This window comes from Salmo trutta, chromosome 12 (assembly GCF_901001165.1).
Source record: "Salmo trutta chromosome 12, fSalTru1.1, whole genome shotgun sequence".
NCBI lineage: Eukaryota > Metazoa > Chordata > Actinopteri > Salmoniformes > Salmonidae > Salmo > Salmo trutta.
This window is the reverse complement of record NC_042968.1, coordinates 76238027-76377384: the sequence shown is the minus strand read 5'-3', so window position 1 is coordinate 76377384 and position 139358 is coordinate 76238027. Positions and strand designations below refer to the sequence as shown.

The window sequence follows — 139358 nt, the reverse complement described above, 5'->3', positions numbered from 1 at the left end:
GTGCACAACGAGAGATAAAGAAAAAACAGGACCTCAATCCACTACCAGCACGGGCGAGTGACGCTAACGCAAACTGATCACAGAGACAATCAGTAAGGCTACCAAAGTTGATTATTGAGAAATTCTATGGAGATGTCAGTATGTGGCAGGAATTTTGAGCCAGTATGAGACCGCTATTCACAACAATGATTCACTGTGTAATAAAGAGAAGTTGACCTATCTGAAAACATATCTCACTGGACCAGCTGCAAAGGCAGTAGCAGGACTGATGTTAACAGACAGTAACTATGATGATGCAATCGCTCTGCTCAAGAGCAGATTTGTAAGGAAAGATCTTGTGATTAGTGCTCACATGTCAAACCTGCTGAATCTCACTCCTGTGAAGAAATCCTCTGACCTAAATGCATTGAGGCAGCTATATGATGAATGTGAAATTCAGATTAGGAGCTTGGAATCACTGGGTGTAGTGTCAGAAACCTATGGAAGAGTAGATGATGAATGGAAAGTGTCTGAGATTGTTAATTTTCTTACAGAAGGAGGTTCAGAGCAGGGAGAGAGCACTACAAATGACAAGATCATGCAACCAACAGAAAGAGAGCAAACCATGGAACAAGTCATGCTCCTCCAATGAAATGAAAACAAAAAGACCCAACATGCCATCTGCTGCAGCACTGCACACAGCCAGCCAGAAGGAACAAAACTGTCTATTCTGTGACAGTGCAGACCACAAATCAGAAAACTGCCCTGACCACAATATTGCTACACGCAAAGAGAAACTAAAGAAAATGGGAAGATGCTTTGTATGTTTAGGACAGAAACACTTAGCAAAATTCTGTAAAGTCAAAGATGTGTCATGTGCAACATGTGGAAGCAGACATCACATTGCTGTGTGTACCGGTAAGAGGAGTGAGGTGCAACCCCCTACTGTTATTGCAGATGCTGTTTTTCCTCAGTTATCCCCCATGCAGTGAAGATGAAACCAGATGGACAGAACACTGTGTTGCTACAAACGGCAAAGGCATTGGTAGAAGGCCCATCGGGCAGGAAGATAGCTCGTTGCTTACTAGATGGAGGCAGTCAGAAAAGCTTTGTACATGTGAAGGGCTTGAAGCTACCAGTAATCAGACAAGAGGCACTCACTCTTCACACATTTGGCTCCTCTGCTCCAACAACGTCCCAACGCAACACAGTGAAAGTCATCTTGGAGAATGTCTGGGACAAACAGCAGAGAATAGAGAAGAGGCAATTGAAAAAGTGTGCACAGCTGTGATGAAGGTTCCTGGTGAACAGATTCAACATGAGCTCAATAGAAAGGGACTGCAGCTCGCAGACTTTCCAGGAGATGACAATGATCCTGAACTCTCTGTCCTGATAGGAGCAGACTACTACTGGCAAATAGTATCAAGCAGAGTGGAGTGACTGACGGAGACGCTGGTTGCTTTAGAGAACACCTTTGGATGGTTGGTGCAGGGACCAGTGTCCATGTCAAGTGTCGCTGAGGCAACATGCATGTTCATCCCACTTGATGAAGACACACTAGTCTCCAAACAACTGCATGCATTCTGGGAGCTTGAGTCTCTGGGTATTATAAGCGAGAAAACACAGAACCCAGAGGAAAATGAGGCTCTACAGAGGTTAGAGAAAACAACCACCTTCAAAGATGGACGATACCATGTGGAGTTGCCATGGAAACAAGAAATGCCAGAACTCCAAGACAACTATAGAATTGCCAAGAAACGGTTTGAAGGTCTGAAGAAGGATGTGACGTTGTACAGCAGATACAGTGAAGTAGTAGAGGACTACTTACAACAGGATATGGCAGAGGACGTGCCCAAAGACAACGCATCAAGCGCAGACAAGGTAAAATACTACTTACCTCACCTTTCAGTACTTTGAGAAGATAAAGTGACGACAAAACTGAGAGTGGTCTTTGATGCCTTTGATGGCTGTCCATCCCTCAATGACTGTCTACTCACAGGACCGAACCGGAATCCAGATCTGTTCAGCGTTCTGATAAGGTTCAGACTACATGAGATCGCATTCATGGCAGACATCAAGAAGGCTTTCCTGCAGATATCCCTAGCAGAGAGAGACAGAGACGCCGTGAGATTCCTATGGCTCACAGGCCCACCAAGGGGAGAAAATCAAGAGGAGCTGCGTGTGCTGAGGATGAAGAGTGGTATTTGGAGCTTCCCCAAGTCCATTCTTCCTGCCAGCTACAATCAGGAAGCACCTGAAACAATATGAAACAGAACAACCAGAAGTTGTGGAGATATTGAGAGAGTCACTCTATGTAGATGACTTCATTGCAAGTTCACGCAATGTTGAAGAGGCTTACCTTTTGTCAACAACTGCAAAGCGAATGCTGTTGATTACAGGCATGGACCTTTGCAAGTGGATTACCAACTCTCCTGAGCTGAAAACAAAATGGGAAGAGAGTATGACAACTGACCACCCGTTGATGCTAGAAACACAAGGAGTAGTGCTGAAGGTTTTAGGTTTATTATGGAGACCAGGAACAGATGACTTTGTGTTTGACCTCAGGCCGCTACTGAGCATTCTAAAGGAAACACAAAGAGAAGTGTTCTGCAGTCGTCTGCACGTATCTTCGACCTTCTTGGTTTCCTGACCCCCTTCACCATCAGGATCAAGTGCATGTTCCAGGAAATGTGGGAGAGGGGACGAAGAATTACCACCTGATCTGACATGAGAATGGCAACAGTGGTGTTCAGAACTGCCCCAGTTACACCAGCTCTCCATACCAAGGTGGTACAGAACAGACATGCAGCCACAGAACAGCCACTCCCTGAAACTACACGTGTTCTGTGATGCAAGTGAAAGGGCTTACAGTGCAGTAGCTTACTTGCAAGGTGAATCACAAGACAGGGAAACAACGACAAGTCTAGTCGCATCCAAGTCCAGGGTAGCCCCAATCAAGAAAATGACGCTGCCACACCTGGAGCTCATGGGAGCTGTGATTGGAGCGAGACTAGCAAACAACCTGACAACATTTTCAGTGACCACACTGAAAATGGAAGAAAAACAGATCAGAATGTGGACAGACTCGATGATCGTGCTGCATTGGATTTGCAGCTCAGCTCAGAAATGGGAACAGCTTGTCGCGAACAGAGTGACCGAGATCCAGTCCTTGACCAATCCAGAGTCATGGTCACATATTGAAGGGAAAACTAATCCAGCCGACCTCCCTACAAGAGGACAAACTGTTCGAAACTTGACACAGAGCGAGCTATGGTGGAATGGACCCAGAATTCTGACATCACCCAATCAGTCCAAGGAGACTGATGATAACAAGAAGAGGTAAATACCGAACTCAAGTCCAGTCGCCAGGTTACAGACAGCACTGAACCTGTGTTGGAGCTTGAAAGGTACAGCAAACTGAAAAGAGTTGTCAGTCACCACCTGGATAAAGAGATTCATAGCCAATGCTCGTACAAACATAAAGATGCAAGGTGAACAGACTGCTGAGGAACTGTTCGATGCAGAAAAGTACTGGATCAAGGTAACGCAACAACAGAGTTTCGGACAGGAGATCAAACTACTGAAGGCAGGAAAAGGCCTAAACAATGACTGTAAAATCAGAGAACAGAAACCGTTCTTGGACAAACACGAACTACTCAGTGTTGGAAGAAGACTGCAACAGTCCAACTTCACATTCAGATAGCAGCACCCATGGGTTCTGCCCAACAAGTACAGATACTCAGAAATGCTGATACAGTACCACCATGAGAAGGTGATGCATTTTGGAGCAAGAGGCACTCTAGTACAAATCAGAGAGCGATACTGGATCTTGCGTGCTAGGCAGCTAGTCAAGAGCACAGTGACAAGATGTATAGTGTGCAAGAGATTTAAGGCAAAGGCCGGACAGCAGGTCACTGCGCCTTTACCAAAAGACCGAATAACTGAATCCCCACCATTCGAAGTCACAGGTGTGGATTTTGCAGGACCGCTCTACGTGTAAGAAAATGGTTCTGTGAAGAAGTCATACATTGCACTGTTCACTTGTGCTGTAACCAGAGCAGTGCATTTTGAACTGGTCTCAGATCAGTCAACAGAGACATTCCTGTTAGCTCTAAAAAGATTAATCTCAAGGAGAAGATTATGCAAGGTAATCTACTCAGACAATGCTAAAACGTTCAAGAGAGCTGATCAGGACTTGAAAGAGCTGTGGAAGGCAATCGAAGAGCCCCAACTCTTGGCGTTCTTCTCAGAAAGGGGCATCAGCTGGAGGTTCATTGCCGAGCGAGCAGCCTGGTGGGGTGGATTTTGGGAAAGACTTGTCAGGTCAGTGAAAACATGCCTGAGAAAGGTTCTTGGGAGAGCTTCACTCAACTTTGAAGAGATGTGTACAGTCCTGACAGATGTTGAAGCTATCCTAAATTCGTGCACAATGAAGTGGATGAACCACAACCCCTGACCCCAGCACACTTCCTGGTGGGTAAAATACTAACCTCTTTGCTGCCAAAGCCATTTCCGGCTGACACTCAGCACCCAACGCTAAACAAGGAGGAAATGAAACGCAGATGGAAGTACAGGCAGAAACTTGTGACCGGCCTCTTTAACAGCTGGCGAAGAAACTACTTGCTGGATCTAAAGTCAGCACACCGCTGTGATACACCACAGCCCACCCCACTGAAAGCGGGTGACGTTGTACTCATCGGAGAAGATAACTCACCCAGACAAACCTGGAAACTAGGAAAGATTGAGGAACTGTTTCCAGGCAGAGATGCCCTAGTTAGGTCATGTTCAGTTCGTACTGCTTCAGGAACTTTGTTGAGGAGACCTGCTCAGTTGATATACTGCCTAGAGATTTAGATGAACAGTTGTTCATCGGGGGAGGATGTTTTAACCTTAATGGGTTACAGAGTTAATGTTTACAGTTAATTCATTGAGCTGTATCTAAAGATATATTTTCTTTACAGTTATTTACATAAGTAATTGTATTAGAATTCGTGTGTTGGAGATTGAGAGAACTACATACATATTTCTGTTGTATTGGTTAGTATAAGATTACGCTATTGACTGCAAGTTCCAGAATGCCTTGCGAAAGGAGGTAGCTAGAGAGAGAGAGAGAGAACGCACCAGTTATGTACAAGTGATTATCCTGACTTTCGCTAGCAACTTTCTTTTATTGTTTTGTAGAATCTAAAGTTGTTAAATGTAACGTGAACAAGTAGTATTACTAAAAGAAGCTTTCATTTCAAACCCGACGTCCCGAGTCATTACTTTGAAGATAGGTATAGCTATAGAATAACTAAGTTCAGGGAGGAGGAGGAAAGCTGTCCCATGTGGGGCAATGGTGAGGAGTAGGAACAGGGCATTTAGAGTACTGAAAAGGATGCATAACTTCCAACTGATTCAGTATAAGCAGTTCCAAGCCCTGGTGAGGAGAACTATCCGTCAGGCAAAGAGGTCATGTTGTTGTCAGTTCTGTGACACCATTGGAAGGTGACACCTGTGGGAGAAGTGTGGGGGAAGATTAAGAGGTCAAGGGTCAAAATGGGGTCAAAGAGGTCAAGTGGGGTCAAAAGAGAGTGGGATTATCCAGTACTGACGAGTGGGGAGGATGTGGCAGTAGCAGATGAGAAGGCAGAGATGACGGCAAAAGCGTTTGTTCAAGTGCATAGTTTGCCAAATTTGTCAGAGGAGGGTTAGAGGGGGAGAGAGAGAACAAGAGAAGTGCACCCTGGAGTGCTAGATAGGAGGGAGGAGGTAAATGATGCGTTGAATGCACCATTTACAATGACAGAGATGAAAAGGGTAATAGGTAAGGCTGGGTTAACTTCACCTGGGAAAGATGAGGTGTGCTATGTTATGTTGGCCCATCTTAGTGTCGGGGCGGTTCTGGGGGGGGGGGCAAGGGGGGCCAGTGCCCCTGTGACAACAATTTTGGACCCCCTTGTGGCCCCCCTAAATGTGGAGTATGAAATAATTTTTACATAACTCATTTTTGCTATCGTTCTTTTTTTACATCCGTTATTAGACAGTGGCAACGCGGAACACTAATGATTATGAACATGGTCTTTTGCCTGCTAATGCCTGCAATGCAGTGAAGAAAACGATATGACAACAATAACGTCTAATGTAACTGGCCCCTCTAACAGTACAACTGGCCCCAGCTTGCCCCCCCCCCAGTTGAAATGGTCTAGAACCGCCACTGCTTAGTGGCACTGGATAAGTTATATAATGGTGTTGTGGATTCAAGATCCAAGATGGCGTAGCAGTGAGACATCTTTGTCCTGTCGTGTCCCTTGTATATATCTTTTTACATCTTTTTCTTCGCATATCTTTTAAAAATATTTTCCTAAACCTCAACTTCTGAATACTCTCCTGCAACCCGCCTCACACAATGTGGCGTGGATCAGTTTTTTTTCTAAAGTATTTCTATTTACTTCGGATCTGGAATCCCTCAACTGAAGCTAGCCAGCTAACTACCTACCAGCTATCAGTCAGCAAACCATTTCTAGCGGTCATCAGCTAACCTTTAGCTCGGAAAGCTCTCGCCAGTTCGAACAACGTGACTCAAACCAGAGCATAACGGACCTATTATTATTTACATTTTTCCCCCCCCATATCCCCGGAACTAGCTAACCGCAATCCCAGGTGACTACTCCTGGCTAGCGTTTCCATCCCGGAGTAAGCACCAATTAGCCTGAAGCTAGCCCGGCCAGGGCTCCTGTGCTACCACCGAAGCCCACTCCTCGGCTACAATATCCGGACCCCTTCTACTGCTGGTACGGGGCACGGAACCCCGCCAATCCTCTACGACTGGAATACCGACATAATCTGCCCGAGGATTCCTACAGGCCCCTACGGCGCGATGTCCGCTGAAGGCCCATTCTGCTAACTGCGGCCTACTAGCTACCTAGAATTACTTGGAACCCTACTAATTCCACGACTGGTCTATCGACGTCACCGCACGAAGAGGAAAAAACAGACTTACCCCCATCGCGACGTCCCCAAAGGCTAACTTGCTAGCACCGGTCTGTTAACTGCTAGCTTGCTTGCCCCGGTCTGCTAACTGCTAGCTTGCCTGCCCCGGTCTGCTAACTGCTAGCCCCGGTCTGCCAACTGCTTGCTTGCTAACCCGGTCTGCTAACTGCTAGCTTCCCAGCCCCGGTCTGCCCAAACAATTCGAGCTTCTACTTCTAAAAATGCACCTTTCCAGAAACAAGTCTCTCACTGTTGCTGCTAGCTATAGACCTCCCTCTGCCCCCAGCTGTGCCCTCGATACCATATGTGAATTGATTGCCCCCCATCTATCTTCTGAGCTCGTGCTACTAGGTGACCTAAACTGGGACATGCTTACCACCCCGGCATTCCTACAATCTAAGCTTGATGCCCTCAATCTCACACAAATGATAAATGAACCTACCAGGCACAACCCCAAATCTGTAAACACGGGCACCCTCATAGATGTCATCCCAACTAACTCACCCTCCAAATACACCTGTTTTCAATCAAGATCTCAGCGATCACTGCCTCATTGCCTGCATCCGTAATGGGTCTGCAACCAAACGACCATCCCTCATCACTGTCAAACGGTCCCTAAAACACTTCTGCGAGCAGGCCTTTCTATTCGACCTGGCCGGGGTATCCTGGAATGACATTGACCTCATCCCGTCAGTAGATGATGCCTGGCTATTCTTTAAAAGTGCCTTCCTCACCATCTTAAGCATGCCCCACTCAAAAAATTTAGAACTAGGAATAAATATAGTCCTTGGTTCACTCCAGACCTGTCTGCCCTTGACCAGCACAAAAATATCCTGTGAAAAAGCTAAGGCTAGCTTTTTCAAACAGAAATGTGCATCCTGTAGTACTAACTCAAAAAGTTCTGGGACACTGTAAAGTCCATGGAGAATAAGAGCACCTCCTCCCAGCTGCCCACTGCTCTGAGGCTAGGAAACACTGTTACCACCGATAAATCCACTATAATTGAGAATTTCAATAAGCATTTCTCTACGGCTGGCCATGCTTTCCACCTGGCTACCCCTACCCCGGTCAACTGCCTGGCACCCTCCACAGCAACCCGCCAATGCCCCCACCATTTCTCCTTCACCCAAATCCAGATAGCTGATGTTCTGAAAGAGCTGCAAAATCTGGACCCATACAAATCAGCCGGGCTAGACAATCTGGACCCTCTCTTTCTAAAATGATCTGCCGAAATTGTTGCAACCCCTATTACTATCATGTTCAACCTCTCTTTCGTATCGTCTGAGATTTCCAAAGATTGGAAAGCTGCTGCGGTCATCCCCCTCTTCAAAGGGGGTGACACTCTAGACCCAAACTGCTACAGACCTATATCTATCCTACCCTGTCTTTCTAAGGTCTTCGAAAGCCATGTTAACAACCAGATTACCGACCATTTCGAATCCCACCGTATCTTCTCCACTATGCAATCTGGTTTCAGAGCTGGTCATGGGTGCACCTCAGCCACGCTCAAGGTCCTAAACGACATCATAACCGCCATCGATAAGAGACATTACTGTGCAGCCGTATTCATAAACCTGGCCAAGGCTTTCGACTCTGTCAATCACCACCAAAACGGTAATGGAACTTATGAGCTTGTCGTCTATTTATTTGCGCCCCCGCCTCGTGCCTTTGGAATAGTGTTCTGGACACGCCAACAAAACGGAGGTATTTGGACATAAATGATGGACTTTATCGAACAAATGAACATTTCTTGTGGAAGTGGGAATCCTGCGAGTGCATTCCGCCGAAGATCAGCAAAGGTAAGAAAAGATTTATAACACTATTTTAGAGTTTTGTTGACGCCGTGGCTAACTGTATAGCTTGCATTGATGGTTGAGCTATGTACTCAGAATATTGAACAATGTGCTTTCTCCATAAAGTTATTTTGAAATCTGACACAGCGGTTGCATTAAAAAGTAGTATAAATATAATTCTTGAAATAATTGTTATATAATTTTTCAACGTTTATGATGAGTATTTCTGTAATATGTGTGCTCATTGTGCTCATTCACCGGAAGTTTTGGAGGCTAAACATTTTCTAAACATCAAGCGCCAATGTAAAATGCAGTTTTTTTATATAATTATGAACTTGATCGAACAAAACATACATGTATTGTGTAACATGATGTCCTATGAGTGTCATCTGATGAAGATCGTCAAGGTTAGTGCTTAATTTTAGCTGTATTTCGGGTTTTTGTGACGCCTCTCCTTGCTAGGAAAATGGCTGTGTGGCTTTTCTTGTTTAGGTGGTGTCCTAACATAATGTAATGTTTTGCTTTCACTGTAAAGCCTTTTTGAAATCGGACAATGTGGTTGCATTAACGAGAAGTGTATCTTTAAAATGGTGTAAAATAGTCGTATGTTTGAGAAATTTAAATTATTCGATTTTTGTTGTTTTGAATTTCGCGCCATGCTATTTTGCCAAATGATCCCGTTAACGGGATCCTATCTCGAAGGGGGGTCCTCAACAGGTTTTAACTAACCTCCAGACGAGCTTCAATGCCATACAACTCTCCTTCCATGGCCTCCAACTGCTCTTAAACGCAAGTAAAACTAAATGCATGCTATTCAATCGATCACTGCCCGCACCTGTTCGCCCATCCAGCATCACTACTCTGGACGGCTCTGACTTAGAATACGTGGACAACTACAAATACCTGGGTGTCTAGTTAGACTGTAAACTCTCCTTCCAGACTCACATTAAGCATCTCCAATCCAAAATTAAATCTAGAATCGGCTTCCTATATCGCAACCAAGCATCCTTCACTCATGCTGCCAAACATACCCTCGTAAAACTGACCATCCTACCTATCCTCGACTTCGGTGATGTCATCTATAAAATAGCCTCCAACACTCTACTCAACAAACTGGATGCAGTCTATCACAGTGCCATCCGTTTTGTCACCAAAGCCCCATACACTACCCACCATTGCGACCTGTACGCTCTCGTTGGTTGGCCCTCGCTTCATAGTCGTCGCCAAACCCACTGGCTACAGGTTATCTACAAGTCTCTGCTAGATAAAGCCCCGCCTTATCTCAGCTCACTGGTCACCATAGCAGCACCCACCCGTAGCACGCGCTCCAGCAGGTATATCTCACTGGTCACCCCCAAAGCCAATTCCTCCTTTGGTCGTCTTTCCTTCCAGTTCTCTGCTGCCAATGACTGGAACGAACTGCAAACATTTCTGAAGCTGGAGACTCATATCTCCCTCACTAGCTTTAAGCACCAGCTGTCCAATCAGATCACTGCACCTGTACATAGCCCATCTGTAAACAGCCCATCTATCTACCTACCCCATCCCCATACTGTATTTATTTATTTATCTTGCTCCTTTGCACCCCAGTATCTCTACTTGCACATTCATCTACCATTCCAGTGTTTAATTGCTAAATTGTAATTACTTTGCCACCATGGCCTATTTATTGCCTTAACTTACCTCATTTGCACTCACTGTATATAGACTTTGTTTTCTTTTGTTCTACTGTATTATTGACTGTATGTTTTGTTTATTCCATGTGTAACTGTGTTGTTGTATGTGTCGAATTGCTATGCTTTATCTTGGCCAGGTCGCAATTGCAAATGAGAACTTGTTCTCAAATATCCTACCTGGTTAAATAAAGGTGAAATAAACCAAATAAACAACAGAGTGTGGGAGGAGGGGAAACTGCCATGCAGCTGGAAGGAGGCAGTAGTGGTACCAATCCGGAAGCCAGGGAAGGACCCAACGAAGCCAACAAGCTATCAGCCAGTAGTTTTAACATCACATGTATGTAAGATTATGGAATGTATGATTACAGAGAGGCTAACTTACTTCCTGGAGGGGAAGGGGTCTAGTATCACCACATCAGAGTGGGTTCAGCAAGGGGAAGGGAACTATGGACCCAGTGCTCTGCTTAGAAGCAGAGGTCAGGAAGGCTCAGGTGAACAAGGAGACTGTTGTAGCTGTCTTTTCTGATGTGGAGAAGGCGTATGATATGATGTGGAAGGAGGGGTTGTTAATCAAGCTTGATATTATGGAGGTATGAGCAGTAGCGGTGCGTAGGTAAAATCACTGGGGAAGCTAGGAAAAAAGCCATATTACAACCTATGTGTTGTGATAATTGCGTTGTTTTCTCTATAACTTGTTAGTTCATATGCCTTGCCACTGTGATATATATAGGCCTAAAGGCAGAGACAATAAGAAGACACAGTGGCAGAATAAATTCAACCAGTATACTGTCTAACACTCTGTCATACAGTAAACGTTCTATCACTCTGTCATACAGTAAATGGTCTATCACTATGTCATGCAGTACACTGTCTATCACTCTGTCATACAGTACACAGTTGTTGTTTTTTTGTCCTAGGCTACCTGGCTAAAATGCTTGCTCGCAAGCCTGACTTCCTTTCATGCGCAACACTAGCTAGTTAATGTTAGCCTACTACATCTAGCTACATATTGAACTTCCATCCTCTCAGGCCAGCAGCACAACAATGTATGAATTAATGGTTGGATCAGAATCACCGTTAGAATCATTGGCCAGTATGTAAAATTAAGTAAAATCACAAATATCCCTATTTTAATTCATGGCTAATTTAGGAAAGGGACAATTTTAACTAGTTAGCTAGCCACCGAGGACAACACAACCACAACGAGATGCAACAACTCAAGTTGTTTCTGCCAATGACGTATGCTCTCAATGCGATTTGATAGGAGTGATGCCAAATCCAAACTGGCTACCTGTGATCCTTTTTTTTGGTGAGCCAAGACCATTCACAGTTGAGCTCAATTCGTTTAGCTCAACGCTGATTGGCTATTATGTTATACTTTTTTTTTATCAAGGGAGGCCAAATGCTCACTGGCTTCCCTTGCATTCAATGCTACGGGCGGCAACAATGTCATACTCTTTTGGACCAGACAGCATCAGATATTTGTTGTCAATCATGATCAGTGATGTTTACTCTCAGATATTGGGCGGTCATTATTTGCAGATGATGGGGCCTTATGGGAGAGGGGAAGAAAACTGCAGTACATAGTCAGGAAGGTACACAAAGTAATTGATGCGGTAGAGCAGTGGGGAATCAGGTTCTCTGTCGAGAAAACTCAGACAGTATTCTCTACCAGGAGGAGGGTGTGAGAAGAGGTATGCTTGAGGTTATATGGGAGAAGATTGGAGAGGGTGGGGGCCTTCAGGTTCCTTGGTGTATACTTTAACACTGGACTAACACATTGAGAGAGTGGTGGGAAGTGTATGAAGGTGCTAAATGTGACCGGAAAGGAGTGGGGGGGCTGGGCGTTCCTCATTAAGACCCATGTAAAGTGCATTCGGGAAAGTATTCAGACCTCTTGACCTTTTCCACATTTTGTTACGTTACAGTCTTATTCTAAAATTGAATGAATTGTTTTTTTCCGTCACCAATCTACACACAATACACCATAATGACAAAGTATAAACAGGTTTTTAGAAAGGTTTGCTAATTTATCAAATTTAAAAAACTGATATCACATTTACAAAAGTATTCAGACCCTTTACTCAGTACTATGTTGAAGCATCTTTGGCAGCAATTAAAGCAGTGAGTCTTCTTGGGTATTGTTATATCTAGCCTAGCTGTAGAAGAACGCACGTCTGCACAGTTTCACATTGTACATCACTCTGTCGTTTAATGACATGTGCCACTCATCCTGACAACCCATTCATCCGTAAAGCAGCACACTGTCGTAAACCATAACAACGTATAGTATGACGTACAGCACGTCGTACCATACATAACATTTCCCCCCCCTTTCCAAAACCAGGGACTGGTATCATATATAAAATGTCCATAGGGCAAGAACCTAGAGTGATACCTGTAAGAAATAAAATATTAACCTTTAAACGGAAGGACCCTCCAAACTAGCCAGTTCAGTCCATTAACCTGGAGGTTTACTAAGACACCTATCGGAGCCTAAGAATGAAAAGAGGTTAAGTAGTCCCCCAGATGAGCAGGGCGAGTTCGTGCCCGCATAGGCCTTTCTTCAACCGCCACCGCTTGTGGCTCTGGCCCTTGGGGAGCCCACAGAGGCTGGGGCTCGGGTGGTAGTGGTGGGGGAGGTCCTTCCGGTGGCGTCTCTGGCCTGCATGTCTGTTCTGTGTGCATTCGTATTCCTTGAGGGGCAGGGACTTTCCTGAGGCGGCTGGCGTGACAGCGTGATCCATTGCTCAACATGAATGTGGCGGGCCCCAGTTGTCGACTGACCTGCAGGGGGTCCGACCAGAATGAGGCCATTTTGTTGCACCGCTGAGGCCGTCGGGCTCGGACCCAGTCAGACACTTGGATGATCGACTTCTTCACCCTGTGTGCCTTGTCAAAACGCTGTTTCATTTCTCTTTGGTGCCTGGTCACTGCCTGTTTTTCTTGGGTGCACCTAGTCGCTGGTTCTGCAACTCTCTGTGTTCTGAGTCTGTCCAGTGGCAGTTCCATCTCATGACCTAGCATGAGAGATGCCGGGGAGGCTGTGTTGTGTGTGTTTGCTTGCTCTGTAGTGCATTAGCGTTTGATTCAAAGCAGTTTGGAACGTGCACCCCTGGACCAGGTGCGCTCTGATGCCGTTCTTCAGCGTTTGGTTGAAGCGTTCCACTCCTCTGTTAGCTTGTGGGTTGTAGTAGGCCGTGCGGATGTGTTTGATTCCCTTGTTGCTGAGATATGAGGAGAACTCGGCAGAGATTAGCTGGGGCCCATTGTCCGTGGTAAGGGTGAGGGGCAGGCCCCACCTTGTGAACAGGCTGTCTAGGATGTCCACGATGGCCTGTGCTGTGACAGTTCCGACAGGAACCACTTCTGGCCACTTAGAGTGGAGGTCATACACCACCACCAGGAAGCGCTGATGGTGAGGGACTGCGTGACCATGGATCTCGCCACAGATGTCCAGTTGGATGTGCTCCCAGGGGCGGGACGGCCATGCGAGAGGCTGCAGGGGGGGTGGGGCGGACTGTCCTGTTTTCCCACTGAGGAGGCATGCAGCACAATCCCTGACCAGGGCTTCAATGTCGTGGTCAATGCCTGGCCACCACACAAGGTCTCGACATCGCTGTTTGACCTTCACTATGCCCAAGTGCCCCTCGTGCGCCATGGATAGAACACGCGCACGCAGACCACTTGGGACCACAGTGAAAAACCCTCGAGAGACACAGACTTCTTCCCAGCAAGACAGTTCGTGCTTCACCCTGGCGAAAGTCGCCAGCTCTTCCGGCACGTGTGCTGGCCATCCAGTGCGTATGTAGGTGCGCAGGGTAGACAGTGTGGGGTCCTGTTCCGATGCTTGCTTCAGCTCCTCCAGTGAGACGACTGACTGAAGAGGAGCGTAAAGCATTTGTACGAGCTCTGTTTCGTTGTCGTCTGGCAAGACGGTCGGAGTAGGAGCGTCAAAGGAGCGTGAGAGGAGGTCTGCCACCACGTTATCCCTCCCTGGAGTGAACTTCAGCTGATAGTCGTACTGTCTGAGGCGGTCGGCCCATCTGTGCAGCCGAAGTGGCTTGTGGCCAGTTCCTGATGCCGACAGTAGCGTTGTGAGGGACTGGTGGTCGGTTCGGAGCGTGAACAGACGGCCATAGAGGTAGAGGTGCCACCTTTCGCACGCCCAGACACAGGCCAGTGCTTCTCGTTCGCCCACAGAGTACCGTTGTTCTGTGGGGCTCAGGGCCCTTGAGGCGAAGGCGACGGGCCTCTCAATGCCATTCTGCAGCTGTGAGAGGACAGCTCCTAGTGCTCCAGCTGAGGCGTCACATGTGACAATGGTGGGGCAGACGGGGTCAAAGTGAGCCAAGACTGGGGCTGTGGTGAGCTGGCTCTTCAGTGAGCGGACCGCGTCTGAGCAGGCTGCCGTCCAGGCCCATGGCTCATCCTTCTTGAGGAGCTGGCGAAGGGGCGCTGTGGTCTGGGAGTAGTGGGGCAGAAACCGGAGGTAGTAGGCTGTCATGCCCAAGAATGATGCCACCTGAGAGGCTGAGGTCGGTTCCGGGATCCTGTGGACGGCTTCAATGTTCGACATGAGTGGGGCAATGCCTTTGGCCGACAGGCGGAACCCCACAAACTCGACGGCTGGAGCTGCAAAGGTGCACTTTCCACCATTAAGGGTCAGGTTGTTCTGCAGTAGAGCGCTGAATACTCTGTGGAGTCGATAATCATGGATGTGGAGGTCAGGACCGTGGACCACGATGTCATCCAGATAGACCGCCACCCCAGGTATTCCAGCGAGGATGGTGCTCATCACCTTCTGGAAGCAGCTGGGGGCGGAGTTAAGTCCAAAAGGCATGCGTGTACATCTGAACACGCCAGCATGTGTGACAAAGGTAGTGAGATCTCTGCTAGCTGCATGGAGGGGTACCTGAAGTTAACCCTGACGAAGGTCAAGCTTCGTGAAGATCGTGGAGCCATGGAATTGTGCGGTCAGCTCCTCAGCTGTAGGCAAGGGGTATTTATCCGGGCCAAGGCCTTGTTCACAGCACGAAGATCCACGCAGGTTTTGGTTGCAATGACTAAGTTTGAAATCCAGGGGGCAGCGTTGACTGGCTCAATGATGCCTGCATCCAACTGTGCCTGGAGATCTTTTGTGACGTCATCACGCAGTGCAAAGGGAATGCGCCGCAGGGGCTGCATGACTGGGGTCACTTCCGGATTCACTAGGGGCCTGTGAGTAAAGGCTGTGAGGCAGCCCAGTCCATCAAACAGAGTTGGCCAGTTCTGTTGCCATGTGCAGGTAACCTGGTGGATAGCTGACCCACTGTCATCTCTCAGCGTGAAATCCCAAGCCTGTGAAGAGGTCGAGGCCCAAGAGGTTGGCACCTCGCTTTGCAACATGAAATGTGAATGATGGCAGATGCTTGGTGCCGTAGTGTACTGGGACCTGGAGGGTGCCTACAATGTCTATCTTGGATCTACCGTACCCACACAGGGCAGTGGAGGGCTGTTGGAGTGGTAGGTGACTGAAAAACTTGTAGTAAGTGGCAAGGTTGAGCAATGACACCGCAGCGCCAGTATCCAGCAGCAAAGGCAAACCCACCTCACCCAGCTGCACAGTGCATGTCCTGAATGACACATGGTTGTTGGAGACAGTTTGAATTTCCTTGCGTTCATGTTGAGAGTGAGATGAAACTAAGGGCCTGTGCTGGGTGGAGCTAGTAGCTGGGGCAGAACGACACACTTTTGCAAAGTGATTGTATTTTGAACAGTTCTTGCATATTTTCCCACGGGCTGGGCAGTTTGAAGCCCTTGAATTGTGAGAGCTAGCCCCACAGTTGCCACAGCTACTTCTGTTCGTTTGTCTGTGTGCCTGCTGCACCGGCATGCCGGTGTCTGTGTCCATGCAGCTATCAACGTGGGAGGCCATGCACAGCGCGTGATCGTTGTAGTGCGCCTGCTCGGGCTGAAGCTGCTGTGTGAGAATGGCTGGGGGCCGAGTGTATGCTGCAGATCTGTCTGTTAGCATAGTAGAGCATTCCAACGCCGCTTCAACCTGGAGTGCTATTTTAATAGCTCCATCTAGTTGTAAATTATCCGATTCCAAAAGCAGTTTCTCCCTTGTCTTTTCACATAACGTCCCCTCTATCAACTGATCCCTGATGATCTCGTCCTGAAGTGTCCCATAGTTACAAGAGCTAGCCAAATCCCTCAGATTAGCCACGTAGCTTTGAATGGACTCACCCGGCCGTTGGTGTCTCTTCCGTAGCCGGTAGCGTCGGAGGAGCACTCGCTCTTTCCCGGCGAAGTGGTTCCGTAGGGGCTGACTGCAGCAGTGAATGTAGGAGCCGATCCAAGCGCTCTGAAAATCCTTTGTCCCTCTGTACCGAGGCAGTGACGGAGCAGTGCTGTCCTCCGCTTGTCGGAGATTGTAGAAAAGTCCATAGCTTCGATATAAGTGTTAAAGCTATCAAGCCAGTTATTCCACGGGACTGGAGGTTCGCCAGGCACGGCGAGGAATGGTGCCGGCGGTGGTAAACTGAATTCAGCCATCTTCGTCGCCAATGTTATATCTAGCCTAGCTGTAGAAGAACGCACGTCTGCATGGTTTCACATTGTACATCGAGTGGCACATGTCATTAAACGACAGAGTGATGTACAATGTGAAACCATGCAGACGTGCGTTCTTCTACAGCTAGGCTAGATATAACAGGTATGACGCCACAAGCTTGGCACACCTGTATTTGGGGAGTTTCTCACATTCTTCTCTGCAGATCCTCTCAAGCTCTGTCAGGTTGTATGGGGAGTGTTGCTGCACACTTATTTTCAGATCTCTCCAGAAATATTCCAGAAGTCCGGGCTTTGGCTTTGCCACTCAAGGATGTTCAGAGACTTGTCCCGAAGCCACACCTGAGACTTTAAATGTGATAGGAAAGCATCCAACAGGAAAGTGTGATTATTTCCAGGAAACGGAGACCGTGGAGCATGTATTGCTACAGTGTGGTCAGTATCAGAGGGAAAGAGAGAGACTGAGATCTAGTATGAAGAAGAACGGGATACAGGAAATTAGTTGAAAGAGTATATTGAGTAGAACGTCATTAGATATAGTCTCAAATATTGTATTATCTTTTTTAAGAGTAACGGGGCTGGCAGGTAGGATTCATTGTCTCCCAGTCTGTCCCACACTCCAGTACAATAGGTGGCGGTAATGCACCATAACGTTGGATGCCAACCGCCGATAAACACACACACACACACACACACACAACGGACAAGAAGAAGACCGTCCCTTTCAGTTAGGTCCGCCTTCGTTTAAAATCAGGCCAGCTGCGCGTGCCTGAATAGAGAGAAGGACATTCTGTGAAGACCAGATATCGAAATGGCATCAGCAGCGGGTAACTATAGCGAAACCGTAGTAATTCGTCTACATTTCAGTTTATCAATTTCAATATTAAGTATTAGACATGTAGGCAGCAGCTAAGTACCGTTATGTGCAGTGCGAGCCTTTTAGCTATATTACCTTGTATGGGGGAGGGGTTCTTTCGCTAGCTTTTAATGCTAGCTAACTAGCAATGACTGCTACTGGATTTTGGAATTAACATTTTTAAAACCACAAGCCTTTAACTGTTTTTGAACAGGTTGGGAGTTATTTTCCTGTGAAACTTACATCTCATTCCTCTAGTTTGCTAGTTCTAACTATAGTATCGTCGGATGGCTCTTACTAGTTAGCTAACTAGCTTTTTCGTTAGCTGTGCGAATGCGCGCCTGTTCTAACGTTGGTTGGTGTGGACACTATAAAACAAGCTGATAAAGGCGGCCATTTCTTGAATTGAGCTTTGTTTGTCAACTAATAGCCAGGTTTTGGAGACTGCATTTTCCACAAACCGTTAGTAATTTTGACATGGTAAAGAATTAAAGAAGCATGTTCATGATGCCATTTATTATCAAAATAAAACTGTCCTCATGGTTATGTTGTATTTTGCAGACTACAGCTCCTATGGACAGGCGGGAGGCCAACCGGGGTAAGTGTATTCTTGCACTGAAAAACCAATGTATATAATTTAACTGTTTGTCGCGTTGATGGTATCCCCGAACATTAGTCTGACTCGACAATTATTTTATTGACGAGTCAATGAAGATGGTGGGGGGTGGATTATAGCACTAAGGCTGTTTTTATTTTTGTAGGTATGGCTCCTATGTGGCTCCGCCCTCTCAAGCTGGCTATGGACAAAACACACAGGTAGGCTACTTTTGTTCTGACCAAAGCCCCTTTCCATAGCCCCTAGCTTTTTAGGGTTCAATGATCTGAAAGGACTCAATGAATGAACACAATATGAGGCTTCTCTCCTGAGTTTGGGTGGGCAGATTTCAGAAAGAGAAACAAGTTTTTTTCTGAAAAAACAACTGATCTGTAATGGTGTTGGACTTTCGATAGATGACATCTGTTGTTTTTCAGCCGAGTTATGGCCAACCGCAGGGATATGGGTCATACAGCCAGCCGACTGAGTCAACCTATCCCCAAGGTGGTAGCACCTCAAGTGGCTACGCTCAACAGGGTTACAGTCAGCAGCCACCCGCTGCAGGTGATAACTTCTATTCCAATAAAAACATGGTCCACTAACTGAAATGCATTGTATTCAAAAGTTATACAACTTTTTGTGAGCCCAGCGTGCATTGAAATGTACAGTTTTATGCCACTAGCCCAGGGGTGGGCAACTGTGTTAGCTAGGGCAAAACTGTGACACCAGTCAGGCCCTCGGGGACTGGAATTGCCCACCCCCTGCATTAACCCCTAGTTTGTTGTGGGGCAGCTGGGGCTTGTGTACACAGTTTAACACTGACTTTTGTTTTTCTCCTCTCAGCTGGTTATGCTGCCACTCCTGCTGCCCCTCAGGGTTACAGCCAGCCAACGCAGGGGTATGGAGCCGGAGGGTATGCTGCAGCCCCCGCTGCTGCCACCACGACCAGCGGCAGCCAGGGCTCTTATGGGGTCCAGGGTGGATATGGAGCCCAGACTGCATACCAGGGATATGGGCAGCAGCCGGCCGCTGGAGCACCACCCAGGTGTGTCTTTGAGCCCTTAAATTTCACACTTAAACGTTTTCTTAACTGTCAGCTCAAGCTCTTTTACCAGAACACTGGTTAATTTGATATTTGGCAGGCACTTTAATCCAAAGCAATTTAGTCATGCATGCACTGGGAATCTAACTTACCATCCTTGGCGGGGGCATTGGTAGTATCCCACCAATCAAATAAAATGTTATTGATCACATACACATTTAGCAGATGTTATTGCGAGTGCAGCCAAATCTGAGAAAGACCAAGCTGCATTATGCCAGCTGGAGGTTTGACCCAATTTCTTGTCCTCATCTCCTGTCCCCACAGCTACAGCACCAGCAGCCAGCCACCCACCAGCTATGAGCAGAACTCCTACTCTCAGGCACCCCAGCAGGGCTCATACTCCCAGCCGCCTCAGGGTGCTGGATACCAGAGCCAGCAGAGTGGCTACACCCAACAGGGTGTCGGTTACCAGGCGCCACAGGCCCCTCCACCCCAGCAGCAGGCTCCACCTTCCAGCTATGCTCCCACATCCGGAGGGTCCTACAGTCAGCCACCTGCCAGCCAGTATGGACAACAGGGGGGACCAGGAGGCAGCTATGGTCAGCAGGGTGAATATAGAACACCTAGCCAGTACAGTAAGTCTTATGGCATTGTATGATTTTATACTGGTCTATACTGGTCTGTCTTCATAGTTCTTAATTGTGGTGGGTCCTAACTGTCTGCTCTCTCCCCAGGCAACTACAGGCAGGATCATTCCAACGGAGGGGGCTACTCGGGGTCAGAGTCGGGTGGATATAGGGGCCGCGGTGAGGGCCGAGGCATGGGTGGGGGGGAGAGCCGGGGCCGCGGCCGTGGGGGGTTTGACCGCGGCGGGATGATGCGTGGTGGCGGCATGCGTGGTGGAATGAGCAGAGGCATGGGGTAAGTGTTCGCCTGTCCTCTCACTTCATCAAACCATTTCTCCTACAGGAGCAGAGTGAGGCCTGCACAGGGCTGAGAGTGGCACATCACCCCTCACTGGACAAGGCAGTTAGCCAAATTAAGCTCTGCAGAAAGACATGATACACATGATTTCTGCTGTTGGAATTGAGTGGTGAGTTGAGGCATAGGATGTAGGTTACATTTTAAACTACACTGAACAAAAATATAAATGCAACATGTAAAGTGTTGGTCCCATGTTTCATGAGCTACTACAAAATATCCCAAAAATGTTCCATATGTACAAAAAGCTTATTTCTTTCAAATGTGCATACATTTGTTAACATCCCTAGTTGGTGAGCATTTCTCCGTTGCCAAGATAATCCATCCACCTGACAGGTGTGGCATATCAAGAAGCTGATTAAACGGCATGATCATAACACAGGTTTACCATGTGCTAGGGACAATAAAAGGCCAATCTAAAATGTTCAGTTTTGTCACACAGCACAATGCCACTGATGTTTTGAGGTAGTGTGCGATTGGCATGCTGACTGCAGGAATGTCCACGAGCCGTTGCCAGAGAATTTAATGTTAGAGAATTTGGCAGTACATCCATCCGGCCTCAGAACCGTAGAGCATGTGAATGGCGTTGTGGGCGAGCGGTTTGCTGATGTCAACGTTGAGTGCCCCATAGTGGGGTTATGGTATGGGCAGGCATAAGCTATGGACAACAAACACAAGTTATCTGAGACCAACAGATGCATATCTGTATTCCCAGTCATGTGAAATCCATAGATTGCGGCTTAACACATTTATTTCAATTGACTGATTTCCTTATGAACTGTAACTCTTTGAAATTGTTTATTTTTATTCAGTATAGCTTGATGACCACATCCTTTAAAATATTATGTGAAATCAGTCATCACCCTAGTTGATGTATGTTGTGCCAATGGTTGCTGCTCTCAGCCCTTCCACTGTATGGCCAAAGGTAAGAAGGTATCCACAAGCTAAAGACCATCAGCAAATATCTCCCCTTTGGCCTCCTAGTCTAGGGGTGTCACTCATTCCACGGAGGGCGTAGTATCTGCTGGTTTTAATTTTTTTCCCTTCAATTAAGACTGAGACAACCAGGGTCTGGGGAGTTCCTTACCAATTGGTGACCTTACTACTTCAATTGAGTTAAAGGGAGGAGTGTAAAGCCGCTGACACTCGGCCATCCGTGGAATTAGTTTGAGATGTGACCGAGACCCTCCCAACTGAACTTTGTCAAGGAAATGCCAGTTAGCCATCTTCTGGGTAGCCAATGTTGAGAGATTTTCCTGTGGAAATTATTTTCAGTCACAGGAGCACACACGAGCCAAAGTCAGTTGGGATAAGTGACAGGCATTTTTACAGCATGTTTATTCTACAAGGATGCCAGTAGGCCTTTTTGAATGAGGGCACTTCTGGTCACATTCAAATAAATGGTCATGAAGGAGTGCATTTTGGATAGGCTATTCAACCACATGTCATTCTTATGGGACTATGAGTGAAATTAAGTCTCTCTGGTCTTTATTATTTTGATTCAGAAAATAATTTTCTATAGATTTAGCCATTTCTCATTTTGAAGGTATTAAGTTTGTGTGCAGACTTTGGCACTCCTTTAGGTATACAATGCTACTCTACCTGCATACATAGAGTACAATTATGCATTTAGCCATGTTAGGTTTTGATGTTAGTCGTCGAGTTGTCAACATTTTAGTGAAATGGTCTAAAGCATACACCTCTGAATATTTGTTCAGAGTCGGTGTTGGGGCGGTGGGGTTGTATTTGTTATAATAAAAAGGTGAATGCATTGCTTTGTCACTTCAAGGCTATCTATTTATATCACTATCTTCTACCAGTGCTTATTGTATTGGTCAAATCAAAAGGTTTAAAATCAGAGGCACATTTACCTTAGTTTTCACTGAACATACTTAATGTTTAATTACCCCAATAATCACAAATGCAATTCATTCACCTTTCTTACACACAGGTAAGAAACAAGTGTAAAAATGGTATGACTTCAAATGTATTGCTGAAGTGCACTTTTCTTTAACATGCTTTGTCGCATTTATATGCTACAGGTAACAGTGAGATCCATGTAAACACACCAATACTTTTACAGTACCACAACTCAGTTCTGGGTCTGTGCCGGCAGCCTTTTGAAAAGGGGACAATATCGGTGGTGTCAACAAGAGGTGGCCAAAAATGTCCCCCAAAAAAGTCAGAATGTCATCAGGAAGGAGTAAAAAAAAAAAAACGTTTTTAGAATGTTATTTAGTGAAAATTATTGGCTGCATTTTTTTTGCTTTCTGTAATCAAAAAAATATTGTGTAAAACAATGTGTTTATTGGCTGAAACTTTACTTGAAATGGTTGAATGTACCATACAAGTTATTTGTAACAATTGTCTCAGGTACAGCTCTGAATAGTACAGGCTTCCATGCGTGTCAGCCAAGCATTTCCATGTTATGGCATTTTGTTGGGGGGGGTGTTAGTTTTTATAATGACCGTATCCTCTAAGCCTGAAGTCTATAAACAAATTATGGTTGTATAGTACTTTTCAAATCCAACTAGATCACTGGTCTATAACTTGAGCTGCATCTGAAACAATTCAAATATATCCTGTTGTGTAAAATACAAGGGTTTTCTACCCCAGAGGTAATAAAGATTAAAGCCACCCCATTATGCCAAACATTGATACTCGTAGAAACTTATGCCGCTTGAGTTCATATACTGTATTCAGCAAGGGAACCCATAGATCACAAACGTTGTATAGACCCCTACCCCTGTTAAGATTCTATAGTTCCTTTTAAAGATTCAAAGTGTCTTTTGGGGGGGTTAATAGCTAAGTTAGTTTCTTGGGCATTTTATAAATAAGAGTTAGTCAGAACTGTGCCAGATCTCCCCCATCCCTATGTGGTACAAAGTGGCTGTTAAAGGGATATCGTCTTCATATCTCCGCTTATTCCCCCAGCATCACTGGAGACAGAGGTGGCTTCAGTAAGCCTGGTGGTAAGTTTAATGACAATTACAAGACGATAATACACTAGACCACCTAACACATTTATACATTTGTATCTACTTGTCGTGTTGTATTTTCTAGCCAAAGGGGAAAACAAAGCAAATGTATTGCTGGTTCATTAGGGTTTTTCTCACACACTGCTTTGAGGGTATTTTCAATATCAAGCGTCCACTTGATTACCATTTTTAACGTGTTCCCACTGATATTTTTTTATATGCTGCCAGAAGCCATTAGGCTTTTCACCACTTTTCTAAATATTTATTTCGTAAATGTGGTCTTTTGATTATTTAACTTTCAAATTAGGTTAATTTTCAGCCTTAGGTGTTTTGTGTGTTCAGTTCATTTGAAAACACTTTTTATATATTGGCCCAAATTGGGTTTCAAGAATCTAATTTATAAGGTTGCAACACCATGTTTATTTTTATACAAAGGGGAATGCTCAGAGGAGCATGTGTGCCAGGGTAAAGTCAACCTGCAGCATGTGAGGTAGATCAGACATGTGCATACTAACGTTTGGTCTTTTGTCTTCTCTCTTTGTGGATGGGCAACAGGACCAGACTCGGACACAGGTGAGTTCATCATGCCATGTATCAAACCCAGCAACGTTTGTGTGCATCAATTTGTAAATGTTTTTTTAAACAGGCCTTACTCTGTCCACAGGACGCCCAGAGGAGCAGGATGACTCTGAGAACAACACTATTTACATCACTGGCCTGACGGAGAATGCAACGCTGCCTGAAGTCGCTGACTTTTTCAAGCACAGTGGAATAATCAGGGTTGGTACTTGACTATGATGCAGTTTGGAGACCTTTTCCTAAATGTTATCACAGGCTTTTGAAAAGTATTGGGTGATTTATCTGTTTTCCATCTTTCAGATCAACAAGCGCACAGGTCTGCCTGCTATCAACATCTACACCGACAAAGATTCGGGGAAACCAAAGGGTGATTGTACTCTGTCTTATGATGAGCCCCCATGCGCCAAAGCTGCAGTTGAGTGGTTTGATGGTGAGTGTCTTTTTTTGGGGGGATACTAACAGAGGCCCTCTGATTGCCCCTTGATAATAATTATTAGGGCTTCATGCATAACCATAGCAGAGTTCTTTCAGTGAATGTCGGTATTGAATATGCACCTCTCTTCACCCTTCTGCCTAGGCAAAGACTTTCAGGGAAAGAAGCTAAAGGTGTCGATGGCTCGCCGTAAGCCTATGATGGGGATGATGCGAGGAGGCATGTCCATGAGGGGTGACCGGGGAGGCATGATGAACCGTGGAGGTATATTCCACACATTTGGAATGGACATTTCCAAACTGTTCTGTAACTTTTTCACTTGTAGCATTTTAGGATATCTTTAGGGGTGCAAGCTCATTGCTTTTTGGCAATCGCCGTTATGATCTCAATGGACCATCCACGTGAATCATGCCTCTGGTCTGAGCACAAAGTTAAATGTGGTGAACTTATTACAAAAGTAGTTGTTGATTAGTTTCATAATTTATGAAAAGAATACATAATTGATTCATGTTTCCTGCAACTTTCAGAAGTAATACACGTTTCTGTGCACCTGTGTTGTCGCCACTTAGCATGCCTAAACAGTCATGTTTAAAGGTTTCCCAAAAACCTTCCCTATGAAATGTTGACTGTAAAGTATGTCTACCTGGCAGAATGATATGATGATTTGTATCAATCGGGTGGGCATTTGCTTTAAACTCCCATCACATGAAACACTGTTAGCCACCCTGGAAAAAAGAATGGGGAAAATCTAAAACAAATAATCTACTGCCCTATGTATTCCTGTCTGGGGAGACTTGAGAGTATCATAATGAACCTTAAACCCAGACCAACAAGCCTGACTTCCCCACCCCAGGGCACTATTTTCTGTTTGTGCTTTAGAAAGTTGGGAGTATTGAGATTAATCATGTTTATAATATACTTGTTGTTCTCTAAAAGTAGACACTTTCTTGACTTGCTTTTCTGTTTCCGTGTGAATTGTTTGTTGGGCCCTTACCAATTTGCATCCCTGCATCTTGGTAGATAGAAAATATGTTTGAGATGTAATGTATACTTGGCAATTAGTAGATGGTGGTAAAAGTTGATCTCAAACTCAGTGTAACATTCTGAACACTGACTGTTATCCATTGGTCACTCTTAGGGCCAGGAATGATGAGCCGTGGTGGTCCAATGGGACGCGGTGGGGAGCGTGGCGGCTTTATCCCCAGGGGTGGTCCCCGTGGCATGGGCAGTCCTCATGGCATGGGTAGAGGTGGGCCCTCAGGGGGCAACATGCAGCAGAGAGCAGGAGACTGGGAGTGCCCTAAAGAGTGAGTACTAACAAAATAAGTAAATTGTTTAGTCTAACTGCCTTTCTCTGGTTTGGGGTAGTCCTGACTGAGGCTTATGATTGCAGGGGCTGCGGTAACCAGAACTTTGCCTGGAGAATGGAGTGTAACCAGTGCAAATCACCTAAACCAGAAGGATTTGGACCACCTTTCTCCCCTTCAGGTAAATGCTTCGCTTAAAAATATCTACTTCATGAAGGATAAATGTAACCTTTTAGGGACAGACAAGCGGAACGCCTCACCAATATCCAATGGTAGAGCGTGGCGCGAAATACAAATACCTCATGCTATAACTTCAATTTCTCAAACATATGACTATTTTACACCATTTTAAAGACAAGACTCGTTAATCTAACCACATTGTCCGATTTCAAAAAGGCTTTACAGCGAAAGCAAAACATTAGATTATGTCAGAGTACCCTGCCAAAAATAATCACACAGCCATTTTCAAAGCAAGCATATATGTCACAAAAACCCAAACCACAGCTAAATGCAGCACTACCCTTTGATCTTCATCAGAGGACACTCCTAGGACATTATGTTATACAATACATGCATGTTTTGTTCAATCAAGTTCATATTTATAGCAAAAAACAGCTTTTTACATTAGCATGTGATGTTCAGAACTAGCATACCCACCGCAAACTTCCGGTGAATTTACTAAATTAATCATGATAAACGTTCACAAAAAAAACATTATTATTTTAAGAATTATAGATACAGAACTCCTTTATGCAATCGCGGTGTCAGGTTTTAAAATAGCTTTTCGGCAAAAGCACATTTTGCAGTATTCTGAGTACATAGCTCGGCCATCACAGGCTAGCTAATTTGACACCCACCAAGTTTGGTGCTCCCTAAACTCAGAATTACTATAAGAACATTTTGATTACCTTTGCTGTTCTTTGTCAGAATGCACTCCCAGGACTTCTACTTCAACAACAAATGTTGTTTTGGTTCCAAATAATCCATAGTTATATTCAAATGGCTCCGTTTTGTTCGTGCGTTGAGGTCACTATGCGAAGGGTGACGCGCGAGCGCATTTCGTGACAAAAAAATGCAAAATATTCCATTACCGTACTTCGAAGCATGTCAAATGCTGTTTAAAATCAATTTTTATGCTATTTTCTCGTAAAATAGCAATATTCCAACCGGGCGACGTTGTATTCATTCAAAGGCTGAAAGAAAAAAATGCATTAGTCTCATGGATGCGCATCTCCAGTGTCACTGTTCCCAGCCTGACCACTAACAAATACTCCTGCTGTTCTTCGCCCAGAGACTGCAGACACCCCATTACACTTTCTGGCGCCTTCTGAGAGCCAATGGAAGCCTTAGAATGTCACGTTACAGCACAGATGCTGTATTTTTGATAGAGATGCTACAGAAGGACAAATTGTCAGACAGGGCAGTTCCTGTATGGAATCTTCTCAGGTTTTGGCCTGCCATATGAGTTATGTTATACACAGACACCATTCAAACAGTTTTAGAAACTTTAGTGTTTTCTATCCAAATCTACTAATTATATGCATATTCTAGTTTCTGGGCAGGAGTAGTAACCAGATTAAATCGGTATGTTTTTTTTTTTTTTTTTTTATCCGGCCGTGAAAATACTGCCCCCTATCCCAAACAGGTTAAGTAGTAGGGGAAAAGCTATAAATTGTCTTCCTTCCAACCAACACATTGTCTTGTTTCTAGGTGGCGATCGTGGTAGGGGTGGCCCAGGCATGCGTGGACGTGGAGGGATGGACCGTGGAGGGATGGACCGTGGAGGTCCAGGGGGCCCTGGAGGCTTCCGTGGAGGCAGGGGTGGTGATCGTGGAGGCGGATTCAGAGGACGTGGTGGTATGGAAAGGGGAGGCTTCGGTGGCAGGGGCCGTGGTGGCCCTCCCATGGATGACATGGGCGGCCGAGGCAGGAGGGGCATGGGCCCCCCCGGCAAGATGATGGAAATGAAGTGAGTAAAGAATTATTCACATATTCAGCCAGCTCCCATCAAACAAGCTTCTAATGCCTACTTGGGGTTCTCACATTTAAACCCCCACATAGTTTCACATTTTGGCAACAGAAGTTACTTGATTGCATTGTAAGCCGTCCTGGTTAAATTGCATACAGTTCTGAATGAAAAGGGAAAGCCCAAAATAAATTGTGAAAGCTGTTTGAATAAATCGGTCAAGGTTGTTAACGGATATGTTTATTCCCTCCAGGGGAGACCATCGCCAGGACCGCAGAGGTCGTCCCTACTGAAGGATACAACGCTTGAATAAATTCCCATGTTATACAGGATTTATTTTTAAATGAACATTTTAAACTTGTATCTCCATATTTATAAATGGTTAATGGTGGGAATTTGTGGCTCTATAGTCAACTTCGGTGACCTTTTTTATTTTTTACCAGTGTTATGTTTTATTTTTGTTCCGGTCTGGTTGAACATTTGTGAACCTGTGGCAAACGCATGCTGTCGTGTACAGATAAATTGTGAGATTGTATTTGTGAAACCTTGTGATAAGCAAAACATTTTTTTTACCTATTCTGCCCTCCCTTCTCTGACAATGTTGAATTAAAAAATGCGAAAATGTAGTCACTTGTCTTTCCTCAAAGGGGTTTGTCTACTGATTTAGTAATGGAGTGATCATCGTTTCACTACAGATTTAATTAAATGTTGTTTCATGGTGGACAGATGGATAGTTACGCAGACTGTCTCTAGCTTACCATGACATTTGGGGGGCTCAAGATGTATGCTTGCTCAAAGGAGTTGTACAAATTGATTATGCCTATCCTATGGCGACATCATGCGTCAAATGATGGAATTACAATAATGCCCCTCTGTAATTTTACCTGTAAGCCTAGGGGCTCATGAGTCTTCTCAAGTACACTCTGGGGCTAGAACAGTACCCCCAGGGGTCCTAGTACCACAGCGCTAATAGACAGCAAGTAGTGTCACGTGAGACCTGGGTTCAATAGTCTGGCTCATCACATTTGTACTATTGCCGTGTTCAAAATTCCTGGGAATTCAGGAAAAATACGAGGTCAAATCACGAAGTCAGTGATCTTCAGGTCGGAGTTGCCCGTTTTGAACGCGGCATATACAGTAGTGATAGTGGGTGTGGCATGTAACACTAATGGAGGTGTACTATGAAAAGTACCTTCAATGGCAGTGTGCGTGGTGTTACTGCGGTCCGCAGATGGATATTATTGGGTGCATTTCGTCAACTTACCTAAAATGACTTTATATCGGAGTTGTGCCAGTTATAGTGGACTTGCTAAAATCAATCAACCAGTCAAAAGACACCTCATTCAAGGAATTTTATTATTTACAAATTTCTACATTGTAGAATAGTAGTGAAGGCACCAACTATGAAATAACACATGGAATCATGTAACCAAAAACGTGTTAAACAAATCAAAATATATTTGAGATTCTTCAAAGTAACTTTTGCCAAGAGTGTGCAAAGCTGTCAAGGCATTCTCACAACCAGCTTCATGAGGTAGTCACCGGGAATGCATTTCAATTAACAGGTGTGCCTTGTTAAAAGTACATTTGTGGATTTCTTTCCTTATGCGTTTGAGCCAATCGGTTGTGTTGTGATAAGGTAGGGGTGGTATACAGAATATAGCCCTATTTGGCAAAAGAACAAGTCCATATTATGGCAAGAACACCTCAAAAGAGAAATGACAGTCCATTACTGGAAATTTAAAGAACTTTAAAAGATCAAGTGCAGTTGCAAAAACCATCAACCACTATGATGAAACTGGCTCTCATGAGGACTGCCACAGGAAAGGAAGACCCAAAGTTAGTTCATTAGAGTTACCAGCCTCAGAAATGGCATCCCAAATGAATGCTTCACAGAGTTCAAGTAACAGACATCTCAACATCAACTGTTCAGAGGTGACTGAGTGAATCAGGCCTTCATGGTCGAATTGCTGCAAAGAAACCACTAAAGAACACCAATAAGAAGAAGAAACTTGCTTGGGCCAAGAAACACGAACAATGGACATTAGACTGGTGGAAATCTGTCCTTTGGTCTGATGAATCCAAATTTGAGATTGTCTTAGTGAGACTCAGAGTAAGTGAATGGATGATCTCTGCGTGTGGGATTCCCACCGTGAAGCATGGAGGAGGTCTGATGGTGTGGGGGTGCTTTGCTGGTGACACTGATTTATTTAGAATTCAAGGCACTCTTAACCAGCATGTCTACCACAGCATTCTGCAGTAATACGCCATCCCATCTGCTTTGCGCATAGTGAGACTATCATTTGTTTTTCAACAGGACAATGATCCAATGCACCTCCAGGCTGTGTAAGGACTATTTCACCAAGAAGGAGAGTGATGGAATGCTGCATCAGATGATCTGGCCTCCACAATCACCTGACCTCAACCCAATTGAGATGCTTTGGGATTAGTTGGACTGCAGAGTGAAGGAAAAGCAGCCAACAAGTGCTCAGCATATGTGGGAACTTCAAGACTGTTGGAAAAGCATTCCAGGTGACGCTGGTTGAGAGAATGCCAAGAGTGTGCAAAGCTGTTATCAAGGCAAAGGGAGGTTGCTCTGAGGAATCTAAAATAGAAAATATACTCTACTGTTCAAAAGTTTGGGGTCACTTAGAAATGTCCTTGTTTTCCATGAAAACATACATGAAATTAGTTGCAAAATGAATAGGAAATATAGTCAAGACATTGACAAGGTTATAATTATTTTTAGTTGAAATAATAATTGTGTCCTTCAAACTTTGCTTTTGTCAAAAAATCCTCCATTTGCAGCAATTACAGCCTTGCAGACCTTAGGCATTCTAGTTGTCAATTTGTTGAAGTAATCTTTCACCCCATGCATCCTGAAGCACCTCCCACAAGTTGGATTGGCTTGATGGGCACTTCTTTAGTACCATACGGTCAAGCTGCTCCCACAACAGCTCAATAGGCTTGAGATCCGGTGACTGTGCTGGCCACTCAATTATAGACAGAATACCAGCTGACTGCTTCTTCCCTAAATAGATCTTGCATAGTTTGGAGCTGTGCTTTGGGACATTGTCCTGTTGTAGGAGGAAATTGGCTCCAATTAAGCGCCGCCCACAGGGTATGGCATGGCGTTGCAAAATGGAGTGATAGCCTTCCTTCTTTAAGATCCCTTCTTTCCTGTACAAATCTCCCACTTTACCACCACCAAAGCACTCCCGGATCATCACATTGCCTCCACCATGCTTGAGAGATGGCGTCAAGCACTCCTCAGCATCTTTTCTTTTTTTCTGCGTCTCACAAATATTCTTCTTTGTGATCCGAACACCTCGAACATCGATTTGTCTGTCTATAGTACTTTTTTCCAATCTTCCTCTGTCCAGTGTCTGTGTTCATTTGCCCATCTTAATCTTTTATTTTTATTGACCAGTCTGAGATATGGCTTTTTCTTTGTAACTTTGCCTAGAAGGCCAGCATCCCGGAGTCGCCTCTTCACTGTTGACGTTGAGACTGGTGTTTTGTGGTACTATTTAATGAAGCTGCCAATTGAGGACTTGTGAGGCATCTGTTTCTCAAACTAGACACTCTAATGTACTTGTCCTCTTGCTCAGTTGTGCACCGGGGCCTCCCACTACTCTTTCTATTCTGGTTAGTTTGCGCTGTTCTGTGAAGGGAGTAGTACACAGCGTTGTACAAGATCTTCAGTTTTCAGGACAATTTCTCGCCTTCATTTCTCAGAACAAGAATAGACTGATGAGTTTCAGAAGAAAGTTCTTTGATTCTGGTCATTTTGAGCCTGTAATCGAACCCACAAATGCTGATGCTCCAGATACTCAACTAGTCTAAAGAAGGGCAGTTTGATTGCTTCTTTAATCAGGACAACAGTTTTCAGCTGTGCTGATGTAACAGTATAGCTTCCGTCCCACTCCTCGCCCCTACCTGGGCTCAAACCAGGGACCCTCTGCACACATAGACAACGGCCACCCTCAAAGCATCATTACCCATCGCTCCACAAAAGCCGCGGCCCTTCAGAGCAAGGGGAACAACTACTTCAAGGTCTCAGAGCGAGTGACGTCACCGATTGAAACGCTATTAGCGCTAATCATTTCACATCAGTTACACTGACATAATTGCAAAAGGGTTTTCTATTGATCAAGTAGCTTTTTAAAATGGTAAACTTCGATTAGCTACCAAAACGTGCCATTGGAACACAGGAGTGATGGTTGCTGATAATGGGCCTCTGTACGCCTATGTAGATATTCCATAAAAAATCAGCCGTTTCCAGCTACAATAGTCACAACATCAACAATGTCTACACTGTATTTCTGATACATTTTATGTCATTTTAGTGGACAAAAAAAAGCTTTTCTTTCAAAACAAGGACATTCCTAAAGTGACCCCAAACTTTTAAACGGTAGTGGATTTTGATTTGTTTAACACTTTTTTGGTTACTACATGATTCCATATGTGTTATTTCATAGTGTTGATGTCTTCACCATTATTTTACAATGTAGAAAAATAGCAAAAATAAAGAAAAACCCTTGAATGAGTAGGTGTGTGCAAACTTTTGACTGGTACTGTATATATATTTTTTAGAAAACTAGCGTCATGATTTTGTCTGACGTTCCGAAAATGTAGCCTTGTTGTTTAAATTTGACACTTCGCGGCCACCATTGTTTGACAGGTGACTGCAGATTGGATTGAATTGTGTGTCTTATCAACCCCACAAGTGATCAAAGTTCTTCACTCGCTCCCTCGAGCTAAATCGAAGGCCAAGGGGGTAACGGTAGTGAATTGGACCTCCACTTAAAATGGCAATTAAACTGCATCCGGTTTCGAGGGGGATTCCCGGGGGGAAAGTGGCTAGCGCGAGGGTTGAGGGGTAAAAATAACGTGTTTGGACCGCAGACTGATCTCGCTTCCTCCCATCTTTGAGGACATGTATTTCCTTTGTTAGAGCGATTACTCGAATATCTTGTCAATATTATAGACAATCTTTGTCATAAACCAGTGTTGGACTTGGCCGAGCATCTACGTCACACTTTTCTTCCCTTACTCGCACCAGGATCAGTGCTGAACGCTCGGCTCGGGGGAATCAAGCGAGCTAAACACGCCTTCCATTGCCGTGGTAGCCCCACTCTGTATAGCTGAACTTACTAGTAAATAGCTACAGTGGGTTACCTCGTCGGCGTTACTTCATGGGTACGGTGTCGCGGTCGTTCATAGGCAAGCTAGCTAGCAGTATCATCCCTCCAGCGCTAGCTAGTAGCCAGCTAACGTTAGCAGCTCAGTGTTGATTCCTTTGACTCCATCTACCGCTGACACTGGTGCAAATGAGTGAACCGGGGAAGAGTTTGCTTTCTTCCCCTACTTCTTCAGGGGGGCAACCTGCGGGGTCTGACACCTACAAAGGCTGGCTGTATAAATGGACTAACTACTTGAAGGGCTACCAACGCCGGTGGTTTGTCCTTAGCAACGGCCTTCTGTCATATTACAGGTAATTGCTAGCAGCTAGCTATGCAACCGTTAGAAAGCTAGTTAGATAGCTAGCTGCGTTAATGCAAGCAACGTCAAGTGCAGTTTAGAACCAATCCCACAGCGACTGTAATTTCAGATGAATCATGTAGTTGACAGTCTATAGACTGCTTGGCGTGCACAATTAATATAAATGCAGCAACGTTAACAGGTAACTTTAAAACTGCTGTAGTTGGACCAATGTTACTCACCAAAACAAGTATGTTAAGATATTTGGCAATTGACAACAGCATGCCATGATGAGCATCATCCCACAGTAAGGCAATTCTCTAGTCAGTCAATGACCGGGCATAAATGCAGAATGTGTGGGAGACAATTAGGCAAAAGCAGAAAAATATAAACTTATCAGACTCCAAATGAATGAATATACACTCGGTGGACAGTTTATTAGGTACACCCATCTAGTACTTGGTCGGACCCCCCTTAGCCCCGAATAATTCCGGCTGTTCTGGAGGCAATGTTCAGGTGCACTGTGACGTGCAAACGTTGCTGAATTGGTATCAAGGGACTTCCCCCACACCATTACACCACCGCCACCAGCCTGTACTGTTGACACCAGGCAGGATGGCGCCATCGACTCATGCTACTTATTCCAAATCCTGACTCTACCATCAGCATGAGGCAGTAGGGACCGGGATTCGTCGGACCAGGCAATGTTTTTCCACTCCTCAATTGTCCAGTGTTGGTGACCACGTGCCCACTGGAGCCACGTCCTCTTGTTTTTAGCTGATAGTAGTGGAACTCGGTGTGGTCATCTGCTTCAATAACCCATCCATGACAAGGACCAAGAAGTTGTGTTCCGAGATGCCGTTCTGCACACCAGTGTTGTACTGCGCTGTTATTTTCCTGTTTGTGGCCAGCCTGTTAGCTTGCACAATTCTTGCAATTTTCCTTCGACCTTTCTCAACAAGCTGTTTTCGCCCACAGGACTGCCGCTGACTGGATGATGATGTTTGTTTGTCGCACACTGTCGTGCGTGAAAAGCACAGGAGCCCGGCCGTTTCTGAGACACTGGAACCAGCGCGCCTGGCACCGAAGATCATACCACGCTCTGTCGCTTAGGTCACTCGTTTTGCACATTCTAGCCGATGGTGTAACTAATAAACTGACCAATGGGTCTATATTTATGGTTGCTTATATGATGCCGTTTGCACATTTCATGTAGGTAATTGTTATAGATGAAGCTGTGAATAATATTTTAGATGAGATTCCTATTGGAAGAGCTTTTTTTTGTGTGGGTTTTTTTTTTTACAGGAATGACTGTCAGCGCGTTCGATACTGCACATCTATGTAACAACCTACGAGACCCACCTAGGTCGTTACATTTCATTATGATGTATAAGATGTTTGACATGTTTTATCTGATACTTTTAGAACGTGTGGTCCTCTGATTCAGTAACGGCCTTCACAGTTGTTAGCCACAGTTCCCTAAAACCAGTTAAGAGGGATGTCAGCCAGACTGTTATGCACTAATTGTGAGGTATTTGTCAGAGGTGTGTGTGTGTGTGTGGACACACTTGGACATCACCACTTTCCCCGGCTGCCCTACAGTCTGATGGGAATACATGACTGCTCTGCTGTGTGTGTTTATGTAACTGTACTCTTGAGTACCAGCACAGAATAAAGAGTTAAATGCCCTGGCATAACCAACGCATGCACATTGCACCGACATGCACACACAAATACACTGCCAAGCACTCACATCAGCTATGCTCAAGTAGGTGCAGGTGTAACAAACCATGAGATACTGTACTCCTATGAAATATAAATAATTGCATTTGTGTGGTGTGCATGTGTGTGTGCCGTGTTGTGGCATTTCTGTCTCTGTAGAACTAGATTTAGTCAGCAGACTATTTTCCCTTGTCTCTGTGTGTACGTGTGTTGGTGTGTGTGCGTCTCTGTGCATTAGGACTCAGGCAGAGATGGCCCACACTTGCCGTGGCACCATCTCCCTGACCACGGCACACATTGAAGTGGGTGACGCGTGCCACCTAGTGCTAACCAGCGGAGGGCGGAGCTACCACCTGAAGGCCACCTCAGATGGGGAGAGTCAGCGCTGGGTCTCTGCCCTCCAACAGGCTAAGGCCAACGCCAGTCACATGATGCACCAATCAGGTGAGAGACAGTGGAAAATCATATGTTTGGGTGGATTGGGATGTTTTTAAATGGGAGAGTGGGTGAAGAATGTTTAGCTTACATTCAAAATAAATTATGATAACACTGTATGATTTGTTTTTACTGCTGTACATGACAGTGATTTGTGACCCTTTTGAAAGGAATTAGAATTTACATTATGAAAAAGTTATGCCGAAGTATTGAGACTAGGATATTTTACCTTTGGCTTACGTCTCATTGGAGGTGAAAATGTATATTGGGACATTAACTGTCAAAGCATCCACTAATTGCAGGTTCTGTTTTTGGAATTTTCAAGGTTAAGCACCTGAGGTAAACAAATCTTATAATGTAGTGTTATGTGTCAAGGTTACCAGTGTCATTCATGCAATCAACCACAAGGTGGTGGACTTGCTCAATAAATGTTGACCGTTTGGGACAAGTGTTCCTGTTTTCTCTATGTATAATGCAACATTTGAATATAATTCTTGTGGTGGTTGGTTCTGTTCCCTTAAAAACCTCCAATGGAGACTGTCACTTATCAGTCATTTCAACAAGCTATCATGTGGCTTTTTTGCTAATTGCATTGCTAACAGTGGGCACTGCTCTGGTGTCCTTGAGAATTCATTTTCTTAATTGAACTGTGTAGTTTTGAGCTGTCTTCACTGATTGCTGGTTTAAGTCCAGTTCTCTGATTTGCACTTAGTGAGCTTGTGGAAAAGAGGGTGACTGCGAAGGATGGTGCAAGGGCACAGCTTGTAATGGCATCTCTCTCTCTCTCTCTCTTTCTCTTCTCTCTCTGCCCTACATCTCATTTCTATCTTCCCTCACACACTTGCTCTCTCTTTCCCTCCATACCCTTCCCTTTCTGAGTATGACGACAGCCAGAGTTGAATGAAGTGACCTTCCAGCATTTATACTCCTCCCACTGCTATGGGGAGAGAGATGCTTCATATTTCCATTAAGACTATTTTCTCTCCATCTGCACTGTAGAGAAAGAGATTGAGTGCAGCCTCCTAATGAGTTTTCCTCTGTAAGTATTTATTACCTGCAATAACTATATTGAGGAAAGAATTGTCAAGTAAGCTATAGTGGAGGGGTTAGTGTGTGTATTTGTGAGTGGATTCATTCCCTGTGTGGTACTGTCAGGTGTTTTTTGTCCTCATGGTAATTCACTTTGACAGTCAGTGGGGTAGACTTATTTTATCAGCTGCACAATGGAACAAATGTGAGTACCTGATTATTAAATGTTATTTGGCATCTTTAATGTGTTTGCTTCTCTTTGCGGCAATGCTCAGTCAAAGATCTATCTTTAGCTCCTTACTGATTTGAACTGACCTAAATATGACAGGTGGTGGTAATACATGTAATGCATGTTTTTCTACAGATAGGATTTATGACTGATTTTCTCAGGGCTCTGCATTCATTCATAGGAGAGGGGTTGTGCCTCTGCTTCGTTCCACAGTACTCTTACCCTCTGGAGGGTTTGTCTGTGTATGCTTGTGTTTATGGACATGGGTTTAAACTTCAAAGTCATCTGTTTGTTTACTTAACCTTTATTTAACGGGTCAGCTTAGAACAAATTCTTACAGCCTGGCGAGTGGTGAGTCAGGGAAGTCAGTTGACTTGGTGCAATAATAGTAAACATCATTCCTCTCGCAGAGCTGTGGATTTTCTGCTTTACTTCCCTGGTCACTGAGATTGGGCACTGTTGAAGAGTTGCCCCCATATTTAGGAGCTGTTATTGTTGTTGTGGTATTGTTTTGTACCAAGGGAAGTTAATCAGATTGGTGTTTACTGAAGGTGTGTGTGAGAGAGGGGGAAAGTGAGTGTATGGGCTATGTGTGTGATCTACTGATGATTATAACAGAGGTCTTCAGTAATTACATTCTAGATGATAATAGATGGACACACCAGTTGTCTTAGATGATTGCAGCAGAGCAAGACGTTTTGCCGGCAACTTTAGCATGCCGCCAGCTTTTTGCTGACTTTCCTTTATATCTGAAAGGTATTGTCGGCAACAAAGCCTGTACTTTTATTTCCGCCAACCGACCTAGTCATAATTTTGGTAAGATGTTTAAAAGTCCCGCCAACCCATCAATATAAAGTATTCATACCCCTTGATTTACAGTGCCTTCAGAAAGTATTCATACCCCTTGACTTATGCAAATCTATTGAAAATGAAATACAGATATCTAATTTACAAAAGTATCTGCTGAATCAATACTTTGTAGAAGCACCTTTGGCAGCGGTTACAGCTGTGAGTGTTTTTGGGTAAGTCTCTTTCCACACCTGGATTGTGCAACATTTGTCAATGATTCTTTTCAGATTTCTTCAAGCTCTGTTGAATTGGTTGTTGATCATTGCTACACTACCATTTTCAGGTCTTGCCATAGATTTTCAATTAGATTCAGTGGTGGGAAAAGTACCCAATTGTCATACTTGAGTAAAAGTAAAGATGCCTTATAAGAAAATGACTCAAGTAAAAGTGAAAGTCACCCAGTAAAATACTACTTCAGTAAGTAGTATACAAGTATTTGGGTTTTAAATATACTTAAGTATCAAAAGTAAAAGTAATTGCTAAACTATACTATAAGTATAAATAATTTCAAATGTCTTATATTAAGCAACCAAACTATTCTAGTTTTTAAAATTTATGGATAGCCAGGGGCACACGCCAACACTCAGACTAGAGGTCGACCGATTAATCGGAATGGCCGATTTAATTAGGGCCGATTTTCAAGTTTTCATAACAACCGGTAATCCGCATTTTTGGACACCGATTATGGCCATTACATTGCACTCCGCAAGGAGACTGTGTGGCAGGCTGACTACCTGTTATGCGAGTGCAGCAAGGAGCCAAGGTAAGTTGCTAGCTAGCATTAAACTTATAAAAAACAATCTTAACATAATCACTAGTTAACTACACATGGTTGATGATATTACTAGTTTATCTAGCTTGTCCTGTGTTGCATATAATCGATGCGGGGCATATAATCGATGCAGTGCCTGTTAATTTGTCATTGAATCACAGCCTACTTTGCCAAACGGGTGATTTAAAAAGAGCATTCGTGAAAAAAGCACTGTCGTTGCACCAATGTGTACCTAACCATAAACATCAATGCCTTTCTATACACAAGTATATATTTTTAAACCTGCATGTTTAGTTAATATTGCCTGCTAACATGAATTTCTTTTAACTAGGGAAATTGTCACTTTTCTTCCGTTCTGTTCAAGCAGAGTCACGGTATATGCAGCAGTTTGGGCCGCCTGGCTCGTTGTGAACTGTGTGAAGACCATTTCTTCCTTACAAAGACCGTAATTAATTTGCCAGAATTTTACATAATTATGACATAACATTGAAGGTTGTGCAATGTAACAGCAATATTTAGACTTATGGATGCCACCCGTTAGATAAAATACGGAACAGTTCTGTATTTCACTGAAAGAATAAACGTTTTTTTCCCGAAATGATAGTTTCCGGATTTGACCATATTAATGACCTAAGGCTCGTATTTCTGTGTGTTATTATATTACAATTAAGTCTATGATTTGATAGAGCAGTCTGACTGAGCGGTGGTAGGCAGCAGCAGGCTCGTAAGCATTCATTTAAACAGCACTTTCGTGCATCTGCCAGCAGCTCTTCGCTGTGCTTCAAGCATTGCGCTGTTTATGACTTCAAACCTATCAACTCCCAAGATTAGGTTGGCAATACTAAAGTACCTATTAGAACATCCAATATTCAAAGGTATATGAAATACAAATCGTATAGAGAGAAATAGTCCTATAATTCCTATAATAACTACAACCTAAAACTTCTTACCTGGGAATATTGAAGACTCATGTTAAAAGGAACCACCAGCTTTCATATGTTCTCATGTTCTGAGCAAGGAACTTAAACGTTAGCTTTTTTACATGGCACATATTGCACTTTTACTTTCTTCTCCAACACTTTGTTTTTGCATTATTTAATCCAAATTGAACATGTTCCATTATTTATTTGAGACTAAATTGGTTTTATTGATGTATTATATCAAGTTAAAATAAGTGTTCATTCAGTATTGTTGTAATTGTCATTATTATATATATATATATATATATATATATATATATATATATATATATATATACTTACCTTGGCTCCTTGCTGCACTCGCATAACAGGTATATATATATATATATATAAATTAATCGGCCGATTAATCGGCATCCGCTATTTTTGGTCCTCCAATAATCGGTATCGGCGGTGAAAAATCATAATCGGTCGACCTCTAACTCAGATATAATTTACAAATGAAGCATTTGTGTTTAGTGAGTCCGCCAGATCCGAGCCAGTAGAGATGACCAGGGATGTTGTCATGATAAGTGTGTGAATTGAACCATTTTCCTGTCCTGCTAAGTCGTCTTAAAAATGTACTTTTGGGTGTCAGGGAAAATATATGGAGTAAAAAGTTAATAATTGTCTTTAGAAAGTTGTCATAAATAGTAAAGTGGAGTACAGATACCCCCAAAAATGATTTAAGTAGTACTTTAAAGTATATTTACTTAAATCTACTCAGTGCTGTAAAGTACTTAAGTCAGACCTATAACTCGGCCACTCAGGAACACACTGTCTTCTTGGTAAGCAACTCCAGTGTAGATTTGGCCTTGTGTTTTAGGTTATTGTCCTGCTGAAAGGTGAATTAATCTCCCAGTGTCTGGTGGAAAGCATACTAAATCAGGTTTTTCTCTAGGATTTTGCCTGTGCTTAGCTCCATTCTGTTTATTTTTTATCCTGACAAACTCCCCAGTCCTTAACGATTACAAGCATACCCATAACATGATGCAGCCACCACTATACTTAAAAATATGGAGACCCCGGGCGTCCTTCTTTTCACTCTGTCAATTAGGTTAGTATTGTGGAGTAACTACAATGTTGTTGATCCACTTGTAACACCTTACAGTAGCTCACACCACCTGTCTCTCCTCTTTCCTTACTCCTTCTCCCGGCATCTTTCCTTTACCCATCCGCATTGTGGGTTCCCTCTCCATCACCTGTAGGGGCGGATCACTGTCACACATGAGTCATTCAGATGTATGAGTCATAGCCATCTCTATCAATTATCTGCTAACGTGTTTTCCTCTGACTCCCACACATGACAGATGATGTACTTAACGATCGCACAGACACAAACATACCATGCAGCCCTCCTCATCTCCTTCTACTGTGTAGCAGATATTACTCACAGTCCATTTAGACTACATTATCACAGTCCATTTAGACTACATTATCACAGTCCATTTAGACTACATTATCACAGTCCATTTAGACTACATTGTCACAGTCCATTTAGACTACATTGTCACAGTCCATTTAGACTACATTATCACAGTCCATTTAGACTACATTGTCACAGTCCATTTAGACTACATTGTCACAGTCCATTTAGACTGCATTATCACAGTCCATTTAGACTGCATTATCGCAGTCCATTTAGACTGCATTATCGCAGTCCATTTAAACTGCATTATCGCAGTCCATTTAGACTACATTTCCTAGGAGGGGTGTGCTTCTATTCAGAGTCACAGGTTTAGTGACTATGCTAAAACAATTGTACACTGGTATCATAGCAGCACCATGTAGAGCTGCTGTTAGAGGTGTGTGTGAGAGAGAGAGGGTGAGGGATATCTCCTGGGTGCTCTTATCTGTCTCTCTCCCCATGTGCTGTATATGTGTCATCGGACCACTGCAGATGTCTGAAGGAGTTTTTACTCTCTCATTTTAATCTTCTTCCCCTGAGAGCTCATAAATCCACTTTCCATGATTTTGTTTTTTCTCTAATAACAGCATGGGAGTCCTTCACTGTTGTCTGGCACTCCAAGGCTGCTCTGCCTGACACTGGCTTTGATTCAGACAACCTGCCTGGGAGATTGTAGCCTATATATGCATGCATGTCACATGAATCAGGCAAATGCCGAAGCTGATGGATTTGGCCCAGATCTGTATTTTTATGGTAGGATCTACTGTAGGTATTTGATATTTACATAGTTTGTTCTGACATTTACTTACAACCACTGGATACACACAACAGTAGTGTTTGAGTTTGGCAAAGTTCTGTCGATATGGAGACGAGTAGAGTAGATTTTATTTCTAGACAGCAAGGGCTGTTTATAATTTGAGTTGTTCTGATTTGGGGCTTTTTGATGCCTCTGGCTCCATGTAAAGTGTCAGGGTTTTACAATGTTGATTTCTCTACCGTTCCATCTTGTCTAATGTCCTAGACTACCAGTGAACAGTAGGATTCAAGTTACGAGGTTTCAATAATCTAGTCTACAGGGTAGGACTCCAGATGGCTTTGTTGTTGTAGGATGCAGATGGCAGGGTTGTGGAGATCTAGGTGACTGTGGCGGGTGTCTCAGACACCAGGCTCCAGCAGCTCTGAGATGTCTGTAACACTGCTGCTCTCACTGAGAGACTTGTCTGTCTGTTCCGCCTGTCCTCTCTCTCTCTGAGCTCCTTCAAGTCCACATAATGATCGCACCCCAGGAATATGTCTGCTTCTGCTGGGACTGGTCGATTTATTTCCTCTTGCTGCCTCTCAGCTGCCTGTGACTGATGGTACCAACACGGGGGAGGAGCGGAGGGAAGTGAAATGCGTCATCGTTTTTCTCCCTCCGCTGCTAAAAATGACTCAGTCCTCCAATTGCTTGGGCCTGTGTTTCCACAGTGACCATAGAAATGTAATTCATAGCTTCCTGTTGGCGGGGGGGGTTCACAACGGTGTATAGCGTTAATATCTCTTTCCGTCCCCCACTCTCACACTCAATCTATTCCCATACATAACTTCACATCTCTGTAGTATCTCTCCATCTTTGTCTCCATATCTCTTTGTCAGTGAGAAGTTATTGTTTTATCTCCGCCTGCATCACAATTATAATTGTCTACAGTATCTCTACCTCATCTTCTCGTCCATAATGGAAACTGTATGACCGTCCGAGGGCACGAAAGGAAAGAACACATTCCGCCCTTCAAATCAATCATAATGTCTTCTCCACTTGCAGATTGACTCTATAAATGCTATTCTAAGAATATGGCTTTGTAAGCAAATGCCTGAATGAATGGAACAAATTCAGTGCTGCTCCCTCTAACCATCTCTACCACCCTCTGTCTGTACAGATGACTCTGGAGACGAGGCCCCACTGCCCCAGCCTGACCGAGCCCTGACCCAGGGGGCTCTGAAGACTCTGGCCAGTAAGCTGGACGACCTGAGCACCTGCAACGAGCTAATCGGCAAACACGGCACCGCCCTGCAGCGATCCCTCAGCGAGCTCGAGGACCTGCGCACGGCCACCGACGGCACCGACAAACTCAAGACTGTCAACGAGCGTGCCACACTCTTCCGCATCACCTCCAATGCTATGATCAATGTGAGGACTGACTCACTTTGCTAACACTTTGCCAACATTTCAGTACAACGCCTACTGGCTACTTCAATCAATTTTTCAGTATAACCAATGCTTGTAGTCATCCTACTGCTTTGATCAATACAACAATAAGAACTCTTAATGCCATGATCAATAGGAGTGTTTATTATATTGGACTGTGTGTTGTAGCTATGCTCTGTACCTTTAGAGGTGTCATTGATATATTGTCACCTCTGTGGCTGCCCTCTCCTCTGTATGGTCTCAGGCCTGTCGGGACTTCCTGGACGTAGCAGAGACACACAGCCGGAGGTGGCAGAGAGCCCTGCAGTATGAGAGAGAACAGCGCCACCACCTGGAGGAGACTATTGAACAGCTAGCCAAGCAGCACAACAGCCTGGAGAGGGCCTGGAGAGAGGCTCCCAGCACACACCCAGGTCAGCGGCGCGCACACACACCAGTCTGTTCTCTCATATTTGATTAAGATTAGAATACACTCAATGGTTTAAGCTCCTACCGTGGTAGTTTGGTGCAGGTTATTGCTTGGTATGGATTGGAATCTCACAAGAAACTGTCCCTCCTCTGGTCATCCCTGGCACTGCATTCATAGTGGGATGTCGCTGGTTTATCTTTCAGAATTTCATTTATTGTAGCATAAATGCAGTTCGGTTTGAGAAATAAGATCTACACAAACAAAAACACCCTAACTCAAACTGTAATTTTCCTGTGTATCTGGCAGACGGAGGTGAGAGAACGCAGGAGGGGGATGCCAGTGATGAGAATGAAGACACAGAGTTCTTTGATGCCATGGAGGACTCCCCTGCCTTCATCACAGTGACTGCCTCTGACCACACCCAGCACAGGTCAGTCAGGGTCACTGGGATGAAACCCTGATGAAGGAAGCTTGCTGTTGAAACATTAGTTATTACATGTGTTGCATCAGATTCAGAACCAGAATTTTCCTCAGTCAGGGTCAATGACCTTATCTCTACTGATGATGGGACCAAGTAGAGTTCATTCATATAGCGATGTAATCTGACGATGCCAGCATAATTCATTAGGCTTTATTATGTATAATGAATTCATTTGACTGTGTTTTGTGTATATGGTAGTTATAGTGTGTTTGTGTTTCAGACGCTCCGGCAGTAACCAGAGTATCATGAGTGGAGGATTACCCAATAATGAATGGAGCCACAATGAGAATGTGAGTCTGCAGTCTTATGCTTTACCACCTCTTTACATACAGAGGTTTAGTAAACCATAGACAAGGTCATCTTACCTTAGGGCAGGGATCATCAACTAGATTCAGCCGCGGGCCATTTTCTTTTTCATGAGTGGATGGTCGGGGGACCGGAACCTAATTACAAATCATTTGTATTATTGTAAAACTGCAAATTAACCGCAAGAAGCCCAAACATATAAAATGTTTGATTAAAACCTATTAAATTTAAACCTTGCTTACATTTGTATACGGTCACGTGTCTCGTATGTGTGGGAATACGTTTTTTGCTCAGAAAACTTGGGGGGGGGGGCCAATAAAAGCGCCCGTGGGACACCAGTTGGGGAACCCTGCCTTAGGGCCTCAGGGATTGTATGATACAATACTTTAGGGTGAAATAAGATTTGTTGAGGTCTATCCTGTAATACCTCCGCTTACCCGATTAACCGTGGTTGACCATGCATGTGTTCCTCAGGACTCTGGCTCCAACAACGTGCAGCTGCGTAGAGTTAGACGGAGCCGCATCCCAAACAAACCCAACTACTCCCTCAACCTGTGGAGCATCATGAAGAACTGCATCGGCAAGGAGCTGTCCAAGATCCCCATGCCTGTAAGAGAAACGAGAAGTGATTATACGGTCTGTACTAGTGTTTGTGTATTAAACGCAGGACGCAACTCCAACATGTGTCTGCCTGCGTGTGTGACCTCAGGTAAACTTCAACGAGCCCCTGTCGATGCTGCAGCGTCTGACTGAGGATCTAGAGTACAGTGACCTGCTAGACCGGGCGTCTCGCTGCGAATCGTCTCTGGAGCAGATGTGCCTGGTGGCAGCCTTCTCTGTGTCCTCCTACTCCACCACCATCCACCGCACTGCCAAGCCCTTCAACCCCCTGCTGGGGGAGACCTACGAGCTGGACCGGCTGGACGACTTCGGCTACCGCTCCATCTGCGAGCAGGTCAGACACAGCACACACACCGGAACACCCCGGCACGCTCTCTCTCTGAAACATGTATGTCTAAGATGCACAGAGACAAACAGAATGGCCCACGCCCTACTGATGACGTCACCCTCCTCCTCCTGCTCTCTCAGGTCAGTCACCACCCCCCAGCCGCCGCCCACCATGTGACGTCACAGCGAGGCTGGACCCTGTGGCAGGAGATCACTATCGACAGCAAGTTCAGAGGGAAATACATCTCTGTAATGCCATTAGGTGTGCCGTGCATACCCATTACATACATTGTCCTCCAATATGCACTAAATACTGGTTACATATACAGAATCATGTCACATAGCTATTTAAAATCCATCTTAATTAGACATTTTGTATAATGTTGTTTATTTGAATTATCTTTCTCTCTAGGCTGCATCCACCTGCAGTTCCACTCCAGTGGGAATCACTATGTGTGGGGCAAAGTCACCTCCACGGTGCACAACATCATAGTGGGCAAACTGTGGATTGACCAGGTGAGTGTCTCACATATTTAATGAGTGTTTGTGTATTTGTATACAGTCCGTTTATCCCTATTGTTTATATACAAATGTAGGATGAACAAAAAAAAATACCTATATTGTCACAGCTAAGTAATCCTGCAGCAACAGGATTTGAACATTTCGTCCTTAATGGTGCTTGATTGGTGGTTAGGCTATTGGCTGGCAAAAAGTAGGCTGCATGAAAAGTGCAATTCTCTTAATGTAACTGGGTTTTCAGTGAATTTATGTAAAACACAAAGTTGTTTTGCATTTCCTGCGGCGCATGACAATTCTCAGCAACAAAAGAGTGATCAAATGAAGTGCGGCACAGGAGGTTGGGGCAGCTTCATTGGGGAGGATGGGGTCGCAGTAATGACTGGGGTGGAATGGTATCGAATACATCAAACAAATCAAATTTATTTATAAAGCCCTTCTTACATCAGCTGATATCTCAAAAGTGCTGTTCAGAAACCCAGCCTAAAACCCCAAACAGCAAGCAATGCAGGTGTAGAAGCACGGTGGCTGGCAAAAACTCCCTAGAAAGGCCAGAACCTAGGAAGAAACCTAGAGAGGAACCAGGTTATGAGGGGTGGCCAGTCCTCTTCTGGCTGTGCCGGGTGGAGATTATAACAGAACGTTGCCCAAATGTTCATAGATGACCAGCAGGGTCAAATAATAATAATCACAGTGGTTGTCGAGGGTGCAACAGGTCAGCACCTCAGGAGTAAATGTCAGTTGGCTTTTCATAGCTGATCATTCAGAGTATCTCTACCGCTCCTGCTGTCTCTAGAGTGTTGAACACAGCAGGTCTGGGACAGGTAGCACGCCCGGTGAACAGGTCAGGGTTCCATAGCCGCAGGCAGAACAGTTGAAACTGGAGCAGCAGCACGGCCAGGTGGACTGGGGACAGCAATTAGTCATCAGGCCAGGTAGTCCTGAGGCATGGTCCTAGGGCTCAGGTCCTCCGATAGTGAGAGAAAGAAAGAAAGAAAGAAAGAAAGAAAGAAAGAAAGAAAGAAAGAGAGAGAGAGAGAGATTTAGAGAGAACATACTTAAATTCACACAGGACACCGGATAAGACAGGAGAAATACTCCAGATATAACAGACTGACCCTAGCCCTCCGACACATAAACTACTGCAGCATTAATTCTGGAGGCTGAGACAGGAGGGGTCGGGAGACACTGTGGCCCCATCCGACGATACCCCCAGACAGGGCGAAACAGGCAGGATATAACCCGACCCACTTTGCCAAAGCACAGCTCCCACACCACTAGAGGGATATCTTCAACCACCAACTTACCATCCTGAGACAAACCGAGTATAGCCCACAAAGATCTCCGCCACGGCACAACCCAAAGGGGGGCACCAACCCAGACAGGAAGATCACGTCAGTGACTCAACCCACTCAAGTGACGCACCCCTCCTAGGGACGGCATGGAAGAGCAATAGTAAGCCAGTGACTCAGCCCCTGTAATAGGGTTAGAGGCAGATAATCCCAGTGGAGAGAGGGGAACCGGCCAGGCAGAGACAGCGACATGGTTTCCATGTGTTTGATTCCATTCACTTCATTCCGGACATTATTATGAGCTGTCCTCCCCTCAGCAGCCTCCTGTGGTGGGCGGTGTTGTAGAGAATCTGCCTCACTCTGCTCTCTCATTATGTCTGCATGAATCATCAGGTCTCCATGTTTGCCAAAAACACAATCCAATCTGTTTTTTCCCGTCTATCTATCTCCATCCCTCCCTGTCCTGCTTTGCTGTCCTCACTCTCAACATTGTCCCTCAGGATTAATGACACCAATAGTAATGATTATGATATATTGCTAACATTGATAAACCAGAAGTATTTTGTAATCATATTGTTGACAGTGTGTAGATAATGCTGAAGCTAATTTCCACCAGGAGAATCATCAGCCTGTGGCATGGGACAAATAGCCTGTGTTTTTCTCTTTGTAGTCTGGGGACATTGAAATAGTCAACCACAGGACCAAGGACACCTGCCACCTCAAGTTTGTCCCTTACAGTTATTTCTCCAGAGACCTCTCACGCAAGGTAAATCTATGGTTTTAGAAACAGGGGCAGTCCTTCCCACATCCTCAATGTCTCCTCCCTCCCTCTGATGTTGTGACTCCAGGTGACAGGTGTGGTAGCAGACAGCGAGGGCACGGCCCATCACATTCTGTCTGGGACCTGGGACGACAAGATGGAGAGTGCCAAGATAGTGGAGAGTAGCCGGGGATGTGGAGGGTCAGAGGGCAAACAGAAGACCCTCTATCAGACCCTCCAGCCCAAAGTGCTGTGGAAGAAATACCCTCTCCCGTAAGATCAACCTGCCTGCATATTATCAAGTCAGCCTTAAGCACGTAAACCTATTTATACAACCTTTTTGATTCCACTCCTCTTGCATCCTTACGACACTTCTTACTCCCACATCACTACCCGTCGCTACTCGCCCTCTCCCTCTGTCCATCCTATCTATCTGTCTCACCTCAGTGTTTTCTCTCCACTCCCCAGGGAGAATTCTGAGAACATGCACTTCTTCTCCTCCCTGGCCCTGACCCTGAACGAGCCTGAGGAGGGCGTGGCCCCGACTGACAGCCGCCTGAGGCCCGACCAACGGCTGATGGAGGCGGGGCTATGGGACGAGGCCAACGCCCACAAACAGCGTCTGGAGGAACGACAGAGGCTGGAGAGGAGGAAGAGGGAGGCACAAGCAACACAGGTCCTGGAGGAAGGTGAGGAGGGTAGTAAAAGGACTTGATAAAGGACTTGATAAAGGACAAGAGAGATTACAGTATAGAAACTAGGAAGCAAAAGTGTGACAATTGCAATACAGTGTATGTCAGCAAGATGTTACCCATATTGAGTTACATCTGTGTATGTTTGTGTCTCTGACTACTTAGGCCAAGACATCGAGGGCTTCCAGCCACTGTGGTTTGAGAGGAGGACAGATGATTCAACGGGGGAAAGCACTTACGTGTACAGGGGTGGATACTGGGAGGCCAAAGACAGACAGGACTGGAGCCAATGCCCTGAGATCTTCTAAGGCTCCACCCCTGGGACTGTGACATCACTGGAGGGCAGAGCTGAGGGACTGATGGACAAGCCGAGGAAGGGGTCCAATGCTGCAAACACATTGACATGTGGCCAACTCTTTGTCCATGTGTGTGTATTTGTGTGTGTTCCAGAAAGACGGAGCCCTCCATGCCAAACTTCAAGAACATTCTCTGTCCCCTTCACTGACCAGTGTGTTTCCCAAGCATGGCCTAGTGTGTGTGTGTGTGTGTGTGTGTGTGTGTGTGTGTGTGTGTGTGTGTGTGTGTGTGTGTGTGTGTGTGTGTGCGCGCACGTGTGTGGCGCAACAAAGTAAGTTAGAGAGACAACCTATTTGAGATATTTTGATTAAGAGTTACAAAATAGATAGAGCTATTGCATGGAAACCCATATTTATTTGAGGTGGTATGTCTAGTGGTGCCTGGTGCCCCATTGATCTGGTAATAACTACCGTAAGTTTATAATATTATAGAATAATATTGGGACAATTGTATGGATAAGTGGGGAGGAAAGGGGGGAAAGTGAAAGAGGTTGTGTTTTGGTTCTAGGATGTCCTGTTCCAGTCTGAGCAACTATCTCCAATATACATATACCAAGGGTACAAAACATTAGGAACACCTTCCTAATATTGAGTTGCACCACCTTCTGCCCTCAGAACAGCCTCAATTCGTTGGTGCATCGACTACATTGTGTCAAGCGTCCCACAGGGATGCTTGCTCATGTTGACTCCAATGCTTCCTACGGTTGTGTCTAGTTGGCTGGATGTCCTTTGGGTGGTGGACCATTCTTGATACACACAGGAAACTGTTAAGCATGAAAAACCCAGCAGCTTTGCAGTTCTTGACACACGCAAACTGGTGTGCCTGCCACCTACTACCATACGCTGGTCAGACACTTAAATATTTAGCCTTGCACAATCACCCTCTGAATGGCACACACACAAACCGTGTCTCAAGGCTTGAAAATCCTCCTTTAACCTGTCTCCTCCCTTTCAGCTACACTGATTTGAAGCAGATTTTTTTTTTAGGTGATAGCAATAAGGGATCAAAGCTTTCACCTGGATGCCGTGTCATGGAAAGAGCAGTTGTTCCTAATGTTTTGTATACTTTACATATCTATATGTAACTATGCATATCTATATGTAACATTGTGCAGTGCCAGTGTTTCCTTCCGTTGCAACAGCTAGGCACTCCCCAGATTTGTAACTTAACAGTGCATTTCTGCAGTGCATGAAAACACCCATGTAGTGGACACTGAATATCACTGGAAACTTTTGATCTGTACAGACCTCATCTTGGAAACCAAGAACTAAAGTCTACCAGTTATGTTACATGTGTCTTTCCATGAGCGGTTAGTGCAGACCAAAAACGCTAGGGGAATTTTGAGTATGTAAGAAGCTACCCACGATTATGATAATTCGTAAACAATATCGATTGTGTTCTAATGTCTTGATTTCTCAGATGTTGATGAGGGTGCATTATGAACAGACGAAATGTTAAATCGTAACAAAATTGGTTAATGATTCCACCCTGTGCAATGAAATGTTTCAATGTCATATATTTTTTTAAATATTAAGAAATCGTCTGAATTATACTATAGGATGTGTAATGTCGAGTTTCACAGTGCAAAGGAGGTGTGTACTCCAATTATTACACATCTTTGTTTGACTGCAGGCATTTAAACATGCACCATCAATGAACTCAGACCAGTGTTGTGGCACCACTTGTAGCTAATGCATGGTTTAATGTGCTCATGCACTGCTGCCTAGTATTAATTAGGCATTAGCCTCAATAGTTGTTTCTAGACTTCATTCACAGAAGAACATCGTGTGAATTCACCTCTTGTGCCCTAGGTCTTTGAAAATTGACTTTTTTTGCTTGAACAAACACAAACTGTCTCAATGTCGTCTTTGTAAACACCCATAGTGTTATCAGAGATGGTCTATTATGTAGTAACCAGCTTTGGTGTCATGCAGTTCTCAACTCAAGACATAGATGAGAAATAAATGAGACAAGTTGAAGACTCAAAAGCAAAGAGGAGATTTCCCCTGGGACAGTTTGTCTGATCTGGGTTAGCCTGTCTGATGGGGCTGCACACTCCACATTACTCGTTTGACGTCATCTTGGCTCTAGCACACATATGTATTCAAGGTACCACTCAATAAAAGCAATTCAATCTAATTATGTGCACTTTATTGGCTTGCCAGATTTGAATTCATGATAAATGTTCGTCTTCAACTGACCTCTCAACCTGAGGATGAAAAATACATTTTCTGTTTTTAATGTTGCTGCAGTTGCACTTACATCCAGCAGGTGCCGCTGTAGCCTACATTTTAATATTGCTGATGTAATGCCATGTCCATTACATCAGTTTAAAAAAAAGCTTGATTCTGACATCGGGCTTGAATTGTCAAATGCCATCTAAGTATTCAAGCATACTATGGCTTGAAAGCAGATTGGTGTGGCTACAAGTAGTATTCAGGTAGTCTAATAATTCAAATACAATTGGTCATGTGTTAGGCTATAGATATGATTAGAAAAATGCAATTGCATTGCAAACAGTGAATAGGTAATTGCCTTGTTCACATGATACCATGATTTGAAATATCCTGGATGTACATACACAACCATAAGATGTTGTATGCTTAATATGGCACAGAATTTAGGATTACATAACCTAGGATAACCTTAGAGAATGGGATATCCTAGTGTTCCTGTGTCTTCTTATAAAATATAATTTTGGAATTAAGCATTACAGTAATTATATCTGAACAAATGTGAAAGTTTGCACAGTTTGTTGCTGATCAGTCAACATACAGTCCTTTTGGTTGTTTTAAGGCGGTGGTGTAGTGCTCACTGGCTAGATAACATCTGTACTGTATTCTACACTGAGAACAGAATGTTCCAAACTGAGGCAGAGTATTGTGCATTCCGTTTTTCACATACAACTCCACACTAAGGGGTGGGAAAGCAAGGTAGTGTGGTAAAGGGGGAACAATCTCTCACTGCGATTTCTGTCCCATGTGCTATATTTGCAATGGTGGATTGTTTGTTTTTTAATACAGTCAGTAGATCAACATTTGTTCACTGTGTACATTGAGTGCTCTGTTTAGGTTAATTCATATTTGTGCAGACATGTTTTATTAAGTGTTATATAAAAACAAACACCTTTAGAGGAAGTCAAATCAAATGTATTTGTCACATACACATGGTTAGCAGGTGTTAAAGCAAGTGTAGCGAAATGCTTGTGCTTCTAGTTCCGACCATGCAGTAATATCTAACAAGTAATATAACCTAACAATTTCACAACAACTACCTTGTACACACAAGTGTAAAGGAATGAATATGAATATGTACATAAAAATATATAAATGAGAGATGGCCGAACGGCATAGGCAAGATACAGTAGATGGTATAGAGTACATTATATATACATATGAGATGAGCAATGCAGGGTACGAAAACATTATATGAAGTGACATTGTTTAAAGTGGCTAGTGATACATTTAATTACATCAGATGGCAAGATGCAGTAGACGGTATAGCGTACAGTATATACATAAGAGATGAGTAATGTAGGGTAAGTAAACATTATATAATATAAAGTGGCTGTATGTGCTGACACTGCATAATAAAGTAACGCTTCTTATTCCTTTCAGTTCCATTTCAGTATGTGTTTCACTCTGCAGCTCCTCCGTACTCTTATATAGGCAGGTTTGTAGGTGAGGCCTATTTCTATCTAGACATGTAGCCATACGGCCATAGACTGATATTTTATACTGTATCAGGGACCAACGTGGGCAGGGCATAAGTGTCAAAGATAAAAGTTGGATAGCCCTAAGAGGCAAGCAAAGCAGGTAAGCTGTGAGTGTGTGATGTTTTATTGTAGTTTTTACCTAAGCTTAGCCTACTGTAAAAGGTATAGGCATGAGCTCTTGTCCAGGTTGAGGTAATCTTTTCTTTGTTACTGTCCCAGTAAACAAAGAGAGGGTGATTATTTTATCAGACTGTGGCTGCTGGTGTGGCCATGAGGTGGGGGGTAGGAAAAAAAGGATAAAAGTGGAACATGTTTTGAGTGAATATGGAGTGGTGGATCACACAGAACTTTTGGAAGAGCTACAGAAGGAAATTGAATGTGAGGAGAGTGAGGATGAATTAACTGCGGTGGAAAGTGCGGTGAAGACCGTCGAATTTGAGCCTTGTCCTGATGATGGCAAAGATGATTCTGGCCCAGTGGGAGTAAGATTTTTGGAGAGCATGGACCCATGCCTTCAGGGAGATCCATATGTGGTGTAAGGTCGGGTGGAGAAGAGGTTGGGGAATGTTCGGTCTGTGAAAGTGACTCGAAGTGGAATCGTGTAGATTTTTTGTGTTTCTGCCATCCAGAGGGAGTGTGTGCTCCACACCACGCGATTGGGGACAAGAACTGTGACTTGCTTTCCTCTCCAGAGCAGGGCACCGTTGAAAGAAGTGATAACTGGAGTGGCGTTGTGTTGTGGAGGATCAACTGAAGTTGAAGATTCCCAGTGTCTGTGACACCCACCGCTAGGTGCAAAGCAGACCCGGTGGAGAGCGTGGTGAAACAGATAAGACACTGTCTGTACTACTGAGTTATGATGCAGAGTCTTTACCAGATGAAGTCAAGTTAGAATGTGTCAATTAACCCATGAGAGCTTTTGTCCCGAATCCATTACGGTGTTTTAGGTGTCAATCTTATGGTCATGTGGCAGCAGTGTGCAGGAGGGAGATTCCTAGATGTGAGTGCAGGAGGACAGGCGACAAAGGAGTGTGTAGTATTGGTGGACAATGTTGTGTTTGTAAACTAGGGGTACCCATGGTACTGGAGATCAGAGGTGTCCAGTGAGAGAAAAGTAAGTTGAGTTTGCCAGCATCAGAGTAGTGCAGAAGGTGTCGTATGCTGACGCAGTGCAGAGAGTAGTAGAGGAAGGTCGGTCCAGGGTGAGGGATCCTTAGTCCCTGTGAGTAGACCAAGGCCAATAGAGAGTGATAGGAATAACGTGCTTCATTAAGGTTGTTTTTTTGGCGTTCATGGCCATGGTTGTCAATTGTACAGCAGGAATGGAACGTTAATCACATAGGATAGATGTTGTGGTGGCAGCTGCAGAGAAGTACTTGGGTGTACGAGATTTTACTGCAAAAGAGTTACAAGATGTTTTGAACTATAGTGTCCCGTCCTCCCAGGCGGCAGGCCTGGAGTAGGATCAGATAGAGCCAAAGTAGTGGAATAGTGGTGAGGTTGTAATGGGTGCAGGGATAGTTGGTAGGGCAATTTTTTCACAAAGTGTAATAAATTCACACTACAGAATAGTAGGCTGATGCACAGTCAATACTGTAGGTGGCGGCAGAAGAAGATTTTTTTTTTTTTTACCTTTATTTCACTAGGCAAGTCAGTTAAGAACAAATTCGTATTTACAATGACGGCCTACCAAAAGGCAAAAAACCTCCCGTGGGAACGGGGGCTGGGATTACATTTTTTAATATTGGACAAAACACACATCACGACAAGAGTTACTCCACAAAACTACATAAAGAGAAACCTAAGACAACAACATAGCATGGCAGCAACACATGACAACACAGCATGGTAGCAACACCACATGACAACAACATGGTAGCAACTCAACATGGCAACAGCACAACATGGTAGAAGCACAAAACATGGTACAAACATTGTTGAGCACAGACAACAGCACAAAGGTAAAAAGGTAGAGATAACAATACATCACGCGAAGCAGCCACAACTGTCAGTAAGCGCGTCCATGATTAAGTCTTTGAATGAAGAGATGGAGATAAAACTGTCCAGTTTAAGTGTTTTTTTGCAGCTCGTTCCAGTCACTAGCTGCAGCGAACTGAAAAGAGGATCAACCCAGGGATGTGTGTTCTTTGGGGACCTTTAACAGAATGTGACTGGCAGAACGGGTGTTGTATGTGGTGTGGAGGATGAGGGCTGCAGTAGGTATCTCAGATAGGGGGGAGTGAGGCCTAAGGGGGTTTTATAAATAAGCATCAACCAGTGGGTCTTGCGACAGGTATACAGAGATGACCAGTTTACAGAGGAGTATAGAGTGCAGTGATGTGTCCTATAAGGAGCATTGGTGGAAAATCTGATGGCCGAATGGTAAAGAACATCTAGCCGCTCGAGAGCATCTTTACCTGCCGATCTATAAATTATGTCTCCGTAATCAAGCATAGGTAGGATGGTCATCTGAATCAGGGTTAGTTTGGCAGCTGGGGTGAAAGAGGAGCGATTACATTAGAGGAAACCAAGTCTAGATTTAACTTTAGTCTGCAGCTTTGATATGTGCTGAGAGAAGGAAAGTGTACCCTCTAGCCATACTCCCAAGTACTTGCATGAGGTGACTACCTCAAGCTCTGAACCCTCAGAGGTAGTAATCACACCGGTGGGGAGAGGGACACTCTTCTTACCAAACCACATGACCTTTGTTTTGGAGGTGTTCAGAACAAGGTTAAGGGCAGAAAAAGCTTGTTGGACACTAAGAAAGCTTTGTTGTAGCGTTTAACACAAAAGCCGGAGAAGGGCCAGAATATAAGACTGTAGCATATGAATATAAATGGATAAGAGAGCTTCCTACTGCCTGAGCTGTTGTTGATGTAAATTGAGAAGAGCGTGGGGACTAGGATCGAGCCTTGGGGTACTTCCTTGGTGACAGGCAGAGGCTGAGACAGCAGATGTTCTGACTATACACTGCACTCTTTGAGAGAGGTAATTAGCAAACCAGGCCAAAGACACCTCAGAGAAACCAATACTCCTTAGCCGGCCCACAATAATGGAATTGTCTACCGTATCAAAAGCCTTGGCCAAGTCAATAGAATCATGGGCAATGGTGACATCATTTAGGACCTTTAAGGTTGCAGTGACACATCCATAACCTCAGCGGAAACCAGATTGCATACCAGAGAGAATACTATAGACATCAAGAAAACCAGTCAGTTGATTATTGACAAGTTTTTCCAACACTTGATAAACAGGGCAAAAATAGAAGAAAAATAAGAAGAAGAAGAAGAAGAGGGTGATTGCAGCAGAAATACTTTTGAGGAGATGGGAAACTCCATTGGAATCGTATTTACGCCCGTCGTGTGTACATTTGCCCATACGTTGTCAATTGGCCGCGCGTTGCATTCTGGGTGACTCCGGGACAGGGAGATCGCTCCATCAAGGAGTAAATGGGAGTTATTTGGGCGTTAGCTCAAAATAACAACATTAGCATGAATTACGTGAACAAGAGGTACAACGTTACAAATCTTTTCCGATATATGTGATAATGAACTTGTTCTCTGCAATATCGTATAGCTTTGAAATCGTGACATTGCGTTCTTTCGAGGAAAATAAGCAAGTTTCTCGATTCATACCCTGGCTTTTAGAAGGGATTGCGTGACGCAGCATGATAACGTGAACGCGATTGGTCGACAGTCTGCTGGGCGGAGCGTTATGTTTCTCCATTCATTTCCCGCAGGGATTCTTATCTCTTCCTTTAAGAAATATATATGCAATTCAAGAGGCTTTATTGGCATGGATTATATGTTAACATTGGCAAAGCAAGTGAAATTGATAAACTAAAGTGAAATAAACAAAGTGAACAGTAAACATTACACTCACACAAGTTCCAAAAGAATAAAGACATTTCATATGTCATATTATGTATATATACAGTGTTGTAACGATGTGCAATATCTCTGATTGCAGAGTTGTAACAATATCTATTGGTTGCAGTTAGAGAGCAGTGACGTGACCGGTACAGCTGATCGGGCGATAACGAGGCACTGAGGCAGACAAGCAGTCAGATCAGCTCGTTTGCCTGGGATGTTTTTTGTGATGTTACCAAGACAAAGATACACAACTACAGAGGTACATGTAACCAAAAGGCATAACTAATAGTCATTAATGCCGTTATGCTGCCGCGTGATGTTACATTTGGGGAACATGGTTCACGTTCGCTATTTTAGCTGGTTAATTGTTGCAGTGGGCAACATTAGCTGGCGATTCTGTGATCGTTTATCAGGCCTTTCTGGTCTGACATTACGTTTAAATCGGACTTGTTTAGGTATACGGGTAGTTTATATAATAAATTAAGTTGATAGAATAGGCACAGCGTTTCTAAACCCAGAGACGCAACATCGCGAGACTTCCTGGAACGCTTGTCAAGCAGACCAGGCCGGGGTTTGAGAAGTAAAAAAAATATTCCTTAGCTGTTAATTTCCGCAATCTAAAGGCACAACCTCGATTGGAACCAAAGTCTTAAGTAGTTGAACATGTTATTACTCCAACATCGTGAAAGTGACACCTTTGTGTTGATGGCGTGCACATGCGCAGTTCGGCGCTAGACGACCGTTTGACCCGATGACTTGTTTCTGCGCATGAGCTTAGCTAGCCAACATCGCCACGACATATTCGATATTAGGTGGATATTTGATTTTCTCATCAATACCTATTGAACCAAGCATGCCATTGCTATGAAGGTGGTATATTCTGAATCGGGGTGGATGGAGAGAAATCATCACCTTTTTATTTACTTTTATTGTTATTTTTAAATAATACGATTTTGGATTTCAATCTTCAATAGCTCTTACACAAAGTGTGTAATGACCATGATAATTATGTATTTATTGTAAAAATGTATTAGGAAAAAAATGTGTCCATCCTTCCCCGATTCAGAATATATAATTTTAATAGTCAGGGCACGCTTTGTGTAAGAGCTATTGAAGCTTGAAAGCAAATAAAAATAAATACATTTCAACAACAACAAAAAACGGTGGATTTTTTTTGTCCACTCCCTCATCCCGAATATATCATTTGAATTGTCATGGCACGCTTGGTGTAAGAGCTGTTAAATTGAAAGCTATATATATAAAATAAAAAACGGTGGATTTTTTCCCATCCATCCAATTCAGAATAAACCATCTTCATAGTCATCGCATGCTTTGACGAGAGAACCGAATATCCAATATAAACTAGTTTTACTTCACCGATGACGCAAAGCATGTGAAATAGGGCGTAATGATGACGCTAGGTCCGTGCACTCATTTCGCTGTGTAGGACCTTGCGGGGCCTAATCTTTTCAATGTGTGAACAATGTATGTATAGGAATTGTCGTATTTCTGCTGATAGGACGAGACCCCTCGCATGAAGTAAGTCTATTGGCACTACTTGCAACTGCAGCAAGAGCGAGTGGTCGTTTGATTTCCGGGCCGGCGACGTAATTCATGGCAAACAACGGTAGGATAAATATAACCAGCTGAATGTAGCCAATATAATAATACTCTTTGGAAACTTTTCTGTGTCATCATTTGGGGATTTTAAAATGTAACCAATCACGGACGCACCAGTAGAGGATGTAGGAGAGTCCGCAGTTCTCCAAGGGAAGAACAATCTCCTGCTACCCACCACTTCGCACTTGTCTTGCTCTTTAGCTAACATCTGTCACTACTATTTGGTTACACAACCATCTCCTATACAAAACAGTAACACGTGTCTCAGCGTGGTGTAAAAAAAGCCTTGTTTACCTCAGCAAAACAACACAGAAAACTATGGATATATAATCGACAGAATAGTCTCAAGTAAGTTAGTTAGCTAAGGTTAGATCTATTTTGTGAGACGATTTTCAGGATGAGAGACATTTTATACAGCTGAAAACGGCTGGCTAGCGCCGACCGTATCGAAAAGGGTTACGCAATCGGGACAGTTTGTGCAGACACGAATGTGATGTTATTGCGAAGTCAAGATGTGTTTGTCTTACAGAAAAGAGGATGAAAAGAACATGATTAACACCGATGGCCTCTCTAAATGCGAGGCGACCCGGCGCAAGACGGGGAAAAGGCCACTGGGGGAGATGCTGCACCTTCTGTCCGCTGTCATTGTCTGGCTTGTAACGGGGACGACCATCTCCAGTCTTAACAAATGGATATTTGCAGTGTACAACTTCAGGTACCCCTTACTGCTATCGGCCCTGCACATGTTGACAGCAATAGTGGTGGACTTTTGGCTTATTAAACTTCGAATGCTCCAGCACAAAGGCGGTGTTGACAAGCATAAGGACCTTACCAACAGCGCCAAATGGAAGGTGTTTCTATTGAGCTTGACATTTTGTGCCAGCATTGCGTTTGGCAACGTGGGTCTGAACTATGTCCAGCTGTCATTTGCGCAAATTATCTACACCACCACTCCAATCTTCACCCTGGCGATTTCCACCCTGATCTTGGGCAAGCAGCATCACATCCTCAAATACACGGCCATGATGCCCATCTGTCTGGGAGCCTCATTCAGCATTATGGGCGAGGTCCAGTACGACCAGACAGGTTGCTTCTTCGTATTCGCTGCGACAATGTTGAGAGGTGTCAAAACCATCCAGCAAAGTGAGTAAAGAACCAGCTGCTACCTTTTTATTATGCCTTTATAATAGTTATTATGTTGCATATCTGATGGGTGTTGACACATTGTCTGTATAACTGTGGTAGGCCTAAGCAATTAACGTATGGGTGTTATGTTGGAATAAATCACAATGGCCCTGTGTACTTCAATACTTTCCCTTCAAGAGTGGAAAATAATGCCCCTAACCGAAATATTCTATCAGTGTAGTTTTGGTGTTCCCTCCAATCCCATGTTCATATTAAACTTCCCACACTGCAGTTAGGGTTGGAACATTTTACTGATGCTCTGAGTCACTCCTCAAGTGACACACCCAGTCTAGCTAGAGGTGGTGTGTTGCCTGTTGCTAAGGAAACTTTCAAAACTACTGACAGAGTTTACCCATGGAAAACGTATCAAAAAGGACTAATCCCTGCCTGGTAAACAGGTTCGAGCCTATGTTCCCTCTAATTCTTTTCATCACTGAGCAAATTTCAGGTCTGCTGAGTGCTTACTTTCTGTGCAACTTCCGGATCACATTTACTGTGAACGCTGAGGCTGTACTCGCTTTAAGTTAGTTTTAACGGTGGTCAAGTAGGCTACTGTGGCTATTTGATCATAATGTAGACCTATCAGAGAGGCCTACCATCAAAAACGATGGAGAAAATGCATCCCTTAACATTTTAACATAGAAATAGCTGTTCTATCGTTCAGCCTACAGTAGCAGCCAATGTGTGGTGTTCAATGTAGGCCATGAGACCTTTTGGGAAAAAAACATGCAGGGCTTGACATTTAACCTGTTTATCCACTTGTCCATCAGACAAGGAGGTGACTGAAAATGTTGTTGTGGTGTTGGATGCAAGAAACCACTTTACAAAATAAAATGTATAATTATTCCCATATAATACTGCCCCTTTAGGACAGAAAAAATCCATTTACCTGACTGGCTTTTCAAGGATGTCTAGAAATGCACACGTTTGGTGCTCTTGTCGGAACCAATCACTCTCCCATTGCTGCCTAAAAATGATCTATAACTGGGTTAATAACTAACTAGCAAAGGATATGAACAAATGTGCACACGTCACTACATGAAGCTCTCGCTTTGATCTCAAAACAAGCGCTTCTATTCATGACCGCTCATGCTGTATAAACAGTTCAGTAAGAGCACCTCCTCCCAGCTGCCCACTGCACTGAGGCTAGGAAACACTATCACCACCGATAAATCCACAATAATTGAGAATTTCAATAAGCAATTCTCTACAGCTGGCCATGCTTTCCACCTGGCTACCCCTACCCCGGTCAACAGCCCTGCACCCCCCACAGCAACTTGCCCCCCCCATTTCTCCACCAAAATCCACATAGCTGATGTTCTGAAAGAGCTGCAAAATCTGGACCCCTATAAATCATCCGGGCTAGACAATCTGGACCCTCTCTTTCTAAAATGATCTGCCGAAATCGTTGCGACCCCTATTACTAGCCTGTTCAACCTCTTTCGTATCGTCTGAGATCCCCAAAGATTGGAAAGCTGCCGCGGTCATCCCCCTCTTCAAAGGGGGAGACACTCTAGACCTAAACTGCTACAGACCTATATCTATCCTACCCTGCCTTTCTAAGGTCTTCGAAAGCCAAGTTAACAAACAGATCACTGACCATTTCGAATCCCACCATACCTTCTCCGCTATGCAATCTGGTTTCCGAGCTGGTCATGGGTGAACCACAGCTACGCTCAAGGTCCTAAACGATATCATAACCGCCATCGATAAGAGACAATACTGTGCAGCTTTATTCATCAACCTGGCCAAGGCTTTCGACTCTGTCAATCACTACATTTTTATTGCCAGACTCGACTGCCTTGATTTCTCAAATGACTGCCTCGCCTGGTTCATCTACTTTTCAAAGCATCCTTCACTCATGCTGCCAATCATACCCTCGTAAAACTGACTATCCTACCGATCCTTGACTTCGGTGATGTCATTTACAAATTAGCCTCCAACACTCTACTCAGCAAATTAGATGTAGTCTATCACAGTGCCATCCGTTTTGTCACCAAAGCCCCATATACTACCCACCACTGCGACCTGTACACTCTTGTTGGCTGGGCCTCGCTTCATATTCATCACCAAACCCACTGGCTCCAGGTCATCTATAAGTCTTTGCTAGGTAAAGCCCCGCCTTATCTCAGCTCACTGGTCACCATAGCAGCACCCACCCGTAGCACGCGCTCCAGCAGGTATATTTCACTGGTCACCCCCAATGCCAATTCCTCCTTGGCCGCCTTTCCTTCCAGTTCTCTGCTGCCAATGACTGGAACGAACTGCAAAAATCACTGAAGCTGGAGACTCATATCTTCCTCACTAACTTTAAGCACCAGCTGTCAGAGCAGCTCACAGATCACTGCACCTGTACATAGCCCATCTGTAAATAGCCCATCCAACTACCTCATCCCCATACTGTATTTATTTATTTATTTTGCTCCTTTGCACCCCAGTATCTCTACTTGCACATTCATCTTCTGCACATCTATCACTCCAGTGTTTAATTGCTAAATTGTAATTACTTCGCCACTATGGCCTATTTATTGCCTTACCTCTCTTATCCTACCCCATTTGCACACACTGTATATAGACTTTTTTCTATTGTATTATTGACTGTATGTTTGTTTATTCCATGTGTAACTCTGTTTGTGTCACACTGCTTTGCTTTATCTTGGCCAGGTCGCAGTTGTAAATGGGAACTTGTTCTCAACTAGCCTACCTGGTTAAATAAAGGTGAAATAAATAAAGTTAAAAGTGAATGGCACAGATCTATATATGGCAATGGTCTGTTGTGGATATAGGCCTACTACAGCTCTGATTGGTTATGGTGCACCGGTCTGTGTAGAATACGGGTCAGAGTCGTGATAGAGTCCTACTCCGATGCATTCTGCCTACAACAAAATCTCTTGCATGGTTAGTTTTGCATGCTAAGTATTGCATAGTTCATTTTGTATTGGTCTGTTGCATTGAAAGTGGCTAGTATTGCCTTGATTCGATCAGAATTCCCACAGTAAAGTGAAACGTTGATAGTGTTAACAGGGGAAACTGTAGTTCAATCTTGTGCTTCTCTGCGCGCACTTATATTTCTTCTGTGCGCAGTCCTGGGGGTAGCTGCACACGCCCTCACAGGCCCGCAACTTAGAGGGAACATTAGTTGGAGCACTCAAAAAAACAGGCAGAGAGCTCCAACCTGTTTACCATAAATAAGTCCTATCACTACATTACATACTGTCAAGCGCAGATTCTCCATCCACTTATGAATACCAAACTTAGGTAAGGAATCATAGATGTGTTCTGTTTCCCCTAGGAATTGATGTCAGCTGGAGGTTTTTGTTGGCTTAAGTGGTGTCCTAGTTAAAATCATCTGACCAATCTCCTAGCTACGTTCAGAGAAGGAACAATGTGTAATTTGAATCCTGGTTCTGTATTTGACCAGTATGAACTTGTTCATATATTTGCTTTTGACCTACTTGTTTTGTCAGTGTACAGCGTGTACTGTACAGAGCTGTAATGATAATGAGCCTGCTAGTCTTATGATGTGAAATTCACTCCCGAGTTAACAAACCTTTGACATTTTGATGTTCTGAACATGGCAGATGTGGCAGACTTTGTATTTGACCACTGCGTGTTAAGCCTACTTTTGTGTGTGTGTGTTCTGTCTCTGTAGGTTATATTTAAATGGTTTTCTTTGTGTGTGTGTGTCTCTCAGGTATCTTGCTCCAGGAGGAGAAGATCAACTCTGTGTTCCTGCTCTACTTGATGTCCATCCCCAGTTTCTGCATCCTGGCCGTAGCTGCTCTGGCCCTGGAGAACTGGGCCGTGCTGGAGTCTCCAATGCATTATGACCACAACTTGTGGCTCTTCATCCTGCTCAGCTGCCTGGGCTCTGTCATGTACAACCTGGCCAGCTGCTGCGTCATAACCCTCACCTCCGCCGTCACCCTGCACATCCTCGGCAACCTGAGCGTGGTGGGCAACCTGCTGCTCTCCCAGCTGCTGTTCGGCAACGAGATGTCAGCGCTCAGCTGTGTCGGCGTGGCACTCACACTCTCCGGCATGCTCATCTACCAGAACTCTGAATTGATCTCAGACTACATGGACGCACGGCGAGCCAAAGCCAGGGCACTCAGCCGAGGGAGGGAGGAAGACATCGCTGGCCCATCACAACCCCCCCAAGACCAGCCGGGGAGGAGGGATGCCGATGGCAAGCGAGAGGACAAGAGAGACTGAAAGAGAAGGAGAATAGGAGTTGGACTGTTTACAGCAACCCTGTCCTTTGGGGTTAGTTAAGTCAGGTGGTTCTGTGGAGAGGCTCAGGAGATGGGCTTTGACCTCATGAGGTCAGAGATCATGATGATATGGGTGACAGAACTTGTTTGTTGGGTTGTTTTTACCTTTTCACTGTGCCAATGTATTTATTTCTGCCATGGTCTCATAGAATGAGAAGTCAGTCTAGGCCAGCTGACAAAAAAATCTGATGCCTTTATGAAAGTGACAGTTTTCACTGTTCTAATACCCATACGTGCACACATACTGGTATATGCATGCATGAGCACACAAACAATGTGATATATCTCATGAGGTGTCGCTCTCACTACTCCACTGTGAAAATGTTCAACATGAGTGAGTGCTCAATGGGATGTTGGGAGGGAAGGACTGGGATCACCTCCATATAGATGGGCACAAATAAAAATTTTAAAAAGCATGGTACTGTTACCTAACCTTCCCCTGGTCTTGTATCAGTGTGAAAGAGGTTTCCTGGCAGCTTTTTATGTGGTGGATCTTAATATGGGGCGTGTAGCATTTCTTATAGTTCTATAGCTTTTATCTAGAGGACGTTTACAATGGCGGAGACATGCAAGCTAACAGGTTCGGCATATCATTTCTGTTGGCTGTTTGTAGGCATGGAGGTCAGTGAGCCACACTTCATCTACTGCACAGTGAAGCGCAGATCTGAGGGCAGGCACTTTGTCCTGCTCAGCGACCTCTTATTGAATTTCCTGTTAATAAAAGGAACCTATTATAATCAGTTTAATAACCTCCAACCTGAACAGCAGTTCTCACTGCAGAAAACCTCTATTATTAGGCCCATTCACTCTAAGGAGTCTCACTCATCTTTAGTACAGTTCTTTTCTTCTGGGAGAGATCATAAAAAGGATTTCATGATCCTCCTTACCGCCACTCCTGGGCTGAACAGAAATGTCTACTCTGCCAGGTCTCATGTCTCCACTCTGAGGGTGCCTCTATTTTTAACCTTTTACGTTTAGTCTCCCTTATAACCTCTGCTGGACAGTGTTATTGTAACTCCCATTACAATACATTTTTATATTTATTAAGAGATTTTAGTTTTATTGTTTGTTTTCTTTCTGCTTTTTGAATTGGGTAAGGAACATTGTGCTGTTTATGGGTCTTAGAAAGGACAAAGAGGATGTTTTTGTTTTGCCATCTACATTAAAAAAAAATGTAATTGAAGTTTGAAAGCTCTTACGTTATCTTGTCTATAGCAGGGTTTCCCAAACTTGGTCCTGGGGCCCCCCTGGGTGTACGGTTTGGTTTTTGCCTGTAGCGCTACACAGCTGATCCAAATAACCAAAGCTTTATGATGAGTTGGTTATTTGAATCAGCTGTGTAGTGCTAGGGCAACAACTAAAACGTGGGGGGACAGAGTTTGGGAAACCCTGGTCTATAGCACTGACATATGACAACGGTCACTCAGTAGCTGGAGGTCTAATCAACTGGTCTGTCACTTGGCAAACAGTCATGTGACTGAAGGTCTTGCATAACTCTCAGATCCAGGTGTTAAATTGCATGTATGTCCAATGTACAGCAAGGAGCTTATGAAGGTGTTGAATGAAGATGTTTCTAATCTTCCTTCCCCAGTCAAAATAACCTTCCGGTGTGCCAAACATTGACTTCTTGGTTTAGCTTCAGTTCAGCCTCAGATCGACACTGGACAACAAAGTTGCTCTCTAATGGGAAATGGTTATATATATTTTGTTACCCACCTGTTCTTTTGTTTTCCCTAATATGTTGTCATATGCACAGCAGTAGACACAGAATGATTTGTTGCCAGCCTCGACCTGATAAATGAGACATTGGAATGAAGATAAGATTAATGCCAGTCACCCATCTGTTTTAACATTCATAGTTGTATCAAGAGGGTCTTGTTATTGATGTTAGTTTAAATACCTCAGTCTTCAACATGGCTTGTTAAAGACCATTTGTTTAATGACTTATGTAAGTTAACAGTTGAAGAGAGCTCAAGCAGCTCAAAGCATGTCTGCCCACAACCACGGTTTGTCAGTCAGGCTGCATGTTCATACGGAGTTGTCTTTGAGGGTGGGGCAAAGCTCATATTGCACTGACGAGTTTTGGAGATGCTGCCTTTACAGCATAGGGCTCATGTGTATGTACTCTTTTTGATGTCTGCAAAAGTTCAATGTAAATCATTTTATTATATTTATGTATTTAACAATCATGGCTGGCTCAAATATACTGGTTCAAGAACATATGTCTCCTGTCTTATTTTAGCTTAACAAAAAGCTAAATGGCATGTCTAGACACACTAAGCAAACACACAAAGTACAGTTAAAAAAACTAACCGAAAACACTGGTAAAGTAGCTGGCCACACTACTGGTATGGTAAGGGTAGGGACGCCCCAAGGTTCCCGGATAGCACTAACCAATGTACTGTATGTATTTAGTTGAGCTCACCACGTGGTGGAGGCATTTCCCTAGTTACTGATATGTTTGACCTCAAAATCCCCCAGTCTCAACTAGGGCTGGGAGTTGCCAGTGAGCTCACAATACGATATTATCATGATACTTCGGTACCAACATGAGATATAGCGATTCTCACAATTCAATGTGTATTGCGATTCGATGTTCCAAATGTATTGCTCACCAAATGTCTACTGTAGAGGGACATGGAAATAAAAGTGCTCCCTATTTAAGAGGATTTAGAACAAGCCATGAAGGAGAAATACTGGCGTTGTGGTGCAGGTACAGCCAACTAGTGCAAAAATAATATTGCGATATTGTCAAAATGATACAGTGCATTCAGAAAGTATTCAGACCCCTTGACTTTAACATTTTGTTACTTTACAGCCTTATTCTAAAATGTATAAAATTATTTATTTGTCCCTCAATCTACACACAATAACTCATAATGACAAAGCAAAACAGGTTTTTAGACATTTTTGCAGATTGATCTCCTGCATTGTCTTGGCTGTGTGCTTAGCGTCGTTGTCCTGTTGGAAGGGGAACCTTCGCCCCCAGTCTGAGGTCCTGAGCGCTCTGGAGCAGGTTTTCATCAAGGATCTCTGTACTTTGTTCTGTTAATCTTTCCCTCGATCCTGACTAGTCTCCCAGTCCCTGCCTCTGGAAAAACATCCACACAGTATGATGCTGCCACCACCATGCTTCACCGTAGGGATGTTGCCAGGTTTCCTCCAGACGTGACGCTTGGCATTCAGGCCAAAGAGTTCAATCTTGGTTTTATCAGACCAGAGAATCTTGTTTCTCATGGTTTGAGAGTCCTTTAGGTGCCTTTTGGCAAACTCCAAGCGGGCTGTCGTGCCTTTTACTGAGGAGGGGCTTCCGTCTGGCCACTCTACCATAAAGGCCTGATTGGTGGAGTGCTGCAGAGATGGTTGTCCTTCTGGTTCTCATCTCCACAGAGGAACTCTGGAGCTCTGTTAGAGGGACCATCAGGTTCTTGGTCACCTCCCTGACCAATGCCCTTTTAATGATTTTCAGTTTGGCCGGGCGGCCAGCTCTAGGAAGAGTATTGGTGGTTCCAAACTTTTTCCATTTGAGAATGATGGATGCCACTGTGTTCATGGAGACCTTCAATGCTGCAGAAATATTTTGCAACCCTTCCTCAGATCTGTGCCTTGACACAATCCTGTCTCGGAGCTCTACGGACAATTCCTTCATCCTCATGGCTTGTTTTTTTTCTCACATGCACTGTCAACAGTGGGACCTTAAATGGACAGGTGTGTGCCTATCCAATTCATGTCCAATCAGTTGAATTTACCACAGGTGGACTCCAATCAAGGATAATCAATGGAAACAGGATGCACTTGAGCTCAATTTCGAATCTCATGGCAAAGGGTCTGAATACTTATGTAAATATGGTATTTCTGTTTTTTTATTTTTATACATTTGCTAAAATGTCTACAAACATGTTTTTGCTTTGTCATTTTGTGTAGATTGATGAGGATGTTTTTTTATTTAATCCATTTTAGAATAAGACTGTAAAGTAACAAAATGTGGAAAAAGAGAAGGGGTCTGAATACGTTCCAAATGCACTGTATATCGTCAAATAATATCTCAATATGTAATTGTATCGACCCCCCCCATCACTAGTCTCAACCTTGTTCTATGAAAATAACATAACGAGAGTAGATTGAATTTGCTATCCATCTTCTGCTAAATGTATGTGTGTTCTGTCTTTCCATACAGGGATGTCTTGGCTCTCTGTGAACAGTCACTTTTTTGCCTGAATAAGGCAGTGTTGTTGCTCCCCTTCTGCCTTGTATTTAACCCTTTCACTTCCTCTCAAATTATTTGTATATAGGGCTCTCTAAACAACTCCTCACTCACTCGCTGAGTTGATTAAGAGCTTTTTGTTTAATTGGTGTCATTCCAAAGACATGGTAGTCTCTCTAGTTATGCCTCATAAAGTTTTGCATGACATAAGAGTCAATTGAGGAGAAGAGTTTTGAAGGAAGTATTGAGGGAGGAGAGGACCGACAGTCCCATGATTCATTCTGTTCTTCCTCCTCCTCCATCCTGGTCCAACTCTGAGGCAGGGAGTGTGGTGTTAAAGGGCTGAGCACTCTCCTGTGCAAGTCTGAGGAAGAGGAGAAAGTGGGACAGGGGTACTGAACTGAACACCAGGGTAAAACTGAAGTCTCCATCACCAGGTAGGTGTGTGACACTATCACTCGGACTCTCCTGTTGTCTCAATTCCTATAACAGCTTTTAGCTTCCTCTCTATGAATTGATGTTACCCTTCATGTACTGTATGTTTAGTTACTGTGTGTGTAGCTATATCAGTCTGTCTGTCATCTGTCTTTTTATCCATATATTTTCCTCTTTGTGCAAATTTCATGGATGATTGGTGTTACAATGAGCGAAGCTACATCACTATATTTGTACATGTTTTATACTTCAGTGTTAACACAAACAGTTCTCTAGAGCAGCATGGTTTATGTCAGTTTAGACCCACTCACTGTTTATATTCAGATTACTGGACAGACTACAAGTCGAACAGATGGTGTTATGTGTTTACATTATGAGAACGCTGCTATCTGCACATCACTGGGTGTTGAAACTTAAATCTAGAGTTTAGGACTATAAGGTTCTATTTGCAAAAAGATGATTCTGAGATAATTGTCTTTAAAGTTCCGAACCCTAATTGGTTTGAGACGGTGTCAGCTATTTTTTTTTGTATCTAGTATTCTTTTGAACTTAACATAAATTGTGGTATTTCTAGTACTATAGCGGTAGAGAGCCTTGAACAGAACAAGGCTACGTCAATAACTTCATTTAGACAAAAATGCAGATAGAACCTTAGTGCTCTAAATGTCAATGCTGCCTAACCCTGTTAGCTTTATGAATGTAATTATAGAACTAGATTAAATTAATGATGGTATGTACTTATAATGATTCATGTAGACAGGGCTAGTCCTCTCATCTCCACACACCAAAAACATTATTTTATCTCTAGCACACAAATACTGTACACACACACACACACACACACACACTTTATCCTCAACCTCTGACCACTTGTCTTGCTCTGTCAGTCTGCCTTTCTTCAGATGTCCCTCCGGTTCAGGGAAAAGAGAGAGATGGTTGAAGATGATCATATGTTTAATGTAGGCCTATGTGCAGGTAACTGCCAAAATAAATGAAACCCCAACATAGTGTCTTAATGGGGCATCAATAGGGCGTTGGGTCTTGGCATAGATTCTACAAGTGTCTGGAGTGATGCGACACCAATTCTCCATAATTTGGGGTGTTGTTGGTGGTGGAGGAAAATGCTGTCTCAGGCGCCGCTCCAGAATCTCCCATAAATGTTCAATAGTGAAGGTGCGTAAAAACGGCGGCCCCCATGTACTTACCACAAATGCCTCATTTGCTAAATTCTACGTATTGTACATTGTTCTCCATTACTCTCCTTTTGTATCGGCATTAACACAGTATACATGATCCCAATTCTAGCTCAATGACGGCGGCAATTAGAAAAAAACAAAAAAGTTGTTTGTGCTGATTTACTGGAACGTTGGACCATGTTGCGCGCCATAGTTTAAGAACTCTGTGGGTAGTGCTAATAACAATGACGTCATATTGGAATTCCACCACCTTTATGCACCTTCACCATTGGGTTAAGATCTGGTGACCGAGACACACACACTTTAAACCCCCTATGCACATTTAAGACCCCTCTTCACTGAGATCTCTTCTAGCCATGGTAGCTAAAATAATGGGCAACTGGGCATGTTTATACATGTTGTTGCTTAGGGAATTAAAGTTATTTATAATAATGGTTACATGGAGAAAATCGGACCTCTTTGAAATGAATGTGGATGGCCCTCCCTTCAGCAAAGTATACTTTACCTAAACCCTCCCTGAACCCTTCACTATGCCCAAAATTAGAATTACAACAAAATGAATAGCAGAGAACATGTCTACCATTTACCCTCACTTCTTGGACAGATCAGAGCCTTAGATATGCAGTTCTAGAAACTGTTCTTTGTCCTGTCAGCATTTACATGGCAACTCGAATTTGCCTACTTTCAGCACAATGAGCTTTCCATTTCTGATTGATTGTGCCGTGTCTGCTGCTTCAAGTTTCAGCACAACAATGTAAGTTACTCAAATCTGGTTTATTGTGAGGTCAATAACGCTGATAAATACATCATGGGCAAGTAACATTGTTTATAATAAATTAAATTATAGTAGTAGCAAGCTATCAAAGTTGACCTCCGGTCTTCTTTATCTTCACGCTCTCCTTCTCAAACTGAACAGAACACAGGCTATAGGCTAGTCTGCGCGCAAGATAAAGCATGTTTTGGACTAGGCCTAATCAAAAATTATTTACGGAAGAAACCTTTGACTTTACTCCTGAACAACCACTGTAGCCCTAAACAGCGCAGCCATTGGTTAAGCAGCACACAAAAAGGTTTTGTTCAGCAAGAGCAGAGCAGGTCAGGGATCAGGGGTGGAATGTCCCTTGCCGTGTGTAATGCAGCCTAGTTTTATTTACACCATCCCAGCAGCTATCTTAGAAATATAACTTTGCTCTGTGCTTCTCTGAGCATGCACTTTGATTGAGACCACACTAAATAGCCTATAGGCACACTTGATATAGCCCCAGCTGAGAATCAGAGATGAGGGGTGGCATCGGGCTCACATCGATATATAGGTTAATAAGCAACTAATTATAAAACACTGAGAAATATTGACATTTCATCCATTACAAGTTACATGACCCTCCCCTGGACTAGATACAAAAAATGACTAAAACCCCCTTGACTGAAATTGAAAAGCATGACCCTCCCCCCTTTTCCTTCAGGTACCCATTATGTAAATGTTTATCCATCCCTTAATTAACTCAGGAACCACAACTGTGTGGAAGCACCAGCCTTCAATATATTTAGTATCCCTCATTTAGTCAAGTGTTTCCTTTATTTTGCCAGTTACCTTTATGTCTGGTAGCTATGCAACTGCTTGCCATGGATCCATCAATGACATATAATATTAAAATGCATGTCAGTAGAGGAGAGATTGCCTTCATCACTACTTGTATTTGTGAGAAGTATTGATATGTTGAATGCACCAAGCTGTCTGTTTAAACTACTAGCACATAGGTCAGACACCCTGCATACCCCACAAGACATGCCACCAGTATATTCACAGTCCCCAGGTCCAAAACACACTATGGGAAGTGCACAGTACTACATAGAGCCATGACTACATGGAACTCTATTCCACATCAAGTAACTCATGCAAGTAGTAAAATCTGATAAAAAGACACCTTAGGGAACAGCACGGACTGTGAAGGGTCACAGACACAGGTACAGACACAGGTACAGACACATGCATACACACCCACATGTACACATGGATGTTGTGTTGTAGATATGTGGTAGTAGAGTAGTGGCCTGAGGGCACACACTTAATGTGTTATGAAATCTGTTTTGAAATGTAATAGTTTTGAATAATGTATATAACTGCCTTCATTTTGCTGGACCCCAGGAACAGGTCCTTGGCAGCAGCTAATGGGGATCCATAATAAATTCAAACTAATGACATTATTTGTTCTGGCTCTTTGGATATTTGTGTAGGAGTTCTTGCCCTTATCGCCGTTCTTTACCTTATTTAGCAGTCCCATACAGTACGTTGGACATGGAGGCGGGACCTGATGAGGGAGTGGCGGGGGCTGTGTCTGCAAATGAGACCTCTGAGACGAACCCCAGTGACACACCGTCAGGCATACTGACCAGTCAGGAGTTATCTGCTATTGAGGATGAAGAAGTCCTGAATAAACTGGTGAGGCAGTAGAAGTGCATACTTCACATAAACCGTTTCCATTATCTTGTCCAATTACTTTTTTGTCGACGTTTAGAAAATAGATGTGACAATTGCCTGCTAGGGTATGTTTCCATTTATTTTGGGTTGATAAAAACAGCTGGATGTAATGACGTCTCACACACACACACACACACACACACACACACACACACACACACACACACACACACACACACACACACACACACATATATATATAGTCGTGGCCAAAGGTTTTGAGAATGACACAAATATTAATTTTCAAGTCTGCTGCCTCAGTTTGTATTATGGCAATTTGCATATACTCCAGAATGTTATGAAGAGTGGTCAGATGAATTGCAATTAATTGCAAAGTCTCTCTTTTCCATGGAAATTAACTGAATCCCCCCAAAACATTTCCACTGCACATCAGCCCTGCCACAAAAGGACCAACTGACATCATGTCAGTGATTCTCTCGTTAACACAGGTGTGAGTGATGACGAGGACAAGGCTGGAGATCACTCTGTCATGCTGACTGAGTTCGAATAACAGACTGGAAGCTTCAAAAGGAGAGTGGTGCTTGGAATCATTGTTCTTCCTCTGTCAACCATGCTTACCTGCAAGGAAACACGTGAAGTCATCATTGCTTTGCACAAAAAGGGCTTCATAGGCAAGGATATTGCTGCCAGTAAGATTGCACATAAATCAACCATTTATCGGATCATCAAGAACTTCAAGGAGAGCGGTTCAATTGTTGTGAAGAAGGCTCCAGGGCGACCAAGAAAGTCCAGCAAGCGCCAGGACCGTCTCCTAAAGTTGATTCAGCTGCGGAATCGGGGCACCACCAGTACAGAGCTTTCTCAGGAATGGCAGCAGGCAGGTGTGAGTGCATCTGCATGCACAGTGAGGCGAAGACTTTTGAAGGATGGCCTGGTGTCAAGAAGGGCAGGAAAGAAGCCACTTCTCTCCAGGAAAAATATCAGGGACAGACTGATATTCTGCAAAAGGTACAGGGATTGGACTGCTGAGGACTGGGGTAAAGTCATTTTCTCTGATGAATCCCCTTTCCGATTGTTTGGGGCATCTGGAAAAAAGCTTGTCCGGGGAGAAGACAAGGTGAGCGCTACCATCAGTCCTGTGTCATGCCAACATTAAATCATCCTGAGACCATTCATGTGTGGGGTTGCTTCTCAGCCAAGGGAATGGGCTCACTCACAATTTTGCCTAAGAACACAGCCATGAATAAAGAATGGTACCAACACATCCTCTGAGAGCAACTTCTCCCAACCATCCAGGAACAGTTTGGTAACGAACAATGCCTTTCCCAGCATGATGGAGCACCTTGCCATAAGGCAAAAGTGATAACTAAGTGGCTCGGGGAACAAAACATCGATATTTTGGGTCCATGGCCAGGAAACTCCCCAGACCTTAATCTCATTGAGAACTTGTGGTCAATCCTCAAGAGGCGCGTGGACAAACAAAAACCCACAAATTCTGACAAACTCCAAGCATTGATTATGCAAGAATGGGCTGCCATCAGTCAGGATGTGGCCCAGAAGTTAATTGACAGCATGCCAGGGTGGATTGCAGAGGTCTTGAAAAAGAAGGGTCAACACTCTTTGCATCAACTTCATGTAATTGTCAATAAAAGCCTTTGACACTTATGAAATGCTTGTAATTATACTTCAGTATTCCATAGTAATGACAAACTTTGTGGAAATTAATATTTGTGTCATTCTTAAAACTTTTGGCCACGACTGTACACTACCATTAAAAAGTTTGGGGTCACTTAGAAATGTCCTTGTTTTTGAAAGAAAAGCACATTTTTTGTCCATTAAAATAACATCAAATTGATCAGAAACACAGTGTAGACATTGTTAATGTTGTAAATGACCATTGTAGCTGGAAACGGCAGATTTTTTATGGAATATCTACATAGGCGTACAGAGGCCCATTATCAGCAACCATCACTCCTGTGTTCTGATGGCACATTGTGTTAGCTCATCCAAGTTTATAATTTTAAAAGGCTAATTAATCATTAGAAAACCCATTTTACAATTATGTTAGCACAGCTGAAAACTGTTGTCCTGATTAAAGAAGCAATACAACTGGCCTTCTTTAGACTAGTTGAGTATCTGGAGCATCAGCATTTGTGGGTTCGATTACAGGCTCAAAATGGCCAGAAACAAAGGACTTTCTTCTGAAACTCGTCAGTCTATTCTTGTTCTGAGAAATTAAGGCTATTCCTTTCAAGAAATTGCCAAGAAACTGAAGATCTCGTACAACGCTGTGTACTACTCCCTTCACAGAACAGTGCAAACTGGCTCTAACCAGAATAGAAAGAGGAGTGGGAGGACCCGGTGCACAACTGAGCAAGAGGACAAGTACATTAGAGTGTCTAGTTTGAGAAACAGATGCCTCACAAGTCCTCAACTGGCAGCTTCATTAAATAGTACCCGCAAAACACCAGTCTCAACATCAACAGTGAAGAGGCGACTCTGGGATGCTGGCCTTTTTGCGTATTTGCAAAAATCTACAGTGTCTTATAAAAATGTAGTGGTTGAAGTGTTTCCATTACCCATTTAGGAAAATTGCGCATTAATAAATTGGCGACAGCCTGTGTGCCCTTCCACCTATCTGTTTTATGTCTCAGGTGGCCCGCGCAAGCCAGCATGGATAGAATACAATAATTGACTAATATTTGCCATATTCTAATAATTATCACGTGCCAATGTATCGCCACGGTCCGTGCCACGGTGAGACTTGCACTCCTGTAGATCTGTAATAAATGGATGGTGAAACTTGCATCCAGCCAACCAGAAAAGCAAGGTGAAACAATTCAGGCATTCCTGAAAGTCAGGGCAATCCTTGTCCTGCAAAGAAGCATTATTTGTTTATAGTTGAACAAAAAAAAAAGATTTTGCAAGCAGTAGGCATTTAGAATTAAATGTGGAGTGGAGGGTATGGTAAGGCTACGTGATGACATCACGTGCTCTGCCTACCTGCAAAAGTATTCGCCAATGATTACATTTGTCGTAATAAAGAAAATCCACCCCTGTAGAAGTGTTGGCTATCTTTAGATAATTTATCCTATATCTGCCATTTCCATGACATATTTTGTAGAGTAAAGCTGGGTCAATGGACACCTGCCAATAGACAGCAGGTGACATTTCTGTTGTTTCACACACCAAGCAAGGAGTTTTAGTATGGAGGTTAATGAGTGTCGAATTTGGTCAACAACCCCTTATCAAATATTCAAATAAGGATTACAATAATGAGATGTATCCACCAATCCAAAGAAAGGTGAGAGATAGACAGCCCGCCATGCCGCATTGTAAACAACGACTCCCATTGTTAGGGCGGAGAGACGTATCTTGTCAGTATTTCCATAATCTTTGCGATAAATCTCGCCAGCTTGTAGTCCTAAAAACGGAAATGATTTACCTCTAGTTCATTCAGCCATTCCAATGGGCAAATGAATGGAGAAAGGATAGGCTTCCGGATCTACGTTTTGATCTATGAGATGATACGGTATCAGTTAGTTAACATGACCTTTATGAATTAGGAAGCCTTTATGTGCGTTATTGGTTTTTTAATTACATAAACGCTTCAAAATTCACAAAAAGTGACATTAGCTGATGAAAATTATCTCAACAATTTTTTTTTAATAAGATCTATGTCTTTGTTTACCACAGAGCTTATTTTCTGCATTTATCCAAAAACCATGCTGAAGAGGAAGGAAACCGCTCAGGGATTTCACCATGAGGCCAATGGTGACTTTAAAACAGAGTTTAATGGCTGGGAGAGGAGAAAACTGAGGATGGATCAACAACATTGTAGTTACTCCACAATACTAACCTAATTGACAGGGTTAAAAGAAGGAAGCCTGTACATAATATAAATATTCCAAAACATGCATCCTGTTTACTAAAGTAACACAGTGAAATATTTGGCAAAGCAATTAACTTTTTGTCCTGAATACAAAGTGGTATGTTTGGGACAAATCCAATACAACACATTACTGAGTACCACTCTCCATATTTCAAGCATAGTGGTGGCTGCATCATGTTATGGGATGTTTGTAACTATTAAGGACTGGAGAGTTTTTCAGGATAAAAAAGAAACAAAATGGAGCTAATCACAGGCAAACTCCTAGAGGAAAACCTGGTTCAGTCTGCTTTCCAACAGACACTGGGAGATGAATTCACATTTCAGCAGGACAATAAACTAAAACACAATCAAATTTCAATCAAATGTATTTATAAAGCCCTTTTTACATCAGCCTATGTCACAAGGTGCTATGCAGAAACCCAGCCTACAATCCCAAACAGCAAGCAATGCAGATGTAGAAGCACGGTGGCTAGGAACAACTCCCTAGAAAGGCCAGAACCTAGGAAGAAACCTAGAGAGGAACCAGGCTCTGAGGGGTGGCCAGTCTTCTTCTGGCTGTGCCGGGTGGAGATTATAACAGTACATGGCCAAGATGTTCAAGCGTTCATTGATGACCAACAGGGTCAAATAATAATAATCAGTGGTTGTGGAGGGTGCAACAGGTCAGCACCTCAGGAGTAAATGTCAGTTAGCTTTTCATAGCCGAGCATTCAGAGTTATTCAAGGCTAAATCTACACTGGAGTTGCTTACCAAGAAGACTGTGAATGTTCCTGAGTGGCTCAGTTACAGTTTTGACTTAAATCTACTTGAAATATATTGCAAGACCTGAAAATGGTTGTCTAGCAATGATCAACAGCCAATTTGACAGAGCTGAATAATTTTTTTAATAATAATGGCCAAATGTTGCACAACCCAGGTGTGGAAAGCTCTTAGAGACTTACCCAGAAAGACTTACTGCTGTAATCGCTGCCAAAGGTGCTTCTACAAAGTATTGACTCAGGGGTGTGAATACATATGTAAATTAGATATTTATGTATTTATTTTCAATACATATGCTAACATTTCTAAAAACAACAATATTGGGGTACTGTGTGTAGATGGGTGAGAAAATATATTGAATCATTTTGAATTCAGGCTATAACACAACAAACCATGGTGGAGTTATTGCCTACAAAAGACGCCATTACTATTGAGTTTGGCCTTGGTCTCCTCATCTTTTGGTTTCTACATGGGTTTATCTCTGACAGTTGGATAAAGCTGTGGATTTTGATGAAAGGCGAATGATCCGCGCTGCATTCAGGGACTTGCTCAAGAAGAAGAGAGGTAAGATCAGAGAGCTTCAACGTGAAATGTGACAGGATCGCATCTTTGCTATCACTCCTGACTACCCCTTTGAATGTCCACTCGCTGTCCTACTTCCAATTTTAATACTACAATTCTCTTTTTCTCCCTCGACTTCTCTCTAAAGAGAAGCGAGAGAAAGAGCGGGGGTCCAGGCAAGATGACCTGAGGCAGCAGGCTTTGAGTAAAGCAGGCACAGGACAGATGGGAATGAACAGAGGCCAGACCAGCAACCACCAGCAAAGATCCCACAGTGAGTATCATATCCCTCCGAAAGGACACTGTGACGACTTCCGCCGAAGTCGGTCCCTCTCCTTGTTCGGGTGGCGTTCGGCGGTCAAAGTCACCGGTCTTCTAGCCATCGCCGCTCCACCTTTCATTTTCCATTTGTTTTGTCTTGTTTTCCTGCACACCTGGTTCACATTCCCTCATCAGACTAAATGTATATTTCCCTCTGTTTCCCCCATGTCTGTGTGTGGAATTGTTCTTTGTGTAGGGTGTTACGCTACAGGCTGGCTTGCGCTAGGTTTGTTTCAAACCTAGGTTGGTTTGTTTTGTTTACCCGGTTCATGTTACCGTGGTTGTGCTTTGTGCTGCCTCGCCTGAGCCTTTGGGCCAGGGTGTATATTAAAGTTCTCCTGTTATCACCCATCTCTGCTCTCCTGCGCCTGACTTCCCGGCAACCAGTCACTCACCCCGTTACAGACACAACACACACATATTTTTACATTTTAGTCATTTGGTAGATGCTCTTATACAGAGCGAATTACAGTTAGTGCATTCATCTGAAGATATATAGGTGGGATAACCACATATCACATATCAGGCATAGAAAGTAAAATTTTTCCTCAATAAAGTAGCTATCAGTAGTGGCAGACCAAGTGCTGGTTCTCTCTCTCTCTCTCTCTCTCTCTCTCTCTCTCTCTCAAACACACTCACACTCACACTCACTCTCTCTCTCTCTCTCTCTCTCACTCTCTCACTCTCTCTCTCTCTCTCTCTCTCTCTCTCTCTCTCTCTCTCTCTCTCTCTCTCTCTCTCTCTCTCTCTCTCTCTCTCTCTCTCTCTCTCTCTCTCTCTCTCTCTCTCTCTCTCTCTCTCTCTCTCTCTCTCTCTCTCTCTCTCTCCAAGCTTTCAAATCAAAGTGGGATTGTGAGAGATGTCCTGCTTCCCTACTCAAAATCACTACATGCCCCCTTCTGTTTCTCTACAGTGCACAGCCAACTCTCTGCATCAACCACCAACTCCTTCACTAAAACAACTGGCAGGTGAGTCATTGAGCTAACAGCCAGCCATGTTTCACGTGTGATTGATCAAATTCTGCATGTCTAAGTTGTGATACTAGGAGTGTGTTAAGTAACATGTTTATCCTCTCTCCCCAGCATGGCCAAACCAGCTATGGCACCAGCCCATCAGTGTTCCCCTGTCGTTGCAGCACCCAACATGAAAAATGTCAAGCAGATGTTACTGGATTGGTGCCGGGCCAAAACCGAACCATATGAGGTAAGCATTTGAGGACTCACAATCTTACCTCAACATGAATATATTCTTGTTTTATACCCACAGTGTCCTCAGCATACCAATAACCTTACTTCACTTGATCAATGTCTTTGTAAATCCACTCCCTCTCCTCGCTCTCTTTGCTGTTCCCTTTTATGTCCCCTCCTCCCTTACTCTGTGCAGGGGGTGGAAATCCGCAACTTCTCGTCCAGTTGGAGTGATGGCATAGCGTTCTGTGCGCTGGTGCACAGGTTCTTCCCAGATGCATTTGAGTACTCCATCCTCAACCCCAACGCACGCAAAGACAACTTTGAGCTGGCCTTTAGCACGGCAGAGTGAGTTCCCTATGTATCTATTCTAAACAAACATTGAAACACACACACACCCTCAGCCACAGAAAACCTACTCTGACAAAATGCACTTTCTACTCATAGATGCACAGGAAGGACCCAAGGGCTGTGCAGTGATCGATTGAACTTGACAAAAATACCTTCTCTGAGGAAAATAAAAAAATCTGTACTGTCCATTAGCTCAGCTGCCAATGGATCCTGCCTGGGGACAATGATTGTGATTGCTCAGGCCTGTCTCTCTCCTCTCCTCTCTTTTGGCTGTAGAAGGCTGGCAGATTGCCCCCCTCTGCTGGACGTTGAAGACTTGCTGCGGATGCATGAGCCTGACTGGAAGTGTGTGTACACATACATTCAGGAGTTCTACCGATGCCTGGTGGAAAAAGGCCTAGTTAAAACCAAAAAGAAACTCTAGAGACGGATGTTTCACAATATGGGGGTGGGGAGGGCATATAAGAGTTTGTAGTTTGCTGTAGTGCCTTTTAAGCACATAGCTGGGATTTTTATTAACTGTGTGTATCTTTGTATTGGTTTGTGTGTATTAGCTGACAATTTCTGTTTATGTTTTGAGAGGACAGCTGGCACTTAGGATCAGTGCATTCCACTGAGATTACACATCTGTTATAATCTCAGTCAGAGCCATGGAGAATCTGGGAATGGCTTTTTATGGTGCTGCAGTGCTGTGCCCTGACAACAATGCCTTTTTGTGGGTAGGCTATGTATGGGTTAAAGATACATGAGGTCAAATGTTATGTGAATGATGTGGTTTGATTTGTGAACATTTATTTTGTTCTGATCACATTATAGAGTACTACTACATTTCTATTATGGGGAACCCACACCATTTTCAGCCTGAAAGAGGATTGTTGCCAAATCATTACTGTATTTGGTAACTATTTAAAAATGGCAAATATCCCTGAAGTCTACTCTATCAAAGTTTAGACCCAAAGGCATCTTGGTCCAGGGCAAATAAAAGGCAGTGACTGGCTCACAGTAACACTGACTTATTATAGGCTAGGCTACTCAGGACCACCATGTGCTCAGGGACAGACTATAATCATACTATATAAACACAGACTTGCCATACCGTGTCCTGCATTTTTATTTCCATCTTGGTTTGAATGTTTTCCCCTCCATTATTGATAGTGCACTATGTTAGTCACATAGCCTACATTATGTAGCCTAAATGCATACAGTTTGGAAGTGATTCTTCAAAATATTAGCACTCTACTCTAGCTCACCAGACTGTGTAGGCTCTAGTATATCAGTGAATAACAGTTAAATAAACAAACCTAGCCTACTAATCCAATAGAATGCACTGTATGTGTGTCAATTTGGACTGATATATACACAATAAATACACAATAAAATAACATAACAAAGCTCGCACCTCTGACGCATGGGGTGTCTTCTTCTTGCCCACGTGCATGATTGACAGATGGTCACATCATCAATCAATCAATCAATCAATGAAATTAATGTATATAGCCCTTTTTATATCAGCCAATGTCACAAAGTGCTGTACAGAAACCCAGCCTAAAACTCCTAACAGCAAGCAATGCAGATGTAGAAGCAAGGTGGCTAGGAAAACTCCCTAGAAAGGCAGGAACCTAGGAAGAAACCTAGAGAGGAACCAGGCTCTGAGGAGTGGCCAGTCCTCTTCTGGCTGTGCTGGTGGATATTATAACAGAACATGGCCAATATGTTCAAACGTTCATAGATAATATTAATAATAATAATCACAGTGGTTGTAGAGGGGCAACAGGTCAGCACCTTATGAGTAAACGTCAGTTGGCTTTTCATAACCAAGCATTCAGACTTAGAGACAGCAGGTGCGGGCATCTTTCCCTACATTTTACGCTTTCAACGGACAATCATAGTTCACATAACGGTTAAAGCAATAATTTCACAAGTAAGATAACTCTGACAGCAGAGATAACATCATTTAAATGCGCTCAGGCATAGTGGTCACGCGGGGCCCCAACTCCGGGCGCTCTTGCGCAGTGTCCTGTAGGATAACAACTAGGCTATAGGCTACACGGCTGTGCACGTTAAGATAGCCTACCAGCCTGACATTTTCATTCTGCGCAGTTCATTTATAGAAACCTAGTCACAACGCCTGCTGAATTTGGAGGTTGCGATTTCTTGGGTACATTTATTACGGTCTGACTCTATTCTCAATCAGATATTATCAGGGCGCTGTGTGAGTGATGTGGGTTCCTCTCTAGGAAAACAGTTGCACCGGTCAGGCAGCAGGTAAGCAGGATCGAGGCGCAGGCAGCTGTCCCGTTAACTGGGCAGTCTGCATCACGCGTACAGATGCTCTTCTAGTAGCCTATTTATTTAAATGAGCTAAACACACATCTCAAGGATATGTTTACTGGAAATAAGGCACTAGGTTACTGTCTTTTCACGTTTTATGACACTAAACTCGCGTACCGGGACCGGCGTCAGGTTTATTACCTTTGACAGCTCGCGCAAGCGTCACTGACTGCTGTCATTCTCCACCGTATGTACTTGTCTCTCCACGGTATCTATTTGTCATTCCCCTAGGCGTAGTATATATTTCAGACGCGTCGAAGAAAACCGTATACCGTAAAGTCCTGTCTTTTTGAGGATTGAAAGAAAGCGTAGATGTTTCTGTCAAAATCCTGGACCGATTCAATTGGATAAGTCTATTTTACCATGCCCTGCCTTGCGACAGTTTGAGACCGATTCCTTGTCCACCTTTGAGATAAAAGGTAATGTATTTTGTCGGAGTGTGCACAACCGTACAGCAGCCATCTGTCTATTGGCTATGTGATTATTATTGTATGTTGATTGATGATCATACATTCTTGTTTTTTTATTTTCTATAGTTAAACGATGTCAGTGTGCCCCAGCAGGGCGGTGCATGGCTGAGGAGAGCTGTATTAAGTGATGTTATAGATCTGTTATAAACTTTGATGTGTGACAGATGGGTAGAACAGAATCTCCAGGCCATTACACTATTCATCCACCTATTTGACTCCACCTCTGCTGAAATAGCCATGATCAACAACATTTGTGGTGGCTTTTCACTTTCCAATACATTGATGTATTGACACACCTTCAATGACCACAACCACAATCTATTATGTTTAGGCTACCCTTGCACAAGCAAGTGGTCACATGTGCCCTTCAATTTTCAGAGCCACTCTGAATGTCATAAATAAATGAAGGGGGTCAGGGCCAGCTCTAGCATTTTGGGGGCCCTAAGCGAGATTTGGTTGTGACTGTCAGTGGCTGACAAAACAAGAGGAAAAATGCGGATGCACAACCAAATTTCGAACTTGCACCTTGTGTATTCTACTATTCTAACTCTCAACAGTACATTGAGACCACAATTGAGTACCCCCTATAGGCTACTTCGCATAGAGAGGGGGACTATGTAGACCACTATGTGGCTCGTCTGTTGACATTTGTGTTGTGCGCTGTGTCCCTCTATATCTGCTGCTGCAGTGGGTTAGTGTTGCATCTCTAAACACACACTCTCGCTGCCACAGAAAGTGTGTGTGTTAGAGTGTATTAGAGAGACCTAGCGAGTTCTACCTGAAGCAGAGGAGCATGATATATTGGTTTCATGCACAGAAAGCCAATCTTCCCCCCTCCATCTCCAAAACATACAGTAGTTGAAAGGGAAGACACAAGGAGGGAATGGGGTAGAAAGGGGGTTGGGGGACTTAAATATGTTGCTAAGCAACAGGAAAGTAGACCAGGATGGGGTAGAAAGTTGGTACCCACCAGCTTGCCTGTGGCTCAGTATGGTGATGATGTCAGCAGTGGTGTCTGAGGACTAGGGGGCAGGAGGTGGACAGGTACTCAATGTGAGCCAGCTCCCCCCACCCGCTTCTGGCTCCATGCCAATCCCCCCCTCCTGTCGGGCCACAGGGCTCTGTGATAGATGGAGAGATGGTCTGTGACCAGAGGGAGGACGAGGGAGGGGGTTGTGAAGGACAAACAAACACAGGTCACTCATCTTCTCATTCTACATTGGTATCAGTTACACACCAGAGGAGTCTGGTGGGAGGTGCTATAGGAGGACAGGCTCATTGTAATGGCTGGAATGGAATCAATGGAACAGAGTTAAACACATTGTTTCCATGTGTATGATGTGTTTGGTACCATTCCATTGATTCCATTCCAGCCATTACAATGAACCTGTCCTCTTATAGCTTTTCCCACCAGCCTCCTCTATTCCACACCCAGCCCAGCAGACTGCACATTCCTCTCTCTATCTCACAATCGCTCTCCCATCCCTTCACCATGATTTGTGGTTACTAACCAGGTTGATGGATCAAATGCAGCATAAACAAAGCAGCACAGATCCAGCCAGACCCTCTGGACAACCTGGGAGGAATACTTTTCCAGGACCTGCTCTACCCCGGCGACCAACAGCTCAGGACACCTCTATCCCCAGTCCCACTGGAGGGTCTGGGAAACTCCCAGGACTGGCCTCAGGTGTACGTCAGATGCCAGACCAGGTGAGGCTGGAGCATGTACAACCTGGGTCCAGTCCTGCAGTTCCAGTCTATTTCAGCCGTCCCAGACCTATTGCACTAAATTCCTCCAGAGATTCAGAGGCTGATATGAAGGATAAGGCCTTTATTCCAAACCGCATTCCTGGACCACACAGCTCCATCTCCCTGTCCCAGTCCCCCACAGAGTCTTCCCTGTTGTCCCGCAGTCCTCAGAGTCCTCACAGCACTCAGCCTTACACCGGCCAGCCTTACCTCATCCCCCAGCCTAACCTGCCTCAGCCCTGCCTCACCCCACCATCCAGCCTCAGCCCCAAACCAGGCTCCAGTCCACAGTCCCAGAGGACCAGCTCCCCTCTGGGCGCCATGGAGAATCAGCCACAGACTGAAGGAGAAACGGATCACGGTTTCAGGTGAGACAGATCACGACTGATGATGCCAAGTACTATTTTAGTAGCATGCCCACTGTATGACATTTGTTCTAAAGTTTGTACTCCCTGACTAAATATAGTAACATGTTGTCTCCATGGAGATAGTTTTCTCTTTCCCTCCTTGGCAGACCAGCTAGGCAGAACCCAGCCTCAGTGATAGAAGCCATTTGCAGCATGATGGGTTGATTTGAGTTTGTCACATGAATCAAATGTCATACATCTCAGTAAGAGCTGTCTGAAGTGGACAGAATGGATGCAGGCTGTACATTTCCTTGACAGAGGTCCCAGAACCCCCACTGGTCACTGTACAGTATGGGTTCAACACTTAACATTGAGCTATACATTATTACATAATAATTACATTGTGACTACACAGTTATGATTGCAAATCACTGTAACGGGAAAGTAATGTATGTGTTTGCATAACTACTGATAATGTAGGATGTGCATGCCCACCTGTGTTGTCCTCTAATAGGGTGCACATTGTCACATGGAATGTGGGCTCTGCTGTTCCCCCTGATGATGTCACATCTCTGTTTGGGCCGCATGCTGGCGATGGGAGCACAGACATGTTTATCATTGGGTGAGCTTCTGCTCCAATCACAACGGTGCCAGGGAGACAGCCTTGAATGTCTCCTCCATCATATCTCTATCACTGTTCTGATCTCTCCTCTACTACCTCATCTATCCATCCAAACATTTTCTCATTGCTCTTCTGCTCCCACTGAGTTATGAGTTGTTCTTCCTCTCTTCTTCCTCACTCAGGCTTCAGGAAATGAACTCGATGATCAACAAGCGGCTGAAGGACGCTCTCTTCCACGACCAGTGGAGTGAGCTCTGCATGGACACACTCAGTCGCTTTGGATATGTGCTGGTCAGTAAGGAGTTAGCTCGCTATGATGTGCCAGTCACTGTCTCAATCTCTATAGGGACAGTTTCTCACGACAGTCGTGACAGACAGAGTATAATGTCAAACATCTTATCTAATGGTCTATCTTCTTAATGTAAGATTATTTCTTTTTTCTTCTCTCTCTTTATCTCTCTATCTCACTCTTTATCTCTCTCTTGCTCCGTCTCTTTATCTCTCTTCATCTCTCTCTCTCTCTCTCTCTGTCTCTTTATCTCTCTTCATCTCTCTCTCTCTCTCTCTCTCTCTGTCTCTTTATCTGTCTTCATCTCTCTCTTTCTCTCTCTCTCTCTCTCTGTCTCTCTCTACCCTTCTCTTCACATCTTCCTTAATCACTATAGGTGGCGTCCCAGCGTATGCAGGGGGTGCTGTTGCTGGTGTTCTCTAAATTCTGCCATCTTCCATTCCTGAGGGGGGTGCAGACAGAGAAAACACGCACAGGCCTCGGGGGCTACTGGGTGAGTGTCACCCATGGCAACCCCTGCTCTAAAAAACGAGCTTGTCAGTAAATGTACAGTCCAGAATCCCTTGTACACAAATAGCTTTTAGATTGTATTAAATATGTTAATATGCCAGGGAGAGAGAGTGTGTGTGTGTGTGTGTGTGTGTGTGTGTGTGTGTGTGTGTGTGTGTGTGTGTGTGTGTGTGTGTGTGTGTGTGTGTGTGTGTGTGTGTGTGTGTGACCTTCCTGTGCATGTTGATGTCAGCATGACTACTGGCTGCTGGTGCAGTCTCCTTTTCTCTGAGGTCAGTGCAGCAGGACTGTCAGGCTGTCTGGTTCTCTGATACCATGCCATCTGTCCTTTCATGCTTATCACAGTGGATGTTTGATTACAGAGACCTGGAGAGCATCCATGTTTAATCCATCAATGTGTGTGACATTTTCATACTCTCTCTGTATCGCTCTCTTCCCCGCCCCCAGGGTAATAAAGGGGGTGTAAGTGCGAGGATGACGATGTTCGGCCACCCGGTGTGTTTCCTGAACTGTCACCTGCCGGCTCACATGCGGAACCTGGAGCAGCGCATGGAGGACTTTGAGAGCATCCTGCAGCAACAGCAGTTTGATGGCGCGACCGCCTCGGGTGTGCTGGACCACGAGTGGGTCATTTGGATGGGGGAGGGCTGATGTAAACAGTATGTGTAGGGCCAGGAGTTTTCCCCACCTGTCCACCGGGCGACAGGTGGCCTAGTGGTTAGATCCTTGGACCAGTAACCAAAAGTTTGCTAGTTCGAATCCCTGAACCGACTAAGTAAAACAAAACTGTCGCTCTGTCATTGAGAAAGGCACTTAACCCTAATTTCTCCCGGGTTGCTGTCATTAATGGCTGATACCATGCCGTGACTCCTCTCTGAGGTAGTTGGGATATGCAAAAAACACAATTCCATTTCACCACACATGTACATGTGTGAAACAGAACAAACATAAGAACCCCCTATTTGACCTTTGGGAGTTTTTCCCTGGTCATATGGTCACAAAATACTCCTAATTATGTGGTCTGATGATCAGTCGTTGGCTCATTGGGTGGTCGATGAAATGGTTATTTGTTCTTCTCCCAGTGTGGTGTTCTGGTTTGGGGATCTTAACTTCCGCATCGAAGACTATGACATTCATGTGGTGAAGAGTGCCATTGACAGCAATAAGCTCCCTTTGCTGTGGGAGCGAGACCAGGTGAGAAAGCTGTAGAATCTACTTATTTGACATAAATAAATGTCCAAATGGAATTTTGTGGAAGTCATGATTATCTTTGGAAACAAAGACTGTTGCTTCATTACCAACAGAGGGAGCTATAGCACCACAAAAATGAACCTGCACCCAATCATATTTATTCACTCAGTGGCTACATCAAGTCAAACGAGCTACTTTGATGAGCTACATTGGTATATATATTTTTTCTCTCTCTCCCTTTCTCTCTGTCTCTATTTCCATCTCTCTCTCTTTTCTCTCTTATTTGTTTTGCAGCTCAACATAGCCAAAAACAGTGAGTCCATCTTAGATGGCTTCCTGGAAGGGCCTCTCAAATTCCCCCCCACATATAAGTTTGACGTGGGGACACACAGATACGACACCAGGTATGTGATTCTGTGTAGAGAAATATACGGTTTGTGATTGATGTGATGCTCCCTCCTCCATTAACTGATTCACTGACCTCTATTTCCCACTATTATCTCTCTGTACCTCTCACAGCAGTAAGAAGCGAAAGCCAGCATGGACAGACCGTATCTTGTGGCGTCTGCGTTGTACAGGCTCCCCTGTTCCTACCCACAATGCCGCTCTGCAGCGTGGCCTAACCTCGTGGCTGGGTGGGGCAACCAAGGTGGTGCAACACTCCTACCGCAGTCACATGGGCTACACCTGCAGCGACCACAAACCGGTCTCTGCTGTCTTCTCATTACATGTAAGTCCAACCTCCCTGTGACCCCTGAACTCTCACCCCAGCAGTCACACTGTTTGATGTTTATCCAGATATAGGTGAATGCACCAATTTGTAAGTCGCTCTGGATAAGAGCGTCTGCTAAATGACTTAAATGTAAATGTAAATGGTGAAAAACCTTCACAGTTACTGTCACATTATAACACTAGTATGACCTCACATCATTAGAATCAGCCTCTGAAATTATCTTTCTTTCCATCTGTCTCTGTCTGTTTTCACTATCATACTTTATCCCCCAGTTCCCATTCAAAGTGGACCTTCCTCTTGTAACATTAGAGTATGAGAAGGAGTGGACTAAAGTTTCTGACGCTACAGTCAGATTCACTGTGAGGTCCAGCTTCCAGCGCAGCTCATGGGACTGGGTTGCAATATACAAGGTAACTGTGACTTCAACTTTAAACCAGTGAGAGTTCATATTTGCTCTCACACATACCTACAGTACAGTGCCTTCAGAAAGTATTCACACCCCTTTACTTTAACAAAAAATGTTGGTGTTATAGCCTGAATTTTTTGGTTGATAAAATGTAGATTTTTTTATCACTGGCTTCCACAATATACCCCATAATGCCAAAATGGAATTGTGTTTTTAGACATTTTTACAAATTAATAAAAAAATGAAAAGCTGAAGTGTCTTGAGTCAGTAAGAGAAAGGGGGATACCTAGTCAGTTGTACAACTGAATGCCTTCAACTGAAATGTGTCTCCCTGCATTTAGCCCAACCCCTCTGAATCAGAGAGGTGCGGGGGGGCTGCCTTAATCAACATCCATGTCTTCGGCACCCGAGGAACAGTGGGTGAACTGCTTTGCTCAGGGATAGAATGACAGATTTTTATCTCGTCAGCTCGGGGATTTTATCCGGCATCCTTTCGGTTACGTGCCAAATAAGTATTCAACGCCTTTGTTATGGTAAGTCTAAATAAGTTCAGGAGTAAAAAGGGGCTGCACAAGTCACATAATAAGTTGCATGGACTCACATGAGTACTCTGTGTGCAATAATAACAATAACATCATTTTTAAATCTACCTCATCTCTGTACCCCACACATACAATCTCTGTACCCCACACATACAATTATCTGTAAGGTCCCTTAGTCAAACAGTGAATTTCGAACACAGATTCAACCACAAAGACCATGGACATTTTCCAATGCTTCATAAAGAAGGGCAACTATTGGTAGTTGAGTAAAAAAATGTAAAAAGCAGACATTGAATATCCCTTTGAGCATGGTGAAGTTATTAATTATACTTTGGATGGTGTATCAATACACCCAGTCACTACAAAGATGCAGGCGTCCTTCCTAACTCAGTTGTCGGAGAGGAAGGAAACCGCTCAGGGATTTCACCATGAGGCCAATGGTGACTTTAAAACAGTTACAGAGTTTAATGGCTGGGAGAGGAGAAAACTGAGGGTGGATCAACAACATTGTAGTTACTCCACAATACTAACATAATTGACAGGGTTAAAAGAAGAAAGCCTGTACAGAATAAAAATATTCGAAAACATACATCCATTTGGTAAAGCTATTAACGTTTTGTCCTGAATGCAAAGTGTTATGTTTGGGGCAAATCCAATACAACACATTACTGAGTACCACTCTCTATATTTTCAAGCATAGTGGTAACTGTATCATGTTATGGGTATGCTTGTAATAGTTAAGGACTGGGTCGTTTTTCAGGATAAAAAAGAAACGTAATGGAGCTAATCACAGGCGAAAACCTTGTTCAGTCTGCCCTCCACCAGACGCTGGGAGATGAATTCACCTTTCAGCAGGACAATAACCTAAAACAGGCCAGATCTACACTGGAGTTGCTTACCAAGAAGACTGTGAATGTTCCTGAGTGGCTGAGTTACAGTTTTGACTTAAATCTACTTGAAAATCTATGACCTGAAAACAGTTGTCAAGCAATGATCAACAACCAATTTGACAGAGCTTGAAACATTTTGAAAAGAATAATGGCCAAATGTTGCACAATCCAGATGTGGAAAGCTCTTAAAGACTTATACAGAAAGACTCCCAGCTGTAATCACTGTCAAAGGTGCTTCTACAAAGTATTGACTCAGGGGTGTGAATACTTATGGAAATTAGATATTTGTGTATTTAAGTTTCAATACTTTTCTAACATTTCTAAAAACATGTTTCCACTTTGTCAATATGGGGTCAATTGATATCTGTGGTTTTTCTTCACAGGTTGGGTTCAAACATCACAAGGACTATGTAGCATATGTGTGGGCCAAGGCAGATCATGGTTCACAGGTATGATACAAAGCCTGACAAACATGCTCTCACAACCAACCTCAGAGATCCATTGAGATAATAACATTACACACACCCACTTGCTATCTTTCCATTTTCTCTGTTTTGTTCTTCACTCTCTTTTTCCTTTTCTCTCCTCAGGTGACATTTACAGAGGAGGATTTACCCAGGGATGCAGGGGAATACATTTTGGGTTTCTACAGCAACAACATGAATACTATTATCGGAGTGACATTGCCCTTTCAGGTCAGGACCCTTCCTGCAGTTTTCCTTCCTGTGTTGTTTAATGAACAGAGAATAAAGCAATTGCTTCCCACCCTTTCCTCTACCCTCTTCAACAACCCTCCTCCATCTCCCATAGATCCATGTTCCTGTGCACAGCCCGACAGCCCCACCAGTATGCCGCTCAGACAGTTCTGACGTCAGCTCAGAGGATGACAGCACACTGGTCCTGCTGGCCCCTGCTAGCTCCCGCAGCCCAAGCCCTGGAAAAAGCAAACACCACCATCGTCACCGCCGCAGCCGCAGTCCTGCTCACTCCAACACCCCCATGCCCTCCCTGCAGGGCCTCAGCTTGCACCCTCGTCCCCTAGAGGGGCTACCAAGCAGCCGCTCGCCCTGCTCTGCAGCTAAGAAGGAGCGCCTGGTCTCCCCCCAGGACACCCTGCCGTCGCCCATCAGCCCACTCACGCCCCGCAGCCCTGTGTCCCCCGGGGGTGGGGTCTCAGCCCCAGAGGCTCTGATCGCTGCCATCCTGGGGGAACACAGGCCAACTCAGGTCACCCCCACAGGGGGCAGGTCACCAGGCAAGACTGGAGAGACAAGTTTATGAGAAGCCCAAGCAACAATCTCTATGGGGTCATGAATGTGCACAGACATTAAGATAAGACTGTTGAAATGAGGCCAGTAAAGACTATATGATGATAGAATCTAGGGCTGATATGGTCCATTATTCTGATGCTGATCTGACCCCACACTGTCACTGCGCTCATAAAAGCAGTGCATTGTATGACTTGTAGTTTGCAACATTCCACGTGGTAGTGAACCAGTTGTCTCTGTTTCTTAATCTACTTATCAGTGACTTCATCCCATACATACACTGTGTGTACTTTGGAGTCAGGAGCTAGTCCAAATCGATAACAGTCTAAGTCTTACCCCAAGAAGTGCTTTTACAGACTCATATCAATACTCTATGTACACAATAAATGTAAAGCCAAAGCAAGAGTAAATCTGCAATGTACAGTACTGCTGTTGTTATGGTAAGTGTAAAGGATGTCTATATGCCCTACCCATATGGGCTGGATCACTTGGTGTGGTATGATATCCATCTTTCCATGCCCCTAAGCACCAACTGATATTAAACCACTCCAACTGGTTTGTTTCTGAGTCTCCCCATCTTGTGTATGTGTGTAGAATTGTACATGTCTGAGAGAAAAAAAACATTCCTGTCTTATTTTCAGAGTGATAAGGATTCTAATGATTTGGTGGTTTGTTTTGGTTGTGGACATATTGGTTGTGTGCGGAAAATAAAATGATAATCCTGAGAAAAATACTTTTGATTTTTGATATCATGCACAGAACATTCAATGGGATAGCTCGTAATTATAAAGTGTAAAGAGTCCACATAGGCTAATGGCCAATCCTCAAACAGGGCTTTCGTTTTTTGAGATACCCCTACCCAAGGTAGAACAAAACATAGCCATGTTTTTTCACATCTCTTGTCTCCCATTTATGAAATGGATGGGTGTGTAAAAATATTTTACTGCAAAACCAGTTCAACTGATAGAAAATATGACACACACCCTAAACTCCAAAAGTGCCGAATAATGCCGGGCTGGAGAGGGGATCGGCTGCATAAGTTCACGGAACCCAATATTGCAAGCTCTAATATTGATAAAATGTGGAATACGCATAGTCTGTTGTCTGCCCTACATACACAAACATCATAAGGATATCTTGAAGCATTTTGGAAGTATAGTGTACGGGTCCTGTGTGTAGCTGGTGTAGAGAGTCAGGCGCAGGACAGCAAATATGAGTATCAACGTACTTTTACTCAAAATGACAAATGTACAAAGTAACAACATGAGCACACCATAACGGACCGAAAATACAATAAACAATCACTCACAAACAAACATGGGGAACAGAGGGTTAAATAATAAACAGGTAATTGGGTGAGTGAAACCAGGTGTGTAAGACTAAGACAAAACAAATGGAAAATGAAAAGTGAATCGGCGGTGGCTAGAAAGCCGGTGACGTCGATTAATTGAAAGTAAAAACATATTTTTAGAATTTTTTTCAATTACAAAAAAAATATAGATATACAGAAATATCACACCATTGGCAGCGATTACAGCTTTGAGTCTTTCTGGGTAAGACTAAGCTTTGCACACCTGGATTGTACAATATTTGCACATTATTATTTTTACAATTCTTCAAGTCAATTTAAGTCAAAACTCTAACTTGGCCACTCAGGAACATCCAATGTCATCTTGGTTGTCAACTCTAGTTTTAATTTGGCCTTGTGTTTCAGGTAATTGTCCTGCTGAAAGCTGAATTTGTGTGTTGTGAAGCAGACTAAACCAGGTTTTTGTCTAGGATTTTGCTTGTGCTTAGCTTTATTCCATTTCTGCATTATCCTAAAAAACTCCCTAGTCCATACCAATGACAAGCACACCCATAACATGACGCAGTCACCACCATGCTTGAAAATATGAAGAGTGGTACTCAGTGATGTGTTGTGTTGTATTTGCCCTAAACATAACGCTTTGTATTCAGGACATAAAGTTCCTTTCTTTGTCAAATTTTTACTTTAGTGCCTTATTGCAAACAGAATGCATGCTTCTTTTCACTCTGTCATTTAGGTTAGTATTAGAATGTTGGAGTAACTAGAATGTTGTTGATCCATCCTCAGTTTTCTCCTATCACAGCCAATAAACTCTGTAACTGTTTTAAAGTCACCATTGGCTTCATGGTGAAATCCCTGAGCGGTTTCCTTCCTCTCCTGCAACTGAGCTAGGAAGGACGCCTGCATCTTTGTAGTGACTGGGTGTATTAATAAACCACCCAAAGTGTAATTAATAACACCATGCTCAAAGGGATATTAAATGCCTAGCTTTTTATTTTTACCTATCTAACAATAGTTGCCCTTCTTTGCGAGGCACTGGAAAACCTCCCTGGTCTTTGTGGTTGAATCTGTGTTTGAAATTCACTGCTTGACTGAGGGACCTTACAGATACTTGCATGTGTGGGGTACAGAGATGAGGTAGTGATTTAAAAATAATGTTAAACACTTTTATTGCACACAGAATGAGTCCATGCAATTTATTATGTGACTTGTTAAGCAAATGTGTACTCCTGAACTTATTTAGGCTTGCCATAACAAAGGGGTTGAATACTTATTGACTCAAGACATTTCAGCTTTTCATTTTTTATTAACTTGAAAGAATTTCTAAAAACTGAATTACACTTTGACATTATGGGGTATTGTGTGTAGGCCAGTGACACTACAGTTTACATGTTTCTTTTTTTATGTTGTGGCTATTGTAATCTGCTCTGAAGAAACACCCCTTGAACTCAAGAAGTGCTGAATAATTCCTGGCTGGAGGTGGGGTCGGCCACATTAGCTCATGTAACTCAATACTGAAGCTCTGATGTTGCTAGACTTTGAAATACAAGTAGTCAGTTGTCTGCACTACATAGACAAACAAACATCGTCAGGATATCTTAATGCATCTTGGAATTACAGTCCTGTAGACACAGAGATACAATAGGCAGAAATATCAACTATGAATATTTATGATGAATGTAAGCTTTACTTTTTGGTAGCTGATTAATAGACAACTTTCCAAGTCAAATGTGCTCTCATTCAGTGCGGTATGGTCCTGTCTGACAAGAATACATACAGTTACATATGTTTTTTGATGTTGTGGCTATTGTAATCTAATCGGCTCTAAGACAAACAAGTTGGGTCAGACACAAAAAAAACAGTTTCCTCTGTGGATTTTGTTTGTTCAGCCCCTACTCTTGCAATTACATTAGGAGGCCCACCTAAATTTATCTCTAAATCCAATATGGCATCCAAAATCCAACACGGCTGCCACAATACCATTAAATTGTGGTTAAATCACATGTACATCTTTCAGATTTGTGTACTGTTCTTATGACCTGTACTCAACACTATTTTTGTGCAATTCAACTTTGTTGGGATTCCAATATACCTGCCATCATTACATTTGTCTGGATATAGATAAGGCAGCAGACTGCTTGACATGGCAACACTAAGTAGTCATTAAGGATCAATGAGGCAACTCAGAGGGTCCAACGAAAAGAAAGAGAATCCAACTCTGGACTCTTGACACCCTCTCCCTAACTCTACGTCTTGCACTCACTGTGGTATAACTTGTGCCTCTGCTATTGGGCTCTTCAGTCACCTCGCTATCATTTAGAAATGAACTTTGTTTCATGGCTAGTCCAATACGACTACCAACATGACCTTCCGCTGGCTCACTAAATTGTGATGCGCATTGGGATATTCTGGTGCACTCCTATGCTGTTCAGGTTGAGCTAACACATCACTTTTTCCAGAAACCCATGTCTACCATCCTGGCTGTCTGTCCTGGAGATCCCATAGATGTTGACTTGGTGACATTATGGTGTATGGGTAGGATGCAACCACACATGATTACAAGCGCATAAGGCCGGTAGGTGTTCACTACAATGAACCAACACAATCATTGATAAGAAATGCCATCAACTTACTGGGCCTTCACATATGATAAGAATTGAACCTCTCCAATGTCAATGCCATCCCGAATCTCCCAGAACTGTCCTCAATAGGCCCAATCCGACCATCAGTCCTCCACTCTGGCAGTTACTACAACCAGAGACACCTTAAAACTGGACTGCCACAGGTCAGAGGGCCATTCAACAGCCAAAATACCATCTAGAAATTGCTGGTGTGCGTTTCCCTCTTATGTACCGATTATGCTAGCAACCATGGCTGGCCAACCCATGTGAAACCTGAACTGGACTCACATGTAAATAATGACTTCTCATGTTGGGGTGACTCATGCATTGGTCTGGGGAACTGTGCAGTAATCCCTTAATAAATGGATCACTAGCCACTTTAAAAATGCCACTTTAATAATGTATACATATCTTACATTACTCATCTCATATGTATACTGTATTTTATACCATCTACTGCATCTTGCCCATGCCGCTCGGCCATCGCTCATCCATATATTTATATGTACATATTCTTATTCCATCACTTTACATGAGTGTGTATTAGGTAGTTGTTGTGAAATTGTTAGATTATTTGTTAGATATTACTGCACTGTGGGAACTAGAAGCACAAGCATTTCACTACACTCGCATTAACATCTGCTAACCATGTGTATGTGACCAATACAATTTGATTTGAACATCCCTTTAAGGACATATGGCATCTATGGCAAACAAGAAGCCCCTTAGGATGGTCAAATGTAAAGAAAGATGCTGTATATCATCGTGTATGGTGACTGGGGATTGGCTGTGAGATATTGGCCTTTGTGCACCTTGCTTAACCAGCTTCACCTCCTCTGCAACCCCTTTACTGTCCATCAAAGCCCAGGGATCATCTTCAAATGTATATGTGTGTGGAGCTGTGTTACGTCCCTCACAATGCTTCTTAGTCGTACTCTATGACCTACACACTAAGCAACCTGTAGTTAACCTGAGGTTGCCCTCACTGGTTCTGTCACTCTCCTTATCTCCTACTGGGCCTGCCCCAGACTGTAATCACAGCCAACCACACACAATTAATATCAGCCAAATTCTCATCCTACCTGATTTCCAAAGGAATATGATGGAATATATAGGACGTGACCTGAAACTTTTTGCCACATTCAACATAAAAAAACTCTAAGGGCAGGTCAATTTGTGCCAACCCTTTCACAGACTCTCCTTACAACCAGGCAACAAAACATTCCACTACTGGAGTATCCCCTGCATCATTCAGGCGGAGATAACATTCCAGTTAGTCAGTGGGTCTAGTTGGCATTCAAGCAGCAACTGCTGAGTGCCTGCACCCAACGGTTGTAGAATTGGAAACTGATCACCACACACCCCCAATACCCAGCCTGTCATTCAGGAAGGACACTGGCCTTGTCGCTGCAGCTTTCCCAGAATCACCAGTTAGCTGTGCAAGCTGGTCAGGCCCCAGAACTACCACCACCACTGGCTACTTTGTCTACTCATCCTGCTAGGACACACTCATGTCCTGGTCACCCGGTCAAGACTTTGAATCAACCTTGAACACTTAGTTTGGGTGGGGAAAAGAGGGGAAAAGGTTAGAGCTGTACATACAGTGCATTCTGAAAGTATTCACTTGACTTCAATCTGTGTTTGAAATTCAATGATCGACTGAGGGACCTTAAAGATACTTGTATGTGTGGGGTACAGAGATGAGGTAGTCAATGAAAAAATGTTAAACATTACTATTGCACACAGACTGAGTCCATGCATCTTATTATGTGACTTGTTAGGCACATTTTTACTCCTGAGCGTATTTAGGCTTGCTATAACAAAAGTGTTGAATACTTATTGACTCAAGACATTTCAGCTTTTCATTTGTAATTCATTAGTAAAAAAATTGAAAAACACAAGTCCACTTTGACATTATGGGGTATTGTATGTAGGCCAGTGACCAAAAAAATCGGAATTTAATCAATTTTAAATTCAGGCTGTAACACAACAAAATGTGGGAAAAGTCAAGGGGTGTAAATACTTTCTGAAGACACTGTATGTTCAAAATTGTTCAAAAGTTCTTTGGATTTATCGGGTCCCTTATCTCCTTGCCTGCATCATGAGTAATATTTGGCCTTATAAGTATCAAGTTTGACTCTGTCTCCATCCTGGGAGTTTTGTGCATTGTGTGCATTTCATGGTCTTGAATCATCTAATAAAACAATGAAAGAAACAGGTGTCTGTCAACTCAAATGAATAAAACTAAAGAATGGAATCAAGAACTGTGATAGAGAACAATAGAACTGGTGAAAAAGCACCACACCTTTCATTTAGCTCAGTAGCCTTTACGTGTCAGTCGGTTCAAGTCACTGTATCCAATTGAATGATTTGTTTCAATTATAAGAGGATTACCTTTTTGGCAAAATGCTGTTAGACAGATACATGTATACGTGTGTGTGTGTGTGTGTGTGTGTGTGTGTGTGTGTGTGTGTGTGTGTGTGTGTGTGTGTGTGTGTGTGTGTGTGTGTGTGTGTGTGTGTGTGTGTGCGTGCGTACGTGCATTGAGAGTGTTGTGAGGCAAGGAAAGGGGTATTTAGAGACAGAGGGTTTCGAGACAGAGGCTAATGGAAAGCAGCTTATCCTGTCGTAAATCCATGAATATGCTGAGAAGTCTCCTCACACAAACACACACACTTTCTCCCAATACAAAAGCTACTGTAAGCAGCACAGTCACACCTTGACATGGCAGTCACTCAAAATGAATCTGACAGTTGATGTAAGCAGCCCCAGCTGTTGTGGTGTAGCAGAGATAGGAGTCACTGCCATGACTTCATGACTGAGAGAAACATGCAAACATGTTGTGTGGTAGCTGTAGTCTCCCCTGTTCTTTAGCAATCAGAATAATTACTCTAAGGATTAGAAAGAGGATAATCTGAGACTAAAGCTCTGTAGCAGCATGAGACATCACAGGGTGTACAGTACAGAGTCACATGGGGCACCATAACTTGAGGAATTTGTGTGTTTGTGTGACTTTTCAAGTGTTTGCCCATAAACTCATCTTGGTTTGTGTGTGTGTGCGCACACACGCAACAGCGTGAGTGAGAGAGGCATAATTATTTGAGATAATATTTTGATTAAGAGTTACATTGCAAGAATAGTAAAGAAACCCAAATTTGAACAACTGGGAACATGTTATTAGTCCCCAAAATAAAAAAAAGGCTATTTCTAGGGGGTTTAGGGTTAAGGTTAAATTTAGTGTTAGGGTTAGAATTAAGGTTAGGGTTTAAAGGTTAGGTTTAAGAGTTAGGGTTATGTTTAGGGTTAAGGTTAAGTTTAGGGTTAGGGAAAATAGGATTTTGAATGGGAATCAATTGTGTGTCACCACAAGGTTAGTTAAACACAACTCTGTGTGTGTGTGTGTGTGTGTGTGTGTGTGTGTGTGTGTGTGTGTGTGTGTGTGTGTGTGTGTGTGTGTGTGTGTGTGTGTGTGTGTGTGTGTGTGTGTGTGTATGAGAGAGAGAGAGAGAGAGAGGGAGAAGGAGAGAGCTATTTAGCCTACTTTTTGTTACATTTACAAAGTAAAGCATTATTGGTATATAAAGATGTGATAAAACACATTTTCATAATCTGATGTTACAAACCTCACTATAGATTAGTATTGGATTATTAATCCTGTCCTGGGCAACTACAGTATAACATTGTAAAACAATGTTTCTGTAAAAAGAATTACATTGGTTTTATTTTTATAAGTAGAAAATACAAAACATATCTAAATATATTCATATCTACAGTTGTTGTCGGAAGTTTACATACACTTAGGTTGGAGTCATTAAAAATCGTTTTTCAACCACTCTACAAATGTCTTCTTAACAAACTATAGTTTTGGCAAGTCGGTTAGGACATCTACTTTGTGCATGACATAAATCATTTTTCCAACAATTGTTTACAGACAGATTATTTCACTTATAATTCACTGTATCACAATTCCAGTGGGTCAGAAGTTTACATAAACAAAGTTGACTGTGCCTTTAAACAGCTTGGAAAATTCAAGAAAATGATGTCATGGCTTTAGAAGCTTCTGATAGGCTAATTGACATCATTTGAATCAATTGTGTACCTGTGGATGTACTTCAAGTCCTACCTTCAAACTCAGTGCCCTCTTTTCTTGACATCATGGGAAAATCAAAAGAACTCAGCCAAGACCTCAGAAAACAAATTGCAGACCTCCACAAGTCTGGTTCATCCTTGGGAGCAATTTCCAAACGCCTGAAGGTACCACATTCATCTGTACAAACAATTGTACGCAAGTATAAACACCATGGGACCACGCAGCCGTCATACCGCTCAGGAAGGAGACGCGTTCTGTCTCCTAGAGATGAACGTACTTTGCTGCGAAAAGTGCAAATCAATCCCAGAACAACAACAGAGGACCTTGTGAAGATGCTGGAGGAAACAGGTACAAAGTATCTATATCCACAGTAAAACGAGTCCTATATCGACATAACCTGAAAGGCCGCTCAGCGAGGGAGAAGCCACTGCTCCAAAACCACCATAAAAAAGCCAGACTACGGTTTGCAACTGCACATGGGGACAATGATCGTACTTTGTGGAGAAATGTCCTCTGGTCTGATGAAACAAAAATAGAACTGTTTGGCCATAATGACCATCGTTATGATTGAAGGAAAAGGGGGGATGCTTGCAAGCCAAAGAACACCATCCCAACCATGAAGCACGGGGGTGGCAGCATCATGTTGTGGGGGTGCTTTGCTGCAGGAGGGACTGGTGCACTTCACAAAATAGATGGCATCATGAGGATGTAAAATGATGTGGATATATTGAAGCAACATCTCAAGACATCAGTCAGGAAGTTAAAGCTTGTTCGCAAATGGGTCTTCCAAATGGACAATGACTCCAAGCATACTTCCAAAGTTGTGGCAAAATGGCTTAAGGACAACAAAGTCAAGGTATTGGAGTGGCCATCACAAAACCCTGACCTCAATCCTATAGAAAATTTGTGGGCAGAACTGAAAAAGCATGTGCGAGCAAGGAGGCCTACAAACCTGACTCAGTTACACCAGCGCTGTCAGGAGGAATGGGCCAAAATTCACCCAACTTATTGTGGGAAGCTTGTGGAAGGCTACCCGAAACGTTTGACCCAAGTTAAACAATTTAAGGCAATGCTACCAAATACTAATTGAGTGTATTCTGACCCACTGGGAATGTGATGAAAGAAATAAAAGCTGAAATAAATCCTTCTCTCTACTATTATTCTGACATTTCACATTCTTAAAATAAAGTGGTGATCCTAACTGACCTAAGACAGGGAATTTTTAGTCGGATTAAATGTCAGGAATTGTGAAAAACTGAGTTTAAATGTATTTGGCTAAGGTGTATGTAAACTTCAGACTTCAACTGTATATAATCTTTAAAATGGTCTGCTACAAAAATAAGCACATTCTTCAGTATAAATATTGCATGAACAGTATGTCCTCAAACTCTAAATATTTATAGTGCCACTAGATTTGATTTGAGGACAGTCATGTTCTTGAATGCAGGCCAGAACTACACTATATGTACAAAAGTATGTGGACACCACTTCAAATGAGTGGATTCGGCTATTTCAGGCCCACCCGTTGCTGACGGGTGTATAAAATCGAGCACACCGCCATGCAATCTCCATATGAAAACAGTGGCAGTAGAACTGCCTTCGTGAAGAGCTCAGTGACTTTCAACGTGGCACCGTCATAGGATGCCACCTTTCCAACAAGTCAGTTAGTCATATTTCTGCCCTGCTAGAGCTGCCCCAGTCAACTGTAAGTGCTGTTATTGTGAAGTGGAAAAGTGTAGGAGCAAAAAGTGGTAGGCCACACAAGCTCACAGAACAGGACCGCCGAGTGCTGAAGAGCAACACTCACTACCGAGTTCCAAACTGCCTCTGGAAGCAATGTCAGCACAATAACTTTTCGTCAGGAGCTTCATTAAGTGGGTTTCCATGGCCGCACACAAGCCTAAGATCACCATGCGCAATGCCAAGCATTGGCTGGAGTGGTGTAAAGCTCGCCGCCATTGGACTCAGGAGCAGTGGAAAAGCATTCTCTGGAGTGATGAATCACGCTTCACAATCTGGCAGTCCGACAGAAGAATCTGGGTTTGGCAGATGCCAGAAGAACACTACCTGCCCCAATTGATAGTGCCAACTGTAACGTTTGGTGGAGGAGGATTCATGGTCTGGGGCTGTTTTTCATGGTTCGGGCTAAGCCCCTTAGTTCCAGTGAAGGGAAATCTTAACGCTACAGCATACAATGACATTCTAGACAATTCCGTGCTTCCAACTCTGTGGCAACAGTTTGGGGAAGGCCTTTTCCTGTTTCAGCATGATAATGCCCCTGTGCATAAAGCGAGGTCCATACAGAAATGGTTTGTAGAGATCGGTGTGGAAAAACTTGACTTGTCTGTACAGAGCCCTGACCTCAACCCCATCTTTGGGATGAATTGGAACGCCGACTGCAAGCCAGGACTAATCGCCCAAAATATCAGTGCCCGACCTCACTAATTCTCTTGTAGCTGAATGGAATCAAGTCTCTGTAGCAATGTTCTAACATCTAGTGGAAAGCCTTCGCAGAAGAGCAGAGGCTGTTATAGCACCACAGGGGGGACCAACTCCATATTAATGCCCATGATTTTGGAATGAGATGTTTGACAAGCAGGTGTCCACATACTTTTGGTCATGTGTTGTATGTTTGACTAAATACATGAAAGATTCTGTTTCTCCATGCCACAGCAATCTTCTGAGTGTGCGCCAGACAGTGGAATTAACGGCAACACACTGCGGCATTAGTTTGTTGTCATCTTATAAAATGCCCTCCCTGGCACTCAATGACCTCTTTTATTCATTTTTTTTATTTGCATGTATTGTTTTGTATTGTTAGGTATTACAGCACTGTTGGAGCTAGGAGCAAAAGCATTTCGCTACACCCGCAATAACATCTGTGTATGCGACCAATAAAATGTTATTTGGCTAGCACAATAAACATCTTAAAGGAAGGACATCAGAAGATATTGATGAAAACAGGATGATTGATTATGACGCACAATAACAAAGGGTATGGAGGAGTAGGCAAAACAACACCACAGTTTTGTGTAGGCCTTCTACCCCAGCCAATTGGTGTCTGGACTCTGGACCTTTATGGCACAGGACAGGAGATAGTGCTCCCTCTCATTCAGTGCATTAGAGGCTTTCCTCAATTGGCCTAGACCAGGCTGCATGTAACTTGTTTAAAAATGACTTGACAGATAGAATTCAATGTGTATCAACTGATGGTGTCCTGCAGGAGTCGATTCTGGGTCCTGTACTTTTGACTGTTTACATTAACAATATCGACATGCCTGTAAAGAATTGTAACCTGCACTTGTATGCCAATGATACTGTTGTGTATGCTATTGTCCCCGCGGTTGACCAGGCTCTAGCTGAACTAATGTCTGCCTTCATTGTATTACAGAAACAAATTATTGATCTTAAATTATTATTGAATGCACGTAAAACTAAATATATGTTGTTCTCTAGACTGCATTAAACTAACTCTGGTGATTTAAGCTTATGTCCATATTGATCGTGTCCCAGCTTATAAATATCTGGGCATCTGGATATATGAAAAACTGTCTTAAAAAGTGGGCTTATTCTATAGAAATAGGTCCTCCCTCTCGCTAAATAGTAGAAAGCAGATCATTCAGTCGAAGTTCCTATCGGTCCTAGACTATGGCGACATCATCTATTGAAAGCAGCTGCCACCTCATTAAAGCCATTAGATGCAGTTTATCATAGCGCTCTCCACCTTATTACGGGCGACGATTTTAGTACATATCACTACGTTCTCTACCAGAAAGTAGGTTTGCCATCTTTGATGTCCTGTCGGTTGATACATTGCTATTTTCATTTATAAAGTACATTTACAGAAAGTCCCACTGTACAGTGCCTTCGAAAGGTATTCAGACCCCTTGACTTTTTCCACATTTTGTTACGGTACAGCCTTATTCTAAAATGGATTAAATAAAAAAATTGTCCGTAGAGCTCCAAGACAGGATAGTGTCAAGGTACAGATCTGGGGAAGCGTACCAAAACAAAGTCTGCAGCATTGAAGGTCCCAAAGAACACAGTGGCCTCCATCATTCTTAAATGGAAGAAGTTTGGAACCACCAAGACTCTTCCTAGAGCTGGCTCACCGGTCAAACTGAACAATCGGGGAGGTAACCAAGAACCAGATGGTCACTAACAGAGCTCTAGAGTTCCTCTGTGGAGGTGGGAGAACCTTCCATATGGACAATCATCTCTGCAGCACTCCACCAATCAGTCCTTTTTGATAGAGTGGCCAGACAGAAGCCATTCCTCAGTAAAAGACACGATAGCCCATTGGAGTTTGCCAAAAGGCACCTAAAGACTCTCAGACCATGAGAAACAAGATTCTCTGTTCTGATGAAACCAAGATTGAACTCTGTGGCCTGAATGCCAAGCATCACGTCTGGAGGAAACCTGGCACCATCCCTACGGTGAAGCATGGTGGTGACAGCATCATGCTGTGGGGATGTTTTTCAGCGTCAGGGACTGGGAGACTAGTCAGGATCGAGGAAAAGATGAACGGAGCAAAGTACAGCGAGATCCTTGATGAAAACCTGCTCCAGAGCGCTCAGGACCTCAGACTGGGGTGAAGGTTCATCTTCCAACAGGACAACGACCCTAGTGTAACAGTATAGCTTCCGTCCCTCTCCTCGCCCCAACCTGGGCTTGAACCAGGCACCCTCTGCGCACATCAACAACTGACACCCACGAAGCATCGTTGCCCATCGCGCCACAAAAACCACGGCCCTTGCAACACAAGGGGAACAACTACTTCAGGTCTCAGAGCGAGTGACATCATTGATTGAAACACTATTAGCGCGCACCACCGCTAACTAACTAGCCATTTCACATTGGTTACACTAGCACAAAGCCAAGACAAAGCAAGAGTGGCTTTGGGACAAGTCTCTGAATGTCCTTGAGTGGCCCAGCCAGAGCCTGGACTTGAACCTGATCGAACATCTCTGGAGAGACCTGAAAATAGCTGTGCAGCAACACTCCCCATCCAACCTGACAGAGCTTGAGAGGATGTGCAGAGAAGAATGGGAGAAACTCTCCAAATACAGATGTGCCAAGCTTGTAGCGTCATACCCAATAAGACTAGAGTCTGTAATCACTGCCAAAGGTGCTTCAACAAAGTACTGAGTAAAGGGTCTGAATACTTATGCAAATGTAATATTTCAGCTTTACATATATCATAAGTTTGCTAAAATGTATACAAACCTATTTTTGCATTGTCTTTATGGGGTATTGTGTGTAGATTGATGAGGGGGAAAACTATTTAATCCATTTTAGAATCAGGCTGAAACGTAACAAAATGTGGGAAAAGTCAAGGGGTCTGAATACTTTCCGAATGCACTGTACCTAACATCTTTACTAAACTTTAGAAGAGAACTCATCTGTAAAAGAGACCTTGGTCTCAGTATGACTCCCTGATAAAATAAAGGTTAAATAAAATAAAAAGTAATATTAGGGCATTATTTCCACTAAGTTCAAGTCAATCCAATAAGACTCCTTTAGACTTAATCATCTCAAGGGACAATTAAACATTATCACACATCCAGCATTACATACAGTACCAGAGAAAAGTTTGGACACACCTACTCATTCAAGGGTTTTTCTTTATTTTTACTATTTTCTACATTGCAGAATAATAGGGAAGACATCAAAACTATGAAATAACACACATGGAATCATGTAGTAACCAAACAAGTGTTAAACAAATCAAATTATATTTTATATTTGAGATTCTTCAATGTAGCCACCCTTTGCCTTGATGACAGCTTTGCACACTCTTGGCATTCTCTCAACAAGCTTCATGAGGTAGTCACCTGGAATGCATTTCAATTAACAGGTGTGCCTTGTTAAAAGTTAATTTGTGGAATTTCTTTCCTTCTTAATGCGTTTCAGCCAATCAGTTGTGTTGTGACAAGGTAGGGTGGTATACAGAAGATAGCCTTCCCTGTAGCTCAGTTGGTAGAGCATGGTGTTTGCAACACCAGGGTTGTGGGTTCGATTCCCACGGGGGGCCAGCACAGAAAAAAAAAAATGTATGAAATTGTATGAAATGTATGCATTCACTACTGTAAGTCACTCTGGATAAGAGTGTCTGCTAAAATGTAATAGCCCTATTTGTTAAGTCTATATTATGGCAAGAACAGCTCAAATAGGAAAAGAGAAATGACAGACCATCATTACTTTAAGACATGAAGGTCAATCAATACTTATATATACATTAGATGGCATATGCAATAATATATATCTGTGGACTGCAGTAACTACACGCCACGCCCACTACACAATGTGCCCACTACACACAGCGCCTACTGCCATTGTAGGTACTTGTAACAGTAAACCCATTAGCATTACGTCACTACATGCCGCGCCCACTAGCATTACGTCACAACAAGCATTAAGTCACTACATGCACGCTAGCTAGCTAGTACAACATAAAATACAACACTAACTAGCTAGCTAGTACACACAAGCAAGCTAGATAATACATTAGCTACAACACTAACTAGTTAGCTAGTACACATAAACAGTGACTTTCGAAAGTATTCACCTCCCTTGGCATTTTTCCTATTTTGTTGCCTAACAACCTGGAATTAAAATTGATTTTGGAGGGGGGGTTGTATCATTTGATTTACACAACACTTTGAAGATGCAAAATATGTTTTATTGTGAAACAAACAAGAAATAAGACAAAAAGACTGAAAACTTCAGCGTGCATAACTATTCACCCCCCAAAGTCAATACTTTGTAGAGCCACCTTTTGCAGCAATTACAGCTGCAAGTCTCTTGGGGTATGTCTCTATAAGCTTGGCACATCTAGCCACTGGGATTTTTGCCCATTCTTCAAGGCAAAACCGCTTCAGCTCCTTCAAGTTGGATGGGTTCCGCTGGTGTACAGCAATCTTTAAGTCATACCACAGATTCTCAATTGGATTGAGGTCTGGGCTTTGACTAGGCCATTCCAAGACATTTAAATGTTTCCCCTTAAACCACTCGAGTGTTGCTTTAGCAGTATGCTTAGGGTCATTGTCCTGCTGGAAGGTGAACCTCTGTCCCAGTCTCAAATTTCTGGAAGACTGAAATAGGTTTCTCTCAAGAATTTCCCTGTATTTAGCGCCATCCATCATTCCTTCAATTCTGACCAGTTTCCCAGTCCCTGCCGATGAAAAACATCCCCACAGCATGATGCTGCCACCACCATGCTTCACTGTGTGGGTGGTGTTCTCGGGGTGATGAGAGGTGTTGGGTTTGCGCCAGACATATTGTTTTCCTTGATGGCCAAAAAGCTCAATTTTAGTCTCATTTGACCAGAGTACCTTCTTCCATATGTTTGGGGAGTCTCGCACATGCCTTTTGGCGAACACCAAACATGTTTGCTTATTTTTTTCTTTAAGCAATGGCTTTTTTTCTGGCCACTCTGTGAAGCCCAGCTCTGTGGAGTGTATGGCTTAAAGTGGTCCTAAGGACAGATACTCCAATCTCCGCTCTGGAGCTTTGCAGCTCCTTCAGGGTTATCTTTGGTCTCTTTGTTGCCTCTCTGATTAATGCCCTGATTAATACCCTTTATTTAACTAATTACTTCTGAAGGTAATTGGTTGCACCAGATCTTATTTAGCGGCTTCATAGCAAAGGGGTGAATACATATGCACGCGCCACTTTTCCATGTTTTATTTTGTAGAATTTTTTTAAACAAGTTATTTATTTAATTTCACTTCACCAATTTGGACTATTTTCTGTATATCCATTACATGAAATTCAAATAAAAATCCATTTAAATTACTGATTGTAATGCAACAAAATAGGAAAAATGCAAAGGGGATGAAAACTTTTGCAAGGCACGGTATATAGAGTTAGGCCAGCTTTTAGAACGGCCGCCATGTTAGCACCCATATAGAACTCTATTCTTGAAATGTTGGTGATGTAACAATACGAGCGTGCCTCCGACAGTTCCCTATGAAATTACCCGCTGTAAACGAGCAAATCAGGGCAACGAATTTAACAGACATTTTTATTGCTTAGCATTTGAGATAATGGGTATCCAAGTCTTTACTGTGTTGTAGTGTCAACAAATTGCATATCTGCTTTCACTGGACATAGTCATATGTTTTGAAAACTATCAGAAACAAACAGCACAATGCGGAATCGTTAATTATCACTTAGCAACGACTATGGAGGAGAAAGTGGTGCTCTCGGGAACGTTCAACCACAGATAGAAGAACGAGCCTGGTATTCACTGGAAGCATCCGGTTGGCGTTTTCACTCACCATGAGAGGAAGCCCAATGGTCGGAAGTGGGAGAAGATGGATTTTGGTTGAGATTCTGCAAATTTTCTCATCGATAAAAATGTTGTTTTTATTCTACCCCCTTTTTCTATCTTGCCTCATCGCTGCAACTCCAATTGAGTGCTGCCCTATGGGACTCCCGGTCAAGGCCGGTTGTGACAACGCTTGGGATCGAACCCAGATCTGTAGTGATGCCTCAACCACTGCAATGCAGTGCCTTAGACCGCTGCTCCACTTGGGAGGCCGTCGATCAAATGTATGATCTCCATACAATTTTTTATTTCCAAAACCAGAATCTGTAACAAACAGAGTGGACTGCGTTTTGTAGACTTTGCCAAAGTTTTTTTATTTTTTATTTAGGAGTGCAAGACCGAATTTAGTTTTTGCACACTTATCCTGTACTACTAAGAAAATTAAAAGAGACCTACGACCTTCTATTAAACCCCCCCCCCCCCCCAAACTCAATAACCCTATACACCAATATTTCCCTCTATTCCACATACCGGTACTTACAACAATACATCAACACATGCTTCACCGTGGTACTACTTGGTGGGCGCAGTGTGTACTCGATCACTCCCCCCCCCGAAAAAATACTACCTGGAACGTGTCCTCAGTCAACAGCCCCTCCTATACGTGGCAATTGGCTAAACAGACAGGACACGGGGACGCCCCTCACTGACGCGATTGAAGAATAAATATCAACGCCAGCAGATTGTTTCAAGAACACCGGCGAAATAGCCAAGTCTACAGAAACCCTCGTTTTTAAATTGGGCAATATACTTAGTATAAGATACATCATATTTTGTAAACTACAGTTGACTGAGTTTAGCTAGATATACTCTGCAAATAACAATTCCTTTAAAATGAACGGGCAATTGAACGGTTTCCATAACTCACTCATTGATGAAGACTGCTTTTTGTTCACCTCTGAATCTGTTGGAGAAGGACACCCAGGTGAGTTTGCGTCTGTCTTATTTTAGCTAGCTAGTTTCTATTTTCCAACATTAGGAAAGGTTATGTGGTAGATTCAGCGAACTAGCAGCAAAGTGCTGCCAAATGCCTGCCAGTCATTTTTACGAACACGCATAAACGTTAGCCAACATATTGTTCGTATGCCTCAGTCAGCTAGCTATTTGACTATTTTTCACGTTTGCTGATCTTTGAGTCGGCCGATATTATGAATGGGGAACACGAGCCAGTCAGGCCACGCGGGGATCGGGTGCTAGTTAGCTAGAAGCTAATGCTAATCCAGAAAAGTGTGACACTAAAATACTTGTCTGGATGGTCAAGTCGCCACCAGTGTTACGTGGTGCGTTTATTGAAAAACGTAATATGTATGCCATATTTTTATATATTCGTCGTTTTTCCTTTCATTGAATTTATTAGCACATTTTGGGCGAGTCGAACAACGGTATTACATCAGTAGACTGCGAGCTCGTGCACGTGACATGCGCCCCAGACGTAGTGCAGCTGCGAGCGCGGACCAATCGGTTTTGTTGTCTGGTCATTGGGTTAGCGGAGTTCTCTAGCCGTGGTGTATTTTAGTTCATTGCAGTGCGTGTATAGTAACAATTGTGTCGGTGATTTATTTTGATTTGACTGAAGCATGAGACCACGGTGTACTAATTTCACCTCAAATCACCATTGTTTCATGAGCTGAAATAAAAGATCCCAGAAATGTTCCATACGCACAACAAGCTTATTTCTCTTAAATGTTGTGCACACATTTGTTTACATCACCGTTAGTGAGCATTTCTCCTTTGCCAAGATAATCCATCCATCTGTCAGGTGTGGCATATCAAGACTATGATTAAACAGCATGATCATTACAGGGGACAATTTAAAAAGCGACTCTGAAATGTGCAGTTTTGTGTCACAACACAATGCCACAGATGTCTCAAGTTTGAGTGTGCAATTGGCATTCTGACTGCAGGAATGTCCACCAGAGCTGTTGCCAGAGAATTTTAATGTTAATTTCTCTACCATAAGCCACCTCCAATGTCTTTTTAGTTTGTCAGTACGTCCAACTGGCCTCAACCACAGACCACATGTGTGGGCGAGCGGTTTGCTGATGTCAACGGTGTGAACAGAATGCCCCATTGTGGGGCATTCTGTTCACCTCTACCGACAACAAACAACTGCATTTTATCGATGGCAATTTGAACGCCACGAGATCCTGAGGTCTATTGTCGTGCCATTCATCCACCTCCATCACCTCATGTTTCAGCATGTTAATGCACAGCCCCATGTCCCAAGGATGTGTACACGATTCCTGGAAGCTGAAAATGTCCCAGTTGTTCCATGGCCTGCATACTCACCAGACATGTCAGGCATTGAGGATGTTTGGGATGCTCTGGATCAATGTTTATGACAGCTCATTCCAGTTCCCGCCAATATCCAGCTTCTTCGCACAGCCATTGATGAGTGGGACAATATTCCACTGGCCACAATCAACAGCCTGATCAACTCTGCAAAGGAGATGTGTCGAACTGCATGAGGAAAATGGTGGTCACACCAGATACTGACTGGAGTTCTGATCCAAGCCCCAACCTTTTTTTTTTAAAGGTATCTGTGACCAACAGATGCATGTCTGTATTCCCAGTCATGTGAAGTTCATAGATTAGAGCCGAATGAATTTATTTCCTTATGAAGTAAAATCTTTGAAATTGTTTCATGTTATTATGTTTTTGTTTGCATTACAGTAGCTAGCCAGGTTTTGTGGCTACAGTCCTCATGTACAGGTTTAAGTGCAATGCTCACTCGACATTTGGGGGAGGGAGACGGCTCCATTGCAGCTGATTATCTAGGCTTACCTCCGCCCTAAATATAGGCCTAGGCCTCTTCTCCAGGGACTGCAGTGCAACTGTGGGCAGCCTGTTGCCTTATGTACCTTTTGTCACAAGAAGCTGCTTTAAGCAAGCAGTCAATGTTGTAACAATTCAGTGCATATGATAATCTTTTGAATTAAAAGCCAAACATGGTGCTAGTGGTGAGACAGTCTTGTAGAAACTGGTTCCTATTACTGTCCCCCTCCTTGCAGGGCTGGGGGGTGCCAGCCAGGGTGTGAATGGACTGTGGTTAGGAATGTGGCTACTGTAGTGCTTTGCAGCTGTCGCTCATATTGGTCCATTGGTTTTGCATTTGCAGGGATAAACTGCCTGGGGAAGTGTTCAGCTGGGTCTTTTTTTATATTTTTAAGCGGGATACACCCCATAACTCCCACTTCTTGTTTGACAGATAAGATTTGTGACCAGATCAGTGACGCTGTGCTTGATGCCCATCTCAAGCAGGACCCTGATGCCAAAGTGGCATGTGGTAATGATCAAGCACCCATTAAAAACATTTCTATAGATTTGTCCATGTTGCACTAACATGACCCTGCTTCTGTCACCCTTTTTATTACCCTGAATAGCTAATGCTCATGTTTACCTCACTCCCACTCACTTTCCTTCACTTGATTTTCTTCCATTTGTCCCCTTCTTTCTCTCACATGCTTTCTCTTTCTGTGTGCATTTTCTTCAGAGACTGTAGCTAAGACTGGGATGATCCTGCTGGCAGGGGAGGTCACCTCCAGGGCCAACGTCGATTACCAGAAGGTCGTCAGGGACACAATCAAGTACATTGGCTATGACGACTCCTCCAAGGGTATTATGGCGAATTTGCTCTGATTAGATTAAATTGCTCACTTCCATTGAAAACATGGTTTTAAGAGGTCAGTGTTTGCTTTAGTAGGTATAGAAAGTAACACAGAGGTTTGACTATTCCCGTCCAACAGGCTTTGACTATAAGACCTGCAATGTCCTGGTGGCTCTGGAGCAGCAATCCCCTGACATCGCTCAGGGTGTTCACCTGGACCGCAAAGAGGAGGATGTGGGAGCTGGAGACCAGGTTAGACGGCTCCTGTCTTTGAGTGTTTGTGTGAGGAAGTGACTGGGCCTTGACCGTATGATAGTGTTTGTTTTTGTCCCCGCTCCAAGTGTTTGACTGTGTTTTGTGTTGCAGGGTCTGATGTTTGGTTATGCCACTGATGAGACTGAGGAGTGTATGCCCCTCACCATCGTCCTCGCCCACAAGCTCAATGCCAAGATGGCTGAATTGCGCCGCAACGGAACCCTCCCCTGGCTGAGGCCAGACTCCAAAACTCAGGTTAGATTCAGCACTGTAGCCCATGAACGTCCATGCACCAAATATGGCAATGAAGTCATGTAAATCCCTTGTCCAGATCTTCGTAATGAAGCCAGCTTTTCCGATGCACTCCAATCACATGCAGGTATCCTAGTACCTTGTCAGACGTGTACTCTTTGAATGACATTTCATACCTCGTCTCCCTCTCTCTAGGTGACTGTTCAGTACAGGCAGGACCGTGGGGCCATGCTCCCAGTGCGTGTGCACACTGTCGTGGTGTCCGTGCAGCATGATGAAGTAATTTGCTTGGATGAGATGCGTGACGCGCTGAAGGAGCAGGTTGTGAAGGCTGTGGTGCCCACCGTGTACCTGGATGACGACACCATCTACCACCTGCAGCCCAGCGGCCGCTTCGTCATCGGAGGTCCTCAGGTGAGACTGAGAGATGTATTGTACACCACTGTCCTCAATAGACTAGAAAATGACCATCCAGAGAGATGTGATCAAGTAGCTACATGGTCAGTCAGATTTGTTTTTTAACCTGTTGAGGAAAGACGAACCCCTAGCCAACAGCCAAGTATTACACAACATTTTAAAGATACACTTCTCGTTAATCCAACCACAGTGTCCGATTTCAAAAAGGCTTTACGGCGAAAGCATACCATTAGATTGTTAGGACAGCAGCTAGACAAGAAAAAAACAGCCATTTTCCAAGCAAGGCGAGGCGTCACAAAAACCAGAAATACAACTGAAATTAATCACTAACCTTTGACGATCTTCTTCAGATGACGCTCCAAGGACTCAATGTTACACAATACATGTATGTTTTGCTCGATAAAGTTCATATTTATATCCAAAAAACCCATTTTACATACAGCGCGTAATGTTCAGAAATGTTTTGCCTCCAAAACTTCTGGTGAATGAGCACATCATTTTACCGAAATACTCATCATAAACGTTGATTAAAGATACAAGTGTTGTGCATAGGATTATAGATACACTTCTCCTTAATGCAACCGCTGTGTCAGATTTCAAAAAAGCTTTACGGAAAAAGCACACCATGCAATAATCTGAGTACAGCGCTCAGACACCAAAACAAGCCATACAGATACCCGCCATGTTGTGGAGTCAACAGAAGTCAGAAATAGCATTATAAATATTCACTTACCTTTAATGATCATCATCGGAATGCACTCCCAGGAATCCTAGTTTCACAATAAATGTTTGTTTTGTTACGATAAAGTCGATATTTATGTCCAAATACCTCCTTTTTGTTCGCGCGTTCAGTTCACTATTCCAAATGCACGAGCAGACATAGTAAAAAAAAAAAAAAAAAAGTATATTATAGATCGTAGAAACATGTCAAACAATGTATAGAATCAATCTTTAGGATGTTTTTATCATAAATCTTCAATAATATTCCAACCAGACAGTTCCTTTGTCTTAAGAAATGAAAAGGATCTCGGCTCGCTCTCACGGCTGCGCGCATGACTGAGCTCATGCCATTTTTCCAGACACCTGATTCCAATAGCTCTTATTCTCTCCCCATTCACAGTAGAAGCCTGAAACAACGTTCTAAAGACTGTTGACATCTAGTGGAAGCCTTAGAAAGTGCAATATGACCCACAGACACTGTATATTGGATAGGCAATCACTTGCAGAACTACAAACCTCAGATGTCCCACTTCCTGGCTGGATTTTTCTCTCTGGTTTTTGCCTGCCATATGAGTTCTGTTATACTCAGACATCATTCAAACAGTTTTAGAAACTTCAGTGTTTTCTATCCAAATCTACTAATAATATGCATATATTAGCTTCTGGGCCTGAGTAGCAGGCAGTTTACACTGGGCACGCTTTTCATCCGAATGTGAAAATACTGCTCCTTGTCCCAAAGAAGTTAGACATTTTGGTCTTGTCAACACGAGAGACATTTCCAAGGCTGTCCTGGGCTCCTTGGCTGACTCTCCCCCTCACAGGGTGATGCTGGCCTGACCGGACGTAAGATCATTGTGGACACCTACGGAGGCTGGGGGGCCCACGGTGGAGGGGCCTTTTCAGGGAAAGACTACACTAAGGTGGACCGCTCTGCAGCCTACGCTGCCCGCTGGGTGGCCAAGTCCCTGGTGAAGGCTGAGCTCTGCAAGCGCGTACTGGTCCAGGTCAGGATTGAGCTAATGGCTGCAACCTAATAATTTGATTTATGTCTTCTGTGGTTGTTTTCAGCTTGTGCATTCAGGTTTTGATTTGCTATAAGAGTCATTCACTTAGAACTGTTATGTATAACATTGAGATGAAAAGTAAAGATAGTATATTTTACAACCTGTCATGTGAATCTTGATCATCTGTGTTAATAAGAACTGGCTGGTTCCTCAGGTAGCCTATGCCATTGGCGTGGCCCATCCCCTATCCATCTCCATCTTCCACTATGGGACTTCTCAGAAGAGCGAGAGGGAGCTGCTGGACATCGTCAAGAAGAACTTTGACCTCCGCCCTGGTGTCATTGTCAGGTAGTGTGGAACAATGGTGGCTGCCAGTAACATATTTTGTTATCAGGGGTCCCATAGAGTCGGAGCTGGTCCTCATGGGTCTAGGGGTTCTACATTTGAATGGTGACGGCTTGGTTTGCCCTCTAGTAATCTGTGCATTTATTTACCCAGTTCAACACTATTGTGCTTTGTGTTCCAGGGAGCTCGACTTGAAAAAGCCTATATACCAGCGGACCGCTGCCTATGGCCACTTTGGGCGGGAGGCCTTCCCCTGGGAGGTCCCCAAAAAGCTCAAATACTGAACCCCCTCACCCTGAGCTATGGGTGTACTACAGAAAAACCTACAAGCTCTGGGAGGGACGAATGTCCACAATCACCCTCAAACTCTCATCCCTAAAGGAAACATTTTACACTCCTGTCCCCTCTACCCATCTGCAATTGCTTGCACACCCCCTGAAATCCACTTCCTGTCTTTCCCTCTGACAGTTGTTTTATTTTCACAGAAATGTATTTTCTCTCTTCTCCCTCCTGTTTCTGTACCTATCCCCCACCCAATGTTTCTCTGGTTGGAGAAATAACTTATGGCACATTTTAGGGCTGAAGAGTGCTAGGAGTTGCAATAGGTAATTAGGATGTAAATATTGTCCCCTTAAGTATTTACGATTAAAAGTAAAGTTTTTGCCATTTGTCAGATGTAACCAAAAACCCATTTGTCAAAGTGGAACTACATAACTCGAGTTTTCTTAACGATAGTACCTTGTTTGGAACAGTCATCCCTTCAGACCATGTTTTCTGACGTGTTACAGAGAAGTCAGAAGCTTCTAATGAACTCTGGTTCTGTTGGGATGTACGTTTTATCTCTATTCTCTCTGTCACATCCTTTGTCAAATTAAGATTACATGTGAAAGTTCTAGAATGTTCTGTTTGTCCTTTTCTGATAGACTAAGGTAAAGGCAAGGCACTTCCCCTCTAGACAGTGACCACTGGGTGTCGCTAGAGAAACTCTGCTTCAGTCTGCTCCCGATGGGCTCTCTTCACCATTTTGATAACTCAATACTTGAAAACTAATGTACGTGCTTCATTTTTGACTGCCTTTAGGGACCTTTTAACATGGATGCTGACAAGTGAGGAAGGTTAACTTAAAAAATAAACAACAATTAAAAATCATTAGAGCATTGTTTTACCCTCTGGTTCCTAAAGTGGTCCACTGAAAAACTTTGGGTTGCAGCCACTAGGTGGTGCTCTAAGCATTGGCCAGTGTTATTTCTATTTTGGCGACAAGGGTTTGGGAGATGACTGACTTCGCAGAAGTATTTTACCCCCCCCCCCCCACATGCCCACTGATAGAAGCAAAAGTCTGGCGGGTGTTGTACAGAGAAACCGGCCTCGTTTACAATGCTCTCTCTGTTGGGTGTGTGCGGACTGCATCATTTGCATTCTGTACATTCTTTTTAAATCTATTTTTTTATTTTTGGTGGTGAGGCGCAGTCTGGTTACTGAAGGTGTAAAAGTGCCTTTTTTATGTTTTTACCTCCCCACACACCCTGCCTGCTCCTGCTACCATCTCCAACCCCTCACATGTGATCCTCTCTTGATGCTTACATCCCCTCGGCTCAAATGTTCCATTTCCGAAAGACTTGAAATGCTCCCATGTGAAACTTTTGAATAAAAGTCTACCCTGATGTTCTGTACGTAATTCCTTTTTTAATTCTCAATATGCAACTCTTGCAGCACTAACCTCCATGGGTACTGAAACAGAAATACATTAATTGGGAGAGGTAGACTATCGTGTCCCTAATGAGGACACAATGTAATGTACAATGTTTGGAATTTCACTACACCATTGCTCCTGTTTGTAGAAATTATTTACATGAAAGAGTCAGTCAATGGGAAAAGTTATTTTATTTATTGCGTGATTTCATTTTGATAATGTCAGTAACCATAAAAGAATGAGCATGAAGAACACAAACAACATTCACAAGCAAGGTAATCTGATCATTTTCCTAGTACATTTAGCTTTGTAGACCACCTTTACTGCTAATATAATGTCTCTAAATAGTTTCAATGTCTATCATGTTCTCTTAATCCCTAGCCCGCAGGAATGCATTGATTAGTCATACTGACTGTTGTGCTGCCCGCAAATAAAAGTACAGAAGAGTTTTATAAAATCATATCATTGGCAAAATATTCAGTGCGATGTTCATGTGTGAAAGTGTTATCATATAGAACAATATTGACACAGTAAATAGCATATTTGTAATTTGATGTTGAAAGCTTTGGGATCTTCCATTGTAGCAAAGGCCTCAGACTCAGTCTTGGATTATCAATCTGAAAAGAGAGTGGGCGCAACATTTATTTAAAAGCCGAGTCGTTTGTGTGTGTGACAACCAGTTCATCTGAAACCTAAATAGCTTGCCTATCATAAAATGTATTCATTTGTGTTACTAGGATCGGTTTAATAAATCATAGGCCCCGTGTCTTTGTTTTTTATAACCCCCCTTCCTGACACATCCTAATGTTTTGTAAACCCATTCCGTACACAAAATTGCAATTCGTTGTGTGATAAATGTAACCTTGAAGAAAAAGCCTCTTTGTAATAATGCATAGGCTACAGTTGAGTAGATTTCCATTTTTTTTTTGCAGGGTCTGGAAAATGCGCCTTTTCATGCAATTCTACATAACATTAGCAGAATCTCTATTAATGCCAAGCAAATGACTGTGAGTGGCTACTCTGACAGTGACAAATGTATCAATAAAAATAATCTGGCCTTGTGGCCAATGAAGCGACACACAGATTCAATGTAGCCTACAATATTAGTATACAAAACAATACCAACACCTGCAGTATATTATAGGCTACAGTTGGCTACTAAATAAATTGCACACTGACTCACCCAATGATGAAGAAGAAGCCTAGGCTAGTACTCACCGGTGATGGCCGATCCGCTGTTCGTGGCAACAGCATATCTCATGATAAACTACTTTGATAAACAGTGATACTGTTCGCTCAACAACAAAACAAATATTCTACAAACAGATTAGTCTTCTCTTTTCAGCAGTAGGCATTTGCTTTCCAAACTATGTTTTTCCTGCGATTGTTTTTTTTTTAATTTGCAAAAGGCAAATTAACAGCCAACAATACAAATATAATCCATAGATGGCTGTTCCATTCAAATCAGGACTGGCAGCCATTTATAGTGTAGCCATGAGTTTAACAGTCAAATTTATAGGGTAAGAGGTTTCAAAACCCTTCTATGAAAAATATGTCTATGGCCACAATGCAACAAACTGTTCTATATTTTGGGGAGCATGCTGCACAAATTGTAAGGCATACCTGTAACTGCCAAAATAGAGAAAACACTTGACGAAATTAGGGATACAAAGTATATGGTATGGCGTGTAGGGTGCATTTTCCTGGCATGGTTTAGGTCCACTTGTAGGATCTATGCCAAGGTGGATTGAAGCTGTTCTGGTAGCTCGTGGTGGCCCAACACCCTATTAAGACACTTTATGTTGGTGTTTCCTTTATTTTGGCAGTTACCTGTATGTACTGTGATAACATTTAATCCACCGTTATTCTCTGTGGCTACATTATGTTCTCTGGTCTATTTTGAACATTGAGAGCGGGCTCCTGTAAACCCTTGCATTAAACCGACCCTGTGTGTTAAAATGTGGGATTAAAATGGATTTAATTGTAATAATGAGAACTTATTCTCAACTAGCCTACCTGGTTAAATAAAGGTGAAATAAAAAAAATAAATGAGGTGAAATTAAAGATCCCAGAAACTTTCCATACGTATTAAAAGCATTTTTTTGCACACATTTGTTTCTATCCCTGCTAGTGAACATTTCTCTTTTGCCAAGATAATCCATCCACTTGACAGGTGTGGCATATCAATAATCTGATTAAAAAGCATGATCATTACACAGGTGCACCTTGTGCTGGGGACAATAAAAGGCCACTCTAAAATGTGCACTCTAAAATGTAAACAAATGCAGACCACATGTATGGCGTCGTGGGCGAGCAGTTTGCTGATGTCAACGTTGTGAACAGAATGCCCCCTGATGGAGGTGGGGTTATGGTATGGGCAGGCATGGACAACAAACATAATTGCATTTTATCGATGGCGATTTAATGCACAGAGATACTGTGACGAGATCCTGAGGCCCATTGTCGTGCCATTCATCCAGCTCCATCACCTCATGTTTCAGCATGATAATGCACAGCCCCATTTCGCAAGAATCTGTATACATGTCCTGGAAGTTGAACATGTCCTAGTTCTTCCACGTTACCCATTGAGCATGTTTTGGATGCTCTGGATTGACGTGTACTACAGCGTGTTCCAGTTCCTGCCAATATCCAGCTTCTTCGCACAGCCATGGAAGAGGAGTGGGACAACATTCCACAGCCCACAATCAACAGCCTGATCAACTCTATGTGTAGGAGATGTGTCGCGCTGTATGAGGTAAATGGTGGTCACTCCAGATACTGACTGGTTGTCTGATCCACGCCCGTAACTTTTAAGGTATCCGTGACCAACAGATGCATATCTTTATTCCCAGTCATGTGAAATCCATAGATTAGGGCCTAATGAATTAATTTAAATTGACTGATTTCCTTATATGAACTGTAACTCAGTAAAATCTTAGAAATGGTTGCATGTTGCGTTGATATTTTTGTTCAGTGTATGTTGAATTTCATATTTGACATATTTTATTTGACCTTGTTTCAATGTTGATAGTAAAATGGTATGTTTGAATGCAAAGAGTGTGCAAAGCTGTCATCAACGCAAAAGGGTGGCTACTTAGAAGAATATAAAATATATTTTGATTTGTTTAACACTTTTTGGGTTACTACATGATTCCATATGTGTTATTTCAAAGTACAAAGTAGAAAATAGTAAAATAAAGAAAAACCCTTGAATGAGTAGATGTGTCCAGATTTTTGACTGGTACTGTATGTCTACACTATCCAAGCAGAAGATATCTCTTTCAAATGTTGATATGTGGTTGTGTTCACAATTCAATATCCAGTTTCTCTACAAAATAATGATTGATATGTTGGATTTACATCTCTCAGTTAATGAATATCACTAAATCAAATCCAACTTAAATGCACTTCAAATATAGTTTTATTTGATTTATTCCTATTCTTCAACTTAGAATTTTGGTTGAGATGGAGACATAAATCCAACATATTACTAACTTGTAGATCAACCCACCGTCCGTCATTAAAAATAAAATATCCAAAGGTAAAAGTGTATTATTAATATCACTAACTACTTCTAAACTTCCAAAGATCCATTCAACCATGGATGAATGATAATACTGTATGAAAGATGATCTCTTCCTAAATATTTTGTCAAATTATACATTTTGTATAATTTGGTTTCTTAGAAACAAGGGGTGGCTTAACTTACCCTTTCCCTCAATTTACCCCTCTCCCTTACTGGTTGATGACCCTTTTCAAATCCAATGTATTTCCATGTTGATTCTATGTCACAATATGTTGACAAATTTCGTTGAAACAACAATGATTAAATCAGTGTGTGTGTCCAGTGGGTTGTCATTCAAAAGTCATGTCAACCCCTATTAATTCATGTGATTTGTTAGGCCAATTTGTACTCCTGAACTAATGTAGGCTTGCCAAAACAAAGGGGATGAATACTTATGCATCAACTGTATTTTAGTTATTTAATTTGCGTACATTTGTAAAAATGTACAGGATTTTTTTTCACCTTGACATTATGGAGTATTTTGTGTAGATCAATGACCAAATGTCATAGTTAAATCCATTTCAATCCCACTTTGTAAAGCAACAAATGGGGAAAAATCCAAGGTGGGTGAATACTTTTTATAGGCGCTGTATTTACATCAAGAGTCAACTTACCGTCCACTTTGAGAGTAGGTGCTGGGCAGAGGTTCTTACTTCCACGCAAACTTCTGGCAGATTGACACCATCTTTAAAAGACAAATTGCATGCAAAGATTTAAATACCTTTGTTCTGTTATGAAATGTGTACTATACTTTTTTGTATTTTCTTGATGTATTTCCTATTGTGTAATTTCTTGTGTGCTTGCCACAGCCTTCCCTATGGCTCAGTTGGTAGAGCATGGTGTGTGCAACACCAGGGTTGTGGGTTCAATTCCCACGGGGGGCCAGTACAATTTAAAATAAATACACATTTAAAAAAATGCATGAAATTAAATGTATGAACTGTATTCACTACTGTAAGTTGCTCTGGATAAGAGCATCTGCTAAAATGTAATGTTAATGATTGTGTGATGCAAGGCTCCCTTAGTCTTAAGAGACATTAGTCTCAATGGGACTCCTTGATAAAATAAATAAAGGTAAAATAAAACTTTGTTGGTGTGTTCAGTGGCCTTACCCCGCATTCCAGGGCAGTCTTGAGGTCTCTGCAACTGTAGCTGGTGCCCAGAGAGCATGGGTCCCCTCCCTGTTCTCCTGCCTCTATCACTCCCCCACACAGGCCCACTCTCTGAGAAACAAACAAACTTAAAGTACATCCCCACCACATAGAAATTTTGAATTCATTAACCTCTACGGGATCGGTGTCCCCCCGTGGGACAGTTGAGCTAACGTAAGTAACAAAATAAATTCCCAGGATATAAACATATCTGATATGGGCAGAAAGCTTCAATTCCTCTAAATCTAACTGCATTGTCCAATTCACAGGAGCTATTACAGTGAAATAATACCATGCTATTGTTTGAGGAGAGTGCACAATTATGAACTTGAAAATGTATTAATAAACCAATTAGGCACATTTGGGCAGTCTTGATACAACATTTTGAACAGATATGCAATGGTTCATTGATCAGTCTAAAACTTTGCACATACACTGCTGCCAACTAGTGGCCAAAATCTAAATAGCGCCTGGGCTGGAATAATACATTATTACCTTTCTCTTGCATTTCAAAGATGATGGTACAAAAAAAATACAACAAACGCATGTTTTGTTCTTTGTATTATCTTTTACAAGATCTAATGTGTTATATTCTCCTACATTCATTTCACATTTCCACAAACTTCAAAGTGTTTCCTTTCAAATGGTATCAAGAATATGCATATCCTTGCTTCAGGTCCTGAGCTACAGACAGTTAGATTTGGGTATGTCATTTTAGGCGAAAATTGAAAAAAGGGCCAGGTCCTTAGTGACTTTCATGTTATGTTACAGTGTGTAGTCGAGTGAATCTAAACATGACATACCTCACACACATCAAGGGCAGACTCTGGTTTACCCAGAACCCACTTCAGCTGGTGCCCATGACGCTGGGTAAAGCCATCACACTGAAAAGAGAGAAATAAGACATGAGCCCAGAGGCATCTATAAGGCCCCTATGTGAGATGAGAGGAGATGTAGACCAGGGGGCAGGGCTGACCTTGGGCAGGGCCTTGGGGTGGAGCTGGCAGACAGAGGCCAGGAAGGAGGAGGTCTGGGGCTCTGAAGCATTGGAGCCCAGCTGTAGACGAGTCAGAACCGCCAGGGTCAGACAGGAGTCACAGTCAGACAGAGGAGCACTCTCTGAGAGGGAGAGAAAGAGGGAGAGGAGAGAGGGAAATAATAGAGAGACATTTCAAAACAGAGGATTATATAGAAGAGGAAATGATGCAGAGAAAATTGCTTATATGGTGGTGGTGCAAAGCAGGGCAGGAGGGATGAACAATGAACTCACCCAGGACAGGCGTATCCATGCCATGACAGGCTTCGACAAGGGTGCATATGGCCTCAGGGGTGGCGTAGGTCAGGAGCATGTCCATCAGCATCTTACCATACTTCTCTATCAGGTTCTCACACTGCTTCCTGTAGGACATGGGTAGAAAACCACACACCTTCCCCAGCAGATCAATCACAGCCATCTGGGAGGGGAAACAGATACAGGGCATTGGGAAAAGGATTGTTTGTGTGTGCGTACACGCACACACATGTAGGGTGGCAGGTAGCCTAGCGGTTAAGAGTGTTAGGCCAGTAACCAAAAGGTTGTTGGTTCAAATCCCCAAGCTGACTAGGTGAAACATCTGTCAATGTGCCCTTGAGCAAGGCAACTTAACCCTAGTTGCTTTGGATACAAATGTCTGCTGAAATATAAATATGTGTGTTAGTGCACAACAGACTCTGATTGGTAAACTTAACACTGTGGGTGTACAATTGAATGCTTTTTAAGTGTTTAGATGAGAACCACCAGAATGTATTTTTATAAAGACTTTTCAAAGTGTTGCCCTTTTAACAGTGTTACAGTGTATATTTCCTAACACCAGCGATGTAGGTATTGAACACTATATTGGGTGACGACAACACTTTTTAGTGTGTTCCAACTGATAGTTTCTAACACCAGTGGCATTAAATTGTTACACTAACTCAGTGGTGTTCACTGATACCGTGTATTTTGGAATTTGAATATTACTCTAACAGTTTACTAGCTTATAAACTGGCTACATCACATTATGCTGGCTTGCAAAGTTATGTGTAAATCCTATTGAATTCCAGCCAGATTGAGGATATCCAACAATGTTTACTTTTACCTGCAACCTGCATTTAGAATGACTGCCAAGGTAGGGCTCGAAAAAATGTAGACTACCTAAACTATCTAAACTGGAACAACCATCTCAGCAATGGGTGCAATAAATCCAACTACTAACAGATTGGATTAGTTTAGAAAAATGTCATGTTATTTACATTTGTGTAGCATAAAATCAATGTACATGCAAAAAAATCTAAAAATCTACCTGCAATTTTTACAACTCTTAGTAAAAAAAAAGGCAGTTGTTTCAAAACTCTAAGCACATTTTCAAATGACTAATTACAACACACAAAATCATACAGTCACCTTTCCATAAAACTTAATCATCTAGAAATACATTTCACATTGCAATACATGTTCATATAAAAGTAATTGCCTTTCACAATGCAATGCTCACATTACCATTGATATGATTATCTCCTCTTTTGTTAAAATACATTTTACTGTAACTTAATCCGACTGCTCTGAATTAATGATCACTTAAACATTTGACATGTCAACTGGTTTGTCTACTACAGATTTTGAGAACTACATAATTAAAATATATGTCTGTAAAGTAGAAACATAAAAAGTATGATTTACTGTATACTCAAATGTACTACTATGATGATGACTATGAAGATTTTACTTCACAGTACATAAAAAACAATCTGACATTGACAAGATCAGATATGTACTGTAAGTAACAAATCAAAGTTTATTGTTCGCATCCACAGATTAGCAGATGTTACAGCAGGTGCAGTGAAATGCTTGTATTTGTAACTCTAACAGTGCAGTAATACAATATCAATACAATACCAATATGCAAATAATCCAGAAAGTCCAAAACAAGAAAGAAATGCATCCCCCAGTACTGTAATATTTGCCATTTACGTAGCAGATACTTTAATCCAAAGTGACAACAGTCTACACATTTTGGTATGTGACCCCAGTGGAAATCAAACCCACAACTCTGGTGTTGCTAGTGCCGTGTTCTTATGAACTGAGCCACGTACAGGACCAATACAATACAGAAGTACAATACAATACTGTAAAATACAATACATGATTACAATACAGGTGGAAGATTGCCATCCTATAAGCGTACCACCCTCCTTCAGGCCATGGATGAGGCATGCAATGATTTCAAACCAGACCTAAATCAGACTTTGATTTGCAATGCTAGAAGGTTATTCCCAGGTGCATGAACAATAAGGATATTTACTTTGATTTCGATGAGAATCTATGTCACAATGCTCAAGACAGGCCTGATGCAAATTAGTGCCTGCTAAACATTGTTTCTTTCATTTCTTTCATTTGATTACATTTTGAAAGCTGTATTCAATGATCACACCTTTGATCACACATGGGATAGTGTACCTAATATGAAAACAGTGTAATGTACTGTAATTTACAAGTGTTACTAGTATGGAGTTTTGTACAAAGAGTTTTGAAAATTCACCACAAATTCACCATAATACAAAAAACTGTATTATTATTTTTTTTAAATCACTTTGGTACAATTTTCACAAGTATGTGTTACATTTTCACAATACTAAACACAAAAATCATCAAAATGGCTAATGTTTTTAAAACTCTAAGCACATTTGTAATTGACTGAGTACTACAAATAAATTCACAAAGTCACTTGTTCATTGCACCAAATCACTCTTTCAATTTGGATGCATAATCAACCTAAGTATCTGCTTTTCAAAATGCAACATTCACTTGACTTTTGATTTGATGTTCTTATTTGTTGTTAACAATACAAATAATCAGACAATCACTTAATCAAACTGTTCAAAACTGATAACTACTGAACCAAAATTATGCAGTGCTTGTAGTTAGCATATACAGTATAGTTTGATAACTGCTGAACACAGTAAATGTATATATGTTTGCCTCATAAATGTATCAATCTGAAATCAATTTATGATGGAAGGTAAACCAAATCATATATGTATGTGCCAGTGTGCTTCAATAGGAAGTGGAAAGAGTCACTCTATGTGCTACCATTTGGAACGATAGTGTACTGTACAATGATCTGATGAAATACCTGTGTTATATATAACAATATAGTTCACTCATTATCTGAATTTCATTGATACACTGTAAGCTGATGAATTTCAAGCAGACAGGCGATACTGTATCATTTGACAAGTCCCGTTGTCACGCCCTGGCCATAGAGAGGTTTTTTTATTCTCTATTTTGGGTAGGCCAGGGTGTGACTATGTTCCTTTTTCTATGTTCTTTATTTTCTATCTTTTGGCCGGGTATGGTTCTCAATCAGGGACAGCTGTCTATCGTTGTCTCTGATTGCGAACCATACTTAGGTTGCCATTTTCCCTCCTTGTGTTGTGGGAAGTTGACTTTGTTTATGGCAATTAGCCTTTAGCTTCACGGTTTGTTGGGTAGTGTTTATTGTTTTGTTCGGCGTCTTTTCTAATAAAAATAATATGTACGCTCACCACGCTGCACCTTGGTCCTCTCCTTTCAACCAACGTGACACCCGTAGAAAAGGTGATCTTGTAAAATGTAGCATGGGGCAGAAATGACATACAACACCGTGCTACGTTTTTACAGTAGCCAACTCCTTTCCAATACCCCAATTTCTGATGATTTGTCCTACCTATTTACTGTATAAGAATAATACAATTTAAAACTGATAGACATATTTCTCCAAATGCTCACAATCTGCCATTGGATACAAATTATATATATTTTTGCAAGTTATAGTCAAATACTGTATGGAAAATGATATTTACCATCTGCTATTCTTTCTATTCAGCACTTCAAAAAGAATAGTTTTGAAATGCGTGTCTTGTATTTTTTGGTATTGGACTAAATGGTAGTTAAAATGACTAAATGGTGAGCCTGTCATTATCTGATATATTGGTGACTAAATTAAATGTACTCATGGTATTTCATTAATTTTGCATGAATGAGTCAGGGGTGAAAGGTGTGTGAAACCTCTATGAATACATAATCAAAGGTTCTGAACATAAGATAGGGGCATTACAAGTGTTATCAGTTTAGAGTTTTGTTCTAAGAGTTTTGAAAATATACAACTTACATCTGAAAAATGTGCCAAAGTGATTGAAAAAAAAAGAACACTAACACAGGCAACACCTCGATTGAATAACAGTATTTTCAAGATATGAACAACAGCTGGGGTGTGTGTGTTCCTGTGTGCATGCCTTTTAAACAAATAGAATCCCTATGGCAGGGTTCCCCAACTGGTGACCGCGGGTGTTTTGATTTTTTTGGACATAAAAAACTGTAAAAACACCAGGATATCAGCTCCAAGTGATTTTAATTTAAGAAATCTGTTCCCAGGTAGGCCTATTCCCAAGTAGGCCTATTCCCACGCATACAGAGAGAAACCTGAGCATATACAAATGTAAACAAGGTTTGAAATTATTATGTTTTAGTAAAACATTATATCTGTTTGGGCTTCTTGCCGTCAATTTGCCTTCTACAAATTATTTGAAATTATGTTACGGCCCCCCTGACCATCTGCTCAAGAAAATAATCGTCCCGTGGCTGAATCTAGTTGATGATCCCTGCACTAATTCTATTTCTATGGCATGCCTTACCTCAGTCCTTATTTTCGGCAGCATACTCTCCAGGGACTTGATAAGATATATGCAGAAGGTACATTCTGGCGAGAACTGCACCTGGTAGACAAAACAGAAAGAAAACAGAGGGAGAACGAGAACAAGATAAAGACAGACAAACAGTCAGGTGCAGACAAACAAAAACAGTCAGCGGGACGCAGAGTAGAGGTCAGAGAGAGAGAGCATTAGTCCTGTTCTTTCTGTCTCACCTTTGACATTGTCATGGCTGACTTCAGACCCTCTTGAATGTGATCGGTCAGCAGGCTCTGCTGCTGGCTGTCTGACTGGGAGCCACACAGTCCCAACACGGTACACACCTCAGTGGGTTTCTGTGGGAGAGGAGAGAGGCTCAATTCACGCTCATTCAGTCAGAATTATATCAAAAATAACAAACCAGGATCTTTCTCAACCTCCCGCCAGCACTTACGAAGAAGCTGGTCAAGAAGGTGATGACCAGGGGGAGGTTCTTATCCACTTGCTCCCGGCACAGTTTGGGGGACGCAGGGCCTGGCATGAGGTCACATAGTTTCTCCAATTCGCCCCTGATCTCGGCCTGGGGATGGAGGAGTGGGAGGCATCAGTTGAAATCATTTTGTGTCACATTAAGGAAATTATGTTTTACAATCATTAAGACATATTAGAGAATGTATTAAAAGCTACAGTAAAGTACATTTATTTTTGCATACCACTGGTATGTTGGGCCACTGACTGTGTTTAAGAAGAATGAACTATTCAGGGGTGAGATTACACAGACCGAAGTGCCTGACCAGCCTCAGAGGAAAGGGGAACTTAGAAGTCAGAAATACACTGTGAACTGCTTTTATAGTTACTTTTATATAGAAAAGAGGAAGTGGCTTTCTAACTCTCCAAAACAGCAACGCAGAACAGAAACACAAACTGTACCACTTATGTTGAGTGAGGGTTTGTGGGAAAAAACAGGTGAAAACCATTTCAGGAACTGAAAGTGTCTGTTGTTTCTCATTGTGTGCGGAAAAGAAACCTGAATGCTTTATCTGCAGCAACAAATAGGAAGAAAAACGGACCCAGGTGAACGAGCATCATATGCACATACAAGTAGTACTGATGTGATGGTTATATGTTTCTGGGTGTTATTATGACTGATTCAAATGTATGGTATGTATGGTTCAGGGGTGCATGTTCTGTCGATGCATTCACCTGTATGTCCGGGTTGGAGATAAGGTCTTTAAGGAGTTCAATTATTTGGGTACAGTCCTGGCAGCTGTCCCCTTTCTGAGAGGAGGAGAGGGAAAGAGAAGAATTATTCCTGAAGGTACTCCCTGAAAAGCAGTGCTGGATTTCTATGAAATGTTCTTTTGTTTTGCAAAACATGTCTCCGGTCTTTTATACCTGCTTCTATAGTCTATAGACTGAAAACCTGTTTTAAAGAAAACAGAAGTGAAATTGGCTCGGTTCTTATTAAGACACAAAATATTATGACCCCATCACTGAAAGATAACATTCTCAAGAACATGTATGTGTCTTCTGTTTCCCTATACAATGCCCACAAGCTTCATTAGAACAGAGTCAGTGGAGGCTCCTCATAGGAGGAAGGGGAGGACCATCCTCCTCAGTGAATTTCATAAAAATAAAAATAATGAAACATTTAAAAAGTTATCCTTTTTAGATAAAACAATTCTAAATATATTCACGTCAGCAAATAATTGATTAAAACACAGTGTTTTGTAATGAAGGTCTACAGTAGCCACAGCAGCACTCTGTAGGGTAGCACCATGGTGTAGCCGGAGGACAGCTGGCTTCTGTCCTCCTCTGGGTACATTGACTTTAATAAAAAAGCTAGGAGGCTCTTGGTTCTCACCCCCTTCCATAGACGTACACAGTAATTATGACAACTTCCGGAGGACGTCCTGGAGTGGTGTAAAGCTCACCGCCATTGGACTCTGGAGCAGTGGAAACTCGTTCTCTGGAGTGATGAATCACACTTCACCATCTGGCAGTCCAACGGACAAATCTGAGTTTGGTGAATGCCAAGAGAACGCTACCTGCCCCAATGCATAGTGCCAACTGTAAAGTTTAGTGGAGGAGGAATAATGGTCTGGGGCTGTTTTTCATGGTTCGGGCTAAGCCCCTTAGTTCCAGGGAAGGGAAATCTTAACTCTACAGCATACAATGACATTCTAGACGATTCTGTGCTTCCAACTTTGTGGCAACAGTTTGGGGAAGGCCCTTTCCTGTTTCAGCATGACATTGTCCCCGTGCACAAAGCGAGGTCCATACAGAAATGGTTTGTAGAGATTGGTGTGGAATAACTTGACTGCACAGATTCCAACCTCATTGCCCGACCTCAGTAATGTTCTGTGGCTGAGTGGAAGCAAGTCCCTGCAGCAATGTTCCAACATCTCGTGGAAAGCCTTCGCAGAAGTGTGGAGGCTGCTATAGCAGCAAAGGGGGACCAACTTCATATTAATGCCCATGATTTTGGAATGAGATGCTCGGCGAGCAGGTGTCCACATACTTTTGGTCATGTTGTGTATGTTGACTATGAGGTGACAATCATGGTTAACAGTCATGATATGAAGGTTTGACTTTTTTTCGCCTGGTCACAGATAGCTGATGTGTTGTGCACTGAAGTCCACAAGCGAAGGAAAAAAGTGAGAGGAGGAGAGAGTTGCGAGAAGGAATTATATATACAAGGAGCAAAGTGATCATGCTGTTTTTATGTGGCTGCTATGAAAGTCAACTGTGAATGCGTGTGATCAGGGGTGTATTCATTCCACCATTCTGTTGAAAAACGTTTCTTAAACGGAAGCAAATGGAACGAAACGGGGATAAACATACCTGAATTTTTCCAATAGAAACTCTCATTTGCATCTGTTGGACTAATGATTACATCCTAGATCAGCTAGATGCAAGCAAGAGTGTGCAAGGCAGTATTGAATGTGTCACTGTCTGTCACCTTGATTACTCAGTTATCTCAACCTGTGCACCTACATTATAAACTTTCATTCATAGGCTAGGTTGTAGCAACCTCATGATGGGAACAGGGACATTTTGAGTATCATATAGTAGCCTAAACCTATAGATGTTACATTGAGCTGGGTGAATGGAAAATTAATGACAGTCATCCAATATGCTCTAATAGAAATAAGGCCATGCTCATAAAATATACAATTATCCTCCCTCATTTTAAACGGCACCTACCCCCACTGAACAGAGAAGACAAGACTAGGCACTAAATCAGACTGGGAGAAAAGTTTCCATCTACAGTTTTTATGCCAGTAAAGTCATACTGTATGAGAAAAAATCAAGACACCTGTGATGGAAATAAGACATTTCGGTACAATTTTATAAATGCCAACAGATCATTTGTTAGTTGACATGGTGGGATTTTTTCTGTCGGTAAAATGAATTATTCGAGAAAAGGCGTTGGAAACGAGTTTATGTGCAAATATTGATATAATAACCATCATATGGAAGTAAACTTGGAATCCCGCGATGACATGTTGTGTGGTCCTCCCACTACCAGGTCTACTCGGAAAACCAGCCGTTTTTAAACTACGTACATATGAACTAGTTTATGATGAATTCCACAGAGTGGTGAACGTGCACGGCGATGAGTTTGATGCTCCTTTCCAATAAATATTGAGGGTCTTAATCTGGTGACATGATGATCGATGCTTAACTGCAGTTTGACAAATACAAATATTCTGGCTGTTATCCATAATAATCTCATAATGTGACTAGCCTACCCGTACACTCTACCCGCTCTGTATTTACGTGTTGTTGGCTAGAGCGCAGGTGCCAAGCACAGAGGAGGCACATTTGCTATTTTACGCAATAATTTTTGTGACAAAACTACCAGTAGAGTTGAACATGCAATTGAAACACACTGAACTCTAGATTTGTATTCGATACATGAACATTTTTGCGAAAAAACATACTTCATTCAACTTGAAATACTGTCAAAAGTATTGTCAGACTGATTTGTAATAGACTGCCATAGCCCCAATTAAAATATTAAATAAACATTGGCCGTTGATTACATAACCTTTGGTGAGAACACAAAAATGTATTAATTAATCAAAATGGGATCATGGGTGAAAAAAGTTGGGGAACCCCTGGGAACTAATCTGATTGATAATGCTATTGATAATTATACTTTATTTGATTCATATACTGTAGTAATGATATTGATTATGGAGCACATTATCTGGTCATTTTCTCTTAGTAAAACACATTAATATTTCAATATTTTTTCTCTATATTTTTTGGCTTTTTGAATCCTGCCAGGTGGTTGTTAGTATGCAGCACAATGTTGCATACACTGGGATTCCTATACTTTGTGGGTTAAAGGGGGGAATCATTGTTTTCAAAATAAAAATAGTTCTTACTTTCAGCTTGTCCCAGGCGTTTTGTGTTCCATCCCCACCGACAACCCTTGCCAAAGCTGTGGAAAGATACAAATATGAAGAAAAATAAAATCTGTTATAAAAATGTGTCTCCATAAACACTTTTTTCCATTTGTGGTTCTAAATGTCTCATGAACAAGATTATATATTTTAATTACATGTTTAATTAAAACATGAATGTATATGTCAATAATGTACATTGAATTAAATATACTATAACATCATATTCATATGTTATAGTATTAACCAAAACTGTGTGCAATTGTATAGCATACCTGTGGTCTGGTAAGAAATTAAGACAACGAGTGCAAGCTTGAAAGAGGCCATCATAAGTCAGTCTCTTTCAAAGACTACTTGGAAAATGAATAACCGCTTAATGTAGGACTTGGGTATAGACAGGGGCCAGCTGCCACAGAAAGCCCTCGCCAATCAGAGCCTGACAGAAAACCACAGGTTGAAGTGTGATAAGCTATTTCTATTCTCTTTTGTATTGCGGAACTGAGTTGTACAAAAGTAATGAGGGTCTCAATTCAATATAAACTGTATCTTTTGTTTCAGTATTTATTTATTTTATTTAACCTTTATTTAACCTTTATTTAACCTTTATTTAACCAGGTAGGCTAGTTGAGAACAAGTTCTCATTTACAACTGTGACCTGGCCAAGATAAAGTAAAGCAGTGCAACACAAACAACAACACAGAGTTACACATGGGATAAACAAACGTACAGTCAATAACACAATAGAGAAAGTCTATATACAGTGTGGGCAAATTAGGTAGAATAAGGGGGGTGGGGCAATAAATAGGCCATAGTGGCAAAATTATTACAGTATGGCAAATTCAAACTTTGGGCTGATAGATGTGCAGAAGATGAGTGCAAGTAGCAGTACTGGGATGCAAAGGAGCAAAATAAATAAAATAAATAACAATATGGTGATGAGGTAGTTGGATGGCTATTTACAGATGGGCTATGTACAGGTGCAGTGATCTGTGAGCTGCTCTGACAGCTGGTGCTTACAGCTAGTGAGGGAGATATGAGTCTCCAGCTTCAGTGATTTTTTCAGTTCGTTCCAGAAATTGGCAGCAGAGAACTGGTAGGAAAAGCGGCCAAAGGAGGAATTGGCTTTGGGGGTGACCAGTGAAATATACCTGCTGGAGCACGTGCTACGGGTGGGTGCTGCTATGGTGACCAGTGAGCTGAGATAAGGCGGGGCTTTACCTAGTAAAGACTTATAGATGACCTGGAGCCAGTGGGTTTGGCGACGAATATAAAGCGATGGCCAGCCAACGAGAGCGTACTGGTCGCAGTGGTGGGTAGTATATGGGGCTTTGGTGACATAACGGACGGCACTGTGATGGACTGCATCCAGTTTGCTGAGTAGAGTGTTGGAGGCTATTTTGTAATAAACTGCACGCTTTCCTGATGATTAGTAGTGGGAGGACCACACATCACGTGACTCCAAATTTGCTTGATATGATGGTAATATTCACACATAAAAGGGTTTCCACTGACATTTCGCACATAATTCATTTTACCAACTCAAAAAGATCTCACCTTGTCTAGCGTATTTGGTTTTGTGGACATTTGGAAAGTTGAAATTTCTCATCCAACATGTACTTTACTTGCATAAAAAGGTTGGATGGAAACATGGTTTGAATCATGGAAAGAGCAGGTGTGCCTAATGTTTTGTACACTCAGTGTATATACTGTGTTATAAACCGGATGGTTCAGCGCTGAATGATTGGATGAAAGCCGTGGTATAGCCTGTACTGTATACTTTGTGTATGACAAAACATTTATTTTTACTGTTCTTGAGTTTGCAAGAAAGGCATTTCACTGTACTTGTGCATGTGACAGTAAAATTTGAAACTTCTAATTCCGTTGGTAACCAGTTTATAATAGCAATAAGGAACCTCAGGGGTTTGTGGTATATGGCCAATATACCACGGCTAAGGAATGTATCCAGACACTCCTCATTACGTCAAGCATAAGAACAGCCCTTAGCCATGGTATATTGGCCATATACTACACCTTATCGGGCCTTATTGCTTAATTCTAGTCAAGGTTGATCCTATAAACTACTGCTGTATACACCTTTTCTGTTCAATAAAATAAAATAAAATTGTATATGTCACATACGCCGAATACAATTGGTGTAGACTTTACAGTGAAATGCTTGTTTACGAGCCCTTCCCAACAAAGCATAGTTTAAAAATACAAATAAAATAGAAATATATTGAACAAAAATCTAAACGTAACATGCAACCTTTTTAAAGATTTTAGTTGAGTTACAGTTCATATAAGGAAATTGAAATAAATTCATTAGGCCCTAATCTGAGAATTTCCCGACTGGGAAAAGAGATATGCATCTGTTGGTCACAGATACCCACTCCTCTTCAATGGCTGTGTGAAGTTGCTGGATATTGGCGTGAACTGGAAGACACTGTCGTACACGTCGACCCAGAACATCGCAAACATGCTCAATGGGTGACATGTCTGGTGAGTACGCAGGCCATAGAAAACTGGGACATTTACAACTTCCAGGGGCCATGCTTTATCATGCTGAAACATAGGGTGATAATGGTGAACTAATGGTACAACAATGAACCTCAGGATCTCGTCACGCTATTTCTGTGCATTCAAATTGCCATCGATAAAATGCAATTGTGTTCGTTGTACGTGGCTTATGCCTGCCCGTACCATAAATCCACTGCCATCATGGGGCAGTCTGTTCACAACGTTGACATCAGCAAACCGCTAGCCCACATGACGCCATACATGTGGTCTGCGGTTGTGAGGCCGGTTGAGCATACTACCAAATTCTCTAGAATGAGGTTGGAGGTGGAGGTGGTGGTAAAGAAATGAACATTCAATTCCCTTGCAACAGCTCTCGTGGACAGTCCTGCAGTCAGCATGCCAATTGCACATGCCCTCACAACTTGAGACATCTGTGGCACATTTTCGAGGGGCCTTATATTGTCCCCAGCACAAGGCGCACCTGTGTAATGAGAATGCTGTTTAATCAGCTTCTTGATATGCCACACCTGTCAGGTGGATGGATTAACATGGCAAAGTGGAAATACTCACAAAATTTGAGAGAAAGAAGCTTTTTGTGCGTATGGAACAAATCTGGGATCTTTTATTTCAGCTCATGAAACAAGGGACCAACACTTTACATGTTGTGTTTATATGTTTGTTCAGTGTAAAATAGTAACAAAAGAGGAACAAAATAAAATACACAATAATGGAGCTATATATAGCGAGTACCAGTACCAGATCAATGTGCAGAGATACAAGGTATTTGAGGTAGATGACTACATGAAGACAGGGTAAAGTGACTAGGCATCAGGATACAAGGTATTTGAGGTAGATGAGTACATGAAGGCAGGGTAAAGTGACTAGGCATGAGTACATGAAGGCAGGGTAAAGTGACTAGGCATGAGTACATGAAGGCAGGGTAAAGTGACTAGGCATCAGGATACAAGGTATTTGAGGTAGATGAGTACATGAAGGCAGGGTAAAGTGACTAGGCATGAGTACATGAAGGCAGGGTAAAGTGACTAGGCATGAGTACATGAAGGCAGGGTAAAGTGACTAGGCATCAGGATACAAGGTATTTGAGGTAGATGAGTACATGAAGGCAGGGTAAAGTGACTAGGCATGACTACATGAAGGCAGGGTAAAGTGACTAGGCATCAGGATACAAGGTATTTGAGGTAGATGAGTACATGAAGGCAGGGTAAAGTGACTAGGCATGAGTACATGAAGGCAGGGTAAAGTGACTAGGCATGAGTACATGAAGGCAGGGTAAAGTGACTAGGCATCAGGATACAAGGTATTTGAGGTAGATGAGTACATGAAGGCAGGGTAAAGTGACTAGGCATGACTACATGAAGGCAGGGTAAAGTGACTAGGCATCAGGATACAAGGTATTTGAGGTAGATGAGTACATGAAGGCAGGGTAAAGTGACTAGGCATCAGGATACAAGGTATTTGAGGTAGATGAGTACATGAAGGCAGGGTAAAGTGACTAGGCATCAGGATACAAGGTATTTGAGGTAGATGAGTACATGAAGGCAGGGTAAAGTGACTAGGCATGAGTACATGAAGGCAGGGTAAAGTGACTAGGCATCAGGATACAAGGTATTTGAGGTAGATGAGTACATGAAGGCAGGGTAAAGTGACTAGGCATGAGTACATGAAGGCAGGGTAAAGTGACTAGGCATGAGTACATGAAGGCAGGGTAAAGTGACTAGGCATCAGGATACAAGGTATTTGAGGTAGATGAGTACATGAAGGCAGGGTAAAGTGACTAGGCATCAGGATACAAGGTATTTGAGGTAGATGAGTACATGAAGGCAGGGTAAAGTGACTAGGCATGACTACATGAAGGCAGGGTAAAGTGACTAGGCATGAGTACATGAAGGCAGGGTAAAGTGACTAGGCATCAGGATACAAGGTATTTGAGGTAGATGAGTACATGAAGGCAGGGTAAAGTGACTAGGCATGACTACATGAAGGCAGGGTAAAGTGACTAGGCATCAGGATACAAGGTATTTGAGGTAGATGAGTACATGAAGGCAGGGTAAAGTGACTAGGCATCAGGATACAAGGTATTTGAGGTAGATGAGTACATGAAGGCAGGGTAAAGTGACTAGGCATCAGGGTGGATAATATTAAGAGTAAAATAAAGAAGAAAGTAGCAGCAGCAAATGGTGAGTGTAAAAGTGTAAGTGTGTGTGCGTGTGCGTGTGCGCACACACGTGTGTGTATGTGTGTGTGTGTGTGTGTGTGTGTGTGTGTATGTGTGTGTGTGTGTGTAATGTGTATGTGTGTGTGTGTGTGTGTGTGTGTGTGTAATGTGTATGTGTTTATGTTGTGTCGGTATGCGTGTGTATGTAGTGTATGTGAATGGGTGTGGGTTTTGTGTGGGAGAGTCAATGTAGTGTGTTTGAGTGAGTGAGTGAGTGAGTGAGTGAGTGAGTGAGTGAGTGAGTGAGTGAGTGAGTATAAGGTGTGTATACAATGCCTTCTGAAAGTATTCAGACCCCTTGACTTTTCTCACATTTTGTTACGTTACAGCCTTATTCTAAAATTGATAAAATAAAATAAGATCCTCAGCAATCTACACACAATACCCTATAATGACAAAGCAAAAAGAGGTTTTTAGAATTTCTTGCAAATGTATAAAAAATTTAAAACAGAAATACCTTATTTACATAAGTATTCAGACCCTTTGCTATGAGAATCGAAATTAAGCTCAGGTGCATGTCAGAATGTCAGAATAATAGTAGAGAGAATGACTTATTTCAGCTTTTCTTTCTTTCATCACATTCTCAGTGTCAAGGTATGCGTGAAGGACTGTAGGAAGTCAGGCGCAGGAGAGCAGATATACAGAGCCTTTTATTTGGCGAACCAAAAGCACACGGTACAAACAAACACGAAATAAAAATACGGGTTGAACATAACCCAGCGCAACCAGGCTAACGTGCGCCTACATGAAAACAGATAAACAATACCACACAAAGACATGGGGGAAACAGAGGGTTAAATACACAACACATAATGAGGGAAATGAGAACCATTTGTGCACCAGTCCCTCCTGCAGCAAAGCACCCCCACAACATGATGCTGCCACCCCCGTGCTTCACGGTTGGGATGGTGTTCTTCGGCTTGCAAGCCTCCCCCTTTTTCCTCCAAACATAACGATGATCATTATGACCAAACAGTTCTATTTTTGTTTCATCAGATCTTAGGACATTTCTCCAACAAGTACGATCTTTGTCCCCATGTGCAGTTGCAAAGCGTAGTCTGGCTTTTTATGGCAGTTTTGGAGCAGTAGCTTCTTCCTTGCTGAGCGGCCTTTCAGGTTATGTCGATATAGGACTCGTTTTACTGTGGATATAGATACTTTTGTACCGGTTTCCCTTCACAAGGTCCTTTGCTGTTGTTCTGGGATTGATTTGCACTTTTCGCACCGAAGACGTTAATCTCTAGGAGACAGAACGCGTCTCCTTCCTGAGCAGTATGATGGCTGGGTGGTCCCATGGTGTTTATACTTGCATACTATTGTTTGTACAGATGAACGTGGTACCTTCAGGCATCTGGAAAGGTCTTGGCTGAGTCCTTTTGATTTTCCCATGATGTCAAGCAAAGAGGCAGTGAGTTTGAAGGTAGGCCTTGAAATACATCCACAGGGACACCTCCAATTGACTCAAATTATGTAAATTTGCCGATCAGAAGCTTCCAAAGCCAATTTTCCAAGCTGTTTAAATGCAGTCAACTTAGTGTATGTACATTTCTGACCCACTGGAATTGTGATACAGTAAATTATAAGTGAAATAATCTGTCTGTAAACAATTGTTGGAAAAATTACTTGTGTCATGCACAAAGTAGATGTCCTAACCGACTTGCCAAAACTATAGTTTGTTAAACAGAAATTTGTAGAGTGGTTGAAAAATGAGTTTTAATGACTCCAACCTAAATGTATGTAAACTTCCGACTTCAACTGTAAACTCAATTGTTATGGTTTTAAGTCTGCAGCTCTATCCAGGATGGAGAGCTATCTATCCAGCAGAAGGCAAAAAGTGTCCTTTAATAGCTTTTCAAACAGTGAAGCTATACACTGTGGTGTTCCTCAAGGAAGTTGCCTAGGCCCACTTCTCTACTCCATCTTTACTAATGATTTACCTTCAGTAATGAACAAAGCAAGAGTGGTAATGTATGCTGATGACTCTACAATGTATAGCGCAGCATCAAATGTAATGAGCTGACAGATGTACTGAGTAGTGAACAAAGAATGGTGTCTGAGTAGGTTGATATGAACAAATTGGTGTTGAACATTTCTAAAACTAAATCTTTTGTATTTGGTTCAAGATATATGCTTGCTGATGATCCCCAATTTAATGTGTCGATGAATAGAATGCATGTAGAGCAAGTGAAAAAAAAAATACTAGCCGTTATTTTGGACGCAGCTTTATCATGGTCAGAACACATAGATAATATTGTTATTAAGATGGGTAAGGGAATTGCTGTTGCAAGAAAATGTTCAGAGTATGTACATCTAGCACTCCGAATCAGGTGATTCAATCCATGGTCCTATCACACTTAGAGTACTGTCCGGTTATATGGTCATCTGCAGCAAAGAAAGATAGAAAAAAAGTTCCAAATGGCTCAAAACAGGGCTACCAGATTAGCTCTTCATTGCTCTTGCTGTATTAAAAAAAAGAAAAAAAGTTACCTTTATTTAACTAAGCAAGTCAGTTAAGAACAAATTCTTGGCCTAGGAACCTAGTGGGTTAACAGCTTTGTTCAGGGGCAAAAGGACAGATTTTTACCTTGGGGATTAGATCTAACAACCTTTTGATTACTGGCCCAATGCCCTAACCACTAGGCTACCTGCCACCCCACAATGAATATTATTCAAATGCATCAGAATCTCTCAAGTCCTCACGTTGAAAACAAATTACCATGCAGTCTTCTGATTTTCTTTAGGAATGTTTTTTTTTTTTTTTTAAACACAGTACTTTTCAGGCCAGTTAGTCATACTAGCAACATGCATAACCACCAAACCAAACAGGTAAATTCAGGGCATCTAAAACAACCCAAGCCAAGTATAAATCTCCTTAAATCTATAGTTTTATATAGAGCCATAGCTGAATGGAACTCTTTACCAATCCATATTTCTCAGTCAAAAGTAAATCCACCTTCAAGAATAAAACAAAACAACATCTAATGTGATAGACCATATGACTAGACAGGAAATCGAAAGCATCAACTGAATGTTAAATGTGTTTCCTGTCAGGTATTTTAATTGTCTGTATTGTCTACTTGTTAAATGTTTGTAAAGTCTTCATTTGGAATTGTTTGTAATGTTTTATTATTTGGTGTTGGACCCCAACAAGATTAGCTAACTGTGGTAAACTGCGGGGTGTTGGGTTGGAGAGTGTGCAGAGATTAACACAGAGACAGGGAGGTTCTAGTCAACAAACACGACTTTACTAGGCAATAAAATTAACATAAGGAAATAATGTAGGGTCGGCTTGATCCTTCTTCTCTGCTCTGTGTTGTTCTCTCACACGGTGTGCCACAGTGCTCCTTTTATGTGGCCTCCACGGCTGGTTGACACTTTCCCCTAATTGCCTTTACTTGGAGTCATGCGTCGTGGTGCCCAGCCCGTGTACTCTCAGCAGAGGGAGCTCTATCCCCCTCTATCACCAAATCCCGGGGTAGACATCCCAGGATACCACATAACTTCACGGTGTTAGCTAATGGGGATTCTTATAAAAAATCCCAAATTCGCATAGACTGACCAGGTGAATCCAGGTGAAAGCTATGATCCCTTTTTGACATCACTTGTTTAAATCCACTTCAATCTGTGCAGATGAAGGGGAGGAGACAAGTTAAAGAAGGATTTTTAAGCCTTTTTTAAGACAATTGAGATATGGATTGTGTATGTGTGTCATTCAGAAGGTGAATGGGCAAGACAAAATATTTAAGTGCCTTTGAATGACGTCTGTGTGGAGTAAAGGTAATAGGATATCATGTCAGATAACAATGGCATCATACCAGGATGTTCTTGTTTTTTCTCTTAATTCATATTGAGGTAAAGGCAAAGTGAGATTGAACTTGAAGGACATTAAATATTACATTCAAATATCATTACTTCTACTTTCTATCTATCTATCTGGATCTTGTACTTCCTGACAGGCAGACCACAGGCTGTGAGGATTGGCAACAACTCCTCCTCCACACTGACTCTTGACACAGGTGCACCAAGGGGTGTGTCCTCAGCCCTCTTCTGTACTCCCTATTCACCCACTACTGCGTGGCTTTGCACGACACCAACTCCATCATCAGGTTTGTCGACGACACTACGACGAGTCAGCCTATATGGAGGAGGTAGGTAAACTGGCATTGTGGTGCCAGGACAACAACCTCTCCCTCAAATTCAGCAAAACAAAGGAATTGATTGTTGACTTCAGGAAGCAGAGGAGGGAACATGCCCCAATCCACATCAACAGGACTGCAGTAGAGAAAGTCAGGTGTCTTAAGTGCCTCGGCACCCACATCTCAGAGGACATGACATAGACTAACAACACCACCACTCTTGTCAAGAGGGCGCAACAGCGCCTCCACTTCCTAAGGCGGCTGAAGAAATTTGGCATGCCTCCCAGGGTCTTCTCCAAATAATACAGCTGCACCATTGAGAGCGTCATGACCGGTTGCATCACGTCCTGGTAGACAAATTTCTCCGTCCATGATAGTGGGACTATCATTTGTTTTCAATAGGACAATGACCCAACACACCACCAGGCTGTGTAAGGGCTATTTGACCAAGAAGGAGAGTGATGGAGTGCTGCATCAGATGACCTGGCCTCCATAATCACCTGACCTCAACCCAATTGAGATTATTTGGAATGAGTGCTCAGCATTTGTGGGAGCTCCTTCAAGACTGTTGGAAAAGCATTGCAGGTGAAGCTGGTTGAGAGAATGCCAAGAGTGTGCGAAGCTGTCATCAAGGTAGAGAGTGGCTACTTTGAAGAATCTCAAATATAAAATATATTTTGATTTGTTTAACACTTTTTTAGTTACTACATGATTCCATTTGTGTTTTTTCATAGTTTGAATGTCTTCACAATTATTCTACAATGTAGAAAATAGTAAAATAGTAAAAAGCCCTGAAAGAGTAGGTCTGTACAAACTTTTGACTGGTACTGTATTTTGTGTGTTTTCTGGGGATGATCGCAACTTGTTTTGTACATAGTTTCCCCCATCGTTTCCTATTACCGAAAAGAGCTTCTGGACATTAGAACAGAGATCACTAACCTCGAAAATTGGATGAGGAATTCTACTTCAATGACTCAGCCGTCCAGGACACTGCTCACCCGGGACCAGACCCTAATCCCAGACAATCGGAAAGGAAGGAGACGGCGATATAGAGGCAGACGTGGGGGCACCCTCATGAAACTACAGTGACGAGTAAATAAAC

At 42.8% G+C, this 139358-nt stretch overlaps 7 protein-coding genes across 15 annotated transcripts; 6 read left to right on the top strand and 1 right to left on the bottom strand.

Moving 5' to 3' along the window:
• The first annotated feature begins 17703 nt into the window (after positions 1–17703).
• On the top strand, positions 17704–28338 carry ewsr1a (EWS RNA-binding protein 1a). Of its 2 annotated transcripts, none has more exons than XM_029769579.1 (16): positions 17704–17802; positions 18393–18429; positions 18593–18647; positions 18864–18990; positions 19270–19471; positions 19793–20076; positions 20203–20389; positions 23384–23421; positions 23983–24000; positions 24092–24207; positions 24307–24436; positions 24584–24703; positions 25578–25746; positions 25833–25927; positions 27457–27715; positions 27966–28338. In XM_029769579.1, the coding sequence occupies exons 1-16, from the start codon at positions 17787–17789 to the stop codon at positions 28003–28005; spliced, it is 1893 nt and encodes a 630-aa protein (XP_029625439.1). In that variant the 5' UTR covers positions 17704–17786; the 3' UTR covers positions 28006–28338. The 2 variants fall into 2 exon arrangements, with proteins under 2 accessions (XP_029625439.1, XP_029625438.1); XM_029769578.1 differs by having other exon boundaries at positions 17705–17802; positions 19793–20103.
• Positions 28339–32466: 4128 nt separating this feature from the next.
• LOC115204195 (oxysterol-binding protein 2) lies at positions 32467–48867 on the top strand. 4 transcript variants are annotated; one of them, XM_029769576.1, is made up of 15 exons: positions 33072–33209; positions 34175–34309; positions 34502–35362; positions 42516–42766; positions 43029–43197; positions 43500–43623; positions 43895–43964; positions 44455–44589; positions 44690–44935; positions 45070–45190; positions 45341–45444; positions 47407–47502; positions 47585–47769; positions 47965–48185; positions 48354–48867. In XM_029769576.1, the coding sequence occupies exons 3-15, from the start codon at positions 35170–35172 to the stop codon at positions 48494–48496; spliced, it is 2058 nt and encodes a 685-aa protein (XP_029625436.1). In that variant the 5' UTR covers positions 33072–33209; positions 34175–34309; positions 34502–35169; the 3' UTR covers positions 48497–48867. The 4 variants fall into 4 exon arrangements, with proteins under 4 accessions (XP_029625434.1, XP_029625436.1, XP_029625435.1 ...); XM_029769574.1 differs by lacking the exon at positions 34175–34309 and having other exon boundaries at positions 32467–33209; positions 35157–35362; XM_029769575.1 differs by having other exon boundaries at positions 34175–35362.
• A 6764-nt stretch (positions 48868–55631) lies between these two features.
• Positions 55632–65429, top strand: LOC115204194 (solute carrier family 35 member E4). Of its 4 annotated transcripts, XM_029769573.1 has the most exons (4): positions 55632–55771; positions 56257–56391; positions 58282–58895; positions 62632–65429. In XM_029769573.1, exons 3-4 carry the CDS (start codon positions 58301–58303, stop codon positions 63150–63152), a joined length of 1116 nt encoding a protein of 371 aa, XP_029625433.1. In that variant the 5' UTR covers positions 55632–55771; positions 56257–56391; positions 58282–58300; the 3' UTR covers positions 63153–65429. The 4 variants fall into 4 exon arrangements, with proteins under 4 accessions (XP_029625433.1, XP_029625432.1, XP_029625431.1 ...); XM_029769572.1 differs by lacking the exon at positions 55632–55771 and having other exon boundaries at positions 56249–56391; XM_029769571.1 differs by lacking the exons at positions 55632–55771; positions 56257–56391 and adding an exon at positions 56427–57759.
• A 2143-nt stretch (positions 65430–67572) lies between these two features.
• LOC115204193 (smoothelin) lies at positions 67573–79651 on the top strand. Its single transcript, XM_029769568.1, has 8 exons — positions 67573–67852; positions 71320–71486; positions 76627–76702; positions 76848–76973; positions 77934–77988; positions 78103–78223; positions 78404–78555; positions 78835–79651. Exons 2-8 carry the CDS (start codon positions 71343–71345, stop codon positions 78980–78982), a joined length of 822 nt encoding a protein of 273 aa, XP_029625428.1. The 5' UTR covers positions 67573–67852; positions 71320–71342; the 3' UTR covers positions 78983–79651.
• Positions 79652–80544: 893 nt separating this feature from the next.
• On the top strand, positions 80545–90631 carry LOC115204192 (inositol polyphosphate 5-phosphatase K). The gene is made up of 13 exons (XM_029769567.1): positions 80545–81308; positions 82874–83476; positions 83970–84077; positions 84260–84368; positions 84743–84859; positions 85324–85499; positions 85959–86070; positions 86362–86471; positions 86587–86797; positions 87073–87210; positions 89022–89087; positions 89229–89333; positions 89449–90631. The coding sequence occupies exons 2-13, from the start codon at positions 82878–82880 to the stop codon at positions 89917–89919; spliced, it is 2322 nt and encodes a 773-aa protein (XP_029625427.1). The 5' UTR covers positions 80545–81308; positions 82874–82877; the 3' UTR covers positions 89920–90631.
• Positions 90632–106899: 16268 nt separating this feature from the next.
• Positions 106900–114522, top strand: mat2aa (methionine adenosyltransferase 2Aa). The gene is made up of 9 exons (XM_029769564.1): positions 106900–107183; positions 109467–109544; positions 109752–109874; positions 110005–110117; positions 110232–110375; positions 110568–110786; positions 112331–112513; positions 112728–112861; positions 113040–114522. The coding sequence occupies exons 1-9, from the start codon at positions 107093–107095 to the stop codon at positions 113140–113142; spliced, it is 1188 nt and encodes a 395-aa protein (XP_029625424.1). The 5' UTR covers positions 106900–107092; the 3' UTR covers positions 113143–114522.
• A 201-nt stretch (positions 114523–114723) lies between these two features.
• Positions 114724–129768, bottom strand: LOC115204190 (prosaposin). 2 transcript variants are annotated; one of them, XM_029769565.1, is made up of 12 exons: positions 129643–129768; positions 129350–129405; positions 126156–126230; positions 125407–125532; positions 125189–125308; positions 124959–125039; positions 120538–120721; positions 120244–120386; positions 120071–120151; positions 119229–119339; positions 118731–118801; positions 114724–115168 (listed from the first exon to the last, which is right to left on the bottom strand). In XM_029769565.1, the coding sequence occupies exons 1-11, from the start codon at positions 129695–129697 to the stop codon at positions 118766–118768; spliced, it is 1068 nt and encodes a 355-aa protein (XP_029625425.1). In that variant the 5' UTR covers positions 129698–129768; the 3' UTR covers positions 114724–115168; positions 118731–118765. The 2 variants fall into 2 exon arrangements, with proteins under 2 accessions (XP_029625425.1, XP_029625426.1); XM_029769566.1 differs by lacking the exon at positions 126156–126230.
• Positions 129769–139358: the final 9590 nt, after the last annotated feature.

Bases quoted from the DNA above. Each gene is read 5' to 3' on its own strand.
- ewsr1a (XM_029769578.1), top strand. The intron at 24,704-25,577 runs GTATATTCCACA...GGTCACTCTTAG, and splicing joins AGGCATGATGAACCGTGGAG to GGCCAGGAATGATGAGCCGT. The intron at 25,747-25,832 runs GTGAGTACTAAC...TTATGATTGCAG, and splicing joins GACTGGGAGTGCCCTAAAGA to GGGCTGCGGTAACCAGAACT.
- LOC115204195 (XM_029769574.1), top strand. From the start codon at position 33,046: ATGAGTGAACCGGGGAAGAGTTTGCTTTCTTCCCCTACTTCTTCAGGG. The intron at 43,965-44,454 runs GTGAGTCTGCAG...TGTGTTCCTCAG, and splicing joins AATGGAGCCACAATGAGAAT to GACTCTGGCTCCAACAACGT. The intron at 45,445-47,406 runs GTGAGTGTCTCA...TTCTCTTTGTAG, and splicing joins GCAAACTGTGGATTGACCAG to TCTGGGGACATTGAAATAGT.
- LOC115204194 (XM_029769570.1), top strand. From the start codon at position 58,265: ATGTGTTTGTCTTACAGAAAAGAGGATGAAAAGAACATGATTAACACC. The intron at 58,896-62,631 runs GTGAGTAAAGAA...TGTGTCTCTCAG, and splicing joins TGTCAAAACCATCCAGCAAA to GTATCTTGCTCCAGGAGGAG.
- LOC115204193 (XM_029769568.1), top strand. From the start codon at position 71,343: ATGGAGGCGGGACCTGATGAGGGAGTGGCGGGGGCTGTGTCTGCAAAT. The intron at 78,224-78,403 runs GTAAGCATTTGA...TACTCTGTGCAG, and splicing joins CCAAAACCGAACCATATGAG to GGGGTGGAAATCCGCAACTT. The intron at 78,556-78,834 runs GTGAGTTCCCTA...TTTTGGCTGTAG, and splicing joins CTGGCCTTTAGCACGGCAGA to AAGGCTGGCAGATTGCCCCC.
- LOC115204192 (XM_029769567.1), top strand. From the start codon at position 82,878: ATGGATCAAATGCAGCATAAACAAAGCAGCACAGATCCAGCCAGACCC. The intron at 84,369-84,742 runs GTCAGTAAGGAG...TAATCACTATAG, and splicing joins GTCGCTTTGGATATGTGCTG to GTGGCGTCCCAGCGTATGCA. The intron at 86,071-86,361 runs GTGAGAAAGCTG...TTTGTTTTGCAG, and splicing joins TGCTGTGGGAGCGAGACCAG to CTCAACATAGCCAAAAACAG.
- mat2aa (XM_029769564.1), top strand. From the start codon at position 107,093: ATGAACGGGCAATTGAACGGTTTCCATAACTCACTCATTGATGAAGAC. The intron at 112,514-112,727 runs GTCAGGATTGAG...CTGGTTCCTCAG, and splicing joins GCAAGCGCGTACTGGTCCAG to GTAGCCTATGCCATTGGCGT. The intron at 112,862-113,039 runs GTAGTGTGGAAC...TTTGTGTTCCAG, and splicing joins CGCCCTGGTGTCATTGTCAG to GGAGCTCGACTTGAAAAAGC.
- LOC115204190 (XM_029769565.1), bottom strand. From the start codon at position 129,697: ATGATGGCCTCTTTCAAGCTTGCACTCGTTGTCTTAATTTCTTACCAG. The intron at 126,231-129,349 runs GTAAGAACTATT...TCCTCCTCTCAG, and splicing joins ACGCCTGGGACAAGCTGAAA to AAAGGGGACAGCTGCCAGGA. The intron at 120,152-120,243 runs GTCAGCCCTGCC...CTCTCTTTTCAG, and splicing joins ACCCCAAGGCCCTGCCCAAG to TGTGATGGCTTTACCCAGCG.